Here is a 144,179-nt window from a genome sequence, read left to right on the forward strand (position 1 = left end):
TGCAGACACTCTGGACTATGAAGCCAGGGAGCATCCCCCATATTTCCTGGACGCTCTCATTCAATTTCTTTAGTCTGGATCCCTTCGCATTGTTCCATTCCGGGAAATGGGTAGGTAAACTAATTGCCTAGGCACATTAGAAAGTGATAATCATGAAAAACCAATATGCTTCAATGAATTTTTCAGTATCTATCATCAAAAAACTGTCGAAAGTTAGCAAACTCCATAGCGCGATGGGGAACTGGGAACATGGCTTCATTTCACTACCTACCCATGGATGAAAGTCGATGATTTGTTCGTGTAGATTCAATGTGGACGAATGGCCATCTATCTTTCTTTTTTTTCTTTTTTTTTTAAATTGACGGCCAGAAAGCCGTAATGAATGTTCTTTTGGCACTTCAATAAAGACCTGGCATTTTGGTGCAAACAGAGTTTTGCAAATAGCATCAACTTTACGTCTGCTTAGCGGTTTATGTTCGATCGTTAGCTGGGTATGTTTAGGGATTCAGAGAATTTGAATATGTTATTTTTAGAAATTGGTTCCATAACCAGAGAGAAGTAATAGTGCTGATATCCGTTTTGAAGCCATTTGGCCATTACACGGACAACATTGCGGTGAATACGTACCCCATGAAAAAAACGGATAGGTACGAAAATTCGCATGTAAGACTGTATAACTTCGGAAATCCGCATAAACCAATTTTGTAATGTTATATATTTTTATAATACAAAACACATAACTTTGCAAATATACACAATCAAAATATTTTGTAAAACTGTATAAAACGAAAAAAAAAACAACCTGTGAAATGCGGACTCAACATTGTTAGAGCCATTTCTGATCGCGTAGCTGAGGTTGACCAATCAGACAGCTTGGTACCAGACGAAGGTAAAGTTACTGCAAATGAGCTAATGGTTATTGTGAAAAAAAATTTAAAGATATGAAAGCCTCCGGTTCCGACAACACTTTCAATATCGAGCTGAAACATTTGAGTGTTGTTTTCTTTGCTAAAATATTTAACAGGTGCTGGGAGCTTGACTACTTCCCTTCAATGTGGAATTTAGCTAAAATTGTCTCAGTTAGGAAACCGGGAAAACATCCTTGCTTTTCCAAAAGCTATACTAAAACAAAAATTCGAACAATACTGCACGAAATATGAAGAGAGGTCCTCAACCTCTGAAAACAAATAATTCAAAATTTGTGCTTATTAGGTTAAGGATAGTTGAGTAGGTAAATATTTTATTATTAACTAAAATAAATATTATGTTTAAACATTAGTATGTAAAACAACAGTAACTATGATTAATAACGAATCGTATGAATAACAAGTATGAAAGGCCAAATGATCAAAACACTGTGCAATTCAATTAACTAGTTTTCTTTTAATCGCAGTAAGAAACATTGCTTCAGCTTTTTTCATGAATGGTCAATTTTCCACTATTGTAAATAGAAATTTCTAAATAAAAAAATTCCAATGTCCATCTATTGAAACATCATTTTGAAGACTTTAGATGGATTTAATATTTTTTTGATAATTTTGATAATTTTCAGAATAGTTTTATAATGTTTTGTACTTCTCGATAAATTTTTGCATGTGTTTGAAGTTCAGGTTCAATAATAGATATTCTGAATTACAATTGAGCAATGTTTTGAAAATACTTTGCATCCTTGGCTTCCGTGTCCGATTAGTAGGACCAAATAACAATTTTCCCTATTCAGATTTTTGAACTGTCAAAGTTTGGATGCTAAGATGCAAGTTTTATTAGGTTAACTCAACAAAAAATATTATAATTAATTGATTAAATGTATATATGTTTTCTGAAACGCTGTTTAACGGTTGGTGCTCTTCATTTCGCAGCTGGACAGGCAAACGAAAAAATAAGCCAATAACCTCACAGCACACGAATATCGCTGTCGGGCGGAGAAAGGTGGATTCATCCGTAAACGGCCATCGGACCAACATCTAAGTTAACATATTTTTCCTTAATTTTCCATGCGTTGAACTCTATTTAATTCAACCGACACCGTAGCTTTTTGCTTGTTCCTGCAACATGCTGTGAATGCATTTCGGCAAACGCGCATGGAATTCTTGTTGTCTTTCCGAAATCAAACGTACAACCGGCTTCGGAAGAAGAGCCACCTAAGAAAACGGCAATTCAGAAGAAAAACGTTTTCTCGTAATTTAAAATTTTAATTTTTATTCTGTGTGTTTTAGGGTTGCTATTCTGTGATACGCATACTGATATCAACGTATAAAAACTCAATAATCGGGAAAAGAGGCCAAATTACGCTGGTATTCCACACTGCCCCTACTGGTTGAATCGTGGTTTTTAGCAAAATAATTGAATGCTTTTAATTATGACGACAGATACAATGAAAAAGAAGGAGGGGAACGAGGGGGAATTTTCATCCATACCCAGGTCATCATTGTCCCACACAAACCACTCGGAATGTCACGAAACCTGCTGGAGACAATTTCTGAGTCCTTTTATTTCCGAGAGCAATACATCAAATGGTTGACGTGCTGATGAAATAAAAGGCAGAAGGTTTCGGCCACACAAAAAATGATAAGACGAAACGGGAGCAATTGTCCCAATGTTGAGAAACATCTTTTAGTGCTTTTTTAGGAAAATTAAGCAAAAGACACAACGAGGACCGCAGAGGACTGCTTAAAAAAAAAAAACAATAAAAAAAAAACAACATGGAATGGTCAGGATTCCTTATTGAATTGCGCAAACTTGAGTGCAATGGACGGCCTCGTTCAGGGCAGTGAATGATCTGTGGGAAAAGCCATCATTAATATTTAGAGGAGTGAAAATCAAGCTTTTCGATGAGGCAGAAATATGGTAAGACTTGTTCAGCTTCCGCAGTATTATTGATCTACTTTCGTAGGACCGCATAAAAATGACGTTTGCATTGATTCTGAAAAATCTCTCCTATTTGAATTCGTTTACAGCATTTCAAAGCAACTATTATTGTTGTTACATGTTGATTTGAAGATATTATCGGAGTAAGTTGGAATAACAATAAATGGAAAAATCGATCACGGATCTTGCAACGTAAAAATCGTAAAAACATCCTTGGATTTTAAGAATACCTAAACCATAATTTATTAAACCGTCTTAGAAATAGAAAGGACAGGTTCTTTTGTATTCCACTATGAAAAAACTATTCCGTTATGATACTAACGTAATAACAAGTCAGTTGTAATTTCCCTAAAAGATATCATTCATCATTCAATTTGAATATCATTAAGATTTTACCTTTCTCATATAGAAAGGCAATGTAATAACTGTGAAATCCGACTTTTCAACCAAGGCCCGGAGGGCCGAATGTCATATATCATTCCACTCAGCTCTACGAACTGACCAAATGTCTGTTTGTGTGTATGTATGTAACAAAAATATGCACTCACTTTTCTCAGAGATGGCTGAACCGATTTTCACAAACTAAAATTCAACTAAAAGGTTTTATTAGCTTGCTATTGAATTTCATCTGAATCCGGTTCCGGAGTTACATGTGATAATTAGAGAAAAAATGAGCACTCAATTTTCTCTGAAACGGCTAGTCCGATTTTTACAACTAGGATTCAAAAAAAAGGTCTCAAAGTTTCTTAAAAATTTCTAGAACATTTTATCCGTAATTACTAAATTTGATTTGAATACTACTTCCGGTTCCGGTACTACAGGGTAAACAGAATTTGTAGAGTTTGTTAGACCAAGTCCGAACAAACTTTCCTATTTCTATTTAATGAACAGTTGTTTTTGCGAATTCCATAGTCATATTCATGATGTTATGAGTAATATGAGAAAGGCATCATTACATCACAAGGTGGATTAACATAGGGTTTTTTTTAAATAAAATGATGCATAGTTGAAATCAGTTAGATGAAGTATTGCCATCATGCCAAAGATTTTGGTGTATAACAATTTCGCAGTAGGCAAGAAAATCAATTATAAAAGAATTTTGGTTATAAATTGAATGACTAAATTGACCGTCTTAAACAACATGCACAAATGTGTCTCCCTTATGTTAGTCAATAAGAATACTCAGGGTTTATAACCATATATAGTTGGTGTGTGTTTTACTAGCGTACACACTTAAAAAAATTTACATCTTTATATATGCACATAAAGGGAGCGTCGCGATTTACTTACATTCACAATACAAAGCATTTAAAGATAAGTCATATCATTAACTTCACAGTTGTTTTAGATGAAACTCACATCGACACAGACTCAAAATATATGTTTACATGTTAGTAGATGTAATATTGTGTCATCGCCGAAGAAATTACGGCATACTTGAATTTACATCAAGCGTAAATTTCGTTTTTTCTAAGAGTGTAGAATACGTGTCCGTTAGCCCACTGCACTCAATCACTGAAAACATTTCATGTTTCTTTTTACTTTTTGTGCGATGTTTCGTTAATTTCATGCAATTGGTATTTCACGCACCTCATTTTGTCACTGAATTTCACTTTAATTCTCGTTCATAGCAAACATTTTAGAAAACTTTATTTTGAATTACTTGTGGGTATCTCAATAAAATTTTGTCATAAATTGCTGATCATATTTCCCATTATGTTGTTGCGTTGAATATAACAAGAGATATTCACGATTAAGTTATGCCCATTCTTGTACAGAGTGATTTTTGAAAATGCGTCCCATAGTAAAGTAAGACGTATTCACGTAAAAAATATTTGAATACAAAAGCCGAAAAAAATTAAACGGTTCTTCCAAAATAAATGTTTTTATCCGTCTTGCAATTCAAGTTTTTTTTGCCGACTTTCGCTGTGGAATGCGTCTTGCCCCGTAACGAACAAACAAACGGTATTAGGCAAAAAAAAATTAATGTAAGAGATGGATAAAAACATTTGTGTTGGAAGTACAGGTTAAGTTTTTATCCAATTTTTATATTTGAAGTTTTTTGGTCTGGTTTATGCTAACAAAAAAATATTTTCAAATGATATTTGCAATGAATGCTTCTATCCGGTTTTTGCATTCAAACATTTTTCAAACGAAACTTGCATTAATCCGATGTATCGCATTCAGCTGTTTAATTGATGTTATAAAAATCGACCGACTAGAGTCGCATAGGTTGTTCTTCAGTACTTACAATCGTTTCAGTTGTACGTTATCAAATCAGTTGTGATTGGCATGTCTATTTTCCCATTCATAGATTATTGAGAGTGGTCAGTTCCCGACAATTGCTTTCTATGACCGGAACATTTATTACTGGTAGCAAACCCGATAAGCAAATGCAGATCAGCGGCACGTATCCCAACAGTACCAGATAACTACTATCAGGCCGACTTCAAAAGATTGAAGTACATGACATTTTATAAGAAGTGCTATGCAGCCACTTGCAGGCTAGTCAACCACGGTGCTGTACAGTTTACGAAATGGCTCCAAATGAAGAACCGCAAAAGAGCTCTGTCGAAACAAAGGTTAAATACTTAGAGGTGTTATTTAATACGATTAATCACGCTCTGATAGGATATGTCACTATATATTTATCCTACGTTTCGTACATGAATGGATTCGAGCATCTTTTCACGTGGCACATATTCCTTTGTGCTGTCGGGGTAAGCTCGTTTGGGTGTTAATTCTATGTGACGATTGCTTGTAACATGTTAAATTACAGTATCATTTCTTCATGGCGGAGTCCTTCCTGACACTGTACTCTTCCAATTCATGGACATCACTGAACACGGCAGGAACGAAGCGCCACATACATTGGATTCTGCAAACCATCGGTTTTGTGGCGATATTCACTGGAACTGGCATTGAGATATACATGAAGGAGCGAAACAAACGATCGCACTTTAAATCGGACCACGCAATAACAGGTATTGTATTACAGGTAAACTATACTATCAACGGCTGTTTAAATAATTATTTTTTTGCCCGACTGTAGGTTTAGTGTCGATGGTGTTCATCGTTCTATCATTACTAAACGGAATAGCATCATATTTTTCATTGAAAATTAAGCATATCATAAGACCTGTCTATGTCAAACTTGGTCACTATCTTACAGGAATAGTAGCTTTCGTCATTGGTAAGCGTTCGATTCGATTGCTTCTTCAATATATTCCTTAATGCTTTTTTGAATTCTTAGGAATGGTTTCACTTGCTTTGGAATACTCACCAAGGAGAATGCAATCTGTCGAGAATAAAAATATGTTGATTTCATTCACTACGATCGTGATAGCTCTTACTTTGGTTGGTGCTGTGAAGACGATGTACGGTCAATTTAAGGGTCTGTGTCGATAATATTCATAGTGAGTTTTGCACATTGGCCTTTGAGATTATAAGTATAAGATCATGTCAAGTCATTCAGTTCATCGTGATTGAAAGATTGTTTCACACCAGTATAAGAAAAACATCTCGAACATCAGGTTGAATATTTTTTTAATGTCATTAAGCGAAGATGACAAGCCCTTCGATTTGTTTTTTTTTATAAAACATGACAACGTGTTAACGATGGACCAGAGAATTAATTTTATTACAATTACCAAATTTAAAAATCTTGCAAAATTGTGAATTTTGAGTAGTAAAGTTAAAATATCGAATCACTTTTATATGAATGAGATTTAAATTTTTTTTGTTTACAATTTACTTCCGATAATTTATTAAAAATTCAATTTAATTGATTGAAACGATAAAACCTTAGGATTACTTACGTGTAGACTCGGAAAATAAAAAAAACATTTGTACCCGCCACCCGCCGGGTCTTCGTAGCCTGAGGGTGTTTTCCGTGGACCCACACGGACCGAAGGATGCGGCAACCTAGATATTTACCAACATCATCTGGAAGATTCTCATGCTATATCCATTTCACCAGCCACTGCCGATCGCCAGCTGAAGGTTGGATCTGTCAAACTAGACCACTGCGACCCCAATACGACATTTCCTAATGATACTATTCTAGTTTTAAGTTAGTCGTTAATAAAAATTAAAAAATACCCTTGGCATCTTGGCAGTATGCCTTAAAAAAAATTATATTATTGAAAAAAAAGCTCCTATTGTCCATGTATTGGCTTAAAGCAATGATTTTCACACTCATGCAATTAAACGTCGATAGTTGTTCTTATACCCATCAAGTGCAATATTTTGTTAGTCTCATATTCTGAGTAGAGATGAATAAAACCCGTGAGTGGTCAAGTGGTTTCTCGGTTGATACAACATTTTTGACGTGGGTTTTTGGGAAACGTGGATTTGTTTTAGAATTTTGGTAGCTTTGGATTAATCATATCATATCATATTTTGGTAGCTTTGGATTTTTTAGAATTTTGGTAGCTTTGGATTAATCATATCATATCATATTTTGGTAGCTTTGGATTAATCATATCTGGAAAAATGGACAAAAACCAATTATATCGTTATTATATGTAATTTTTGATGTTTATTTTATAGAATTTTCTAGAGTTATGAAAACGATTTTATTAATGCAACCGCAGTCAACTTCTGTGCCGATCCTTCGTTTTTTCTAAATTCAGTTCTAATACAGATAGTGTTTTAGCAGTTAAATTGAATAATCGTCAAAGTTTTTATCTCATGTACATGGGGGCAAAATGACCCGAATTGAGTTCTGACCTGAACTATCGAAGTCGCTTCGTTCCCGTTTGTAAGAAGGAAAATGACATTGCCAATTTAGACTCTCCTCTTAATCTCCTAATGCTAATTCAATTGGAAATATATGGACCATCATGGAGATCGAACCTGTTGGAAAGCCGGTTCGCTTCGTGAAATTCGGGAGATTGTCGGAAACACGCTTTGAAAGTATTGAGTAATTTTACAAGATTGTAAGACTATTTACTAATAGGGGGGCTGGATCGAAACGCATCCCATGTTTTTTTATCAATAGTTACAAATTTTTGAGCAAAAATTTCAATGAAGCTGAAATTCCATCATAGCAAGATGTTACTATAAAATTTTGGTAGCTTTGGATAAATTATATCTGGAAAGATAGACAAAACTGATTTTAATCATGTAACCAGTAAAAGTTATTGCAATTTTCTATGACTGCGGTTCCCATTTTTTATATCGCGGATAACAGGTTGGGAATAGGAATTGGTTGGTCTATGATAAACAATGTTTTTCGTTTTTCTATTTTCAATGAAAATATCTAAGACCGATGGTTTGCGACACGCGTGAAGGCAACATGGTACAATGAACCGCTATGCACTGATGAGTCTAAGACGAAACGTAAACAAAATTCAAAACGGTTATGTGCCCTAAGCACAAAATTAGGCTTACCCCTAAATGACCAGGCCTGAATCGGTCAGTTAGAGTCGAAAATCCGTTTTCGTTCGGCACGTCAGCTTAGATATGGCACTTAGGTGTCAAACAAAAAGTGTTCTGCAAATAGCAGAAACTTTACGTCTTTAGCAGTTCAAATTAAACTGCCGAGTTTTGCATTAAGCAGTTCAATTTGAACTGCTATGCACTGATGAGTGTAACACGAAACGTAAACAAAATTCAAAACAAACAATTGTTCTTGTGAAAAAAAAAAATACTCCGAATTCATGCCACTACGATTGCCCTTGAGCTTAATGGATGGATGGGATTTTGAAGTTTGAATTCAAATGACAAACTCAAGTATATTACCTTATGAAATAAACGTATTGATGAAAAAACTCAATAGCTATCGTTGGAATGCGTGGAATATAAACTTTTTCATATTTGAATTTACCAGTCAAAGTTTTTGCCCATTGCAATTAATTTTTAAACTTTAAACTTTTTTCTGTACTTGTTCTTGTATTGTCTGCAGTTGCTTCTATACTTTCTGTACTTAATGCTGTACTGTACCTGTCGTGTATATTCTGCACTTGTTCTTGTACTTTGTGTGCTTGTTCCTGTACTTTTTAATTTTACGTACCTTTTGCTGTATTTTCTTTACCTTTTCCCATATTCTCTGTATTTATTCCTGTACCTTCAGTACTTATTCCTGTACTATCAGCAGTTTCTGCATTCTTTGCACATGTGCCAGTATTTTTTGTACTCATTCCTCTCATTTCTGTACTTGTTCTTGTTCTCTCTGCACAGTACTTTCTGTATTTTTGCCTTCTTATATAGAAAGGTTATGCAATCGCTGTGAAAATCGATTTTACAGGCCCGGAGGGAATAGTGTCATATACCATTCGACTCAGTTCGTCGAGTTCACAAAATGTCGCTATTAAATTTTATCCTAATCCGACTTCCGGTTCCGAAATCACAGGGTGATATGCACCAAAAAAAGGAAAAAAAATAGTCACACACGTTTCTCAGAGATGGCTGAACCGATTTTCACAAACTTGGATTCAAATAAAAGATTTTTCTACATTTCATTTGGATCCGACATTCGGCTCCGGAATTATAAGGAAATATGTACAAATTTTTGAAAACATACGAAATCATTTTTCTCGGAAATTTCTCAACCAATTTTCACAAAGTAAGAAGCAAATAATATGACCTTTTAAAAAGTCCTCGAAAAGTTGATCCAGATTCGGCTTCCGGTTCCGGTATCTAATGAAACATTAACAAGTTGGTGATTTACTGCACAATTGTTTTAGATGTACTTAAAGTTGTTCTACAGTGATTTTTACGGTAGTATTGTGAAACTTAACAGTGATAAGTAGCACAACCAATTTTAATATATATTTCTAAACATATCTAACATAAATAACATTTCTAAATCAATTGTAAAACATCTTGAAAGTTCAATAAGTTACATTTGCTACTTGGGAAACTTGTTCATAAAACCAATTTCATTTTCGTTTTCTTTGTGCTGTCTTTCAGCAATGATGGTGATAGGTAAATAGAGTCATTTTTGCCTTTCTCATATAGAAAGGTTATGCAATCACTGTGAAAACCGACTTTTGAAACGAGGCCCGGAGGGCCGAGTGTCATATACCATTCGACTCAGTTCGTCGAGTGCACAAAATGTCTGTGTGTGTGTATGTGCGTAGGTGTGTATGTAACGTTTTTTCGCACTAACTTTTCTCGGAGATGGATGAACCGATTTTCACAAACTTAGATTCAAATGAAAGGTCTCGTGGTCCCATACAAAGTAAAATGTGCAAAAAATAGTGAAAATAAGTGCTCTAACTATTCTCGGCGACGGCTGAACCAATTTCCACAAACTTAGATTCAAATGAAAGGTCTTGAGGTCCCATAAAAAATCCCTCATATTATATGGACTTCCGGTTTGGGAGTTATGGGATAAAATGTGCAAAAAAAGAAAATATATGTTCTAACTTTTCTCATAGATGGCGCGATCGATTTTTACAAACTTAGGTTCAAATGAGAGGTCCTGTGGTCCTATACGTAATTCCTGAATTTCATCAGGATCCGACTTCCGGATCCGGAAATATAGGGTAAAGTGTGTTAAAAATTTTATACCATCACTGAAAAGAGCGAAAAATCGTAAAAATTTTTCTAAATCGACCTCAAATCTTTTCCAATTGATAATTTTTATCATTAGACGGTCAAACAAATCTATTTCGGTTATTGTTTTAAGAATAGAAGAAAAATAAATTTGAAGAATACCACAGTATTATATATGATAGTATGATTGATATGAGAAAGGCATCATTACACCACTAGGTGGATTAAAACAGGTTTTTTAAATTTTAATCACATTAGTCGTCAATGAGAATTTCGTGTTGGATTAAAATATTGCTGGATTGTGTCCAAGATATTCTCCAACTAAACACAATCTCTAAAACCTGTTTTAATCCACCTAGTGGTGTAATGATGCCTTTCTTATATCAATCATACTATCATATATAATACTGTGGTATTCTTCAAAATTATTTTTCTTCGATTCTTAAAAGAATAATCGAAATCAGTTTGTTTGACCGTCTACTGATAAAAACTATCATTTGGAGAAGATTTGAGGTCGATTTAGAAAACTTTCTACGGTTTTTCACCCCTTTTAGTGATGGTAAAATTTCTTTAATGCAGTTTACCCTATATTTCGGGATCTGGAAGTCGGATCTGAATGAAATTCAGGAAGTACGTATAGGATCACAAAACTTTTCATTTGAACCTAAGTTTGTGAAAATCGGTCACGCCATCTCTGAGAAAAGTTAGTGCACTTATTTTCACAATTTTTTGCACATTTTACCCCATAATTCCGGAACCGGAAGTCGAATCCAAATAATATTCAGGAATTTTGTATGGGACCACAAGACCTTTAATTTGAATCTAAGTTTGTGAAAACGGTTCAGTCATCTCCGAGAAAAGTTAGTGCAAAAAAACGTTACATACACACATACGCAAATACACACACAAACACACACACACACACACATACATTTTGCGTACTAGACGAACTGAGTCGAATGGTATATGACACTTGGCCCTCCGGTCCTCGGTTCAAAAGTCGGTTTTCACAGTGATTGCATAACCTTTCTATATGAGAAAGGCAAAACAAGAGTTTTTTCAGCAAAGTAAATTCTGAATTTGTACTAATTTAATAGTTATTGTGGAAATTTTGTTGTTAAGATCAACTAATTCAAAAGTAACAGAATTACGCGTAGAGCTAATTTCAGTCGTTCCATGTATAGTCTCATAGGTTGCTGTTTAATTACATCCGGGTCCGACTTCCGGTTCCAGATCTATAGGGCGAAGTGCGTTTAATCATTTAGTGCGACGATGCAAAATAAAGTAAAATTCTTGACATAACTGTTTACAAATTGAAAAGGTTATGTTAGTTTATGCCCAAAGAAAGTTACTGTTACTTGACAGAATCTTCTATTGATGTTTTTGGAAATATGAGTAATATGAGAAAGGCATCATTATACCACTAGGTGGATTAAGACAGGTTTTTCCTGTACTTTTTGCACTTTATTCACCTGTTCCTTCTTTGTTGTTCCTATGCATGCCGCACTTGTTGCTTTTATTTTTGTACCTGTGGCTGTACAGATTTGATCGGTGTAGTCCAAAAATTAGGTAAAAGAGATGGTTCGAGTAAACTGTTCATAGTCACTTAAATGAAAAAAATTTTAAATTTAAAACTACTCTGCAAAAAACGATGTTGAGAGAAAATTTGCTCAAAACCGTCTACAATGGATTGATATAATTTGGATCGGGTCTGGACCAATTGAAGACTTAAATAAATAACCGAACTTACAGTTTAAGGCAATTCACAAAATCTCGTCCCAAGCGTCCTTCTTAGATATCAAGAGCTATTATAGATGCTGAAGGTGAACGGATTTGTTATTAATGTATTTTTCTGAAAATAGTCGACCCAATGAAATAATATTTGTATGTAATTTTGCTTTCTAGCAGCAGCGGCTATGATCTTATGTACCAGATTATATTCGCACTTCACTCCGTTATTTTCATTCATCAATTGAATGTTATTTGTGTAACACGGTTGTGTTTGAGTTTATTTAATGAAGTTCGAGAAGCTCAATTTTGTTTCTTACAGTTCATGACAACAACTGGTGATGCACATTTTACTTTAAGCATGGACAAAATGGCAAAATTTAAACCTTTCTTTCCTTCGAATGGAATTGTTCCATAAGGTAGAGCGTCAAACAATTTTGGTTCTTTGTTTCGTCCCAAAAAAGCAATTTCTTGCAAAACTTGTATGCAAATAGTGCAATTATAACAGCGCGAATTTACGATGCGAATGCTCTGATTCGCATCTTATCCTTTAAGTCAATTTATTGAAGTGAGTTGCCAGATCTCGCCCTAACTAGAGATTTTAATATATGAAATGATTGGAGACGTTGAGATGGTAAAGGGTACGATCACCCTATCATAATTTAGTGGTTATGAGTAGACGCATCATTGAACATTACTTTCAATCGAAGATAGCAAATAGGTACGCTTGGCTGTCTTAAGAAAAATAATCAACACACCTGTATTAGTTGCATTCAAAACGAAATTATTTATTCACGCTTTCTGTGCTAAAACTGTATTTTACATGTTCGGTTGACAATTGTCGGTAGAACCATACTGTAATCATAGAAACGCTAAGAATCGAAGATCACCTGGTAAACAGACAGTAATTCTAGCTTGCGGCGAACGTTTTGTTGTGCCAACTTAGCTTTCACTTTCTCTAATAATCAGTAAAATACCACTGTAACACTGTTGGTTGGTTATCCAATACATTTAAAATATGTTAAAATTTAGTTTACGCATAAATCACAATTTTCGTCTAAATTTTAGGTTTAAATTTGGCCGAAAGGGTATTTTGTAATTACAAATAAAAACATTTTCTAAAATAATAATTTTTAAGTGTAAATATACTGCTGTATTTTGTTTTGTAAATATAAATTAAAATTTTCGATTTCTCAAAATCACTAATTTTTCTAACTAATTTTTTCAACTCATTAAAATCACAATTTTTGTTTGAATAAATAGATTTTTTGATCATCAAAAAATCATGTGCCTCCAGCAGGTATGTTTGTTTGATACGTTTTCTAATCAGCTTGGCTGCAAAGTTCGCTTTTAACATGTTGGAAAGATACAGTTTTGATGCGTTTGACAGTTTGAGTAATAGTTGGACAATTACGATCAACACCGTTCACCTGATGTAAGTGTATGTACATTTGTCTGGGTTGATTCTATTGTGCTTAAATGCTGCTCTACTCACTAAACTACGCTATCGTCGCTTGTTTATATCATTTAGTTGAGAATATTAAGTAGATTCTGTGTTCTATCATAATTGAATAGTGAAACTTATAGTATTAGGGACAGTTTGAAGGTTGATTGTACGAGAGAAATAGTGAACTTGTAAACAAATAAACACCACCACCAATTAAAAACACTGTTCACAGATACCGGCTATGGAATGTTACTGTTAAATCATATGGAGAATATGCAAATAAAATCACATTTACTTGAGCTTATGTTCTGGTTGTTTGCTATGGATTAGAAGCTTCTTGCAAACAGAATCTTCCTGCATGATTTGTTTGTATCTATCATAAAACTATATATCAAACAAAAAACGTAATCATTAATGCATAAAAACAATCCATTTAATTAATAAGGAATTTTCATACGCTATAGTTACGAAAAGCAAGTACGAGACCAAAATCAATCATATACAATGATAACAGGAGATGAACTTTTAGCATTCGAATTGGTCATCAATGAAGAATTCTCCCATCTAACGTTAGGTAAAATAGAAACTAGTGTTCAACTGTTGATATTGCTGCCACCATTCAGTTGGTTATGCGCCATTTGGAGGATATCCTTTTTCTCCTTAGGGAACCGTAGCTCTCGTCCAGCCAACCGAGCAGTCTCTAGTTCTCTTTCGGCAATTGCCAGTTCCCTACCCAGCAAACCGGGATTCTCGTGCTCTCGTTCGATCCAATCTAAGGCCATTTGTTGGCGCATTTCGTCGTCTAACGAACGGTTTGAGTAATGTGCAACCACCTCCTGTCGGGAGCACTGCCTCTCGCGCATCGCTTTTAGGGACCCGTTCCAGTGAAGAAGCTGGAAAACGGTCATCAACTCTTGGAATTCGAGCATCGTTCGACCTTTATTAGTTTCTAGCATAAACCTGTGCAAGAGAATTAATGACGGTCAGTTGAAGGGATCAACAATCATGACGGTTTGATGTTACTACCTGAATGCTCCAATTCCCGTGTCTGGTCCGTCGTCCTCGGGGTTTTCTCCCTTGAAAGATGCTCGGGCTTCCTGGACAGCCTTTTCGATGAAATCGTCGCTGATCCGTCGGGACGGGTGCTCGTTGAAAACTGAATTCATTAAAGCTATTTTGGCGGAACTTCGCCGAGCTTCTGCTTTCGTTGGGCAATTCTGTAAGTAGGAACGTTAACGTTAGCGGAAATGCTGCATCTGACAGACTACAGTGCGGGAAACCTGAAAACTTCCGAAACAGCTTCCACCGGGGAGGGTTACGTAACAGACGTAGGGTTGACTGGTTGATGGGATTGATTCGTATATCACTAGTGCGCCATTCTTCAGCTCAGCTCCTCGTGCTGCCTTCATTTGCCAGAACTCTTGCAGCGCTTCGACGACATTTACTGAAAGGTGAATTAGAGAGAAGGAATTATGAGCAATAGTAGAGACATAAAACGGATGACAACAACCACTTTCTGCACAATTTACACTTCTTAGTTTGCATAGAATGCTTCCAATAAGCATTAATTATAGGAAAGTTCGTACTATTAATTGCTTACAAGAATGCATATTACTAACAAACACACCGGAATTATTCCAATCAACTATATTTGAAATGGTTTCATCGCTCTGTAATTTCGGTACCAGAAAGTTCGGATGCAAATGAAGTTCAATAACATTCTATGGGGTCGAAAGGCTTTTCATTTAAATCTAAGTTTAAAAATCGGTTTTCCATCTCTTTTAAATTGGAATTAGTTTATGTATACTTCCGGAAGCTGAAGATGGTGTAGGTGTACACACTTAGAAAAAACATGTAAATTCACGTCTCTATAATATAAAAGGATGCACATAGAAGGGCGTCTTAAATCACGTAAATTTACAACTCAGCGCATGTAAAATTAAATTATATTTTTAATTTCACAGCTAATTTAACTGTAGTTGACATTGGAGCAGACGCAGAATTCATTTTTACATGTTAATAGATGTAATATTTAGTCATCACCCAAGAAATTAAGGCATGCTGGAATTTACGTCCAGTGTAAGTTTCATTTTTTCTAAAAGTGTAAGGTGAGTTTTCCAGGCATTCAGCTAGAAAATCCACAAACTATGTGAAATTGTTATTCATTTTCAAAGGATGTAGCTTTTTATAACGTCAATAAATACGCCTTTGAAGATGAACTGGATGGAGAAAGTTAATACCAGTTTATTGAACTATCCTGTGATTTTACATCTTATAAGATGCACATAAATGGAGCGTCGTATTTCATACAAATTTATATTCAAGAACATGTAGAATTGAGTGATTTGAAAATTACATGTCTTGAATACGAATAAAAAACAAAAGATCGAAAGCCGAACGCGACTTGAACCGAGAAACATTAGATCACAAGCACATCGGTTACTCGACCGAACCGCAGAGCTCATATCTGTTCATTGAATAATTGATAAATATAAATCCATACAGCAGCGCTTGGTAGCCGAGTGAAAATTACATTCGGAGCGTGTAAAATTCTGTGCTGGTGGAATATTGCGTCATTTGAAAAATTAAGTAGTTGTGAATTTAATCGTTTGTAGGATTCTGTCACCTGTAAAATTAATAATTTTTTTCTGTGTATGACCATTCTTTAGCATCGTTGCCCCAGCCATGAAATGGTTCAGTACACTATGAATCGGCTGCGAAGTCTGTTGAAACAGAAGGTCAAATTACACAAAAAGGAATGTAAAACCAATGCCTTGCCCTTATATGACCTTTCATTTGAACGCACATAGATATTTGCTAATCTCTACGAAATGAGTCGAATGGTATATGACATTCGATCCTCCGTGCCCCGATTGCCAAATCTGGTTTTACAGTGATTACATAGTAGAGATGGTTGGGTAGGCAAATTGTTAAACCCGAACCCAACCCGCTTTAATGTTTCTTCCAATCCCGAACCCGACTCGTACCCGTTAAAAAGTAAAAAAATCTTCACCCATACCTGACACGAACCCGAAAAAAAACCGGATATTTGGGTTCGAATACCCGAAACACACGATACGAACCCGATATATATTTTTTTCTAAACTCAAACCCAACCAATACCCGTCGGGTTCAAATTGGGGTCAGATACCCGAAACCCGATCATCTCTATTACATAGACTTTCTGTATGAGAAAGGCTAAATACATTTCAAAAATCACTGTAAAGACGCGGAAAAATTTAACTTTTTTTTTTCAAGAAATATGAAATTCGCGCCCTTGGAAGGGGTTTCGATAAATTAGAATTCAATAACTTTGTCGAAGACTGAACTCTATATCGTATGACCGATTTTCTTTAACTTATAATCTCATGAAAGGTCTCATGGTTCTATAAAATTTTTAATTTTCATCTGGATCCGACTTCTGGAGTGATGAGTGTGTTTATATCAGTAGAGACGTAAAGATAAGCTCATTATTCAAACCAGTTAGTTAATTCTTTGACTTAGAAATCCTATTAGTTGATAAAAACGCAAACTCTTTTTGGCTGGACTTCGGAATCCGGTTTCAAAGGAACCGAAAATAATGTTCAAAAGCTACAAAATAGAACTCACATCGATTTCTCAGAGATGACCTAATCGATTTTTCTCTTAAATGAGAGATCTTATGTTCCCTTAACTTATTATTGAATAATACACTAGGGTCTTATTTTAGGCGGTCTTTTTTATGCGGTTATTTTATACGACTTTTTTTATGCGAATTTTCAGAGTTAAGCGGTTTTTTTATGCGAATTTTCAGAGTTATGCGTTTTTTTATGCGAAATTTCAGAGTTATGCTGTTTCCTTTCTGCGGTTTTTTATGCGAAGTTTCAGAGTTGCGTTTTTTTAAGCGGTACGTAAACTCGCATAAAAAAGACTTCAGTGTAGTCGGATCCGTTTTCTTGTTCCGGAATTAAAGGATGGTGGGATAGGAAAAATTCTGTTATTGAATATTATGATACAAAAACTGAATAAAATCTTCTAAATCGGACTCCAAACTGCATCTATTTGTAGGTCTCGTTAATTGACACTCAGAGATTGTTGTTTTTTATTCAAAAGTCAAAATGAAATATATTCACAGTTCGAAAAAAAAACTTTTTTACATCTTATAAGATGCACATACAAATTTATATTCAAGAACATGTAAAATTGAGTGATTTAAAAATTACATGTCTTGAATTCGAATGAAATAAAAAACAAAAAATCGAGAGCAGAGCGCGACTTGAACCGAGAAACATTAGATCACAAGCACATCGGTTACTCGACTGAACCGCAGAGCTCATATCTGTTCATTAAATAATTGATAAATATAAATCCATACAGCAGCGCTTGGTAACCAAGTGCAAATTACATTCGGAGCGTGTAAAATTCTGTGCGGGTGGAATATTGCGTCATTTGAAAAATTAAGTAGTTGTGAATTGAATCGTTTGTAGAATTCTGTCACCTGTAAAATTAATAATTTTTTTCTGTGTTGAATATTTAGTGATATAAGAAAGACACCATCATACTACTAGGTGGATTAAAGCTAGATTTTTTTTAACTATCTCATATAGAAAGACTATGCAATCACTGTGCAAATCGACTCAGTTCGACGAGATCGTAGATTTTCTGTCAATGTGTGAACAAAATTATGAACTTCCCACAGAGATCAGACATTCAAGCTAGTCCAAACTTCTTCAAAAAAGCTGGGGTAGGGCAAGTCGAAATCCCTTAAAAACACCGTTGCGTACGATCTTGCACCCATGGATTACCATTGTATGGAAGTTCGGACGCAAGAGCCCATAAGCGATTTCTGAGCTGCTCGAAGCGCCTCTATAGGCGAATTGCTATTTGGTGATTACTTTGACATATAACCGTTAAATTTCTTACACACATTGAAATCTCTACTTGGATGTCTGTTCTCTGTGTGTTGGATATGGGCTTTCATCCAAATTCAATTTCTAGTTCCGAGTGAGTGTTGATAATAAATAATAAGAAATATGCACCATATATTATCGAAGTTGCAAAACCGATTTTCACATAGTTAGATCCAAATGAGAGGTCTCGGACGATTTGTATAGAATTTGATCGCGATCTAACTTTCTGTTATCGAACTATGGGGTGATATCAGGAGTACCAGGACACCACGTTGAAATCTCATCTCTTGAAAAAAATCCGAATTTACAACTGACACACCTGGTAAGTGATCAAAGTTTCGGTTTCAAAAGTCTGTGAGTTCTTCAGAACTGATCAGACAACCCGTCCAGTTTACAGAATGTATTAATTGATGGCCAAAAACTCAACTCAAATCAAACCGTAATGAAACTTCGATTTCTCAGCAATTGCTGGACCGGTTGTGTACACTTTTATTCAATTGAAAGGTCTTATAGATCAACCAGTCTGTCATGGAATGTTTCATCGAGTCGGGTTCCGGTTCCGGAACTGAAGGGCGATCAGTGTTCAAAAATCATAAACCATTTTATTTTTTTTATTGTTTCAATTATAGAGGTTTCGCCTCTTCGGGTCAAAAAAGCTTTCTGACCCTATGTGCGGGATTGGGAATCGAACCCAGGTGGGCTGCGTGAAAGGTATTGACTAACCCATCACGCTATGCCCGTCCCTCTTTATAAACCATATTTTGAAGTGACGATGCAAAATAGTGTACAAAACTTTCTCTACTGTGCTCAAAACTGTTTCAATTTGCAGATCTAATTAAAATTTGTTAAACCGAACCAACTTCGGTTACCGCCCAAGCAACCAGAATTTCCACAATTACTTAAAAAGTCCACTTTCTTGCTGCTTAAAAGTACACGCGGAACTTTTGAGAACTTGAAAGTACAGATCAAGTTCCGCGTGAACTTTCTAGCTGCTTAAGAAAACACGTGGCAATTTTTGACAGTTCGAAGTACAGAACAAGTTCCGCCTGAACTTTCTCGCTGCTTAAGAGTGCACGTGGTACTGTTAGCAACTTGAAAGTACAGAACAAGTTCCGCGTGAACTTTTTCGTTGCATAGAAGCTGAACAATGTATTCTAGAAGCAGCTTAGAAGTTCGTTCCGCTGCGTCGCGCGAACTTTCAAGTGTGGATAATTACTTAAAAAATGGGCTGCTTAGAATGCTATTGATTAACTTTGAGAGCTGCTTAAGCCAAATCAGTCCCTTTTATCCGAACTTTTGGTTAGTTGGGCGGTTCCGGTTACCGAATCCGGAAGTACTGGAAATAGAGGCGAAATCTCCAAAATTAAACTTGTAGACATTAGAACAGCACAGTTGAAAATATTTTGTGAATTTACATCTATTTTCATGCACATATTTGGAGCAGGTAATTAAACATAAAATTACTTTACAATTTTGTACGTTTCAATACAATTTAATCGCAAAATAAGCGTTAATTGAAAGATACAGTTATATTCATTGAAAATTCAATGCATTTCAATTTAGTTTTGCATCGATGAAGGTTTTCAAACAAAATTTTGATTCAACCCATGTCTATTCCATGTTACTATTGATTTACATCTCGTGTAAATTTCATTATTTCTTTCTGTGAGGATTCCGACAGAACTCACTTTAATTTGTCAGAGACGGCTTAACACGCAAAACAAATCTTCCTCACTGGGCTTAATATTGATAGAATTTGTAAGGTTTGTTAGTTGCTTAGCGAAAGTGATGTTAGTTTATTTCGCGAACAATGTCGGCGATAATTATGATTCCCGCAGGCTGTGAAGTTTCGGCTGTAACACAAAGGAAATATATGCAAGCAATAATTTCAATGTGTGTAAGAATTCGAACGGTTTGGCGAAGTGATCACTAAGTAGCAATTCTCCTACAGAGACGCTTCGAGCAGTCCAGCAATCGCTTATGGGCTCTTGTCTTTGAGCTTGTATACAATTGTAATTCATGCACGCAAAATCGTACGCAACGATGAATCTTTGCGAATTTTCAATTGTATTCTTCAGACAGCTTCTTCAAAAAAGTATGTACTAGCTTGGATGTCTGTTCTCTGTGGTTGTATAAGATTGTTGTATGAAAAAGGACTGCTGGAATTCATCGAGAGTTATACCTTTTTTATGGACCTAATATAATGAGTGGAGGAAAGGTTAGATAATGGAGTTGTGGTTCAAAAAACATGGACGAGCAAATGTTTATGACGAAGAGCAGAGTGGTAGGTTTAGGTATGCAAATCGATATTTATTTATTAATTTTATAGAAATTTGATACGAAACGTACAATTAAAATGCTAACTCTTAAAAGTAAAGTTCCTTGAAATCATTAAACTAGACACAAACTCAGTCGACAGTGTCTACCTTATGTTGTTCAATGCTTGATAAAATCGCAACAGAACTTTTGCATTTTAGAAATCATTAATTGAAGATTTAATATACTTGGAAATAAATCCATTGCCCGGTACCATGATTAAGAAATTCTGGAAATCATGAAACATTACTTCTCCTGAGATCATGTCTATTACTGATGATTTCATGTTTCATGATTTTCATAATTTCTCAATCATGGTACCGGGTAAATTAATTTTTATCGGTGTACTATATAAAAAAGGTAGATTAGTACGCTTCTATTCTCAAAACCAATATTCCGATATGGAACCTGTTATGATATGATAATAGATACACATTTGAATTCTAATGAATTGGTTTGGCTAATGTTCTCAAGCTATGCATATTTCAGTAAATGTAGTAAGCATTGTACTTCGTATTTAAGGATAAATGAACCTCAAATGAATTGCAGACACTGTATCTATGATATCTTACCACCGTAGTCTCCATCGTCGTACAGGGCTGGAATGTGAGGAATAGACCAAATTGGTTCTTCCGAGTAAACCATCATTTTGGCACTGGTTTTGAGGATGCGTAATAGCTCAACACACAATTAGCACTTTCGATATCTGTTCAACTGCGCTACTGAGCACCACTTTCAAGGGTCTATGCATCGAACGCACATAGACACAGATCACCAATACGAAACTATGCTGTTTCTATGTTTTATGTTTCTTTGTTTCTTCTCCAATATTGCTGATCGTTTCTCCTCGATTGCTCTCACTTTTTCACTCTGTTTTATTTTTTGTTTTGATAATATTACCTCTCTACCGCGGCGATGGATGAGAGCCCGACCCTGACCAAGAGACCACAGAGAGGTCCACTCGTTCTCAAGTTTCACCAAAAGTTGTTTTTCGTGTGCTATCTTCACTGATGTGTTTCGTTAATAGGAACAGTAGTTGTTGTGGCAGTGTAAGTAATGTGGGTAGCCCTCTGGCCCCTATTTCCGCCTTCTTTTCTTCTGTGTTTCTTTCAATGGTTCATTCAGAAGATTAACGCTTTCCGGATAAATCATCACACGGGATGCGAAACCGCCTTTCCTCTCATCTGCAGTCCACTGTTTTCACACACTTGCGCAAACCAAAAACCTCTGCGGCTGTACGTGCGGGTGGTAGTCTGGCTGAAGGGGTTTGTGCCTTCGTCCAGCAATTCGCTCACTGCCAATCGATGATCCCTAACCTAACCCGCTCCGAACACTACTGGAAGCTGATTCCTCCGGGGCTTCCTTTATGCTAATTTTCTTCTTTTACGATTCTTCGGATTTTATGGATTTATGGATATTCTTCTACCTTCGCGCGGTACAACGAGACAAGGGGAAAGACTAAATTGAAAGAATAAAATAATTGGTTGCATGAGAAGTGTATTTTAGCCTTTGCTGTGCTGTCTCCTTCTGGCGCGTGAGAGCAAACACTGTTTCGGTTCAGCTTATGCATGAGGATTCTGGCGCTTTGACGGTTTAATTGATCTCCTTACTCAGTCTTGTTGGCCGTGAAGGAGTGAAGAAGTTTTTTGTTGTTTGTTAACTTTTCTAGGCCGGTCCGGTTAGTCGAACCATAGCAGCTAGTTGGAGTTGAAGTTTCGTGTGGGAGTTTTCTTTCCACTTCGGCTGTAGATACAACCCCATTGTCGATTTAGTGTTAGGATGAGATAGGCTCGCAAGCGATGATGATTTTATATCTCTAGCTCTGTGAGAGTTCGGTAATTATTGAATTCGCAGAACCTATAACCTATGATAAATGTAGGATTTCGGGGTTCCATGTAGTTTTTCTGGTAAGTAATTCGGCACGGTCATCATTCTGAAGAACTAAGCACGTTATTCTTCGAACTGAATAGCGGAAGCAAATGTTCGGAAAGTTTTGACGAGCATCGATTAAAGCGTAAAGTTACAAAAAATATGCTCCTCAAAACTATCGATGCGCTCCAAATGAAGGATTTTTCAAATGAACGTTAAATTGTGGAATCGGAAATATACACATTATTAAAGATGCTACTGATACTTTAGGGCATTACTGGATGACGAAACAATGTAGCATAATATATTCCTACAAACACTTCTGATAGAGCGTCTTTTGTCAAACGCAATAATAGTGAGAATTCAAATTTATCAAATGGCACCACCTCAAATATGACCAAAGTGTATAGATTTTTTTAAATGAAATAGTCACATCCTTATAGCGTTTTCGTTTTCAACGGTGGCATTACACCGGCTAGGGTAAAAAGGAGGCCTTGATTATACACAAATTGGTGTTAATGTAGTCGGTGCTACACTACTCCAGTGCAGTGATAAAAACAAAAACAACATTAGAAAAAAAATTGAAAATTACACACTACTAACTAACTACAAACTACTTTTATAGACGGTGACAGGTTTACAATTCTATTTTAGGAATTTCTAGGTAATACTGCATTCGAGTTAATGAAGAAAATGTTCATAATAACATAAACGTGCGTAACTCGTGGTAAATTGAATGCAATGAATAAACTAAATCATATGTAGATACAAGTAACGATTAACCGAGAAAATTCGTGGTCGTCATGTGCATGTCAAACGTGTGAAATTGTTCGAGCTATTGGTGTGAAACAATTTTATCAAAATTTTATATGGTTTATGAACGATTTGATCTATTAAACATCACCAATATGTTGTTATATCACTTAATTTGTAATATGTATTCGTAAAATGAACACAATATTAGAAAAGCAATCCCGTCGATCAACTTCTACTCGCGATAGGAAGCTTTTAGTTTTCGTGTGAATATACGTACAAAGAATACTCAAGCCAAGAACATAGACACTGTTCGCGCTATATGCACATATTTCTATATTTACAACATTGATTTGTTGTTAACTAACCCGATCGAGGTCTCGGTATTTACTTCGTGGTCGACTATGCTTTTACCAGTCGACAATTCTGACAAACGCAAATGAATTTTTTTCGTTGTGAAACGTAAGGTACTCTTGAAGAAATTATATATTTTGCCTTATTGCAAACTATTAAAAATTATTGAAACTCTTTCACACAGCATACCTGGGATTAAGGGGTAAGGCCACCAAGCGCTTGAAAAAAATTAGACAACTTTGGAAACGAAAGAAATATAGTGAAAGCTATCGAAATTATTTTTTTAGTGTTTAATCAAGTGCACTTCAAAGTTTGAAAAAAAATATTGTTACATAATTCCGGTAAAAAATAGTCTCTTCATGATCAAGTTGCTGCGGTTAGTTTTCCGGGAGGTCCAAAACGGGCGAACCGAATGTGTCTTTAAATCTTCATCAAATTTAAAGTTGGCACAAGAACCAAATTTTTTTGAAAATATGCATCATAAACTAGTATACCACGTAGGGTATTTCGAAAATACAAATTTAAACAAAAAATGTAAGCATATAAGTGCAAAGTTTAATTTAATACATTTCATATTGTATTATTTATAAAAAAAATGACAACATATCTAGAAACCCCTACGTGGTATATTAGATAATGTGTTTATTGAAGTCTCCTCAGAAATTGTAAACAATCGATAAAGATTTGTAGCTGCTATGAGTTCGCCTGATTTTGAAGATCGTGTTTCGAGAAAAACGCGATTAAAGCTGTCTCAATATGCATTAAACGCGGCACGAGGCATCTTTGCAAACTATCGTAAACAACCAGTTCGACATTTGTTCTGACCAAAAGACGTTTTTTTCTCATTCTATAAGGTTTTACGAAAATTTTACTCACAAAAAAATTTGATTTTTTGAAAGCTCCATGGTGGCTTACTTCCTAATTCTTAACTTTCGCACATAGTAAAAATAAAATTTAGGAACGATTTGTATATTTCGTTTGTTTTGATGCCAAAGTCTTGGGCGGAAAAACAGATTGAAAAATCAAACGAATGAAAATTCACAGGAAAAATGATTTATTCTGGAAAAAAGAAACGCCCAGAGGCTAGATTGAACTTTTTTTTTTAATAACTGGAATATGAGTTAAAATAAAATTATTAAGATTTAAATTGGGTGTTCAGCCACAAGTGGTGACTTTTCAGCCCTATTATATATATGATTTGGTTATTACCATGAGGACATTATTTGCTTCCGCAATTCTGAGATTTTTGTGTAGGGAAAATTCTAAACCTACTTGTATTGTGTAATGGGGAAAAGGAACTTATATACTAACTTACTAACTAATACAGAGAGCGAATCGATTCAATTGAAGATTGCATCGATTTTTGTCGGACGCTAGACTGAACTTGATTATCCGTTCACAGTGTACGGCACTTTTTCAAACACCTCCAGGTAGGTTCAAAAGGTATTTGGCAAATGAAGCGAAATGTCTCTCATTTCATTGCTCAATCAACGATAGAAGGGGTTTGATAATAGATACTGACTTTTGCGAGGCTTACTTGCTAAATAAGATCACAGGAACGAGAAAATTGAAATTTGAACCGCACCAATGCAATCGTTCGAGGTCTGAACATATACGGAGTTCTTGCCGATCGGGTTTCTCTCTGAGTTGAAATAAATCATTCCAATACTCGATTGAAAAAGAAGAATTAAATCCATTTAATTCTTGCTAATTGACTTAGAACTGATGCACTGATTAATGCTGCAATTAGTTTTTCTTTTCAAAACGATTTAGTAATATTTATTCCAATTCTGTTTTCAATCTGGCAGTGAAGAGAACAATTTTGCGCGAATTGCTTTTTTTCAAATAACGATTTGTGAGCAATGGTAAAATGTTCTTCCAAAATAATGATCGTAGTTTTTTAGTCGTTTAGTCGTATCCATGTAAAGATTTCAATGTGTGTTGCTATTCGCCTATAGAGGCGCTTTTAGCAGCCCAGCCATTGCTTATGGGCTCTTGCGTTCGAGATACTTACAAAGTTTTTTTCAAAAAAAGTTTGTACTAGCTTCGATGTCTGTTCAATGTGGATTCAGTTCAATCCAAGACATCATTTTATCAAGATATTCAGCTTTCAGATTTTTCGAACAAATACTAAGCGACTTGGTATGTGAGAAAAATACCGAACTCGTACGTTACGAAGAAAAGCACTGCACTCTTATTCAAGGGCATTTTGTTTGACTCTGAGGCATACATACGAAAAAATTTCACATTTTCGAAGACCAATGACAACTGGCTGGGCTATACAATAGATCGGTTGTTCACGCATAAAAAAACAAAACGAAATATTCTATCTAAACTGCTATTTGAAAATCATGCTGGTTCATTTTAGACAGTAATTTCTAATCTATTTCAAGCAAAATTAGCTCTAATATCTGAGTTTATAGTTCAGAACGTGAAGTGCTGATCTTGAAAACCATTTATCACATGTTCGAACCTCAATCTTACAAGATTTTTTTTACTTATTTGTATCGCGCCTGTATTGTCCTGTACATCAGGAATCGGTTACTTGAAACAGAACGATCAGTTCCATATTGGAATATAGCACCCAGACTTTGTTTTGTTTTGCCTCGATTGAATAATATTTTCGATGCCCACAGAAACAGCACTGTATCAAAAAGCATTCAGACTATTTGCTATTAATTTCCATCGGTTGCCGATCAGCGCTCATAGAAAAAATTCATGTGATTAACAAAATTTCGTCTACGATTCGTCAGCAAAAGCTATTGAGAAAATGGGACGAAATTTTTCCCGGGGTGTTATCGGCTTCATGATGAATACTTATAATTCCCGAAATTCTTGATGAGACGAAGAACTTGTACGTGGCACTGATTTGCTATACGAAACGATCCTTGAAAAACGCAACCCTGCAACTTTGTGTTCGGAATCAATCAATAGCATTTCTATACGAGCGAGAATGGTAAAGAATTGACATAAATTGAAAATAAAGCTGGCCGCTTGTCGACTTAAATGTCTTTCCTCTTCTCTTCACGCAACCTTAACTGACGAAATCATGGAATGAGCCCGCCTGTGTCACGAAACATTGAACACAGAAGGGGAATAAAATGAAAACATTAAATGTAATTGGTATTATTCAATCAAAAATGATGTTATGTTTAAATTTTAGAACTAAGATTTAATTTCAATTGTTCATTATATTGTGCTGTTTCATGATAATTAGTTATGCTGAAAAATAATTTAGAATTATAGCGTCGAAAACTATATCAAAGATCTATCATACATTTTCAAACAACATGCTTAGAAGTGCATACTGCACTTGTGTTTGTCGTTGGGTGTGGATTGCTCTGTTGGTAGCATAATTGTGCAAAGTGCGCTTTCGTGTAGTCAGTGGCAACCGCGATTGATCCGAAGACCAAAGGAACAGGTTGCCCTTGTCGTGCTTATAAACACACGACGCGATTGAGAGCAGAAAAAAAGCGACATCGTCGGCGATTAACAGATGAAAATTTAGCCAATATAACGAAAGTATTTATTATCATGCTTCTCGTTTCTTCGTACCTTTTAACTGATGAGATGTGTTCTGTTGCACAGAAATTTTCAGAGTCCAGAATGTGACTGTATTCGGATTGCTGGTGCGTGTTGTTCCGTTGCGCGGTTGCCTTAATATTTGAAACAGAATAGCATCTCGAAACAAAAACCGTTTGAAGCAAGGTACTAAAATAACGAGATTCTTATCGCATCGCTAGGTGTGTTTCTAATTTTGCAGGTTGAACGAAATTTCTAACCTCAACCGGTGGTGGCCTGGAGCTACAGTCCGGTTCGATTGGGACTGGTCGATGTGGGACTGCTTTTTGCGAAATACTCCAAAAAAGCATAAAGATTTTTTCACTCGAATGTTGATAGGAAACAAAGCCAACGGTGAGCGAGACATCGGAACTAGCTTAGTGCATCTTTATGGTGTAGCGGTATTACTTGATAGGACTCAGAGTTCTTCGAACACCAATCGGTTGGTGGAATGGAAATATTTCAAGCTAAGTTTTTGTAGTCAAATACTTTGTTCCCACTTCCGAGCTTATTCGAATTGCTATGTTGCACATCTACTATAATATATGAAATAGCATAACTAAAAACCAATGCATTTTTTCGATACCGATATTGTTCATGAGCTATAACGACATCGATGCGATAGAGCCGAACCTTTTTTTCAGTGTGTATTATATAATATAAATACCATACAGTATTCCTAATCTGCAGAATCGTAAGACCAGTTTACCAATCATCAATAAAAATTACCTTGCGGATCTAGTTATATTAAGCTTCCTCCGAGTAAGCTTTGATGGGCTTATGAAGTGTTTCTTCCATGAAGAAAAGCACCGTTTGGTGTCACCACCACCTAGCGACCTAGCGATTCCCCATGGCAGTGTGCATAAGATCGTCTTCTTCCTATAGCAAAACCATTCTGCTGTTCATTGGAAGAAATCGATGCAAACGCATCTGGTACATTCCGGGTGGAAGGCACTTACGCACGTAATGCTCTGTTGACGACTGCTTGGTCGACCCGATGAAAGTAAGCCGGATTGAGATTAGATTTTATGGCCCCAGCAGAGGTGTGTTCATCAAGGTTTTTATTCCGTAGCAATGGTATAATTAATTTTCGAGATTAGTTACTTGCCCCCATGGCCGATTAAATGCATCTGACGGTTGAGGTATATTGATAATTTCAATTCATGTTGTGGTATTGGTGTGTTGAAGTATGATTTTTCAATCCTCGATTTCGGGTATTAGTGAATTAAAATGAAGCTTCTTTTTACCTTGACTTTTCATGTCAAATATTCAATTTGAGGTCCGCGGAAAAGTTTTGGGGACATCAACATGATACGTATCTCCTGAAAGTAATTACTCGTGTGTGTGTTTATTTCGCCAGTATAATTCAGTATGCCTGAACACTATCAGCTATTACCTGTCAGCGAATATGTATTAATTTGTTTACTAAAGGCACATTTATGTACTCGGTCGTAGAAATTTGTTGCCTAGAAACACGATCTTCGGATATGGCAACACCCATTACAAAAAGTATCCTATGTAGATTTTTCAATTATGTTCCTATATATTGATTTCTTAGTAATTGATTCAATGATGGTGGTTCCAATGCTTCAACATCTAAGTCGTAATGTCATTTATTCGCTACGCTACACTATATGTGCTTTATTTCTAAGTACACATGGGTTTTTCATAAGCTTTTCAGAAATTATCACAATATCTTTTACGTAACTTGAATTGAGTCTCAGAACATAAAAATACTCTTCAAAATTATTATTGGCGGTAAAAACAGACTCAATCCGAAATAAAAAAACATTTGAATATCCGAACCAAATGCACTTGGTTCACGTAGGTTATTGTAGCGGTGTAAGTAGCTTTTGCCGATAAAACAGTGATATGGGCATGTTCAATGGCCTCCCGCTATCCCGCTAACGAGGACAACAACATTTACGGCCTTCCAACCTTCCGTCATCGGGAAATAGAATTCTGCTAGAATATACATAGTCTGTCGCCCGAACACTATCAGTCAAGGTTTTCACAACAGTCTATTAAACTGTGATGAATACCCCCGCAATATTATACATCGTGCATTTGCATCCCTCCTTGTGAAGTTGTATCTGTAGCATCATGCTTACTGTTTGATTTGGGCATGCTTAGGGTATCGAAGCAAACGTCAAAATTTTGCTTGCGAACAATGCGTCAAAATTTTACTCGTGCATCACAAAAAATCGTACTACTTGCACGACAGGTTGAATGCACGAATTTGTTAAATGTTATCAAATCAACTGTTGGCAATGTAATGTAAGTGTTGTAGACGTAATTCGGTTGAAAGAGTGACCAGCTGTTTCATGTGGAACCCAAGCAAGCAAGCTGGGGTTGTCGGCTACAATTTTGCATCGAATGAGTTGGACTGTCAGTTTACAAGAAGACGATGACTCAAAATCGCGACGATAAACAAAATAAGTTGTTCAGAGTATGATTGCGGAAGCTGCATTTGAAAATGCTTATGGCAGTTTGATTTTGTGGTATAGGATAAGGAAACCTACGCTGTCTTTATCAGACAAGATAAATAAAACCTTCAACTTGAACCATCAACTAGGATATTCAAGTGCAGTAGTGCCCGAGAAATATGTTTTCACAGAAATTAGAATCTTGCTATTAGAGGAAAACGGTCTTAGAGCAGTGTGCGTGTTAAGTGAGTCCATGTTTTGGACGTTGCTGATGTCATCGTCCAGAACATGGACACTCCCAACACGCCAGAGCACCACCTAATATAAAAAATACTGGACCATGTTAAGCACAACTCCAAGAAGACTCGAAAGACAGTTATCGGCGAGAAGCAGTTCCAGACAATCTAGCGTTCGCTGACGAATATGTGACAAATTCGCTTTCGCTAAATAAGAAGCCTTTTCTTTATTCTCTATAAATGTTCGATCAACTTTCATGTTTGAAAATCTCTGTCACCTTTCCATTTCCTGTTCATTACAATATGGTCTAGGAAGATGTATAAAGGCTGTCTAGACGTAGACTTGATCATCCTGTAGCACGCGGTGATTCTTCGACAGCACCTTCAAGTACAGCTTCTGTCATCGTACTCTGGCTTACTTGTTCTGCATTTCGTCTCATTTTAAGTTAGTCGACAGTTTGGCTCATTTTTTAGCTCGATGAACTATTGTATAGAACACTATTAGCTTGTTTGTGACATCTTGGACGAAGAGGTACGGGTTCCGCTTGAAATATCGGCTCACTCTGTGCAATATTTCTTCGGCCTGCTTCTTTTGATTTTCCCTCGATCCAACCAATTTTTTATCGCATTTTTAAGAAACTTTCTCGGTTTCTCGAAATGTTAATGTGGCAAACATATTCACCTTATTTATTCCAATGTAACTTAAATTAAAATGCATGAATATTTTTCGGTGTTTTAGTTCTCATGACATTATTTCAATGATCGTTGTTTCAAGCGGCAGCTTGAGATTTTAATCACTCATTACCCTGTAATATCGAAACTGCAAATTTAATCGAATTCGAATCTAAACGTGTGATAATCGATTGAACATTCCATAAGATGTCGAAGTAAGTTCAACTTTAGAGTTTTTCGTCATTATTTACGGTATTTCCAGAGCCGGTATTCAGGAACCAGCATAAGTCCATATTTGAAGTTTTTTGGGATTGTCATTTTCTAAGTCGTTTTGAGTTTTAAAAACTTGAGTTTTTTTCCAGAATCGGGTCAGAATCGGATAAATTTCATTAATTTTGTATTTGACCATAAATCCATTAATTTGATTTTTTTAATTCGATTTGTCGTTCCTCTCACTACACATATCATCCGGAAATCGGATCTGACTAAAAAGCTACACGTTTTATAGGATCTTGAGACCTTTCATTTGAATCTTAGATGGTTCTTAAATTTCATTTGAATTTTAGATCGGCTCAGACTTCGTCGAGGAAAAATGAGTTACGTTATTTTAAGTTCGTTTCACATATCATCCTGTAGTGTCGGAAGCAGAAGTCGGATCAAATTGAAATTCAGGAACCTTGTTTAGGAGTATACCACTTTTCATATGTGTGTAGAAAACGGTTGAGCCATCTCCGAGAAAATTGAGTGAAATTATTTGTTATAGACGCATTTGCTGATCTCGACGAACTGATTCGAATGGTATATGGGTCTTATGTTCTTCCAGCGTTTATTGCTGTAGGTAGTTTAAATCAATATAATTATGGAATTGCTTTCAACTCGAAAATGCTGCCATCATCTGGTTTACATATGTCATATTCGAACGATTATGTTGCCAAAAACGAACCGTGCTAAAATCGGTCCGAAGCAAAATGCCATGAAAAAGGATACTGTACACTGTCTTAGTGCTACTTAGAAACAACTGTATATAACAGTATAAAAAATCGTGTTTCAAGTTGCATCCAAGCATTGCTTTATCATACTATCACTTACACAAAAATATCGATATCTCCGTTAAAAATGGATGGATTCTAACAATCCATGGCTTGTTGGATAGCTTTTACCATACGGAATCTAAGTCTAAAAATATATTCCGTTTTCAAGGTTAATTGTGACAGATATTGCCAAAAAACTAAAAATTTTGACATAACATAACACACACACACACGGATATTTGCTCAGTTCGTCGAGCTGAATCGATTGGTATATGACACTCGGCCCTCCGGGTCTCGGAAAATTTTTCTAAACCTATTTTTTATATTTATAAAAAAAGTGAAAAGTGGTTTCACAACTATAAGATGCAAATTTCAGTCGAAACCGGTAAAATTCATTAAAAATTCATTACTGATATGAACAGAAACAGGTTTTAAAACCAAAATTATTTTATGTATTATGAATTTCAATTTTCAAAGTGCGCTGTTACAAAAATTAGCCAACTTTTTAGTGCATGGTAGTTCAATGCAACTAACAATGCAACCCAACAGCTCAACTAAAGCCGCTTAGCAGACATAAAAGCTTATTCTACTTGCGTATCACAATTTCAGTAAGCTCTTTCTGTGACATCAGGACGTCTGGGAAGAAAAATGTCTAATTCTATTCTGTAACTCATAATAAATAATTAATTAAGGTATGATATCTTCTAACTATCTCAAATATTTCACCTAGGAACGTGGGTGTCAGTTAAACTCTAGCATTTGTCTACACATAACCCATGGATGCGAGTTTAAATGCTGCAGGTAGGCAGCATACATAAAATAATCAGCAATAACTTGCAGTTTGCGGGAACTAAAACGTCTTGGCCAGAAGCCTTGTGCCTAGCGGTCAGAGTACCGCCTCGTTCTTGAGGCCGTAAAAATGGAACGATCTCAGATGTGCAAACTGTAAGCAACGCGAAACGCGAAAAAAGACATTCACAAGGTCCAGTCCGTTCTCCGTTGCTCTCTGCGTCTTTGTTGTCGTCATTGTCGTCTTCGCTGCTGATGGCGGGTGTGTGAGTATAATTTTATTCCCCCATGCAGATGGTCACTTCATTTTTATTGAGCAGTTTTTTGCAGCCTGCCTTGCTGTTGCTCTGTTTCTCCTACTCTCCTGTTGCTGTATTTTCGTTGCCGTTGCTGATGTTTTTTTTTATTCATTTGTAAGTATTAACATTTTTGCATAAGTGTGTACATCAAGAAAGTTTCCACCATGTCTCTTTATATCCGCCGTCTGTTCTCAGGCGCTCGCGGGTTCCTCGGGGAGACCCAGCAGCATCCACTGCAGCGACCGCAGCAGCATCAAAAGACCGAGCGAGATTTACAGCATTTACGGTATAAGTTATGTGCTTTTCACTCTGCATCATATCGTTGTTTTGTGCCTGGTTTCGAATCGGCACGGCGGTCGACTGCGGGTTCGTCGCTTATGAGTGTATGCACATGTGAGAGGACTCGTACAACATGTACGAGGAGTTGAAGACCCTTCTTTAGTCGGGCACCGACCAGGGAAAACAATATCCCATAATGGGTTATTTCGATGAAAATGTTTTCAGTGTTAGTTTAGTAGATTTTCATGGATCTCATGAAAGTGTGAGTGTATGTACTGTTTATTAAAAAAAATGAATCTCATGGTTTGCATCACCACGGTACCTAAGGAATGCAAGGAACAGAATATAAAAGCCCTTAATTCATTCAAAAGTTGATGGGCTGTACTCGTTTGCACACTTCGCCGATTGTTTCACTGCTGTATGAATTGTAGGTTTCTTTGTTTTTCTCGCCTTCGTCAGATGAACTACTTTCGATTCATTTTAACATTTGACTACTCCGAACCGAAATTGAAATCGATGCAACCAATTATTTTACTTTCTAAGTTGGCAAAAACGCACACTACAAACCGGGAAACGAGAAGTAAGAGATGCAAAAAGAACTTGTTCTGGAAAGGGTAAAAGAAAGTCTATCGAACTGCTCGCCTTTTCTCTGGCTACACTATCTAAACACACACATACATTTACTGGGCACAGGCGGTATCAGTTGATGTTAATTTGCACATAAATCAAACCTCGCTAAGCTGATCAGCTAAAACCCGCGATCAATAAAACACTTTTTCTTATTATTGATTCACTAATTTGGAGAGTTGCAGATCGGGGCAAAGAAAGAAAAAAAAACATCACATGAAAAAAACACGAAATGACCTTACACGTCAATACCCCAGCGAAACATTTAAACGACTAAAGAACCCAACGGGAGAGACTAAAACAACATGTTCCCTTCCGAAGAAACCCTCGGAGCCCAGAGAGCCGACGGATACATACAGGCTGTGTGTGGACAATGGGTTCTGCTGTTGCGGTCAGCTCAGTGCTTGTGTTGTTTTAGAGGCCCCTTTTGGAAGCACTCGCTCTCTTTACGGACGCACATCATATTCAACCGGGCACTCACTAGCCCCACATACGTAGGTGGGCCGCGAGATCGTAAACGTTGGGTGTTGGTGGTCGTGCTTGAACTAGGGACTAGCTTGCATAAAAGTTTTCGATGTTTTACTCTTCCAGAAAGTTTTCCAGGTCAACCGAAGGAGAGTATTGTATACAAAAGTAAGAATTCTTTTGAAACAATAATAACATTTTTGTTTAAGTAACGGTGAAACTTCAACGATAAAACTAAACCCGTTGATATATCATAATATATAATGACAAGATTGATGTTTGACTATATTAAACGATGATTGTTTAGTAGAAGAGGTCCTTACCTAACCAAAAAGTTATCGCCTATTCTAACATTGCTTCTAAAATTGCGTTCGAAAGTATGAACTTGGGTAATTGATACGAAACCTACTTAATACAATGCATCCCAGTATTAGCTACAAAAACAGCTTGTTACTTGTAACTTTCTTCATTTCATTGTAAGTTACGCTGTCCATATCTATTCAAGTGTAGGTTATTGTCGATTTCTTTTCGTCCTTCCATACAAAATATATGACGCAATAATGATGTTTTGTGATTAGAGTTTTAAATATCTAGGAAAGGGTTGTTACTGTTCAATAGTATTTGATTTTATAGCCTTTTTTGCTCTATTTTCCGAAAACCACTGTGCAACCCTACACATTTCTGCACCTTAAAAGCTATTATCCATTGCGTGGTCGACAATAAAATTCACAGAAACAAGAGCTAGATTTTTGTATTATTTTAATAATTTCAACTACTTATCAATCAAATTCCGGTTAAAAATAAATAAATTCTATAAATAAAGTTTTATCTAGAATTTACTGAACCAGCTCAAAAGATTTCAAAGTTCCTGATTGTCGAATAAATGGCAATCTGGAACTTTTAGGTCCTTTGAGCTGGTTCAGATTCTCTTCATGTTTCCTTTTGTTTCTCGAATCATAGTGCAACTATTTTTTTTAATAATTATCTGAAGAACCAAATCAGAAATATAACTGAATACAGATTGTCGAGATTTATACATAATTAACTCAAATTGAAGTTTCAACGTAATCACTCCTTACAATAAAATAATCCAGATCTGCAGTAATTAGATTAATGATTAACAATACCTTCATAAGTCACTTACGAATACAGCAACAGCAATATATCAGGCGTTGTAATTAATTCGTTGCGTTTTTATGCAAAGTTTCATGATTTATTGTGAAAGTGTCATTAGAGTACAGTTATTCAAAGTATAGTCCATTGTTATCTACTACTTTCTGTCTTCTTTCATGCGACATGGATTGGAGCAAATGGCAATCGGATGAAGCAATGTCTGGTAAATATGGCGGATGGGGTTCTTTGTCTTCCATGTTCAAATTTTTACCTTCAACCACATAAACCGGTTTCTGCATGTTTGATCCGCATCATTTCCAATTTTACACACATTTTTGCGATCCACTTAAAAAAAAACAATTCGAGAAAATTGGTGCTGAATTGATATTTTCAAAATATAATAAATAATCATTTTTGTCAGTGTATTCATTTTCCATACAGTCTAAATCATTATTTGAAACATTACTGAAAACACCACATCAATCGCGAAATAAAAAAAAACATAAATTAAAGTCATTTTCCGGTATATTATGTCATTTTTAGGTGCCTTTCTCATATAGAATTTTCATATAATATCAAGATAGAAATATTAGTGACCTCAAATTATTAATAAAAACTCATCCAGTAGACGTTTATCAACATATTTAGGGTTTTTGCCAACTTTTGTATATAGATGCATCACTGTGCCTTGGTAGTTCGGTAGTGCGTTGGCTGAGCAGTTCCACCGAACGGAATCCAGGCCATCGAGCAGCTTTAACTACACTTGCAAAAGAGCAATTTCAGAAATAAAAACCTCTTTCAATCTACCTAGTGCCTTTCTAATATAACTCATGTTTTCAATAATATTACTAAGGGATTTTCTTCGAATATTCAATAGGAACAACAAAGTTTGTTTGGACATACATTAGCATAACCTTTTCAATTTTAAACAGTTTAACCCAAGTGAATAGGAAATCATCGTTTTTTTCTGCATTTTCGCTCCAAATGACAGTTTAAAATTTTAAATTCTACATTAACTTACGAAAACAAATTACTTTTCATTTAAATCTGAGTTTACGAAGATTTGTTTAGCCGTTTCTGAGCAATTAGAGCCATTCCCGGTTTGGAGCCGATGATTCGGTATATTTAAAGACAACTAACCATACCTACATAATTGAATAATTATACGGCTATTTGAATATTTTTGACTTGATTTTTCCGTGCCACAATGAAAACACGCTCCTGAAAATCGAAATTTTCAAACAACTAAGCCTGTAATTCCGAAACCTTTTTCCGATACCTTTCATTTGAATTTAAGTTTGTGAAAATTAGATGAGAGGTCTTTTAGTAAATTATGTGCACTTTTTCAGTTCATTTTGCACATTATACCCCGTAACTCCCGAACCGGAAGTCGTATCCAGTTAAAATTTAATAGAACGCTATGGGACTACAAGGCCTTTAATTTGAATTTAAGTTGAAAAAAATCGGTCTAGCGATATCTGAGGAAATCGAGTGCACTTTTTCTACATAATTTTGCACATTTTACTCCGTTACTCCCGAACCAAAAATTCGATCCGGGATAAAAATCAATAGCAACCTATGGGATCAAGAGACCTTCCATTTGAATCTAAGTTGGTCAAAATCGGTCTAGCTATCTCCGAGAAAATCGAGTGAACATTTTTTTACATAAGGGGAGTGTTCGGTTACTTGCAACTTTTTATTTTAAGCTCATAACTTATGACTTAGTGCACATTATGCGGACACATCTATACATCAATGGAAAGCTAAAGTCCTTAGCTAACAACTGATTAAGAAACTAAGTTGATTCATTCGATTGAACAAAACTTATTATCAATTTAGTAAAGCGATAAATTTTGGCTATTTCAGAAAAGGTGTTCCGTTACCGGCACCTTAAGAAATTTCACTAAAAATGGAAAAAAATATAAGCAATGGCTGCAGTTATTCAAAGAAAAAACAGAATTTTTTATTTCTGGAAGCATTTGGACAAAAGTCTTCATTGTCCGATGGTGACTTCGCCGTGGCTCTCTTGGTCGATGATTTGTAAAGCGGAGCCTTTGGTGTTGATTTGGCCGGTCTTCCACGTTTTTTCTTAACCGGTCCATCTGCTGTATGAGCAGCTAGGTGTTTGGCCAAAACTTTGACTTGCTTTGTCTCGACAGCAGCCTGTATATCATTGACAATTTTTCGCGATTTGTCGAAAAAAATTGAGTGCCGGTAACCGAGCACACCGAAATCGGTAGACATTTTGAAAATGATAAAACAAATCTTTGGTTGCGAAAATTTTGATAGCATCCGGTATAAAATTACGAAATAGATCGTTTTCACCTCATAAATATTTCATCCATTCACCCTTCCGATTGATGCTCTTCCATTTATGATACTATAAAAAAATCAGAAAAAGCTTTTGTGTTGATTTTCGCTCAATTAAAATTTGTTTCGAATGCAGCAAAAAGTACAAGCGTCTGTTTGCTTTGGTATGCGGCACATAAAGAACGTGCTGCTATTACACACACATGACATTTGTCGAAATGACGCTATCTGCTTTCTGTCAAAAGTTACGGTGGGGTGCCGGCAAGCACAATACATACTTTCTATATGAGAAAGGCAAGGAAAGTGTTAAAATCAAGATCGACTTGCTTCATTTTGGATGCAACTTTGCACAAATCTTTAGTATGACAAACCATTTGTTTGAGAGAGATATAGAGACTAATTCATCTCAAGATTGATTTTCAAAAGGGCGAATGTATTTTTCTATCCTATATTTGTTAAAATCTTTTCAGCTCTGCTTCAGGAAACTGTAATTTGTATAAAAATAATGAAGAATAAGTTGTAAGACAGTTGTTACAGTTGGGCACTGTAAAAACTGTCTGTTAATTAGTATCACTGAAGAAGGATGTAATATTTCGTATGTTGACGTATGTAATATTTATGGAATTCAATGGTATTTCAAATGTGTACTCTCATTTTACATTCCACTTAAAATTCCAGTTACAGTTAGTGATTAGGAACTGTCCATAAAAGACGTCACGCCGCAAGGGGGAGGAGGGTGTTTCATAAAACGTGACCTTTTGTGACAGTGGGAAGGAGAGGGGGGGTTTGGAATGGGACGTTCAATATTTTAAATGATCGCATTTTTGAAATACCTAATTATATTACTACTTTGCCCTATTTCCTGAAAAAATCTCAACAATAAACGTTTACATTCTTTAGGAAAACGTGTATTTGTTGATGTAAAAGCTTCTGGTAAATTCGGAAATGAGTGATGCAGGAAATCATTTTTGTTGTGATCAGCAAAAGTGCACGGAGGAGCGAGTAAATTAGCGAAATTAATAAATTTTGCCTAATATGAGTAAAAAAGACAAAGATGCCTTCAAACGGTTTAACTCAAGTTATGCACTGACATTTTTTTCCGTAATTTGATTTTCTAGCATTGATAATAGCATATCATAAGAATTTCTCTTATCTGATTCTGATGCAGTTTATTCAATTGTACTCCATTTGAAAAAGGGCGGGAGATCAACGATTTCAGAAGTAGATCATGTCATATCTTATCTTGATCATATGTGATTTTCCTCCACCAACATCAAAGCTTATAGAATCATCCAATGATTGAACTTACATTAATCAAAAATCAGTTTTGCTCAAAATCACTACCCATTGTGTGACGGAAGATCAGTACCGATATTGATCGATGTGATTTAAAATTCAATGATCAACTGATCTAGAAAAAATTCTTCGGCAGTGATCTTTTTTTTATGAGGTTTTGGTATTTATTTTCTAAGCCCTGTATGCTACACTAAGAAAATATTATTCTTTACCTAAAACAATAATATATCTGTGCACCCTTAGGTCGAATAATACAGATGATTTGAATGTTTCATCAATTCCAACCAAATACTTTTGTTAATTTATATAATTGATATTAATAAAATAATTCCGATGATTTTGTAGTTTTAGGGACATTTTTTAATCTAATGACAGCATGTAATAACTTTGTATGGTTTGTCATACATATTGAGAATGTATTGAGATGAATTTTATTTATTTTGAATTCGTGACATGTGACATGAGGGGGGGGGGGGGGGGGTGACAAAGGGAGGATGGGGAGTCAAAAATCGTCAAAAAAAGCATGACGTCTTTTATGGACAGCCCCTTATGTTATTGCAAATGGCAAATGTAACAATCTTACATTTAGTCTTCAACTCATCAGTGCACATTAGCAGTTAATGTTGAACTGTTAATTCCACCAAACGGTTCAACAAAAACCGCTAAATATTTGCGAAACACTGCCAAGTGCCATGTCTAGTGCCGGAATGAAACTCAGTGACGGCATTATGTTCATCAAAAGACAGTAGTTATTAAATTTTGATACCGGCATGCGTATTTTTAGAATATTTATAAAAGCCAAATTTTTCAGGGAGTTGTTGTTTTAACATTCAGAATAATATTATAAACATTTCTTTCATGTAATTCTGAAGCTGTTAATTAAATTGCTTTTTGTACTAAGTTGTACTTAATACAATTGAAATATTTCATTGATAACAAAACTAACAACTAATATTGATGTTAAATAGTTATGATACTATTTCTTGGGTCCTTTGATCAAATATTAGAGAAATATCAAGTATTGCGAGAACAGCCTGAAATAGTCATGATTTTATGGTAAAATTTAAGTCGATTCTTAGCATACAGAATCATTGCATGGCTAGTACTATGAATCCTACTGACACTAAGGATACTTCCAGACTGGGACTCAAACATATGACAACTGGCTTGTTAGACCAGCAACCTATGCATTGAACCGTCAACCCGAGGCCGATACTGAATTCGACTCAAAACTGAGCGCGTAGATTCGCATCTGAAAAAAAATTCACTGAATTAAAGTTATTCGATTTTGTTTATTATGTTAAATGTACTGACTCATAGTATCATTTTCATTATTTTGTGGTTATTATTATTTTTGATACCGTTTTAAAATCCCTAAGACTAGCAATAAAATATTTGGTATTCAGTTACTTGTTTTTCATTATTTTGTTTTCCATCTTGTGTATCGTTTTATATGTAACATATTGATTGCAGTTATAAAACAATGTTAGCATCAGCATTTACATATTAGAATATAGTTTAGATAAATTGTGAAATTATTGGAAATAAATTTACGTAAGAACTAAAACACGGCAGCTCCTAAGGCTATTAACTACATGTACGGAATAATGACCCCGTTCCCTTTTTCGTTTTGTTCATATTCTGGTTTCTTAAAACATGACAATTTTTGAATAAATAATTAATAAGCCAAACTGCGAAAGTAAATTTCATTCGCATTGAGAAAGTCATGTAGCCGTCTACTTTTCCAATTCTATGCATTCATCCGATGAGACATACAAATGAAAAAACGAACATCTGCGATCATCCCAACTCGCTTTCACTGTTGTATTAGTGGCTCTTGCTACTTTTGTGATGAGGAAAGAACTCAATTTCGTAAAACACAGTCATCCGATTATCCGCTCCGTGATGATTTTCAAGGGATCTCCCTCTCTCCAAGTTTTATTTTTCGTGATCACTTTTACCTGAATTTCTGCACCTCTTGATCACATGCGATCACAAAATTTGCTTGCTGTATATTGGGCATCGTTTGGCTTGCCCTAGTCCTAACTGGTATGTTTTCTTTTCAAATAATAACGATTATTGCAACATTTTAATGTACTAGCTCAGTACAGTGTTGATAAAGTCGAGTGCTTTAAAATGTATATTGGTTGGTCAGAAGTGGGGCGGCGTGGTGGCGCCTGCTCTTGCTGGTAAATGGAAATTCACCAGCTTCACGCTACTCGCGGATATGTTCAATTTTCGCACAGGTCAACGTTCTTCTTTGGCGGTGCCGATACGTTGTCGTGCCTCATACTTCTACTCTGGCTGTATAACAACCGTGGAACAATTTGCTACAACAAGGTGACACGGTACCCGTGTATGCTCTGCAGGGTAGGACAGGCAGGGTACACCGGTCAACGTATTCCAACACTAGTAGTACCGGTTATGTTTTTCCACCTGATAATGCTGGCGGTATATGCATAAATTGCAATGGCGAGCTTGACGGCGTGTCTCTTTGAAGGTGTTCCGATGAAAAAAGCCATAGCAGTTTGCTGCCAAGTATCTACGTACTGATTGTCTAATCTTTGGCCCTCAAATTTGGTACGAGTGAGAACAGTTATTATTAGATAGTAATAAACAATTGGTCTTGGACACGATTGAATTCTTATGGCCCATTTACGACCGAAATCGATTACCGAGGTACTACCAGCTCCGTTTTATTACAATGTTTACATCAATTAATTGCAATATTCAATTTTGTATACACACAGTGTACATGTACGGTGCATTGTTTAATCTTGTTACTTTTGAGATGTGGCACATAATCAAAATATTTCAACTGATAGGGCAATTCCACAGATTGAAGAATGTTTACTCTTTTTAGCTCCCTTTCTGGAGGTCATTCGTTAAGGTCATTCGTATTTTCGGGCCAGAAAAACTTTCTGACCATATGTGCGGAGTTGGGAATCGAACTCAGGTGAGCTGCGTGAAAGGCATCGACTAACCCATCACGCTATACCTGTCCCCTTTATGTTATTTATTTATCTCTCTTCGTCTGTTTTTCGTTAGCTATCGATGAGAAAAATGAACTGCATATCTAAATTTTTCTTAGTTACAATACATTATTGTACTGAGGTGAGAAATCCGGTATGAGAACGTGTGGTTTCAATTAAATGTCGTTTATTTATGTATCCGAAATGTAGTAAAATTTGTGCCAAAGCTTAATATATTTGCAACATTTTGAAATTTAGTCGAATCGCTGCACAACTTTAACGAATAGCAAAACAACATCTGTTTCCTTTGAAAACAAAATTGTTCCCCAAATAGCTTGATTTCAGGCCTCGAGAGTAGAAAATCCCTTTGATCAGCAATGCGGTTTCGTACATTTTAATTGGTTGGTGTTTAATTAATTCCGTTTCCACCCTTATTTGATGGGAAAAAGCGATCTAAATCCAATAAACTATTAGGTTGAAAAGTTAAGGAGTTGTTGCTTCACAAATCACATTTTCGTCTATTTTTTCGTCCTTACTTCATTACTGTTGCTGCAACAGTTGAAATTGTCGTTGTGCAAAGTTTGCTATGGTGAGCAGGTTACTGACTCGGTTTTTAGGATACCTGTGATCAACAGAGATACTTTCCATCTTGAATTGAAGGACACAAAAAAGAGGATAAGCTTTTTCAAGATCATTTTACTATATTTCAATGGCGACTTCTGTACTTGTTTTCTGAAGCAATTCCATAGATATAGATACAGCTGTGGCACTAGACCAGATCACAATGCCTAAATGAATATTTGCGATTTTTCATAAGGTTGCATAAATGTCTATATTTTACAAGATTTTACCGGTTGCTCCCCATTATGCATATAGTAAAGTACTAATCTTTTACGATTTTAATGAAAGATGTTCTTGTGAACGATATAATTTAAATGGTTGCTTTTAATAAAATTGGTAAAATGATATATATTTATAATATGTAATTGATTTTCACGCACTCTACTTGGGTTTGAGGCCCCTGAAGTTTTAATCAAATAGGTTTCAGATAATTGTAAGACATGATATTGTGAAAAAACTATTCGGAAAAGGATCCTAAAACATTACTAAACTAACCATTCATTTCGAACAGGTTTCGTGAAGGAATGAATTTTATCAAACTTTATCAATTACTGGACACCGTGCGGCAAAGCTCGAACCAGATCGTCAGCTTCTCGTCACATGTACGCCAAAGGTAAGAGGCGAAGGTGTAAAAGAGGCACCCTTCATGCGACGTTCTTTCACAATATACCTAACCTTGGTCCCTGAAATAGCCCCCGGCGTTTATTCTGCTGGCAGTACATCGATTCAATGTAACAATCGCCCAACGCCTTCGATCACCAATCAATCCATCCATCGAATCAAACATCCAACCGACCAGCCAACCATACATTGCGGTTCATTGGCGATCTTCCTGAAAATTGCCCAAAATGAAAAGGAGACAGCGCAATTATTATGATCATTCCAGGTTATTTTTTTTCGTCCTCAATCGCCGGAGCACAACCTACCGTTTCACCTTCTTTAGGTATTACTTTTCCCGGCATATCGTCGCGACTGTTCCAGCGGAGGAAGAAAAAAAATAACAAGATTATTATTTTATAAAATTATTACGAGAATGAAGACGGCGGGGAAATGTATGAAAATCGCTTGATACCGATACTCATATATAATAATGATAACATGTATACTTATACGGGAGATAATAAACTGACGCACAGTGTCAGCAAGTGCACCAGACCTGAAATTAAGTGCACTCTCCTCCTGCTGTAGCAATCTTCGCAGCTTAAAATGGGCACTGAAGCTGAATGGTGTTGCTCTCGTGGTGTGCGACCGAAGCCAACGTATTGCAGGCTTCTTCCGTCGGTGTACAGAAAAAAAAAAACACGAGCGCCATGGTGAGTTCACTCAATCTGGGCCGCTGATCTTCCGTTCCATATCGCCGTGTGAAGCAGTCACCGACATGAAATAGGTTGGTTGCACGGTTATCGAGTAGACGGAGCCTACTGCAAAACCGATGCTGCGAGTGGCGGCAGCACGCCATAAGAGACGATCATGTGCATTGTGCAGGCTTTGGTGTTTGCCGATTGCACAATTTTTATCTCAACTAATCCTCGAAGTGTAAGGCATTTCTTCACATTAATAGGTGGAGGCAGGGAAAAGGCCTGTAAAATTACCCATATCTCAATGTGTTCCTGTAAATGTGTTTGGGCGCATGTTTTTTTTCACTATTTTTAATGGAACAAATTTGTTGATAATATTCATTTCAGTGATCAGTGAATGAAAATAAATGGATTCCTTTTCAATGGGTCAATGGCTCCGAATCGGGCACATGTTGTGTTACGTCACAAGGACATTTCTTTTTTACGATTGTAGTATAACCGCGAACTTTTTATGACTACAACTGTGGCAAAAAGCTTAACCAAAACAAAAAAAAATAAAACATGAGAAATAAACAACGCAACAAAACCGCCAAGAATCAGACGTGACCCCGAGGGGACAGTCATTATATAGCAGACTGATGATATGCTGCTTAAGTTTAATAAATGTGAACACACAGTGTTTTGTGATTGCATTATTACGATTGTACAGGATGTGTCGTCACCTATTTATTTTTTAGTGCCCATACCTGATTTAGAGCTTGTTTGAAGGGTTTTTCATAATGGTACTTTGACGCTGGAGGAAGCTAATCTTTGTTGTCATTCGTTACCTTTTGCACTGACCATGTGAGATCTAGAGACCAGTTGCTACTTCTAGGAATTCGAGAGCTTTTCCCGTTTCATTTCACCTCGAATATTAACTTGATTTCATCTCTATTTGATTTAACCTTTTGTTTGCTTATATGATTCCTATCTTGATTGTGTTTGACTCCTTTGTGCTGAACGCAACAGACGAGCCTTAAAAGCTACTCGAACAATTTCTACGAAAAAAAAAAACAAGAAAACCACAAAAAGACTCAAATTTGTTCCCTAATTATGTATAGCATGTAAATTAGGCGCAGGGTGGCTCCGGCTGAAATCTTCGCATACCGTCACGAAGAAGGTCTTTTGTTTGTTCACTGTACTGATGCTGCGAGATGAATAGCGCTGCCCGCGACAACCTGTGAGACCCTACAAGATGTATGCAAACATACGATGCAGGCGGGAAAAATGTGTAGGTTTTTCATTTCTTAATACCACCTTTGAACTATCGAGCAGCGGCATCGATGAAAAGAAATTTACGACAACGTGCTAAAACAAGACTCGATGGATTTTAGTTTGGTACAGTCGGTCTATTTAAGCGTTTCCTGAATTATTACCCACGAATAGAAAATGTTCGGACCGACTTTCTCGATGATCGTGTCGGACAAAATTGGTAACGGAAAAGTCAAACGTTACAGTGAACGAAAGAATTAAATACAGTAAAACTTACAAATTAGACATTTTTTCAATTTTCTACCCATTCAATAATCTGGGGTTACCTTACGAGCATATTTTAAGTATTAATACTTATATATGCAAACAATGAAAAAATGAGATAACCATAGAATTTAAAGGCAGAATAAGTAGGGAATAATATTATTATAGTCATTACGAGCTGTGACAAAGGATATTTGGTCATAGAAAATTGATAGCTTATTTGGTCATAGCTGTCTTACCTTTGGGGTAAGAATCTTCTCGAATCAGAAAAACTTTCTGGGTTAATAATTGAAATCAGGCTAGCTCTGTGAAAGATTACTAGCGTACCCATCACGCTATGTTTATTCCTTTAAAACAAATAATAAACTGCAAATAGTTCTGATTAGACTATGAATCTACCTAACAGTGTCCTACGTATAGTTTCAGTTTCGAGAACAGGTTTAATACCGAACAGATTATCCTATCGTTCTAGGGCAGATATCACTTCTTCTCTGCATGAGAGTGATCAATTTATAGAAAAGCATGCTTCGTACACCATCACCGAAGAACAATGTTACCACAGAAACGGTGCTCACTATAGCAACCGCCGACCACAGCTGTCAGAATACCGCTTGGCAAACGTGCATTTTGCTAATAAAAGAAATTCCTTCCGCGCTCAGTTCTGAATCATCGTCGCAAATGCGATTTGCATTTTGATGTGGATTTTGATTCGTTGATTATGTAGCGCAAGCACGGGCAGACCAAGTAGTGAAGGAGAACAACATGCGAAATGGCAGAAGTAAGAGGGAGAGCTCACACAGAAAGGAAAAGAAAGCCGGTGCCTCGATAGAATGGTTGACGGACGACGCACAGTGGTTCGAATCAATAAAAACGTGGACATAAATCAGTAGCTGCCAAACCATTCTCTTTATGCATAAAGTTGCTTTTAAAAAATTATTTACAAATATATACCGCGTAATTTGATTCTATCCCTAATTGCTCATGGTCTACTTTGACAAAAAATATAACCATAATTTTTTTTCTGAAGAGATAGAATATTTTTTTCTTCTACAAAATTTTAGAACTATTAAAAATGATTTACTTTGTAAAATATACCAAAAGTCTAGGTCGCACCGTTTCGGATATACAACGCGTTTTTATGGCAACCCCCTTAAAATCAGTTTTTTATTCATAACTTGTTTCGAGTTATTTTTTATGCATACTTTGTTTGGAATAATTGAAGAAACTAAAAAAATCCCATATTTTTGTTGAGGTTATTGCATAGGTTTGTTGTTTCCTGTCTAAGTTATACAACATCTTTTTTTATCTTTTTTTACCTATGATAAAATCTTAAACCGAAGCGAAATATGCAACTTTATGCAGCTGATTTATAGGAAAACATATGCCCAATACTATAAAAAAAATTTAAGTGGAACTCGATGGAACTTTGTTTTAGGCCTTTCCAAAGTTAGTTTTAGTTATTGAATTATGACAACCCCCTTGAAACTAGTTTTCTTATCATAACTTGTTTCAAGTTATTTTTTATACACACTTTGTTTGGAATAATTGTAGAAAATATAAAATTCCATAATTTTGTAGAACGTAATTCTAGGTTTATTCTTTTTTGGAGAAGTTATACATCCTTTTTCCTATTTTTACCTAGGAAACCTGGTACCGAAGCAAAATATGCAACTTAATGCAACAAACTTTTACAATACTTATAGGATAATATATTCCTAATCCAATTTATTTTCCAATGAGAATATTCGTGTGACTGATTTTCACTATGGCCATGCTGAAACCATGAATGGTTAAGAAACGGAGGGTGTCACCCGTCTGCTATTTTTGTAACTCACTGTTGCAGTGAGCGTAGAGAGGGCAATCCGCTCCTGAGCTATTCCAGTGAATCGAATATTTAAAGTGAGCTGATAGCTCTCAGCTCTTTTTAAAAGAACCGCAGCTCAACAGCTGGTAAGCAGGGATCACAGGTTCACAGATTAATCTGTCACAGATTTACACAGATTCTGAAATCTATCGCAGATTTTTGAAATTGATCACAGTTTAGAACCAAAAATTAGAGAGCGGTTGCCTTGAGTCTCCTCTTCATGACTGCCCAGTATTTCTCAATAGGGCGGAATTGGGGGCAGTTGGGTGGGTTAAGGTTTTTAGGAACAAACTATACCTCTGTCTCTGCATACCATTCTTGAACGACTTTGCTGTAATGACAACTTGCCAAATCTAGCCAAAATATTACGGGATGGTCGTGGGATCGAATGAACGGCAAAGTTCGTTTTCGGAGACACTCTTTTTGGTATAGTTCCGATGTCATTGTTTTATTTGTAACAAAAACTTTCATTTTTTTGTCATAGCTGCAAATGCCCTGCCAAATCATAAATTTTCTTGCAAATTTTTCGGCAAAAACAAATTTAAATTTGACTGGAACATCCCCCCGAGCCGTTGACAAGTAAAATTTTTGACCTGGGATTTGCCCGAAGTCAGCCTTTACATAGGTTTCATCGTTCATCAGAAGACACTCGTCGAACTAGGTCAGCACCTGGTCATATAGTTTCCGAGCACGAATTTTGACCACACTATTCTGTTTTATGGTCCGATTTGGCTAGTTTGCTCGATACGACTTGATTCCTTCCCGAAGTCGAGTTCTCCCCACGGTACTATGAGCAGCACAAAATTTTCTGGCCAATTCACGGTTCGACAGATTAGGATCCCTCTAATCTTCTTCAAAATCTTACCACGCAGATTCCGGTCGACAATTCCACTCCGACGATTGGCTTGAGGCTTCCGAATCGTCGTCAATGTTTCCTTATACCGTTTGATAACGCGCCATACGGTATTTCTGGGCAATTTCAGCTGTTTAGCTAGCCTAGATGCAGACCACAATGGATTGTCCAAATAACTGTGCACAATTTTTTCCCTTCTTTCGGCTTCCATGTTGGTTGTTTACAAAGTACAGTCGATTTGCGGAATGTCAAAAAATCATTCGTGAAACTGACAAAATTCCCGACACGTGAGCTCCACGAACTTCCAAATCCGTCCACCAGGAGCGCCACAATATGAGCAAAAGTTTATTCCAATTCTAAATGAAGCAAGCTTTACCATACGACTCAGTTCGTCGAGATCAGCAAATGCGTGTGTGACAAATAATTTCACTCAATTTTCTCGGAGATGGCTAAACCGTTTTCTACTAAATCAGATTCATATGAAAAGTAGTAGACTCCCAAACAAGGTTCTTGAATTACGTTTGGATCCAACTTCTGATTGCGGAACCACAGGATGATATATGAAACGAAATTAAAATAATGTAATTCATTTTCTCGTAGATGGCTGAACTGATCTAAGATTCAAATGAAATCTAAGAATCATCTATGATTCAAATGAGAGGTCTTAAAATCCTATAAAACATCTTATTTTTTAGTCAGATCCGACTCCTGGTTTAGGAGATACAGGGTGATTAGTATGAAAATGTCCATTTCACATAAATTAATCAGGTTTATCGGGTTTGCAGATTTTAATAAATTTATTTCAGTTTAAGCGGTATTCGTTTTTGGATTCGGAATGTACCCCCAAATTTTAATTCACACTGCAATTTCTCAAAGATGTCTACACACTCCTCAGGTGAATTTAACTGATTTCGGCTACACCGATTTTAGAATTCCGGTTCCAGTATCGAATCGTTTCTCACAGCTCAATCATTTTCTCAAAAAGGCCGAATCGAACTTCAAAAACAAAAATTCAAATTAAAGGACTTAAGGTCCCAAACAAAATTCGTGAATTTTATCCGATTCTGGAATTACAGATGATGAGTTTTTTAAATTCATAAATTGTTTGGCGTATTAATTTATGGCCATTCGAATCATTTTGGGTTATGCTAGTTCCTGAATACCGGCTCTAGAAGTACCATAAATAATGACGAAAAACTCTAAAGTGGAACTTACTTCGACATCACATGGAATGTTCAATCAATTGTCACTCGTTAAGATTGAAATTCGATACGACTTGCAGTTTCGACATTACAGGATAATGAGTGATTAAAATCTCAATTTGCGTTTAAAACGACGATAATTAAAATGTCATGAGAACTAAAACACCCAAGAATATCCATGCAAAAAACACATGCGGATTTATAAAAAGGTGATTTAAGCACGTTTTTTTTAAATATGTGTTGAACTTTTGATAATTTTTCGGACTTTCAATATTTAAAACTAAAATTGCACCGAGTTCCACTTAGATTTTTTCTAATATTGTTAATTGTCAAAAAGTAAACAAAATAAAAATCACAACAATTTGCTTCAGTTGTGCGTGCAAGCATGAGCTTGGTTAATGCGTGTTTAAGCGCACTTTGTAGTAGATACTTAGGTAATAGAGGTAGATTCTACGTAGATAAATAAAAAAAAACTGTTCTTGAAATAAAGTAAATATATCTCAAAAAATCATTTTTTTACATTATTTATAATTCAGCAAAAATACTTCAAATGTTTTTTTTCTTCAAAATGAGATGAAAAAAAATTTTTTTTTTGTGAAAAAAAATTATATTTACTTGAAATTTGTACTACCCCCTTAACAAAAATTAAGGTGCTACTTTCAAAAGAAGCGTAATATAATCTTGTAAAACTTCTTCGAAGACACGTTAGCTGTTAAAAATCAGTAAAAGTCAGTACAGACTTTTCACCGTATTTTTCCAATTTTGGACCACTGTGCGACGGTTAGAATAGCGGGTCTGTGCTGGCACAAGCAACCGTTCCGATCACCGTCACCGTCATCGTCATCCTGTGCTGTACGGTTAGGTGTGCCATCACGGTCTGAGAGAAGAATTTCGGTATTATCCGATCCGAGGACACAGTGGAAACAGAGAACAAATAATATCTTCATTGCTGCTTCACTGGTGGACTGATGCAATCCATCGTGGAACATTATTTTATATTATTAGCTTATATTTTGTATATTTGACAGTGTATGAAGCGAAGTTGAGTTGTAGAATTCATTCATAAAACTTGATAATGGGCATTTTTTAAAGAATTTATGATTGCAATTACTGCGTACGTGTACAAATTGAGCTCCGTGACTGAAGTGAAGCACTAATTTCGAAAATTTACTATCACGGGGGAATCAGATGAAATCGAGATGTTTCCGGCAGAATTAGTTGGTAAGATGATTGGCGACGAACGGCTACAGCCCGAATTTATTTAAAAACAATTATCAGATTTAGTGAACGGCTGATATGTAAGGCTCTTTAGAGAAAACACTATGGACGAACACACCAATCACGAACGAATCGTAGGACAATGTCTCGTTCGTGACTTTTCCTGTATTTGATAAACTGTTTCAACAAAGAGACGTCAATTTTTGTTCATTTCAATCTATCAGTCGCTGCGATGATTTGTTGAACAGGCAAGTCTGGCTGCTACCTAAGAGACGAGAGTGATTTTGAACATAATATTTTGATCGTCTGTTTCTCTACCTATTAATTTTTCATATGGTGCTGATATGCAAGTATACAATATAGTGCAGTAGCAGCTAACCGAACGTAGCTAAAATTTCACATAACCTTTGAGATTCATTACACTGTCGATTTTGGATTCGTGCCGGCACGATAAGAACGATAGTCATCGCATTGACGAATCCTGCAGATATTGCTTTTAAAGGATTGGTATTTTTTGCATTCGAACGTCGTCGGTTTCCAACATTTATTTGGGCATACAGCATAACCTTTTCCAATTTGTAAAAAGTTTTGAGCCAAACTACGAATAAAATTCCTGTTTTTCTGATGACGACTTGAAATATTTAAAAAAATATCAGATCTGGACAAAATTTAATATCAGATTGTGGGGCCATAAGACTCTATATTAGTGTCTACGCTTATGAAAAACGGTTATTCCGTTTTAGATCACCATTTACGATACTGTTGGAACCGGAAGCAGTGTAACAAAAATCGGTTCGTTTGGCCAGTTATAACATACAAACTAAAACGGTTTTGATCCATCGTTTTGCATTGTCGTTTTGAATAACGGGTAGCAATATTAAACACACTTCGAATAACGTATATCAAGATCAAACACATTAAAGACTGTCCCAGAAAGTATGGACGCACGTAAATAGTTCACAAGTGTTAGATATTCAAATTTTATTCGATATACTGACAATATTAGACTACAACAACAGAATATTATTCTCAACATTTGCTACTTAGCCATTGTAGTCTAGCTGGCGCACCTTCTTGCGAACGTTTCTCATTAAATTCCGTACAGGCTTCTTGGCGACAAGTTTTGACACTTTTTTCCCATCTTTTTCGAACTGTTGAATGGTTTTGGCTGTCGAGACATGTTTCCTAAGATGTGCCTTCGTTAATGCCCAAAATTCCTCAATTGGTCGAAGCTGTGGGCAATTTGGTGGATTCATGTCTTCTGGGACGAAAGTGACATTTTTGGTAGTATACTATTCTACCGTCGATTTCGAGTAGTGGCAAGAAGCAAGATTTGGTCAGAAGACAACAGGATCCTTGTGGCTTCGAATCATGGGTAGAAGTCGTTTTTGTAAACATTCCTTGATGTATATTTCGCTGTTCATTGAAGCAGTGGTGGTGAAGCGTTTCGAAATCTTACCGCAGCTACAAATTGCTTGCCAGACCATAGCTTTCTTACCAAATTTTTCGACTTCAATCGATGTCTCGGACCGGATTAACACTTGCTCTTCTCGCACCGTATAATATTGTGGTCCCGGCAAGGATTTGTAATCGAGTTTCACGTAGGTTTCGTCGTCCATGATTATGCAGTTCAAATTTACAGCAAGAATCGTATTGTACAGCTTTCGAACCCTCGGCCTGATCGATGCTTCTTGTTTCGGACTACGTTTTGGTTGTTTCTGCTTCTTATAGGTTCGAAGATTCAAACGTTCTTCAGCACGAAGAACATTTGACTTCGAAGTGCCCACTTTTTTGGCCACATCCCGAACTAAACCTCCTTCTTTTGCTCGAACGCCTTCAGTATACGTTTATCCAACTGATGGTTAGCAGGACCTATTTTTCGACCCGTTTTCGGTTTATCCTCAAAGGTGTTGTCCTCACCGAACTTCCTGATTGCATTTCGCACGGCTTTCACACTTACTCCTTCCATTTTTGGTATCTTTCTCAGTGACAGTCCGCGTTCTGTGCACCATTTGTACACAATTTTTCGACGTTGTTCTGCTGAAAGTCCACGCATTTCGAAACAAACTAATGAAAACGAATAAACAACTGCACAAGTGGTTAGAGAAGAGTGTAAACAACAGGAAGCAGCCATAAAAATTGACAGATTCTGAACCATTGCGAAACGGCAGCGGTTTTTGATTGCGTCCATACTTTCTGGGACAGTCTTTACACAACCGGAAGCCGAATGCAGGGAAAATTCTATACCAACTTATAGGAATATAAAATCTTCCATTTCAATCAGAGTTTGTCCAGTCGTTTCTGAAAAATGTGAGGGATTCCAGGTTTGGAGTATACGATCACTTTTTCCGATATTTCCGGAAGCGAAAACCAAGACCCGGAATACCCGAAATCAATGTATTTGGTCATCAACTAACCGAATCTGGCCAACTAAAGATTTATACGGCTAGTTGAAAGTATTTTGCTCGATTTTTCAGTGTCATGTATACAAACACGCTCTCGAGTTCTAAAGAATTGTAGGAGTTTTCATTTGAACCTAAGCTTGTGAAAATTGTTTGAGCAGTTTCTGATTAAATTAGGTGCATTCTTTTCACTTCTTGGAAACATTTTATACCGTTACTCCGAAATCGGAAGTAGGATCTGGATAAAATTGAATAGCAGGCTATGGGACTATAGAACTTTTCATGCTCATGCTGTCTCTTAAAAAATCGAGTGCGCTTTTTTCATTTTTTTACATTTTACCCCGTTACTCCTTTAGCCTTTGTCATACAAAAAGGTTTAATAATCACTGTGAAACCCGGTTTTTTAATCGAGGTTCGTCGAGTACGCAAGATGGCTGTATATGTTTGTGTGTGTACGTAACACCGAACCGATTTTCCACAAATTTAGATTCAAATGAAAGATAGGGTCCTGTGATCGCATACTGAATTCCTGAATATTATTTTAACATGGCTTCCGGTTCCGGAATTACAAAATAATATGCTTGAGAAAATCAAAATTTGTGCGCTAGCTTTTCTCGAAGATGGCTGAGTCGATTTTCATAACCGATTTAGATTCTAATGAACTGTCTTAAAACCTCATAGAAAAATTCCAAAATTTATCTTGAGCTGACTTCCGGTTCCTTACTTCACAAACATTAAATTTAAATTAAAGGTCTTATGGTCCCATAAAAAATCCTGAATTTCATCCACATCCGACTTCCGGAATTTTTGCGGAACCTGCTCTTCAGAAAGCTTTAAAACCAATTGATTGTTATATTTCAACTCTTTTTTTTATACATTTGTATAATCTTTGTTAGTCATTACACAACAAATTTTCTCCTTTTTGGGTCTACATAAGTACTAAAAAAAGTCATGAAGTTAACATATATGGGCTGAAGATACAGAACCAATCAAATAGTTTTTTTGAGATATTATGGTAACAGTGTAAAAAGTGATTTGGGAAGAACGCCTTCAAGAGTTAAGAGAGTTTGCAATTCCAGATTTTATGTACTCCGATTCGAATGAAACTAGGCGAAGACTGTTAAAACTAACAGGTAATTATGGCATCGCAATGCAATACCCTGACTTTGCTTCTTATGTATAGTTTGTTGTATATGGTCTATTTAATTACAACAACATTGCTATATTTATAGGAATATTTTATTTGCTGGCTTTACCTATAATCATTACAAGTATTCTTCTTGTGACAAATATCGTAGTTTTTTTTCCAATTTATTTCAATAACTAACAACATAAACGATGCAAATAAACAAAAACTCGAGTTGTTTTTACTTTCATGTTTAAATGTCTCGAAAACGAATGCTTTAGAGGATTTTTTCTATGTAATAATCTACAAATAATTTATTAGATGCATGTTCTGCTTGTTGCTATAAACTTTTTAGCCTACGTTTGCGTTGCAATACATTCGATCAAAGAAGAATTAACTGTTAAGAACCAGTTTTAATCCAAATAGTAGTGTAATGTTGCCTTTCTCCATATTTTATTGAACATAACTGGAACATATTTAAAAAAAAACTTTTTCTTCAATCTTGAATAAGAACAAGAACGTTTATTTGGGTAACAGCATAACCTTTTCAAATTAGTGAACAGTTTTTTGCCAAACTACGAAGAATTTTTCCGTTTTTCGCCTTTGCGCTCTGAATGACGACTTGAAATTTCGAACGAACATTAGATCTGGACAAAATTGGACATTTTCGGACAAAATTTTTACATCTTTTTCATTTTTAAAAGTCAGTCTTGAGTCCATTTAGCCTCTTCATTCGATCAAAACGAATGGTTCGCCATTCTGAAAACGCATGCCAAGTTTAATTCAAATTGAAGTAAGTCGATCCTGATTTTATCACTTTTTTTGCTGTAAATGTTTGGAATGGCTCTGTTGTTTTATAAAAAAACTGTTTTAATCCACCTAGTGGTGTAATGTTGCCTTTCTCATATCAATCATACTATCATATATAATACTGTGGTATCCTTCAAAATAATTTTCTTCAATTCTTGAAAGAATAACCGGAATCGGTCTACTGATAAAAACAATGAATTGTAGAAGATTTGAGATCGACTTAGAAATTTTTTTACGGTTTGTCGCCCTTTTCAGTGATGGAATAAAATTTTTAACACACTTTACCCTATATTTCCCGATCCGCAAATTGGATCCGGAAGAAATTCTGAAATTACGTATGCGACTACAGGACCTTTTATTTGAAACTAAGTTTGTAAACATCGGTCACGCCATCTATAAGAAAAGTTAGAACACATATTTACATTTTTTTCACATTTTACCCCATAACTCCACAACCGGAAGTCAGATCCAAATGAAATTCAGGAATTTAGTATGGGACCTAAAAAGCTTTCTTTTTAATCTAAGTTTGTGAAAACCGGTTCAGCCATCTTCCAAAAAAGGGGGTGCACTTATTTTCACAATTTTTTGCACATTTTACCTCATAACTTCGGAACCGGAAGTTGGATCCAAATAATATTCAGGAATTTGTATGTGTGTGTATGTGTGAGTGTATGTGCGTATGTGTGTATGTAACGTTTTTTGCATTAACTTTTCTCGGAGATGGCTGAACCGATTTTCACAAACTTAGATTCAAATTAAAGGTCTTGTTGTCCCATAAAAAATTCCTGAATATTATTTGGATCCGATTTTCGGTTCCGGAATTGTGGGGTAAAATGTGAAAAAAATTGTGAAAATAAGTGCACTCACTTTTCTCTGAGATGACTGAACCGATTTTCACAAACTTAGATTCAAATGAAAGGTCTTGAGGTCCCATAAAAAATTCGTGAATATTATTTGGATCCGACTTCCGGCTCGGGAGTTATGGGGTAAAATGTGCAAAAAAAAAATAAATTATGTGTTCTAACTTTTCTCATAGATGGCGCGACCGATTTTCATTTAGGATTTCGATTTAGGTTCAAATGAAAGGTCCTGTGGTCCCATACGTAATTCCTGAATTTCATGCGGATCCGACTTCCAGATCCGGGAATATAGGGTAAAGTGGGTTAAAAATTGTATACCATCACTGAAAATGGGGAAAAACCTTAAAATTTTTTCTAAATCGATCTCAAATCTTTTCCAATTGATAGTTTTTATCAGAAGACGATCAAACAAACCGATTTCGGTTATTTTTTTAAGAATCGAAGAAAATTATTTTGAAGAATACCACAGTATAATATGAGAAATTCATCATTACACCACTAGGTGGATTAAAACAGGTTTTTCTTTTGTAATGAAACATTTCAAGAATTTTTTGTCAAGTTTGTAAGTCGATCGAAGCAGAAATCTGTGTGCCGAACTCTTACTTCTTCGCAGTATGGGATAAGCAAAGATATAGGCCCATAACTTGCAGAGTTTTGTTACGATTGGCTAGAAAATTTCACAGAATATTCTTGAAATGTTTTACTATGAGAAAGTACAAAGAAAATAATAAATGATTTTACAAAAGTGTTAAACCCTACCCGCCCCTTAATACGAATTGTCAAAATCTAAATTTGTTGCAGAAATTCCTTAATTTTTTTTCTTTCCAGTATGTTTGACCGTCAATTGTCTCATCCCACTTCAGTCCACCGCAATGTCACCGGAGCAAAGTATATTCATTCCAATGCATTTCTTTCTGTCTGCGTTCACGATCTGTAGCAATTTATGTCCTTAAATTTCGGTCACATCAGTACATCAGTACAACCGGAGTTCCACATGATCGTCTGCAGGGTATCCAAATCTTGATTGGAATGAATAACGGTACCTCGGAAGATAACTCACTATTTCTCCTCTTCTTTCCGTAGACCGACCATCCAGCTGAGAAGAGTTAAAGGCTTATCAAGACGGCCAGAAAGAATATGTTTTATTTTCCGTACCCGCACACGGGTAGTATCCAGTATGGATTCCACAATGCAAAGAAGGAGACATTTCGGCAAACCACTGTTTAACTCTATGGATGATTGGGTCAACCGTGTCCGAAGTGAACCGTCCTGTTCCAACCGACAAAAAAGTGTAATAATTTCGACGTACATTTCATGAACATACGCAGAGATATTATTTATTACAAGCTCGTACGATCTTATGAATATGCGAAAGTCAATTCCTGATCGGAGTCTTTAAACACTGTTCCTCCGAGTACCGCTGCAACGAAGACGAATATAATTGGGCAAAATGGAAGCTGAGCGCAGAGATGGGCAACGCGGAAAGACAAGCATGAAGAAAGAATTAATAATACGGAGCCGATTGAACAAGAAAGTAACGCATCTGCATAATAAGAATAAATGAATATGATTACGTAAAATATTTCGGAGTACAGTAGAAACAAAATTACTTCTATCACATATCGCTTCATGTTTCGAGGACAGATGAAGCACTGAGAAAATGTTTTGAAACAAGTAAAATAGCACAACACACTGCAAGAAAGTGAAAATTATACGTGATCGCATACTGCGGTACGCAGTAGTATTTTAAGTATTGGAATATTTCGTATTTGATTCCAATCGGTACGTTGTTGTTGCTGATTATCCACTTTCACTAAATGATATTTTAATTTTCAAATACATTTGAAACATGCAACGTTTTCTAACCTTACTTTAGATTCACGATAAAAATTATATGTTGATCCAGTACAAACTACCTATACAGTAATCGTTTGCTCCGGGCTAGCGATTTAGCTGATAAGCTAACGAGTTCCTATTTATGTCATCCGCTGGCAATAGTTACTGCTCGGTAAAACTGTGGAATTTTGCACTGCCCAAAAAGACATTAAACTGCGCATAAATTAACAGCCGCTTGTCCGTGCACACTTTGCTTTGCGTAATCGTCGCATGACTTGTCAAGCTCCCGTCAACTCGCACCCGAATGGGTCAGTGGCAATTATAAGCAATTATCGAGTAACCATCTTAAATAACTTCGACAGTTTAATATACATTTACTTGACACCAGTGCGCTGCAGCCGTCAGGCCAGGGGGCGAAACCCAGTTTGCGAGATTGAAATTTTACGAGCTTCTCGCACTCGTTATTTTTCTTTTTCTTTAACTCATATGTCAAAAGAAATAGATATTTATAGCTCGGCTGGGAAATTAAGATCTCAATGCGGGACAGGAACTAAAGCTGGCCGAGATAAAATGCAACAAGGAGTAATTCTAATATTTTGTTGAATTTGGTTGAAGTAGACTCGTTAAAAGAGTTTTGACTGATTTTGATTGATGTCATTATGTCTTTGAAATTTAGTTGAGAATATTCTATGAAATCCGTTGAGTTTATTTTTCTGACTGCAGGGCTGCTGAAAATTGCAACGCTTGGAAAGGCATACTTCTACTTGTTCATCATATATCTCGACTTTGAAGGCTTATATCATAAATCTACCGTCTACTTAATTTAGTCTAGATACGTATATTTAGTCAGTTTCAATGAGTCCACCATTTTATCCTTTAATTTCCTGATAGTAGAGAAATAAAATCGACTGCTTCTAAACACACATACGCAAAGGGAAATGTGGGAGCCACGTGATCTATTCAAAATCAATACGCGACCCACTGTCCTCAGGCCTTAAGGGCCAATCATCTGGACACATAGTACGTTGACTTTCTGCAGACTGATATATTTGATATTTGCAATAGTTAATACCCAATAAGAAGCAGATTGAACAAGTCAAGAGAATTAAATATCTTAAACTAAATCATTGCCGCTCATCTATTTTCCTGTAGCTTGAAATGTAGATCAAAGTGTCAAAGTCGGATCTACTTTTCAATGCTTCTTCAGTGTAATTACCAGAAACAAAAACTTATCTCCTCTTCGCTTGATGTCTTGTGAGGACCCAATCCAATTTGGCAGATATTATTTCTGTACAAAATGTTCGAAACGACGAATGTAACAATGAGAGATTCTCTTTGTATACTTTCTCTTTCGATTATTACGGTACTCTTAGTAGTTTTTTTCTCTCCAATTATTTATCGATAATAATAACTAAAGCTATCATCTTTTAATCTGCACTGAAGAAGTTACCGATAAAAGCAGGAACATATCGCAATAATCAAAAGAGAAAGTAAACAAAGAGAATTTCATTGTTACATTCGTCGTTTTGAACATTTTATACAGATTTGTTATAAAAAAACTCACCTGGGTTTGTTTCCTCAAGTGGATTGATACGATCCTTGGATATAAAATTATCGTAAAAACCAAAATTTGATCAGAGCCCCGGAGAATTCCAAAGTTATATATCATACGACTCATCTCGACGAGATCGAAAAATGTATATTTGTATGAACATATGAATGTATGTATGTTTATGTAAATGCTCCTTTTTACGCTTTTTCTAGCCGCCTAATATTCTCGGAAATGGCTTAGCCTATTCAGACAATCTAGTATGTCGGTATATTACTAAATATTTAACATTTGCACAGTATCTGAGATTCGCGCATGTCAAGTCTCCTGACCAATTTGATATATAATTTAGATGTATCAAAGCTCGACTTTGGAAGATGTCGTGTGAGTGGGAAGAGATTTTTTAAACCAGGCTCGGAAAATGTTCTATATGCCCACCGTTTTGTTTGTTGTCTTTCTCATATAGAAAGGCTATGCAATCACTGTGAAAACCGACTTTTTAATCGAGGCCCGGAGGGCCAAATGTCATGTACCAAATGTTGATATGTAACAAAAATATGCACTCACTTTTCTCGGAGATTGCTGAACCGATTTTCACAAACTTACATAGCCTGCTACTGAATTTCAACCCGATTCGATTTTCAGTTCCGGAAATACAGGATGATATGCACCATAAAAATGGAAATTCAAATGAAATGTTTTGTAGTTTCCTGAAAATTTCTAGAACATTTTATCCGGATCCGACTTCCGATTCCGGAATTAAAGCGTGATATGTGGAAAATTACCAATTTCATGAGTATGCTTGAACCGATTTTCACTAATCTTGATTTGAATTAAAGCTCATACTAGCTGAATTACCCGGCGTTGCTCGGAAATGTTTCGTGAAGGCAAGGCCGAAAAAAATTCTAGAAATTGTCCTCCCCATTGATACTCTGATTGTAATGAAACACAACTTAGACGACAACCCGTTTGAACAATACTCCGTTCATGGTCAGATTGCGAATGATCAGTGTCCCATCTCAGATTTCACAATAATCATAATTTTCATTGTATTCTCGACAAATTGGGTCAGATTTATATATGAACCGATTTGTTAGAAACATTTAAAAAACCTTTCTCAACACGGTGAAGTGTTGGCCAAATTGCAAGAGAAATGCTGCAAGGTCAGATTCGTTTTTGTGTTATTATCTCGTTTCCGAAACCGAACCGGGTCTTCAATACATTGGTGGCGGCGTCTAAATTGACTGTAAATTGCCTAATTTGACCATCTAAACGGTCAATAAACGCAAACATCTCCCGCGCTTCGTGACCATCAGCCAAGGTGCAGACAGAGTTCAAACAGAAAAAGGAGGAAAAAAACCAAGGAAATTGAAGTCAGCCCGCCAGCGTGGTTCCTGCGCGTATATGCTCGCGTTCGTGCAGTCCAATTATGCTGCCTGGGCTTGTTGACTGGTTGGAACGAGTGATCCCGGTACAGGTTCCTTTGGTATGCTTCATTCGCTATCCAATTCCCATAAGTCCGTCAGTATGCAACTGAAATCACGTTTGCCTCGCAGTTACAGTTCCAATGCAACTTTGGATGCGGAGGAGTTATTTGAGTCAAGAATTCTGTTCCAGGGCAGAACGAAGCATGGCTGCAGAAGAAGCTGGACGATTGGACCATGAAAGTCGTTGGACAGAACGCTGCCACCGCGATGTTACGTACCTTAGCACGTGCGCGGGAGTTAATAGCAGACGCCTCCCAGCAATGGGAAGGTAAAAGAGTAAACCACCTCCACCTTCGTGGATGATGGTGCCATAAAAACACACGATGAAATTTGCAGTTTGTTGTTACTGCTCGGAGGCATCCTCCTCTGGTTTGCACTGTTCGTGTTCTGTATAAATAGTCTGCGGATGGAAAGCTGTTCCCGCGAGGTGCCGTTTGTTTGTTCTCCCTTTGGTCCCAGCTGGGGTGAGATAAATGTTTTAATATCTGGCTGATTGGAAGATGAAGATGTAATTAAGAGGCATTCTCCTGTCATTAGGAGGTGGACGTCGGAAATGTATTATTCAATTAAAACTTTTTACTGAGTATTTATGGTCGGTACAATATGATATTTTGCCGGTCATGATTCACCTGCTGGGTCAAGCGGCCGGCGGGCATGTGGGTGGTTGAAATGGGAAAAAAATATTTGCAATTGCGGTAACGAAGAGGGCAACGTTCGTATGTTGTTCGCTTTGTTCGAGGGCAGCTCATGTAGAGTAACTCATAATAAAAATTATAAGTTAGCATATCGATTACTCGCCATATTCCTCGTTCACTGTTTACTATTTCGGTAATGTTACTGCCAGAGTCCTTGTATATAAGTTGACGTATAGCCATTTTAAAAGCTCAAAATTTTGGTTGAATTTTGTTATGGAATGATTAGTGCGCTCAGCTCTGAAGGTGTCATTTATGGTTACAATCAATCGAATGGCATTTTTTACTTGAACACACACACACAAATATGTCAAACAGTTAAAAATTAACTTTACATGTGACGATGCAATTAATAAAATCCTATCTTGTCAACTGCCTGGATTTTACAAGAAGCACAATAATGAGAAATAATTTTACAAGAATGACATGAATATCCAGTAATGAGAAAAACAGTGAACTAGTTATTCAAAAATAAAATAAACCGGCTTCGTTATATCTTAATGATCCCGAGTCGTGTCAAGTAAACAGCTTTATTTGTCTAGAGATCGTCTCATTGTTCACTATACTGAAAAATGTGAATTATATTTAGCATTCTCAGAACGATTGGCTAGTTGGAATAGTTGATTCATTGCATTGACATATTCTAAAGAGTTGTTATAAAATCATTTTAAATCACCAAATAGAGGTCAACAGATTTCTCACGCGTCTTGATTATTTATTATTTCCGATTTATTATTTTAATTATTTATTAAAATTATTAATTGATTATATTGGTTGATCTGGGCAGCCGGCTACCGAGAAAAATATAAATTTATTGTTTGAAATATTAATATCAAGTACACTAAGGCCTTTTTTATGCGTTTTTCATGCGACTTTTTTAGGCGAATTTTAGAATTATGCGGTTTTTTTTATGCGAATTATCAGAGTTATGCGGTTTTTTTATGCGAAGTTTCATAGTTAAGTGGTTTTCTTATGCGATGTTTCAGAGTTATGCGGTTTTTCTTATGCGAATTTTAAGAGTTATGCGATTTTTATGCGTTTTTTCATGCGGTACGTAAACTCGCATGAAAAAAGACTTCAGTGTATTTCTTTTCTATGCATTCAATATACCGATATATGTTATCTCTGTTATTAACTATGTAATATCAACGGATTTGCGCAATAGGTGTTTTTTATCATTCAATTTATAATCCTGAAAGACCATCAATAACATGGAAGAAGAAAACATTCAAAATAAAACTTTTTTCCGAAGCTAGACGGAAATTAATAGGTTGAATGAAGAGGCAATTTAGTAAAATAGAGTAATCAGAAGTGAAACGTTGAAAAGGGAAAAAAAACTCCTGCAATTGTCGCCTTTTACGACATGGAAGCAGGAACCTAGTGGATCTATTCTTGGTTCATTTTTTTTCGCTGGATTCCACACGGCATCTAGACTGCTACTGTCCGGAGAGAGCTAATAGGTACTATCAATCTCCTAGTGGACCCCAGCCCCTATAGACAAAATCGAGCATCATGTAAATCAAAAATTCGTTTGTTCCAAAGGTGAGATGTGAAATCATACACTTCTTTGTTTTAGAATAGTTATAGATAGGTGACTGAATAACTGCGAATATTTCATGACGTCACACTAGTATATGAAACACTATTCAAGCATAAAAGAAAATTCAGCTGGTGGATGTTTTATATGGGAGATCTATAATTGAACTGAAACTGGAACAAACGTATCCCCAGCCAGCCGTACTAGTTTTAATTATTCGAACAGTTCTACTGTCAAATTCAAAACTGGTATACGTTTCCGTTCTATTTTTTCTATATTTGAAACACGAGTAAAACACTGCTGGGACTGTCAGTTTCTTTTGTTATAGTTTCCGGATCTAAATTTTTAAACTGACATAAATTACCCATCTAGAACTAGAACACTCCTGAACATACCCTAAGTGTCACACTGTTTCTTCAATACATTATGACAACAGAAATTAAAGGCTGAATAGCCTTTTTTCTAGCAGGAGCTTAAATACGATGAATCCAATTCTTATTTTACACGCAATTTTTTCCATGGTTTTTCCGGTATCTCTTCTGCAACAAAACATTGTTTAGTATACTCCCAAAGCTAGAATCAAAATACATAATTGTTGATTCGCACTAAAAGGAAAAAAAACAAAATTCGCAGTAAAAAGTGCAAAGTTACCAATTTTCTTTGCACCATTTCTCGAAGTAGCACGGATTGCTTTTGACACGGCTTATGTCAAGTATCTCATAACTCAATAAGTCGTGTGACTGACACACAGATGGCGCTACCATTATCTAACATAATAAACATAATCCAATTTCCACACAAACTGCTGTTAAACCGTTTGTTTGAAGCCAGTTTCGGACCTAGTTTCAACGTTGTTGAATAGAAAATAGAGTCAGTTTCGAACCTGGTTTTTATGTCAGGCTTGCTCAGATCCCCGTTGCTAAGTGCGAACCTAACACAGTTCCGTGAAAAGTGTTTGTTTGGTGAAACTAGCTTTACACAGACGTGTCAAAGACGAAACGTAAAGAAAATTCAAAACGGTTATATGCCCTAAGCACAAACGGGATAACCCCTAAATAACATTAGATTGTTTCCACTGTTTCACCTAGACAATGCACCGATTCATAAGTCAATGGCAGAGATGGTTAAATAGAACGAGTTTCATTTCGAATTGCTTCCTCATCCACCGTATAGTCCAGATATGGCCCCCAGTGACTACTGGCTATTCGCTGATCTCAAATAAAAGCTCACGGTAAGAAATTCAGCTCAAATGAAGAAGTAATTGCTGAATGTTAAGCCTTCTATAAGCACTGCATCAAGAAGTTAGAGATGCGTTGGAACGATTGTAAAGCTCTTGCAGAAGATTTCATTGATGAATAAAATCAGTTTTTGGCAAAAAATTAGTTAGTCACACAACTTATTCAGTAATGTGTTAACACGGATTAATTGTATCCAGTTTTAATTTGGGACGAAGTGTGAATGGAAAATTGCCACATCTTTTGAACTGTATTACTGTACACATCATTTTTATTCATTGTATTTAATATTCCTATTATTCGAAGTCAAGTAAATTTTTATTTGTTATTCACTCCTACCTACATTAAGTGATACTTACAATGAGTTACATTTGCAGTTTTCATACGATCTTCCTACATATTCAAAATCTAGGTTTTATAAAAAAACATCGCAGCATCGGAATTCGGTATCAAGTCTTAGTTTAAGACACGTTTTATCTCATTCCATGACCATTCCTCGAGATGAGAAACGTACAAACTGAATCACTTCATGATTGAACGTTCATCACAGCATATATGAGCATCAAGCATGCTATTGGAACATTTACCTACATTACATGTTTCGATTTCATCGCAATTTATATACACTGCAGCGACATATGTATACATTTTCAATTACTATATGTAACATAAGAACGTTTCACATGTATATTTATGGACTTTTATCGGTCTCTTCCTTTCCTGTTGGAAGTGGCTGGCACAGAGTCTGTCGCCTGCCAATGGGTTGATATCGAACCTGGGAAGGCTTCGTGTACGTGGTACTATGTTTTCTCGCTGTGGAGATGTAATAAAAATTTGTAGTGACATAAAAGATGATCAAAGGTAGGAAACTGATAATTTATCTGGCGCAGTAGTTTTTTACCCCGACAGTAAGGCCGTGGAACCAAGTGCAATGTCGGTTTTCTACACGATATTCAAGCTTTTGTTGCGCTTTATGATAAAAAGATCAACCAGACAAAGTTTAAATAATTTGATACCATGAATCAGTCAGCCAGTATGATTGTTTCATCCCTTTAGGGTGTAGAGGCCATAAAACGCGAGCTGCCCTTCAGTTCCCACCGTTAATCAGTGTGTTGCTCCGTGGGATCATACCTGGACAGCCACCGTTGCGATTCGCATGTCAAAATGACATACCGATTGGAATCAACGTTACCTGCTTGCACATGTCTGTCAGCGAGTGCTCTTAGCGAATGATTAGGTTTCAGAAGGACAGTCATTTTTTCTTGAGTGCGACTGAGTCCCATTATCGGAGTGAGTTGCACCTATAGCATCAATAATAATTAAATTTGTAGCCTACCCTTGCACTTTGCAGAAATTACTCGACAACACGCGATGCTGCGGTCTCAACTTCAAACGGTTGCGAGATGACAAGGTTTATTTGAAATGGGAAGAGGTAAAAAAGAATGCACTTTCTGTTGTTCCCATCCGAGTGTTTCACCGTTACAAATTTGTTCATCGAAGTGTATTGCACCAAATGTTCCAAATTAACCAGACCATACAAAGGCAACTATGTGTTTCAACATCAAATGTTGAATTGCTTCACAAGCACAACCACTAAAATAGAATTTGCATACTGTATCACTGCATTGGCATGCAAGTTTGACGAATGAGGATCAAAACGATGTTTTGCAAAGAAAAAATATCTGTTCAAAAGCCAATCTAAATTAATTAAGAAAAATCACTTGTTCAAACATGAAACCACTCCTTAAAGCGTTTCTTTGCTCTTTAAGTACATTTTTATATGCCAAACATAGAAAGAAACTTTGAAAAGGCGAATGGGGCAATCTGATGCAGCAGCAGCAGCAGCAGCAGCAGCAGCAGCAGCAGCAGCAGCAGAATGCGATGATGACCCGCAGTGATGATGAGGACCGCAAAATGTGTCAGTGCACCTTGAGTTGTCCCTCGAAGTGCCTGAAACACGGAACAGAGTAAAAATGGGGGGCCGGGATCTTTTTTTGTGTTGAGCTTCCCGTTGCTCGCTTGTGGGCCGGTCATTACCACTATCTACAGTCCAGAAAGACCAAAAACCAAAAAAAAAAAAACATCGAAAGGAGTAGGACAACGTTCGCAAGTTGGAAAGGCAAAAAAACATGATTGATTACTAAGCTTTTGGAAATAATGACTTGACGAATCTTTGCACTTTCACACAATAGTGATGTGATTATCGGAAACAATGTACGAAGTGCAGAATGCTGTCTGGTGCTACACGATACAACTTTCTCTTTCTGATCGCGAGGATCGATTAAAATGATAACAGTTTCCAGAGCGAATATCGTACAGAGAACTGAACGGAGCGGGGTATGATAAACGAAACTTGTAAATTATAGCTTCACGGTCAGGAAACTACTTGTAATAGTTGGTGAGATGGAATTCTCTCAAGTATTTTGCTCCCCGTTCATAAAAAGTGGAACGATAGTCTATCGCGTTTTCTTATGAAGCTTTCATAAAAAAAAAACTCCTGTTCACACGAACAATCAAAATAGCTGCCTATGCCCACCCATGCTGCAACCATTTTCCACATTTCGGTACCAATGTGCGAGAAAGGCCTATAGTACGACAGGCCCTTTCGGAATTTAGAAAAATGCCTATTAGGGGAGACCGGATATAGTTCGGACACGGGGTTAAACCGAAAAACTTAAATATCTTATAAACCAGCAATTATTTCGATCGATGTTTTAACCTTGTAAACGCACCTTTATGTGACAAACAAATTGTTAGCTGGATGACGCTGAGTCAATTCAGTTTGGCGTCAATCGTGTTCGTGTCAATAGATGTACTTTTTTTCACAGAAATTTTTAAATTTTTTTGAGTATTATGATTTTTGTGCATTGTAGTAACGGTCTGGTCAGTTCTTTGATATAGTCTTTCCGTGCTGATATTATTAGCAAATAGTCTTCAAGAAAGACTTCAAAGACTGTTTCTACATGAATTATTTTGTACTGCAGGGCGTGAAGTTTCGAGAGATATTCTAACCGAGCAGGATTATGTCTCACGCAAGGTTAAAACCAATGTACAATTCATTCAAGCACGATTGCATTTCTTTTGCGCTCATTAAGTTATTCTAAATTTTGGCGCCCTATTGTATTCGTTCTTCATTTTTGTGTTAAACTTTAAAGTCCGGTTCAGCCCCAATTGGGTTGGTCATTTCATGGTGACTTGGTAAAAAACTAATGCTTGTTTTTCCAAGTCACTAATAACTAAAAGTTCAAGCTACACAACTGTATAGATAAATGGGTAAAAATTTAAGTGTAATTGGGTGTTTTTTTTTTTGAATCTCCAAGAAATGTTCGGTTTCGCCCCATAGAGTTCTCCGGTTTAGCTCCGCAGCTTATAAAAGTTTTAATTTTAGGTTGACTACTTGATAGCGACTTTTTACGGAAACCAATTCATATTTTGCTTAATTACAAGTTGGGAATTGTAGATGAAGGTTGAATCTACACAACGGTATAGATAACTTAGGTAAAAACATAGTTGTGATGGATGCTTTTTTCAATTTCCTAAAAGTGTCCGGCATAGCCCCGGTCTCCCCTACTGCGAGTTTAGGCATTGAATTCAAGCATGCATCTACGAGATCATATTGATGATTGTGTATATAAAAGTTATAGAACCGAGCAATTAATTTTATATTTTGTTACATTCGCAATGACATATCTTATGATATACCCTAATCACAAATTGGTATCGCTTTGTCAAATTGGTGTACAACTTTGTTCTTAATACAATATTGAGACTTTGAGACGACAAATTTATCGAAGTTTTATTAATAGAAGAACATTTTTGGCTTTCTCATATAGAAAGGTTATGCAATCACTGTGAAAACCGACTTTTGACTGAGTGTTATATACCATTCGACTCAGTTCGTCGAGTACGCAAAATGTCTGTGTGTGTGTGAGTGTGTGAGTGTGTGGGTGTGGGTGGGTGGGTATGTGCCTATGTGTGTATGTAACGTTTTTTTGCACTAACTTTTCTCGGAGATGGCTTAGCCGATTATCACAAACTTATTCAAATGAAAAGTCTTGTGGTCTCATACAAAATTCCTGAATATTATTTGGAACCGACTCCCGGTTCCGGAGTTATGGGGTAATGTGTGCAAAAAAATTTAAATATGTGTTCTAATTTTCAAATGAAAGGTCCTGTGGTCCCATACGTAATTCCTAAATTTCATGCGGATCCGACTTCCAGATCCGGAAATATAGGGTAAAGTGTGTTAAAAATTTTATACCATCACTGAAAAGGACGAAAAACCGTGAAAAGTTTTCTAAATCGGCCTCAAATCTTCTCCATTTGATAGTTGTTATCAGTAGACTGTCAAACAAACCGATTTCGGTTATTCTTTTAAGAATCGAAGAAAATTATTTTGAAGAATACCACAGTATTATATATGATAGTATGATTGATATGAGAAAGGCATCATTACACCACTAGGTGGATTGAAACAGGTTTTTATTGTATGCATTAGAAAGATAAACTCAAAATTGACTAAAACCAATCTCTATTATTATGAGTATTGATTTATTCAATATTTTTTTGACGACGTAAATGCTTTCTAGTATAGTACAGATGGAAAAATCAATTTTATAGAAAACTAATTTTTAAAAAGGGCAGATATACTTTTGCATGCATTTTCGTCGGATCGGTGCAATTTGGGAGTGGTGAGAGAGAGTCGGCATCACTGGGAGTGCGATGCGGTGTCCTGGTGCTGCTCTCAAAAAAGTATAATTTCAATGTGTTGTTTGATACGTATAGTTAAAAATTTGGTTGAAATAGTTAGCTTGAGTGACAGTGCAGTTGTGGCAAGTTTGTGTTTATAGTGCTGTTTATTGAATAATATTGATCCGCGAAACTAAAGATGCTCAAGCGGCGGATACTGTAAATTTACCGCCCCAAAACTCAATGATGTAAACCTGTTAACCGATCGAAGCGCCGTCTGCATGTCATTGTCGGTGTTGTCGGATTTCTATAGAATGTGTGAAAGTTCACAAGTCGATCGTGTCATTTAGAGTGAAGGTCTAGGGTTGGTCTGCAGCGGACCCATTCGCGAGTGTTTTTATTTTATTCTTTCAGTGGTCGTGTTTCATTTCGCGTTGCTGACAGCAGAGCGAGCAGAAGAAAAGGGATACTGGTGAGATCGTTCCTTGGAGATATTTTATATTTTTCTTACTTATTATATTTCTCCTGAGTATTGCAAATCAGGTTTTGTTGAGATCATATTGTTTACCGAAACATATCCGAATCTCTTTTTCTCCCTACTAACAAATCTCCTATCCCGTGATGCTCGTGGAGATACAGTGGTACCCGCGGTCTCTAGAAACAACGAGTATCGGACTAATATTCCTTCCTTTCCCTCAGTAGCACAGCCTTTGTTCGTAGCCAGTGTCGTTATTGATCATTTAACAAAAAGTTAGGAGTGAGTGGGTATGTACAGTGAAAATGATTTGCTTCTCCCAAGCTTCATTTTCTTGGTTCATTGATCATTTTCACTCATTCGGTCAATCACGAAGTGCAACTACGGGCGATCTACTTCAGCTCAGCTCAACTCAGCTCGGTGCAATTTGGGAGGGGCGAATTGTTCGAAATGCTGAAACTAATTGAAAACTAATCGAAAAAAAAAGCAAACTGAAAGAAAACGTTTATTATTTTACCATTTGATCTGAAACAGCTTCAATAAATAAAGCTGGCAAAATGAATGTGATTTGTTTTCTTGAACAGCTTACTTTACTTTGTATACACCATTTGGGACGAACAAATTATTACACTGCAAGTCGCATCGATTCATCATTACAAACTGAATTTCATTTTACAATTTTAAAGATTCCCGAATTACTATTGAGCTGTTGGTGCACTTCTATATACACTTTTAGAAAAAATGAAAATTACGCTTAACGTAAATTCAAGCATTTCGTAATTTCGATATAAACTTCAGCTAAATGAACTGTGAAGTTAATGATATGACTTATCTTCACATGCTTTGAATTGCGAATGTAAGTGAATTACGACGCTCCTTTTATGTGCATCTATAAAGATGAAAATTTTTCTAAGTGTGTAGAATATCGTATAAATGTACATCTTTTGAGACCGACATATTCGACCGTCAATAATGACTCATATTTACTGTTGTTCTAACACATATTTAATGCATTCTAACATGTTTTTTCTCAATGAAATCTGTAAGTTTACACCCCTGCTTGAAAGGCTGAGTAAGTTTGACAAATAATTATTGTAAAATTTCTTGTCATTCTACAAATTAGGTTTTTATAATTTACGTCATATGTAAATTTTCGTCAACTAATTTGTTACAGTGTGGTTCAGAGCGTAAGATTGACCGCAAGTATCGTGAAAACAAGTTCACGCTCAGAATACTGACCAAGTTGAAAAATAAAAGACAAAACATTATAAATACAGATGCGGCAAATAATAGCCACATACAATGAATAGTTCCGTGAACTTCATTGTATTAGAGCAGTCTTCATGATCATTTGAATATTGACAGACAAATGCGTTCGCAAAGTGACGTCTATTCTGAAAAACGTTCTTGGGGCGGCAGACACAGTTGGGTTTTCTCAAAGAACTCATCATTTCGATGACGGGGTCGTTAAAAGATGAGATAACTAAGTTGTCCGTAGTTCCTATGCCACGCCGTCCTGTGTGTGCCAATGGAGAATTTGTTCAATAGTGTGATGTTGACTGACTGCTATCGTTTTCTGCGTTGGTAGTAAAATGAGAGTATGCATATTAGATTGCGTGTTTTAGCACAATGTGTGTTTTAGCAATTGCCGTCGTAGCGCTGAAGTGTATTCAATAACGATATGCTTTTAATTGCTAGCGCAAATGTAATACAATAAATTGTTGCTTTTGCTCGGAATTTGTTAAAATATATTCAAACATTTTTTCTAAAAGGGTTGGTTTGCCTTCATCGGGAATAACGTGCTCGAAAATTCCAAAAAGTTTCTTTTTACCTCAAACTCCGGAAAAAAATTGAAACTACTGAACAAACAATTGCAATTTTTCTATACGTCAATCCTATTTGAATGCACATGGTCATTTGTCATCACACTGTCAATAGTATTGTCGAAATCTCGAGTATTAACAAACATATTTCCTAATGTAACTAATGATAATTTTTTACCGCTCAATTTTCTCGGAGATAGCCGAGCCGATTTTAACAAGCTTAGGTTCGTTTGAAAGTTATTATTGAATTGTGAATCAAATTTAAAGATCAAATGACTGGCACTTCGGATTCCGGAGATATAATGGTATGAGTGATGTAAGCGACAAAACGCGTTATTTTTTTACTGCTCAATTTCCTCGGAGGATGGTTGAATCGATTTCAACAAGCTGACGCTCGTTTGAAAGATACTATTAGACCATTGGTGAAGTTTGATGACTATCACTTTTGGTTGTGGAGATAAAATAGTATAAGTGACGTAAGCGACAACACGCATTGTTTTTTTTACCGCACAATTTTCTCAGAGATGACTAAGCCGATTTTCACAAAGCTAGGCTCGTTTGAAAGCGACTATTGAATTCTATATCAAGTTCGAAGAGCTAACGGATGGATTTTTGGTTCCGAAGATATAATGGTGAAAGAGACTTAAGTGACAAAACACTTTATTTTCTTACCACTCAATTTTCTCTGAGATTGCTGAACCGATTCCAACAAACTTGGGTCAATTTGAATGCTACTGTTGTATAATTGAGCAAGTTGGAAAGTCAAATGGTTGTCACGTCTGGTTCAGGAGATACGCGAACACGTTGTTTATTTACCGTTCAATTTTTCAGAGATGGCAGAGCCGATTGAAAAAAAAACCTAGGCTCATTTGAAAGCTTTATTTAATTGTAGATCAAGTGGTTGGCACTTCTGATTCTGGAGATATAATGGTATAAGTGACGTAACCGACAAAACTCTTTGCTTTTTGTTTCTCAATTTTCTCAGAGACTGGACCGCTACCGATTTCTACAAACATAGGCTCGTTTGAAAGTTACTGTTGACTAGATCGGTTTTATCAAGTCTTGACTTATTTGAAATCTATTATTGAATTATGGACCATGTTCGAAGATCAAATGTATGTCGCTTTTGGTTTCGGATATATAATGATATAAGTGACGTAAATGACGAACTACATATTTTCATCTGCTGAATTTTCTCGAAGATGGCACAACTTTCAATTGTAGGCCATGACCTTTCCTTATATTTTTCCTTATATTTTACCTCGTTACTAAGGAATCGGTTGTCAGATCCAGATATAACTCAATAACAGACATTGGGAGTGTAAGACCTTTTATATGAATCTCAGCTTGCGATAATCGGCCATAAGGTTTGTGAGAAAATCGAATACTGCGAACCCAACGCAGTTTCGTAAAAAATGTTTGATGAAACTACCCTGGGTCAATGTCAGTCTCTCAAACGAAAACGACACAAACTCAAGAAAATTCGTCCAGCGGTCTCTGAAAACGAGAAGTTCGTATGCACTTTTTTCAATTTCATTCCACATTTGACCCAGTTACTTAGGAACCGGAAATCGGATGAAATTTAATAGTAGGTTATGTATATCGTTTCAATTTCAGCGAAGTTTATTCAAATCTGTTGATCGGTCTATAACACAACCGAGTGACCTTATTCTCATTTTTTTGCACATTTCACCCCGTAACAGGTTATGAGACATAGAGATATTTCATTTGAATCTATATTAATGGAAATTTGTCTAGTGATCTCTGAGAATATTTAGGAGAAAGATCTTATTTTTAAATCTTTAGTACAATTTACCCCTTTACTCCGAATACATATAAAAGTCAATAGTAGGCTATGGGATAACGACATCTTTCATTTGAATATAATGTCATTTTCGCACGAAGTTTAAACTAACCCAGTTCCGACTCTAAGAGCAAATTCAGCAGCTAGAAGTTCTATATGGAAGATCTGTAATAGAGCAGAAACTAGAACAAACGTATCCCCAGCAAGCCGTTCTAGTTTTATTTATTCGACCAGTTCTTCTGTCAAATTTAAAACTGGTCTATTATGCCGTTTGTTTCAGTTTCAGTTATATTATAGACCACCCTTCCCACATTATCAGATCCGAATGGATTCCGAATCAATTCCGAATCGGCGAGAAATTTTCATTCGGAATTTCATGTGGAAATCATAATGAATTCCGAATCAATTCCAACTCCAGTGCAACAACCGATTCCGAATGAACCGGTTCGCCTACAACCGGTTGATTCGGAAATCATTCGGAATTGAGTGAGAAGATGCGGACTGAATTGTCAATTCGTCTTCTTCTTCTTCTTTCCTGATTTTGCTGATTTTCAGTTTATTTTTAAAAGAAAACATTACATAACTGAATATACAAATTTAAAACTTCATGTTTCTCGGATATACAGAACTAGTAAATAACCAGTTCTTCTTAGAATCCCAATATAAACTATTGAAATTCGCTGGAAATTAACAAAACGGCCTACCTTAGTCAGCATCATCCATTCCTCTAGCTGGAGTGTAGTGAAATGGCTTAAGTCGCTTAAATTTCACACTAACACATTCATAAAATGAGCGAATATTCAATGACATTTATAATGTCACTGTCAATCAGGTTGATCGAGCTGCCAACTCAGGCGAAAATTCTAGCACTGAACCGATCGAGCACTGAAAAATCATGCAGTCGAGTAAGAATTCATTACGCATTCCGTCATTTCGATAATGTGGGTTGCAGCTGCTGAATTTGCTCTCACTCTGAATTTTCTCTAACTGCTGTCAAATCCATACATTTGACAGCCGTTAGGGTCGATTGACGGATAGGTGTTTCTCACATTTTTCTAAGCGCAACTTCGTCTCTAGTTAACCCAGGTAATAACTCCTGTCCAAAACATTCCGTACATGGCCGTATACTCTCTGAAGGATGTTTTTCCCATCCATGAACTGCATATTTTTCTTTCTTCCTCCAAATGCAAATCAAGTTCTGTACGAGTCTCACATTTCCTGGTGCTTTTGCACTTTGCATAAGTCGTTTCTTATGCCCTTAATGAATGGCGACGCATCATACGAGATGATTCAGCTATAATGATTTTTGTTGAGGCTTAACCTGAAAATGATGTATTGTGCGATTTGAAAAGATTTATTTTCAATGTAATTTCTTTACCCGCAACCGGTTGATAAGGTAAAAAAAAAAACGGCGGAAGGAGTACAGACACAAGTGCAGTTGCACGAAAACACTCATATTTCTCCGAAACTGCATCACACGAAAATGGAAGCAAGTGAGTAGTTCATTTGTTGGAAGATAATGGAGTTCGGAGAAAATTAAATGGAATCGAATCCCGGAATGCACTGCCCCAAATTTTCATGTCAAAATGAGTGATGATCGACAGAAATGATTCGTCTTTTCAGAGGAGGGCTGCTCAAAAGGGACGAGCCATGAGAATGTCTCAAATGGATTCGGTTTTTATTTATGCTTTGAAAGGGTTCGTTTCGGTCGATGGTCGTAATTAACCTAAAAATCAAGATCATTGTGCGAAACGTCAGCGGTGCAAATGAGTTTTTCAAAGGTGCCTATCCTTTTCTGTGAAAGTTGTGAACAATGCAAACCACTCACCTCTACCATATCCTTGGGTGTGTTTGGCGAAACTATTTACAACGGCATCCACGGCCTCCTTTAGGACCTGCTTTGCCCGTGCATCCGGCGCAGAGGGCACTGCTGGTGCCTGCGATTTCCCATTCGGGACCAGAAGCTTCTGTGGTACACTGACGTTTGTCATATGAATAACACTATTCCCGCTGTTCACCTGACTCAAATTGTTTTGGTTCTTGTTCTTACTGTTGATGTTGTTATTGTTTATCGTGGTTGCTGCGGATGTACTTGTACTGTTGATATTAGCAGCTGTGGTTTTGCTGCTAGTACCGTTCAGGATACTGCTCTGTTTGATGGCGGGTGTTGCTTTTGCGGTTACTGCTGATGTTACTAAATCACTTTGAACCTGGTTCATTCTTGTTGCGGTGGCCTGTCAAGGTGGCTCGTTTTTTGCATAACACGGTGCACTGCGTTTGTCGAGAAGACCAACTGGTGCGTTTTATTATGCATGAGATCCGTCGCTGTCCACTGTTCGTTATACTGTATGTCCATGTTAGATAATTACCTATGCTACGATACTAACAATCCATACCGCCAACACACACTACTCAGGTACACCTAAACTCTAATATAAATGGTAATAAGTGCGACATTATCACAGGTCATTGGTTCATCTATGCCTTTTTCGTTCTGCCATTCTGGAAAGAAAGTCAAGTTGTAGAGTGTTAGATGATTTTTTTCCATTGTACTATCATTTTTTAGAAAATTTGACATTGCATAAAATAAATATTGATTCATATTCACAATTATCACAATTCAATCACTCATACAACAGTAAATCGAATATCGAACTGTTTTTATCCAGCTCTGGTACAAAAGTTAAGATGAATAATAAACGAAACGGAACTCCTCCTATGTATGTTCTTCAACTCTAACCAGTGTGCTTCCGAAGAATGAAGCAACCAATTTACAACAAAGGTTTGCTGGCCGACCAAGTTCGTGAATTTATATAAATGGCCTAACGCGGAGGCAAAATTTATCGAAACGTGCCGGATGAGAGAATTTATTTGATTGCTGTTCTGTTACCCGTGGTCACATTTTTCATCCAACGATTAGAGTGTCGCCAGAAGTTTGATTTAACATCAACAGCACGCTATAAAACAACTGAGTAAACGACGGCTCTGGCGGCTGTACACACGAATTTCGGACAACGGGAGCGACCAAGGGAAACCGTCGGATGGGCAGTGACTTCCAAAAGGGGCACGTGGAAATCCCTTTTGGGCTGAACAGGGCTCAAAACAAAGCTTCAGCTCCGGCATATTGTTTCTCAGTAACGAATTCCTTCAGCACAATAGGGTTGCTGCAAAGTGCAAATGTTCGAAAAATTTTTCTCAGATTTGCTCGGCCGAGAACATCAAGCAAAGCTGGAACGCACACTCGGAAAAGCAATCCATTAAACAATTTTTAAATTGAGGCACATAGGGATACCCTATTGTCAACGCGGTCATCATCCTTCGCGCATCAATTCTCAGCGCGGCATCATCTCTGTACCCTCTGACTCGGATACCGAGAAAAGGTGCAACGCAGAATAAACAATCTCACCGTGAGTATGGTAACAAAAAACGGAATGACGAAAAATGTGCACTTCTTAACAACGTACTTTGTCGCAAATCAAAAATATACTTTTTTAGGGGTTCTTGAACCTGATGAATGCAAGTCTGGCTTGCGGATACCCGAACAAGGAAATCCCTTGTCAAGGGTTTAAGGACACGAGAGGAAGGGAAGTAGAAATTCCGCGAGTTGCAGAAAATAATGCCGCTTGATTTACTACATCTGTTTTGTCTATAATATAAAAAGTTAGTATTTTCGTTACAACGTTCAACGTTACAAAATGACACATTTCGTGACCCACGGTTTGCTCTTTGAACCACCAGAAAATGCGTTGTCACAAGCAGATTTTTCATTGTTTGATTAATGTCCGCAATTACGAAAGCGTTATCAGTTTCAATGCATGGCGTATGTCGTTTAGTTAAATTCATAGTTAAATCATGTTATATGATTTATTAAAACGATTTATAACGATACATCCAAATGATATATTAATTTGATCAGCAGACTTGTCTCAAGTGCGTGGACCTCAAATAATAATAAATTAACTATTTATGTAAACATATGAGCATACAGCATATAAACAAGAAAAATAGGGTTTTATTCTTGTTGTTTTCATCAAAAAATGAAATTTTTAGAACAAACTTTCAATACATTTTAGAGGTCACGTACTTCGCTGTATAACATCTAACAAAATAAACAAAGATTCGAGATTAGTTCAGTATTTTTATGTTTATCGCGTTAACGAGTGGTTTCGAAATCACGCGTTTTAAAGTTTAGGCACTTCAAAGGAATGGCTAGGCGCATGGAAATTCACTATTTCTCCGAAAATATTCGAAGTTGGGTTTTGACACTTCGCAATTATGTTCTCGGATACCATATTTAGCGGTTAAAGCAATGAATAAGTAAAAAGAAACGATTTTCTATAGAGTCCCCGTGATAAATCAACTAGTATTTCAACTAGTTTAATCTTGAAGGTAATATTAGTATTTCATTACTTATTGTTTAAAAATTGTTTTATGTTTTTGTGGAACGATTAGCTGCTAAAGATTAAATAAAAACATGTGTTCTTGTACAAGTTCTATTGATTTTCTCTCAAACTATTCCAAGTTTGTTTGTATCAGTACATAATTTTTATTTAAAGTTAAATGTTGGCTGAACTTATGTAAGGTAAAGGGAGCAAATATAAAACTTGGTACTATATTCTTTTGGTGAAATTTGAGTACTTTGTTTCAACAAACGATTCTATACATACACAACCACTGCATGGCTAGTACAACGATTCTATTGGCACTAAGAATCCTTTCAGGTGGGGTCTCGAACATACCGCAATTGACTTGTAAGATCGGCGTCCTATGCATGTTTAGACGTAATTTTTGCGTCGATATGTGACAATGGATGAAACGTGGGTTCATAACTTCATTCCGGCATCAAAACGATCGTCATCTAAGTGGACACCAACTGGTGAACCTCGTACAAAGCGCCCGAAAGCACAACAATCGGCTGGAATGGTTATGGCCTCGGTATTTTGGGATGTGCGTGGTGTGATATTTATCGACTATCTTGAGAAAGGAAATACAATTTACAGTGAATATTATATAGCGTTATTGGAGCGTTTGAATGCTGAAATTGCAAAGAAACGACCACATATGGCAAAGAATTTTTTTTTGTTTTATCAAGACAACGCACTGTGTTACAAGTCAATCAAAACAATGGCAAAACTACATGAAATGAACTTCGAATCGCTCCCATATCCACAGTATTCGCCAGATTCTGCTCCCAGCGACTACTGGCTGTACGCAGACCTGAAAAAAAATGGTCGCCGGTAGGAAATTTCGCACGAACGAAGAGGCTATCGCTGAAACTGAAGCCTATTTTGAGGCAAAAGATAAATCGTTCTACAAAAGTGGTATTGAAATGTGAGAGCTGCACTGGAATGGTTGCGTTTCTCTTGATGGAGATTACGTTGTTGAATAAAATTAATTTTGAACCAAAAAAATCGTGTTCTCTTCGCTAGGCCCGAGACTTTTCAGCCCATGTGTTACCATTTGTTATTTTGAAATAATAAAGAAGTTTCGTGTATAAAATGTCACGACAAGCTAGAATATTGCGAACGGCGACATTGGATACACAGAAAGAAATAATGAAATTTACACGACATGTAAATCAGCAGTAACAAAGAATAGACATGGGGTGAAACGAAAATTTGATTGAAAACCATCATCGATGCAAAACTTAATTGAATTGCATTGAATTTCCAATGAATAGAACTGTATCTTTCAATTAACGCTTGTTTTTACGATTAAATTATATTGAAACGGTTTTTCCAACTAAATCGTTCTCATTTTTCAAAAAGACTCTCTTGTTTAATATAACTTTGGAAGGTGTGATTCGAAGAGCGAGGATCGTTGCAAGGGATACGATCTTCCGAAAGCTCGTACAGCTTTTTTTTAATTTCGGTGGAATGCCCATCGCACATCATAATCTTGTCCCATGATTTGGTAAGCTGTTACCAGAAATGAAATTTACTATATAATATTCATACCATAATAGGTTGATGAGTTCCAGAAGCACCGGAAATCGTCGTCAAAAGCGCAGTTCCGACTTCTCAGAGATGGTAAAACCGAACGTTAACCATTCGATAGGATAGTTTTCTCCGTATTGGGACATACCTCTTCAACTACAGCCTCAATCCATTACATGACGTAGTAAGCAATATTATTACCTGTAACTGATTCAACTGTTTCGCTTTCAGAGGGAAACTGAATGTATATTAAACAATTAGCTTTGTGAAGTTAAATGTTGTGCACCTTCTTCAAATCGATGTGAAATTGATTCTCAAGTAAAATGACATTGCTTGAAATAAATTACGATTGACTTTGCTCGCGTAATTGAATGGAGCAATGCTTTTCTGTTGTTTTTAAATAATACTTTATAATAATAGAAATAAATAACAACCGTTTCGTTGTACTAACTTTTAACCTGGTGAATCCTGGAAAAAATAGAAATCATTTCTGAAAATAGTTGAGAGTAGCTTCAAAACTCCATAGGATCGTTTTCACTAGCGTTTACCAAAATCATAGTGATTACCGAAAACCTTGTAGGTTTGGAATTGAACACTGCATTTGTAATTGTTTTGCTATTGAAATTTACAGGGTACGTTATTCCAATTAACAATTTGTCAAATGACTTGATTTTAAAAGAATAACCTAAATATGTAGTAAACATACTCAACTTATGATGCAGCAAAGTAAAATTACATATATCAGCACTTAGAAGTATTTTAGAAAGCATCGAACTTATGATGAATCAAACGTAAAAATGTGGCGTTTGTGATGCTCAATGATATGATATTTCCGAAATCAAAAATTTTTTTCGAGGAAAACCCGTCTCTAGAACTGAGAAATCGAAGACAAAATTTGAATGTCTCAGAATTGTACGAATCGTTGAGATTTGGTGTTATCTTAAAATCAGAAGAAAAAATTGGAGATTTATGAAATCGAAAATTTTTGCCTTTCTCATATAGAAAGGCTATGCAATCACTGTGAAAATCGACTTTTTAACCGAGGCCCGGAGGGCCGAATGTCATATACCCATCGACTCAGCTCGACGAACTGAGCAAATGTGTGTGTGTGTGTGTGTGTGTGTGTGTGTGTGTGTGTGTGTGTGTGTGTGTGTGTGTGTGTGTGTGTGTGTGTGTGTGTGTGTGTGTGTGTGTGTGTGTGTGTGTGTGTGTGTGTGTGTGTGTGTGTGTGTGTGTGTGTGTGTGTGTGTGTGTGTGTGTATGTGTGTATGTAACAAAAATATGGACTCACTTTTCTCAGAGATGGCTAAACCGATTTTCACAAACAAAAATTCAAATGAAAGGTCTTATGGTCCCATAGCCTGCTATTGAATTTCATTCCGATCCGGCTTCCGGTTCCGGAGATATAGGATTATATGTACCAAAAAAATTAAAAAAATATGCACTCACTTTTTTCAGAGATGACTGAACCAATTTTCACCAACTAAAATTCAAATAGAAGGTATTATGGTCCCATAGCTTGCTATTGAATTTCATTTGAATGTGACTTCCGGTTCCGGAGTTATATGGTAATATGTGAAAATTTGAGAAAAAGTTTACACTCAATTATCTCTGGAACTACTCAACCGATTTTCGCAAATTGAGATTCAAATGAAAGGTCTTATAATATCCTAAAAATTTGTAGAACATTTTATCTGGATCTGACTTCCGGTTCCGGAACTAAAGCGTGATAAGTGGAAAATTACCAATTTTATTAGTATTTTTCCATGAACGATGGTTAAAAACAGGTACAATCCCATAAAACTGTCTGAGAAATTCTTCTAGTTTGCAGAGCTTGTTAGTTTGTGGGCATGAAAACTTAATTCGGCACTACTGGTTCCCTCTTTTCCTGTTCCGAGAGCACCGAAAGTGGAGAAGAAATACTCCTAAAACTAAATTCACTTCGATTTCTTCGCGATGTTTTAACCGATTTTCACGAATCTTGATTTGAATTAAAGCTCATACTGTCTTTGAAGCTACTGTGAAATTTCATCCGGATCCGACTTCCGGTTCCGCAGTTACAGGGTGATTAGCGTCAAAGTTTTCAAATCGCCATATAGATTGACAATATGTACAACACCGAAAGAAGAAGAAAACACAAAACGAACAAGGCGTGCTTTGTTCTATTTCGTACACGTTGTGTAGTGATGTCAATAATAATAATAATAATAATAATAATAATAGTAATAATAATAATAATAGTAAAAATAATAATAATAATAATAATAATAATAATAATAATAATAATAATAATAATAATAATAATAATAATAATAATAATAATAATAATAATAATAATAATAATAATAATAATAATAATAATAATAATAATAATAATAATAATAATAATAATGACAATAATTATAATAATAATCCTACTACATGTTTTAGGCTGCTGATTCATGTTGTTTAGCTTGACTTACATATGCAGAAGTAACAAAAACGCAGGTTCATTCCATTTGTTAGATTTCGTTTAATTGGTTTAATCGAAATAGAGCATGAGATAGTAAGTATAGGTTTAACTACGTTCAAAACTGTTCCAATTTGTAGGTCATAATTGTTGGTTGCAAAAGAACCAACTTCGGCTATTCCGTTTATCTGAATCCGGTTTCGAAAGAATTGTAAATAGTGATTGAAAACTGCAAAAAGGATCTCACTCACTTTTCTTGCAGATGGCCAAATCGATTTTCACAAACTTATAGGTTCAAAAGAAAAGTCTTACAGTTTCATACGGAATTCCTTAATTTGTTGTGGATACTACTTTCGGTTCCGGAACTACAGGTTAAACAGGATTTATAGAGTTTGTGAGATTAGGTCCGAACAAATTTTCCTATTTCTATTCAATAAACAGTTGTTTTTGCGAATTTCATGATTATATTTATGATGTAATGAGTAATATGAGAAAGGCATCATTACACCACTAGGTGGATTAAAATAGGATTTTTATTATGAAAATGTCTTAGATGATATTTTTCAATTTCTTTTAGATAACACACAATCTCAACCTTTCATGTAGCTCTGAGACATTTGGCATTAAAATTTTTTTTTTCGATTTCGGAAATCTTAAAATTTTTCCCCGTCCCAGAGGCGATTATTCTCAATTTTTTTTTTCGGGATGACACTAGATATCGACGTTTCATGCAATTCTAAGGCTTATGGCAACAAAAAAAAAAAAGATTTCGAAATCTCAAATTTTACGTACCGCCGGCACCCTATCCGGTAGTGATATGACGAATTACGGTTTTATGAATTGCATCAAATGTGAATTTTCGTATCGTATGCAAATTAAATTTTGTGCTGCTTTTAGTTTATGTATCTATATAATATCTAAATCTAATCATAATATCTCATTAATAACATTAACGAGAAAATGATTAAGCATCGAAGCCATCAGGTTAGAAAGAATTGCACCGAGTTTAATCAACCTGGTGCTGCTAAGGTTCGATGACTCTCTACAAACCGGACAAAGAAACTGCTAATCGGAAGAAACCTATCAAGAAGTGGAATTATGCGAAGGGAGGATAGACAATCTGTCATCAAGGCTCCGTTCACCAGATAAAATGTGACAATATCTGTACGGCTGAAAAACCTAGCAAGCATACCATTAAGTAATTTGTTCTACTCCACACAAGTCGAGCGATATTTCGTCCAGCCGTGTTGGTATATGTTAGCATGCATGCGATATAATTTTCCATTTAAACTCACATTTATCAAGTTTCTGTGCCTGTCTCTTCCAATTGGCACTAGTAACTTTAAAGCACTCCTCGTGTATACTGGTATCTAGCTGTCAGGCTCAGTTAATCAAAACTGGAGTGAGAAGTGTGTATATCATCTGTCACTGATACTTCATGTTTTGCTTCATTGCAAACATGAATTTAATCGTCCAACTTGCAGAAATTCTATATCATGCGACTGGTTAACGGCGTATGAGCTGTTTTAACCAAACTAAAATACTGGAGTTAGTTCATACTAATTTGATTCATAATTGCGTTCGATTAATCACTGATTCCAACCATGACTTGCAGAAGCCCTGATCCGTCCGGGCATTGCTAAGAAGTCAAGTGTCATTCAGCTTGCAGTCATAAAATTATATCCAGTTCAACGTTCTCGGTGTGAAAATACATCTACCGATAGTTTTGTTATTCGATTCATTAACCCCACACTGTGCAGTGGCATTTTCACGATTTCTGCACACATACGTCCACGCATTAAGCCCGGCTTTCCGTGCTATTCGGTTTGGGACGAATGGTACATCCTCGGGTGCGGTTTCCGAGTCAAGGTCCAGTCAACAACTCATCACATTTGCTTACATTCTCACCACTGTTCACGCCACTTGTCCGGAGCACTGGTTGACATGTACACAGGTATGAATATTTCACTCAGGGGCTTCCTCTGTGGTCTTATTCCGCGTTGTTTCCCCTCGCAAAGAAATCGACAACCCATCAAACTAATGAAGTCTTAATGAGTCAATCTCGATTATGTTCTAGAAGAGAAAAATTAACAAAACAACACATGAACGTTTCAATACACATTTGTCGTTTAAAACTATCTGTTGTGGCATGCAGTGATATTGAGAATTGCCTTTTAATGATTCTTTTATGTTAGAAAACGTCTTATAGTTTGATTACCCTACCTAACTTGTACATTGTCAGTCACCCCTGAAGTTCATTTTCTTCAAATATGTCTCTATGAGGACGCCTGATCCTTTGTGCAAATGTATTGTATCTACTGTTAACTGGTTTAAGGAATTTCAATCTGGCATCCATCATAATAAATCCCGTTAACACGGAAACGTCATTACATTTAAATCTGCGTAAAACCTTGCAACTAGTTACTGCACCCATCGTTCGATTACTAAAGTGCTAATCGGCATCGTAAAACATTTCCTTTTTATACAGTATGTTGCAGGGCATTAATCACGAGCACATATCGAGAAGAAATAAATCCAGATTACCGACAGATCATCACCAGCGGCTGACGATTTGAGAAGAAAGTCACGACTTTCCATCCGGGTTCAATCAACTTTGCCTAATGGGAACAACTTCATTCTCATATGAGTCCTACGGTGTCCAACGAAATAATCTTCGCGAAGAAGCGCCTAATTGAAATAGTGTTTCATCATAAGAAGATACAGGAATACAGGTAGGATTAACTTTCACTTAAGCTGCTGTCGGCAAATTTACATGCCACCAGTTTTCCATCCCTACTGAGAATTGGGTGTTGAAGAATGTCGATGTCTTTCAGAATTATGCCAAAAGCAGCTTAATTGAGATGATAATGTTCTACAGTACTCGGCTGTGTGTGTGTTTGTGTTGCAGAGAAAAACTGACCGCCTCCATTTCCGTCTTAATAGCACCTGCATTAAGCTAATGTGTTTATAATTGAAAAGTGGTTGAATTGATAGCAATTTTCATTACATTTGCACTATCTGAGCTCCATCATTGGCCGAACGAGTTCGGCGGCATGTCTTATTTTCGATCGACCTCCGCGCAATTTGATCCCGCTGGGGCCAATGAAATCTCACGATGCCTGAAATTGAGGCTGCTGCAATTAGAGTGGGTACGTGCTCCTTAGTGGATCGCTTGCTCAAATCCACAGCTCAATTGTTTCTTCCATAATGAACGATAATGAGTGCCAAATTTATTTTCGACCAATTTGTCCATTTTCAATGAATTTCACAAAGCAACTTTTCCCGCATATCGGCACGGTTGAAACGTACCATTGGTGAGGCTTCAGCAGCACCACGAAATTTGCGAACAATTGGGAATTTATTTACCGGCGGAAACTGTTTAATTTGACATTTTCCAAATCGGATGCCAATAGCATTTCTTGGAAATCGAAATATCACTGATGAGCTGATGTACTTGGTTCGTCATTATCAATGTACTGACGGTTGATTCATATATACGTACATTGACATGAATTGAATGTTGTTTCGCATTTTGATTCGTATATCGTACGTCGATAGCACGAAAAACGAAAGAAACGAAAATAATCGACCGACATGATTCGATCCGTTGTCACAGGCTGATGTCACATCATCACCATCGTCCGTTGAGTACATTGCCAAATTCGGCAGCAAACAAACAACGCTAACCACGTATACGGCCCACGAAAATTCCATATCGCGTTGGTTTCATCGGAATTCGGGCGACCGTTTCAAGAGACTCACCGTGCGCTATCCAGCATGATCACTAAAATGTTGCTTGAACCAGCCTTCAAATACGATTTCTCGCTCCGAAATTGTAGGTTTACATGTTGTTACTTTTATTATTTGCTTGGCAAACTTTATTCTATGCTTGAAAATCTCTCTTCTCATGGTCAGGAGACTTGAAATTTCCAAGCGACGAACCCCAAATTTCATATGAATCGAATTGCATTGCTATTCATATGCATAAGATCACCGATTGAAACAAAGAATGTACTATTTTATGTCCAGTTTCCCAGAAATTTCATTGGTTAATAATCCCAGTTGCTTCACGCAAAATATTACCCAAATCGTGCGAGCTCATCTATTGGAATACAGTATTTGAATCTCGAAAGTGAAATTTTGACCATATAAATGGGAGAGAATTCAGCCAATGCACAGTGGGAAAAATGGATCAAAAAACGCGACGACTTTTTTGGAGGCGTGATATACAGCTGACCACAATGCATTTTTTGGTCTAAAATGCTCAATAAAATCGATTCCACGTATTTATTCCACGGTCCGCACGAAACGCTATCATGTTCATTTTACTCAAAGTTCCCTTTGTGTACTGGATTGTATTCAAGTTTAACAAAACCTTAAGTACTTATAGAAAACCGGATAGATTATTTCTGATGTGGAAAAGTTTAACAAATCGTTTGCATATAGTTTTAATGACAGCAGGAAACTCGTTGTACCGTTGTGCTCCATTTTGTTTATTGTTATAATATTCAGTTGAAATTCAATCTACAATCCAGAAGCAGATCCAATTGATAGATCGTATTGGTCTATATTACGTAAAAAACTGCAGCAATCCATATACATACATGGGGAATGGATGTACGAGTTCTTTCAATACATTTTGTCCCAATTTATTTCATAAATCGTATCATTGGTCAAACTTTCTATCGCATTCTGAATTGAGGCTGATTGCGGTCGATTAAAATCGATTGATTTTGCGTAGGAAGCTCAAAATAGTAGTTACAAATAGATTCCATGACCGCACAAATCATGTTATAAAATTTTACTTCAATCTAAATTGGATAAATAAATATTGGTGTAAAACGGTATAACATGATTCATGCGGTCATTGAATCTATTTTTACCTTTTTTTATAAGTATAAAAAATAGGTATAGAATTCGCTCAAACTTTCGAAAAATTTTCCGAGGCCCGGAGGGCCGAGTGACATATACCAATCGATTCAGCTCGACGAACTGAGCAAATGTCTGTGTGTGTGTGTGTGTGTGTGTGTATGTGTGTGTGTCCGTATGTGTGTTGTCAACTAAGAGGTCGAGATCTCAGAGATGGCTGGACCGATTTTGATCAAACTAGTCGCAAATGAAAGGTCTCCCCGTCACCCAGAACGCTATTGAATGGTTTTGAGATCGGATGTTTACTTTTTGAGTTATTCGAAGTTTTATGTCAAAATTTTCAGTTTTTTGACAGTATCTGTCACAATTGACCTTGAAAACAGAATATGTTTTCAGACTTAGATTCCGCACGATAATACCTATTCAACAAGCCATAGATTGTTAAAATCCGTCCATTTTTAACGGAGATATCGAAATTTTTGTGTAAACGACTTTTCCCCCTATTCCAGCAGTACGAGTTTTGAACGCTGTACGACAAAGAAGTGCTTGGGAGCAACGGAAAACACGATTTTTTATTCTGTTACATACAATTGTTTCTAAGTACCAAAAAGACTGTGTACAGCATCCTTTTTCATGACAATTTGCCTCGGACCGATTTTAGCACGGCTCGTTTTTGGCAACATAATCGTTCGAATATGACATATATGAACCAGATGATGGCAGATTTTTTTTTAATTATATTGTTTTAAACTACTTACAGCAATAAATGCTGGAAGAACATAACATCCATATACCATTCGAATCAGTTCGTCGAGATCAGCAAATGCGTGTGTGACAAATAATTTTACTCAATTTTTTCGGAAAATTTCTTTTCTGCAAATTCAGATTCATACGAAAAGTCGTATGCTCCCAAACAAAGTTCCTGAATTATGTTTGGTTCCGACCTCTGGTTTCGGAACAACAGGATGATATGTGAAACGAAATCAAAATTGTGTAACTCATTCTTCTCGTAGATGGCTGAACCGATAAGAATCATCTAAGATGCAAATGAAAAGTTTCAAGATTCTTTAAAACATCTTGCTCTTCAGTCAGATCCAACTTCCGGTTTCGGGAATACAGGGTGATTAGTATAAAAATGTCTATTCCACATAAATTAATCAGGTTTATCGGGTTAGCAGATTTGGATAGTCGATAAAAAAAATTAACTTTTTTCAGTTTTAGTAATATTCAGTTGTCGATTCAGAAGGCACCTAAAAATTTAATTCGTGCTATGATTTCTCAAAGATGTCTTCACTGATTTTCGAATATTTTGAAACAAATGCAAACTATACAGCTATTCAGGTGAATTTATCTGACTTCATCCATACCGATTTTAGAATTCCGGTTCCAGTATAAAATCGTTTCTCAAAGCTCAATCGTTTTCTCAAAAAAGCCTAATCAAATTTCAGAAACAAAAATTCAAATTGAATTAAACTTATATACAAAATTTATTAGTTTTATACATACATACAAAAATTAATGAATTTTATCCAATTAAGCTTCAAAGTTGTACTCAAAACTGTAATTTATTCGTCATATGGCCATACGAATCGGTTTGGGTTATGCTGGTTCCTGAATACCGGCTCTGGAAGTACCTTAAATTACCGTAAACTCTAAAGTGAAACTTACATATCATGGCATGTTTAATCGATTATCACACTTCTAGATTTAAATTCGATTGTATTTGCAGTTTCGACATTACAGAGCAATGAGTGATTACAATCTCAAATTGTCGCTTAAAACGACGGTCATTAAAATAATGTAATGAAAACTTAAACACCGAAGAATATTCATGCAAAAAACACATGCGGATTGATAAAAAAAGGTATCATCTCACTGCTAGGTGGATTAATCACGTTTTTTATCTACTTTTAAGGACTTTCCCAGTAATATAAATCGATTTTAATTAACCGTAATCAGCTTCCTTTCGGAATGCGAAAGATAGTTAAATAATTGATATGATTTATGAAATTAATTGAGGTAAAACGGGTTAAACGAACAAGTACTGTCATCCCAATTGTATATACTTGGATCAATTAAGTTTCCTACGCCATATGGATCACAAATTGTAGGTCGCATTGAATCTGCTGCATTGAATTCTGCTTTGAGAGAAAATCGGGGTTAAGCGATGTTGCACCATTCATGGGATCGTGGAAACTATCTGGTAATTAATTTAAGGGGGTAATATGCGTAACACAGACCTGTTTTGGCTTACTATGTATAACTGGCCCAAGCACCTGAACTTTTTTTTGTCATTATATGAAAGAAAAAGATTTGGGGTAAAACAGAATGCAGTTATTTGCTGCCGTTCCGATTAACAGTAATCCATTTATATATTTTATGAAATTGTCAGGAGTACCTTTTGATTATTCGAATTATTTTATTCTATTTCCAGAGTCTTCGAGTTAGTTTTTTTCAAAGTAAGGTAAGATAAAAGAGAAATTTGGGACAAAACGGAAATGATAGTGAATTTTGCATTTATTATAATTATCATTAATCGATTGTACGATCGTTTTTGCACAAGACGAACGTACTTTGAAAATATTTACATCGATTTCTATTCAATTATTAATTAAGTAAAGTTTTCTGAATTGTTTTCGTCATTTCTTTTGAATCAGATTTTACCAAAGGTCATTTTGCCGCATTACATAATAATCTTCTTTACACATATGGAATTTTTGCCTCTCGACAAACGTTGATGTTAAAATAATTCTTCCAAGAATTCATTTGCTAAAAGAGAACTCTTTTCACATTGTGCAAATGCGTTAAGCTGAGTTGAGTAGAAAATCTAATAGATATTATTGTAAACACACGAACACATTATTGCAATAGTCGGGTTTCACAGTGCCTGCCTAGACTTACTTTTTGAGAAAATGTAAAATGTCACGATTTCACGACTTGGTCAGATCAAATTGTCGCAGGTGGTCACTTTCGGTTCTGAAGATATAATAGTATAAGTAACATAACCGACTAACCGTTTATTTTCCATAGGCTGAATTTTCTTGAAGATGACTCAACGAAATTTTTGAAGATGACTCAACGAATGCAGAGAAGTAATTTGGAAAGTGACTTAACCGATAAACTGAACTTTTTTTCTAATCCGCTCAATTTGCTCAAAGATACCTGAACCGATTTCTAAAGGTACTATTTGATAAGTTAAAACGGGTTTTGACAAAAACTTTCGAGTTATGTTTCCGATAAACTGTACTATTTTATATCCACACGATTATTCAGATATAAGTGAATCGATTTAGACAATTTGGGCTCATGCGTGGTTACGGAGTGGTAACAGATTATGGAGAACACTCTCTGTTCCGGATATATGATCTTATAGCTTATAACACAAGCGATTTCAATTGTTAAATTGTAAACTGATCACAACGGACACTTCCGGTTTCGGAGATATAACCGAATAAGTGACACATCAGACAATCCGCATTGTTGTAAAGTAACGGTACCCTCATTCATCTCAGCTCCAGTAGTCATCTCATATTCGAAAACCATTAGTTAGAGTGAGATCTGCTGTTTCTGTTCGATAAATTGACTTTGAGAGAATAATGAAAATAGGTGCATTCGCTCTGAGTTTTCGTGTCGTTATAACATCCGTATTGCACAATTTTCGAACTCTAGAGCCGAAACAAAGTATCCGATTTTGTCAAAGTCCGTTCATTACTAATAAGTCCTACTTGGGATCGCTTGAAAGATGCAAGGGAATCGAAAAGCGAGTTCAAATGTATTAATGCTGATACTTTCGGCTCCGAAAATTACACCATATGTGCGACGTAAGCGTCGCAGTGCTCTTTCAATCTGGCAACTACTACTGTATGATAGTTTAACAAGTTACCGTTGCGGTCGTTGATCAAATCGATTATGTCATCTCTGTCAGCACATGGTCTCAAATAGATTCAAATGTTTACCGATTCCGACGGAATATATTCAATGAACATTTAAACTCGGCTTTCAAGACCTATGTCACTTGTCAGAAAGCGCGTGATTCACCATTCAAGAAAGTATGACAGATTATTCGTTTTCAAATAGCTACCGGTATAAACTCTGTATCTACAATGCGCTCAAAAGAAACGCCACAGCTTATCACCTTACAAAAGGACAGCAGATTCGGATTTAGCATAAAAGTAAACAAATTAGAATACAATCGGTGTTGAACAGTCTTTCGCACCGCACGCGTATAGCTCTTGGCTTCTGGAAATTTTTCTGGCTACCTAGAGTTTCATTGATTCAAGGGTACCTGAATCACTAACAGTCTTTTTAAAGACTAACAATTAGTCAGCCTTTCTCAAGGCTATACAAAGAGTGATATTAGAGTGTTTAAGTGATACAAAGAGTGATATTGGAGTGACTAAGAAATTAATCAGCATTTTTTAAGGCTTGCTATTCAAACAACTATTATCCGAACTAATCAGTCTTTATTAAAACTACCACAAAATCAGACTTTATCAAGACTTTTCCAAACTAGGAGTCTAATCGAAGACTAATTTAGCCTAGTTAATTTAATTAAAAATTTCATTTATTTCAAAAATGCATGCGTCCAACCGGAAAGGCAACAAGCCTAAGGCTAAAAATAATTCAATACGGAATAAATCACAATCCGTTTTTCAACATTTTTTCTAATAACATTCACGATCTTATAGAATCTGAATGTAAAAATAAAAGACAACGGACGGACTTTCCTTCCGTTGATTCTATGCCGTCTAACAATATTTACGAGATTCTTCCTGAATCCGATTGTAGCGACATAGAAGAAAATTCTTCAAAAATTTCCAAAATGGACGCTTGTCGTTCTGGGAAGAAACATCAATCAATGCCACCAGTGACGGTGATGATTTCCGACTTCAAAGCATTCCGTACTGAGCTTTCTACTTTTCTCCCGGAAGTGAAAGTCTCATTTCAAATCGGACGAAGAGGAGAATGTTGAGTCTTGGTTGATGGATTGGAAGATTACGAACGTCTTATCCGATATTTGTCCGAGAGACTTCATAAATTTTATTCATGTGATGTAAAATCAGACAGACCCTTCAAGGCTGTCTTGAAAGGTTCATCAAATGATCAAAGTACTGATGAAATTAAAAATGAACTAAAAGAATTGCTTGGTTTTGCCCCTTCCCAAGTAATACTTATGAAAAAAGAGCGAATGGTACTTCTAAACCACGCTCTGGAATTTCCCATGAACTTTACACTTCAATGGAAGTGATGTAAACAATTTGAAAACTTTAGAAAGGGTACGCTTCATTTCCCACATTAGAATTTATTAAGAACATTATAAACGGCATAATGGTATTGCAAACTTAACACAATGTCGTCGTTGTCAAGACTTCGGCCATGGAACCACAAATTTTCATATGGATATACGGTGTTTGAATTGTGGTAAATCGCATTCGAAAGACATTTGTCCAATGAATGAAACCACTGATAAATTTTCATGTTCAAATTGCGATGGAAATCATAAATCCAATTATTTGAAATGTCCTGTCAGGGAAAAAAATTTAAACGCTCGTTCGCTTAGACAACAAGTCAAATCAACGACCTTAAATTTACACTTAATTCTTGTAATGTTAACAAACAAAAAACAGGTACGCCTTCCAATTCGTCTTCTAACGAAAACAATTTATTGACAGGTAGATCGACATCGTCAGCATCTTCTAATGGCAGTTACACTAGTGTAACAGGTAGACATCTACCTACCAACATTCCTTCAATGCCATTCGCTTCTTTAAACAAAGTCGATTTAGGCGATATAACGGAAAATAAAATGAAATGATCATCTGAATGAATTCGACTTCATCACTTTTTGAAGCATTTCAAGTGGGATGGCAATTTGCAAATAATATTATAATGAATTTGAAATTTAACAGTAATGGTAAATAATTATTTGAATAAGGGGCTGGGGTCCACTAGGAGATTGATAGTCTGTACCAGCCTAGATGCCATGTGGAATCCGGCGGAAAAAAATGAATCAAGAATAGATCCACTGGGTTCCTGCTTCCATGTCGTAAAAGGCGACAATTGCAGGAGTTTTTTTTTTCCTTTCAGTTATCAGATATTTTCAATGTTTAACTTCTGATTACTCTATTTTACTAAATCATCTCTTTATTCAACCTATCAATTTCCGTCTAGCTTCGTAGAAAAGTTTTATTAGGAATGATTTCTTCTTCCATGTTATTGATTGTCTTTCAGGATTATAAAATGAATGATAAAAATCAACCATTGCGCAAATCCATTTATATTACAAAGTTAATAACAGAGATGACATGTATCGGTATATTGAATACATAGTAAAAAACACTTGATATTAATATTTCAAACAGAAAATAATATTTTTCTCGGTAGCCGGCTGCCCAGATCAACTAATATAACCAATTAATAATTTTAATAAATAATTAAAATAATAAAGCGGAAATAATAAAGAATCAAGACGCGTGTGAAATCTGTTGACCTTTTTTTGGTGATTTAAAATGATTTTATAATAACTGTTTAGAATATTTCAATGCAATGAATCAACTTTTTTGTCTAAATCCTATTCGCTCGTTTATTTTGTATCACGTAGTTTTATTTATAAAAACGTGCTTAATCCACATAGCAGTGAGATGATACCTTTTTTTTATCAATCCGAATGTGTTTCTTTTGCATGACTAAAAAAAAAACGCAAAAGGTAGATGCATAAACGAGTGACTGCATACTCGACAGCCGGCTGTCCGGAGTTTTGTCAATTTCGGAGATTGACTGTTTCGTGCATTATATTGCCAGCACAAAGTAACACATAAAACGATAATACTTTAAAACATTCTTGGTAGCCGGCTACCCAGAGCAATAAACACATGATAACATTATTAAAGCATTTACTAACAAAGTATCCTCTCCTGTGATGCATGTGGGAATGCAGAGGATTCCTCGGTTCTTAGTAGCAACATGCATCGAACTAACAATCCTTTCCCTCCCAAGTAGATCTGCACTCGGACGTGGCCGGCGTCGGTATTGATCAGCATGCATGGTTCAATACAGTTTGCACAGTGTGAAACAATGTGTTATTCCCAAACATGTTACTTCAAAAAATCATTTTGCAACCTCAATTGGTCCAGATCAATAACGGAGTAGCAACACACGGGCGGTCTCTAATGCTAATGCTAAATGGTAAATAATTATTTGAATATTTTAAATTGGAATGCTCGATCATTAAAATCGAGTGAAGATGAATTTTATAATATTCTCAAAGTTAACAAAATTCAGCAATAGATAATTTGAAGCATTACATAATCGAAGCTAGAAATCTTTCAGTTCCCAAAGTTCAAACTGAATTAAAATGATAGGAGACATCGATGACAATCTTCAACTGCTCATTCGGTTGAAGAATGTTCGTCGACGACAATATCAACGTTCTCGTGATCCTGGTATGAAAAACATAGTTAAGGATTAACAAAAAGAAATTAAACATAGATTTACTCTTTTGCGAAATGAAAATTTCGCTAAAGAAGTTGAACAAATTAAACCATATTCTAAACCTTTCTGGAAACTTTCTAAGGTTCTTAAGAAACCTCAGAAACCAATTTCTGCTCTCAAGGAAGGAAATCAAATACTTCTTACAAATGGCGAAAAAGCTCAAAAACTTGCTCAGCAGTTCGAGAGTGTACACAATTTTAATTTGAAAGTTGTGAGTCCTTTTGAAAATGCAGTCTCACTGAAATATGATCATATTTAAACTCAAGTGGTTATTACCAAATGACGTTATTGAGACGAATTTTGAAATTAAGTTAATCATTAGGAAACTTAAAAACATGAAGGCTCCTGGTAATGATGGAATTTTAATTATCCATATTAAAAATCTTTTTGGTGTTGCCTTGAGACTCTTGGCTAAAATTTTCAACAAGTGTTTTTCATTAGCTTACTTCCCAAAAAAATGGAAAAACGCTAAAGTAATCCCTATTCTCAAACCTGATAAAAACCCAGCAGAAACTTCAAGTTATCGACCAATTAACTCACTTTCTTCTATCAGTAAACTTTTTGAAAAAATTATCTTGTTGAGAATGATGTCTTATATAAATGAGAATTCAATTTTTTTACCAGAGCAGTTTGGATTTCGTCATGAACATTCAACTACTCATCAATAAAACTACTCATGATAAAAGCAAATAAATCTGTTAGGTTATCCACTGGAGTTGCTCTTCTAGACATGGAAAAAGCATTCGACAGTGTTTGACACAAAGGTTTAATAGCAAAAATGTTTGATTTCCAGTTTCCTATTTATTTGATCAAAATGATTCAAAATTATTTAACTGATCGTACTCTTCAGGTTAGCTATCAGAATTGTAAATCTGAATTGCTACCCGTACGAGCAGGTGTTTCGCAGGGTTCGAGCGTAGCTCCAATATTGTATAATATTTTCACTTCTGATCTTCCAAATCTACCCGTTGGTTGTCAGAAATCACTATTCTGTGGCGACATAAGTCTTTTAGCCACAGGTAGAAATCTAAGAGTGATCTGAAGTCGCCTACAAAGAAGCTTAAATATTTTCAGTGATTATCTGTCAAAATGGAAAATTAAACCAAATACTGCAAAAAAGCAATTAATTATCTTTCCTCATACGCCAAGAGCTTCTTTTCTTAAACCGAACAATAATCACATTCTCAAATTGAATGGCTTGGAATTGACATGGTCTGATCAAGCAAAATACTTAGGTTTAACCTATGACAAAAAACTCACTTTCAAGGATCACATTGAAGGAATCCAGGCAAAGTGTAATAAATATATTAAATGTTTATACCCTCTTATAAACAGAAATTCTAAGCTCTGTCTAAAAACCAAATTGTTAATTTATAAACAAATTTCCAGACCAGCCATGCTTTATGCAGTACCAATTTGGTCAAGTTGTTGTTTCACCAGGAAGAAAACGCTTCAAAGAATTCAGAATAAAATTCTGAAAATGATTTTAAAGGTTTAGTACAAATGAGTTTCACAGACTCACAAATATAGAACCATTAGATGTGATGTCACATAATATTATAAGAAAATTCCGACAAAAATCGATGCAATCTTCAATTGAATCGATTCGCTCTCTGTATTAGTTAGTAAGTTCCTTTTCCCCATTACGCAATACAAGTAGGTTTAAAATTTTCCCTACACAAAAAATCACAGAATTGCGGAAGCAAATGATGTCGTCATGGTAATAACCAAATCATGTATATAATAGGGCTGAAAAGTCACCACTTGTGGCGGAACACCCAATTTAAATCTTAATAATTTAATTTAACTTATATTCCAATAAATAGTTATTAAAAAGAGATAGGAAATGAAATTAGGTTGTTTCGTTTTTTTGTGCTGTAATTTTTTAAGTAACGTTTTTCAATTCTATGTCGATATCATCATCGTACATCCTCCCCTTTTACCTTCCGATCAACCGAATTTACCGATGGTTTACAAACCATGTTTCCGATACAGCATTTGCAATACATTGCCCTTCTATTTCAAGCATTTAACCGTTCGATATCCGCAACGTTTCCGCCAGTTTATGAGCGGAACGCTCTGGGCTATCCCGAATAGTGTGGTAAAACCATTTCCAGCAGTAGATTTTGGTTATAAAATCTTACACACCGGGAAATCAGTTAAATCCTCTGCAGCCAGTGATCAATTAAACACATTTACTAGAGATGTTTATGCTGCTTGTACTGGTGGTTTCTCCCAAGCTAAGATGCTAATGGGCTACGTGCGGTACACAAAGATGCCCGGCATGTTCGACAAAGTTCAAACTAATCGAACACTAGCTTCTATGGTAACACAAAGCTGCACAAAAAGTACACATCGTGCCTCAGTGGAGTAGATAACCGTAAGGAACTAAGTCATCCAGTGGTTGAAGCGAAAAATATATTTATATATAATCCTATCTCTTCATTTAATCTTAATTAATCGTAAAAGTCATGAGAGACAAATGTTGCATAATTATTTCTTCCTTCTCGTCGAAGAGACTCTACTCGCCCCCGAACATGTCCATAAATCACATCTATTTGAATGGAAATATCGAAATATTGAAAAGTGCTTCATTATGGTAATACTCTACTGAAAATTAGTGCCAGGTTGTTTGCTTGGGCCGCCGCTTTCCGCCTCTATTCGTAGGCCAAGAGCGTGTTAAGTTTTACCAAAATGCAGGAGCTTATCGTTTAAAACGGGCTTTCTGTATTGGTATATGTACGGTATTAGGTCTATTTTTACAATACTCTTCTATCAATTGTACCAATGAAGGGATGAGTTAAAGCGCTATTCATGCCATTGAAATAAATGAATGAGCTGCGAACTTTAGCAATTGTTATGCGATATGTCACTTCATCAAAACGCAAACTGGATTTTTAAAAAGGAATTATATAATTATGATAGCTATAGTTTCAATAACTAATATCGATGAAAGCGAAATTATGTGATTGTAGCAATAAACGAAATTGTGTGATTCCCAACCTAATGGATTCGAAACAGGTTGATAACCCTTCATATATTTCTGATCAACCTCACACCGTGTTTATGATCTGTGGATACACGCCTCCCCACTGTATTCGTTTACTGGATTGAACCCTTGTGGTGATAGTGCTCCAAGTCTCCGAAATGAGTCATAAGACGGTGTCCCAGGGTTAAAAGTGTTGCTGAGATGGGTGCGGAAAATAAAAACCACTCGGCTCTTCCCTAGCGATACTCTGAGCTATGTTGAGTGCTCGTGGTGGCGGATGAAGAAAATCCGGAAGCAAAAGAATGAATGAATTTAGGAACCAACGTTGTTTCGATGGTCTTGAATGTATGTGTGTGTATGCGTATCTAATGTGAAGGCAAAGTTGAACTCAGTCTAGGTCTACAATCAACGGATTAGTCTGTACACAATGCCAATATCAATATTTCGAATCTATGAACCAAGACCACTGCATTATTACTAAGAAAACCGCTACCTAAGCTACCTAGTTGGGTTATAATGACTGTCTATTGACGAATCAGACAATCGCTTTGGCGGTTACGTTACTTATATGATTATTTCTCCTGAATGAGCAGTGGTCGCCATGACGAGTCTAAGTTTTCCGAAATCGATTTTGTTTTCTCAGAGAAATTGTGAGGATATCAAAAAGTACGATTTGTCGATTACGCCACTTATACGCTTACATCTCAGGAACTAGAAGTGCTCACCATGACCCTTCCAAACTTGATCAAAGGCATTTTTAAGGCAGTTAAAATTAAATTATTAAGATTTGAATTCGGTGTTCAGCCACAAGTGGTGACTATTCAGCCCTATTATATATATATATATATATATATATATATATATATATATATATATATATATATATATATATATATATATATATATATATATATATATATATATATATATATATATATATATATATATATATATATATATATATATATATATATATATATATATATATATATATATATATATATATATATATATATATATATATATATATATATATATATATATATATATATATATATATATATATATATATATATATATATATATATATATATATATATATATATATATATATATATATATATATATATATATATATATATATATATATATATATATATATATATATATATATATATATATATGAAAACATCATTTGCTTCCGCAATTCTGTGATTTTTGTGTAGGGAAAATTGTAAACCTACTTGTATTGTGTAATGGGGAAAAGTAACAGCTAAAACTAATACAGAGAGCGAATCGATTCAATTGAAGATTGCATCGATTTTTGTCGGTAGATCAAAGGCGTCATGGTAGATGAAGATTCTACGCAATTGATTATATTTCCGGAACCGCCTTTTTTAACTCGATCAATGACCGAATAGTGGCTATTATTTGATTTTTGATTTCTCAATCTATTGTGCTAGCAATCAAGTTTGAAGGGAAAATGGCAAACACTTCCGAGCCTCGAAGATATAATCAAAGAAGTGACATAACTGACAAACTACTTTATTTTCCTATCCGCACAAATTTTCCAGAGATAGTTAAGCCGATTTCTACGACCTTGGACTCGTTTGAAAGTTATTTTTAGGTCATTGATAAAGTTAGAAAAGCTTACGGCGAATCAAATGAAAACAATGATAAAATTGGCAATGATCACGACGAACCCTTAATATGAGATTCAATCCTAAATATGACATAACTAACAAACCACCAAAGTGCCGATTTCTACGACCTTGGACTCGTTTGAAAGTTATTTTTAGGTCATTGATAAAGTTAGAAAAGCTTACGGCGAATCAAATGAAAACAATGATAAAATTGGCAATGATCACGACGAACCCTTAATATGAGATTCAATCCTAAATATGACATAACTAACAAACCACCAAAGTGCCCCTCAATCCTCGCAGGAGGGAAATGGAAGCTCCTCTCCCCCTAGAAAAAGGGTGACAACGAGATCGAATACAAAGAATTTTTTATTTAAAAAATCGGCTCAATCGGCCACGTAAAGCTTGTACGCAAATAGGCCTGAATAAAGATGTTTTTTGAATAAAAAAATAAAAAACTAGCAAACCACATTTTCGCTTGTCTGGAATTGAATCTATTTCAGAAATCTTAGAATTGTAAGAGAGCTACAAGAAACGAAGCGCCCCCGGTGAACGACCAAAAAGTTAAAGCCGGGGTAAAATAAATGATTTTAATAAAACAAGAAACGAAGCTTTGGTAAGTTTCGATCAGAGACTGAGGATCTTTCCGGATTTAAAACGTACCCAAGTCAAAACGAACAACAACGTTTCCGAAAAACTGTACTGTGTTATTCGTGATTTGGTCTTTGGTGACAATGTGAAACAACGTGTTATTCCCAAAAGGGCTGTTTATAATGCTTATACTAAAAACTTCAACCCACAGACCGGTCCAGGACTCAGACATCCGATCGATACATGCTATGTAAAAGCGTGAACTTCATTATCCCAAACCAGAAGTTAGAGATAAACATAGAAAAGATGCCGGAGAAAAAAAATGAGGATGTAAAAAATTGAAATGTTACAATAATTATCGACTCACCCTTTAAGTCAGTAAGTAAGTAATAATAGTTAAATGGCGTTTTTGATAAAAGCCCGACCAATTTCGACTTGTGGTGATTTAATTTTTCCGATTAGCGCAAATGAAATAACTAAAAAATTTAATATTTGTGTAGATAATATATATGACAATTAATTGATTGTTCTTCTTCTTCTTCTTAAAAAAAACAAACAGATTGTGTTTGTCGAATCGACTCAATCAGAAAGAAAATAAATTGAAACCATAGAATACTTTGTGATGTAATACAAATACTTCGCATTGAACCAGTTGATTCGAACTTAAACGAGTTCATCCTTGTTTTGGCGGTACATAATTTCGAATCAAATCTACCAATGAACTGTAAACGTTACTATTTTTTCAATTGTTCAATTCAACGCATCAGTCATATTTTACTTCAACATCATTTACTCCGATATCCAGCAAACAACAATGCTGTACGTTGTCGTTATTTCGGATGCTACTGAAACCTACACAACCCATCAGCATCCGAAGACCGTTCATTGCGCCAACACAATCAAAAAGAACTGCTGTTAGATCATAAATTAATATTTATATGCGGCTTCATTCCACCAGGCGGCTTTACGGTATTTTCTTCTGGTGCTGGACTGACGGGCTAGCACTGGCTGTGCCACACTTCTGTGGGATGGTGTTTTTTCTGTTTCGCGAGCTTGATCTTTTGTCTTTCTCTCTGCCTCGTGCTCTGGGTGAAAACGAAATCAACTTAAATAGGTCAGTTTTTTTTGGCAACCGTTCCGTCCGTTAAATATTGGTTGCAAATCGTGTGCTGGCCGCTGCTGCATTTAGGTACGATGTAGACAGAACTTTCAACCTTTCTCGTTGACGCTAGTTGTAACGTTCATTTCCCGCTATAACCGGAAAGAGACCATTTGCCAGCTTACTAGCTTAGATATTTACCGTTACGATAATTACCGAATTGTAATAACCAATATCCATAGTGTCTGTAAGTCACCGCGGCATAGAACACAAATCATGCATTGCAATGTGCTAACAAAAGTTCATCTTTCTCGGTTCATATTTCTTCTTTCATCGCAGACACTAGGCTGCATAAATGCAGCCGCTTGAGGCTTAGCCGACGGTTCGCTGATTTATTTGAAGACTTGCACCTCAGGCGCAACATACAGATAGACAGCTTTAGCCGGGATGGCGTGGTGCAAAGGTTTGCACCGTCACGGAGCTACAATGTTGTGCAATCGAATAATTTTGTGTTGGCTTCTTAGTTGATCGTTTACGATCGAGAAGTTTATATTATGTCCGTATTAGGCTTATTCACTTACTAAGATTTGCTTGCAATTGGATGGAATCCCTTCGCAACAAGTGGTAGAGTTGTGGTGATTGATTCGAAATGCTCAGCAGAGACGATCTGAGGCGATTCAATACTTTAAAAAGTCATGAAATAGTGTAGTGAAGGTTCAATAGGGATCATTTACCCGGAATAATGGAAAAAGTTTCAAGTCAAGACTTTCGCTAGTGTATACTACGTATGGATATCCCATGATATTCAAAAATATTTGATATTGATTGTAAATTGGATTGCGTTAGTTTGTCTATATATTTAATATATTTTGGACTAAATATAAGGATATAGTAAGGTAACAGAATGTTTTTCAAAACTGACGGGTGTTTTTTGCTAACCATGGTGAAATACGGAGGTTGTTAGTTCAACACTTGTGGTTACTAGAAACCGTATATACTACACTCTTAGAAAAAATGAAATTTACGCTTAACTTATCTTTAAATATTACTACGCACTCCACGAGTGTCACGGGAGGACTATATTCGTTAGTATAAATTTCAGTGATGGTAGTATTCACGCGATTGAAATTTGTATATTCATGGCTGAAGGTGCTTATATATTAAAATTGAATTCAAAAGTGATAAAACGTAGGTTGACAAAATCATAAAATGTTATCGCGGCCAAACAGAGACTCGAAAAACTTTTCGCATTTAAACTGGCTTTACAGTAGAAACGAGTGAGTATAATTTATGCAAACCGACTGATTCATAGGTCATTAGACAAAGGTAAAAAGAAATTACGAATATTTTTTACACTATTCTATTACCATTTATCACGAGAAAAATGAATGGTTGGATGTTTTGATTTGTATTGGCAGCAAGTTAAATAATAAAACATTGATTTGTCTTTTGTAAAACGTAACCTAATTGAAAATCTACTTCCAATAGAGAGATGGTCAAGCAAATCAAGTATTTTCCTGTTATTTACATGCAACATACAAAGAAAACAGCATGTGCAGATTTGTCTAAATTATTGACATTGTCGCATAATCGAATTTTTGAGAGAGGTGATTTTTCCAGTTTTAGTTTTGAAAAATGAGAGTTAACATAAAATGAGAAAATGTTTTTTTTTCAGATGAAACTTTGCATAGAAACTCGAAAAAATAGACATGAAAGGATCCTCTCAAAAAATAGGAAAAAAACAGAAAACTTATTCCTTATCCACCTAGTAGTGTGATAATGCCTTTCGCTTTCATCGAAACAGTCATATTGAAATATTTTTTGCTTTCTTGTGAAGATATTTTCTGACACTAATTCGAGCTCATTTTTTTCAGATCGATTCGAGTAGTCCACAAAAGCATGATTCAGCGTTTATGTCACATATTCGGCAAAGTTTCTCAAACCAAGCGTCTAAAAAATAATACATTTGAGTTTCGATCATAGGTAATTACCTGAAATAATTATGCGGTAAGAAAAAAATAATTTCACGATTACGTCACCTGTAAGATTTTACGTCCAAAACTTGGAATGTCAGCCAAATGATTTTCAAAATCGACTCACAGCCCAATTTAAGTCTTGACGAGCCTAAAATTATTGATATTAGTTAATCCATATCAGAGAAAATTGAACTGTAATGAGTTTTTACGTTTACGTCACTTATACCATCACCGGAACCGTAAATGGCAACCATTTGAAATTCAAACCAGTTTAATGAACACATAGTAGCATCGAAATGAGCCTAAGTTTATTGTAATCGGTTTAGTGGTCTTCGAGAAAATTTAACGGTAAAAAATAAAGTGTGTTTCGCCAGTTACGTCTCTCATACTATTATATCTTCGAAACAGAAGCGACTGTCATTTGATCTTTGAAGTTGATCTACGGCTCAATAGTAGCTTTCGAACGAGCCTCAGATTGTTAAAATCAAAATTAGGCGTTTAAAAAGCAACGCGTTTTTCCGGTTACGCCACTTGTACCATTATATCTCCCGGGTTGGCGGTTCAATGCATAGGACGCTGGTCTTACAAGCCAGTTGTCGTATGTTCGAGCCCCGACCTGGAAATGTTCTTAGTGTCAGTAGGATCCATGCAATGATTCTGTACATTAGGAATCGGCTGCGAAGTCTGTTGAAACAGAAAGGCTAAATTCCACAAAAGGAATGTAATGCCAAGACTTTTACTTTGACCATTATATCTCCGGAACCAAAAGTACTGTTTGTTAAAATCGGTTCACCCATTTCTGAGCAAATTGAGCGGTATTCTTCAAAATAATGATCTTAGATTCTTGAAAGAAAACTAAAACGTTGGTTGCATCATCAACTAATACAACGTATAAAATGAAACAGATCCAATACTGCAGGTACTTCCGAAATCAGTATAATCGAAGTCGGCTAACATCAATGTGATATAACGAGGTGGTGCATTTGTAAACAGTTCAGTATGACGACATATATGAAAAATAAACATGCTTTGATTCAATGCTAACTAGTTCGAACGGTGTGACGAAAACAAGCACGTCGCTTTTAATTTTACTTGGCTTGCTGAAGCAAAGTAAAATTCAGGAGTTTTGTATGTAATCAAGACCTTTCAATTGAACTTAAGTTTGTAAAAATCGGTTCCTCTGAGCAAAGAAGTGAGTTCCATTTTGGAATAAATGAACACTATTTCCTGTGCTTTTGAGCCCCCTATAGATTTTTTAAAGTTTTTTACTTCGCCGCTTCAAAAAACGATATAAAACACTTTCAACAACCCGGGAATTACGGATCCGAATGAAATTCAGGAGTTTTTGAGTTAAGACTATTCATTTGAATCTAAGCTAGTGAAAATCGATCCCGCCATCTCTGAGGATAGTGAGTAAGTAGTTTGAAATTGATATTTTCACACTAATCAGTTTTTCCGGAACCGGAAATTGGATCGAGATGAAATTCAGTAATTTTCTATGACATGTCTTGACACCTATCTTTTGAGTATGTAAATATCGGTTCATATTCAAATTACATTCAAGAGTTTTGTATGGAACCCCCATAAGACCTTTCATTCGAAGCTACGGTCGTAAAAAGTGAGTGCACAAAAATGTTACACACAGACATTTGGCGTATGCGATGAACTGATTCGAATGGTGTATGACACTCGTCTTGCCGGGCCTCGGTATAAAAGTTGGATAGATAAATTTCCTAACCATGAATTGTTGACGGAATATTGGCTTCATAAACAGCCATAAATATTGATGGTATTATGAAATTTTATAAAGTACTTTTGGGAAAGTAGTATTAAGTGCTACACTTGAGTACAGTGAAATTGCGATTCTTTGTATCGTAAATTCTATCAGTAACACTGTATTTTCGTAGAACCACTCTGCTACGCAAGTTTTGCAGTTGTCGTCAATAGGTAGCTTTAGAAAGTTTAAAAAATATCTCACAATGTTCATCGGATCTATCAAAAACTAACCAAAAATATTTGTTCAAAATTAATACAACTAAATAGTCACATTTACGAAAATATATCAATAAATAAAGAGATTTAACTATTTTTCCTTTAGAGAGGCATTTTGTAAACTTCCTTTCATTTCAATCGAAAACCGATCATGTCTTGGTGACCCTGGTGCTGCGAAACCATTCTTCATTAAGGCAACGTTCGCGGATCCCATTGAACCCATAACCATAACCCATGTGCTGGATATATTTTTATACTCTATATCGATACGCAGTATCAACGGAAAATTATACAACATTTTGTGAAAACGGTGGTCGACAGACCACTGGTTGGGGGTGGCTGGCCTAGTCCATCGCGTATGGAATGTATGAAACCTGAAAACGCCTACATTCGACATTAAAATTAAAGTACCTCTGATATTTCTTTTCAAGATTATCCTGATTGTTACTGTCGCAAAAAACATAATTATAATATTGGCTACACACATATTGTAATGATTTGCTTAATCAAATAGTCCTCGTTAGTTTAGATCCACCCTTCTGGCGCTCATTGTGGAAAGCTTAGCGCCACAGTTCCAGGGTACTGAAATATATAAACGTCACTGGAAGCGCAGCTTAAAGAAAGAAATCAATCTTTTCGTCTTATGTAAGTTATCACTTTCTCACTGGCAGTGGAACCATCCTCCGCTCGCCAGCAATATGTGGTGTTTGTTCCCGTAACTATTTCTTATGATGGATGAATCTTTCTTCTTGTGCACTGCAATGCATCTTGCATCTTGCTGTTTTTATCTCATTCTGCCACTTCACTGCCCCAATGGTCACCGGGTTGATTGCCATTCTAGCAAATTGTGGAATAATAAATACTAGCATAGAAATACACCCCGGGAAAGCTGAGGTTTTTCAATAAATCGATATTTATTCTGTTGTCGTGCGTTTCTTGGAAGTTCAAAGCCATACCGAGGAATCTGGAGGTAGAACGTATTACGATATTTGCGCAATGTCTCGACTTGTGGTGAACTGTGCGCGCCACTATGGCCAAGCTAATCGACTTACTGTGACGATGTAGCATTACGTCCTTGATGCCAGATCCGTAGGATCCTACGATTGACTTCGTTTTTGCGCTGCTGTGGAATGTAGCAGTACTTTTCCGTCAGCTGAGTGGTGACATGGACGCAGATATTTTCATCTGACCTGAGTTATTTAACGATGCCAGATTAAAATGGTGAAAGGCAAAAAGATTTTCACAAAAATATCGCTAACAATGCCATTAACGGAATAAACGAGCGTGAAGAAAATCTTGCTTAGGGTATTCAAGAGAAATATTAGTTCTGGATCCAATCAAAACAAACCAAACTCGAAAAATGTACTCGGGTTTGAAATTTTTAACGGTCTATAAACACATTCTGTTTTTTTTTGAGGAAGCAAAATTGAAATCAATCAACTATGAATTCAACAGCCGCGCAAACAAACGAATCGACTGCGTGTCTCTCAGCTTTTGCTTCTAAATGAAACAGCCTCTGGATTTAGCAAGTCAAACTTTGTTGGGGCTAATATTTCGCCCAGAACGAAGTCACCTATGAACGGTAACTGGTGACAGTCGACCGATCGAATCCATCACGATAGCACGACTGTGATGAGAATTTTCAATAAGCAATATTCATACACTGCCACTGCATTCGTCTGTCTCGGTATTGGTCCCGTATCGAAAGAGTGCGCCGCCTAAGACAATATTTTATTTGCACGTACTGGCAGTGCATGTACCAGGGACTAGACAACCTTATCTGGTCGGACAGCCCTCCGGGATTCCGTAAATGGAGCGATGGACTGTATGAAGTGCAACACACCACACCAGACAGTGCAGTGTGCGCTTTTCCTCATCGAGCGATTGAGGCTTTTGATATCCGTCCGTGCCCACAGGTTCTCTGTTGGAACAAGCGAGGGAAAGAAGGGCTGATATTTGATTGATAGATTATTGCCCGCAAGGACAAGTTCGCCGTATGAATTCGAATTTGATGATTGAAACGGATAAGGGAAGGAAAGGAGCCCGAACGAGGGCTGCCTGGAATTGTCTACTGTGCGGTGAGTACTGAAATTGACGATAATTTATTCACTCGTTACGCCTCAGCTGATGGGAAACAAATTTTCCGTGACGCCGGGAGTTTGTAAATTGAATAATAAATTTGCTTACCAGCAATGATTTATCTTCGTTGCTTCCTGTCATTATGTCGGTGAATGGATAGGTTATAGAGTTTGTAGAATTTAAATCTTCAGGGAAAACAGGTTGAAAGACGACAACCGATATTTTGTTTCCATATTTACGGAAAGTTTTCCGATTTTCAATAACACATTTATAAGATTTTTACCGAACACCATTTATAAGATTTTTACCGAATTACCGAGTCAAAAATAAAACAACAATGTGTTTTTTTAATGTGATCGTTTATTTAGTTGAGATTAAAAAGATAACACCAAAAATATGTTTAGTTGATTAATTCATTATCTCCCTTTTTGCTCTGAACTTTGAGTTGATTGATCCTAAGTACAAGTTAAAATGATCGATAACCTCGTATACCAATTAAATACTTGAAACAAGTAGATTATGTTCACTACTTCATTGAATTACACGTTATTTAAAAGTGTTTGGTTTTATCTTCCCATCTAAGTTGATGCTTTGTCAAGAAAACTTTTATTGAATAAACAAAACTAATTCATACACCGAATGACTATGATCTCGTGCAAATAAGCCAGCTATAATTGAAGCTCAGATAGTACTAAGTCCGAAATTTTAATTCTGAAAAAAAAAACGAAGCAAAATGTAGATGTTATACGGATTTGTTTTTTTTTAACTCCACAAAGTTCGTTTATTAAATGTCATGACGGAATCCACCAAGCAAAAAGGTCATTCAGTTAGTTAGGGGCACACAAATAAATCTTGCTCCCGGGCCCATCAATACGTAAAAGCGACGCTGATAGGTAGTAACCGAAACACGTACCTGCATACATGCAATGTGACTTGTGTCACTGAATTATATTGGAAAGGCTTGTTCGCGACAAAATCTGGACACCCCTAAATACTAATATCCCTGGAAATACTTTATCAACACGTGAAATCTTTCGCAGACTGATGAACGTACGTAAAGTGTTTGGTGATACGACAAGCTTTTAGATCGAAGATGGCGTCGAAAGAAGAGCAAGTTCGAAAAGTAATTGTGTGCAGTCGCAATGAAGCTCCGGATCTGTCAGTAAGAAAATTTGAAAAAATATTTAGTTTTCCTGCAAGTGTTGTCCATAACGTTTTTTAATCTGACTACAGCCAGGAATGCGGAACAAATCAAAAAATATTGCAGCAGAGAACTGATATTTCGGAACGTACTGTAGCAAGAAAAATAAAAATGTCTCCAACTTTCGTGCATACTTTCAAGTACCGGCAAAGTATGAAGTCATTCAAGGTGAAAACTGTACCGAGCCGTAAAGATACACTTAAACCTCAATTCACGCGAACTTAAATTACGCGACTTTTTTACGCGTTTTATTCGAAATAACGCGATTTTTTATTCAATTTACACGATAATCACGTAAAAAACAGGTTCTTTTTTATTTTTTTTATTTTGTTTCGATTATAGAGGTTTTAACCTCAAGGTCATTGGCCTCTTCGGGCCAGAAAAATTTTCTGACCCTATGTGCGGGGATGGGAATCGAACCCAAGTGGGCTGCGTGATAGGGCATCGACTTACCCATCACGCTATACCCGTCCCGCAGGTTTTTTCATAATTAAGAAAATCTCAATTTATATACATATACAAAACAATCTAACATGCTTCAGGGAATTGGATATTGTGAAATGTACATAATTGAATTGTTTAGTTTCAAAGAATCTAAATAAAATAAATCTAAAGAATTATCTGGAATGCAAATATAGTATATTCGCCCTTATTCTGAATAACGTCGTATCGATTTTACGATCGTATTTCATTTGTATTCCTAATAACGCTAGCAAATTCAAAGATAGCTAGGATTCGATCGAACCACATTCGATCGAAAAATCAAAACGTCATTATTCAGAATAAGGGTGATTATCAGTTTTTGATAATTATTGAGTACGGTATGTACTCGTAGTACTATTTACAGAAAATTGACATAATGGCCCTTATTACCGGTATCACTACACGGTGAAAACCAAGTGAAGTGTTTGTGACTCTTATTACCGGCATCACTTCACGGTGAAAATCGAGTGATGTGAGTTTAGGTCCTCAGTACGGAAGTCGCTTCAAAGGCAAAAGTAAATATTTGGAAGAACTTCATGTCATTATGAACATCACGCCACCAACATTTCGTTAAAAAAATGAGATTTTTTCCACTACAGTGATAACTTCACTATGCGTGATACTGGTAATAGGGAAAATCAAGTGAAGTGACATGTAAGTGAAGTGAATGTGAAAGTAGAAGTGAGAACGGTAATAAGGGCCAATGTGATAAGATCTGTAGAAGAACTTGTACATGCAAAACCTCCTAGGAAAAGGCCTTAAGTTCTACCAACGTAACCGATGATCCATCCAAAATCTACCTAAAGTTCAGGCCTCAAAATCTACCAGTGTAACAAAGTGCATTAACGAACTTATCGTTATCGGTCCATATTCGTGATGCCACATGCGATCAATAGGACAATTGTGATTGCTCTAGGAAAAATTATACATAAGCTGCTGAATGTTCGTGTAGATCTTAAGACCTGTTCTCACTGAAGTTCGTGGACGACTAGGAATGTTCCGAAAAAAGATCAAAACACACACGTAAGCAATATGGAGCATTACGACTATGAGCAGCATTGAAAAACTATACATAGACTGCTGAATGCTCGAGTAGATCTTAAGACCTGTTTTCACCAAAGTTCTTGGATGACTGGGAACCTACCTGGAAAAGCTATAAATAGGCAATTAAGCAATGTGTAGCTCTAAAAGTATGAACCACAAAAAAAGCATTAGCTGTTGTAGTTCTTACTGTGACACAGTGTAGTCTCTAAGGACAATACTATAAGTAGTTCTTGAACTTTCAAATACTTTGGGGTGTGGATTGATTCCAAATGCACGTATCTGGTAGGTATCTGATAACAAAATGCCAACAAAGAGTATATTTTCTTCGAACAATAACAGGACATAACAGGTGGGGTGCTCATCCGGAAGAATTCTTCCATTGAAGGATTGTTTTTGGGAGCTTTCATCGCGACTGCTAATAAGATGTGAGGTACTGAATCCCCTGGTTATTAATAACTTCGAAAAGCTAGTTGAGCTTCAATCTCAAACAAAATTCATGACAGTATACTAAATTTCTGTTTGAGCTGTTAGTAGAATATTTTCACTAATAGTACTGTTGTTGTACCGTTGAATTCCACTATGTCACGTCATTACACTCTCACAAAGTCACTATTTTTTAGGAAAGTGTATCAAACGTTATAATACAGATACGTATTTCGGAATGTAATTTACATAAACTTATAAAACCGATACACTGAAGAAGGATGTAAATAACATTCCGAAGAACGTATCTGTATTATAACGTTTGATACACCTTCGGAAAAATAGTGACTGTGAAAATAGTGACTTTGTGAGAGTGTAATGACGTGACATAGTGGAATTCAACGGTACAACAACAGTACTATTAGTGATGACAGTATATTTTGACCATATGTCACAGGAATTCGACCCTTCTTAAGATAAAGATGATCTGGGTCGGTGGATGCACTCAATTATTCTTGAAATATCGACAAAGGCATGGTTCAGGGGATTGGATGTGAGTAGAGACTTCATTCGTGTGATGTCCAGACTCATGTCCAATCACTACACGTTAGATGCACATCTCTTTCGAATTGGACTTTCCGAGACTAATCATTTTGCTTGTGGCGAAGGTTATCGCGATATTGATCATGTTGTTTGAACATGCGTGGAGTATGTCAGATCTCAACTAATAAATTCCTTGCGTACTCAAGGTAGACTATACAATGTCCCAGTGCGCGACATTCGTGCTTGTCGAACGAATTCTTACACGAAAGTTCTTTATCATTTCATTAAGTTCATTGGAGTTCCAATTTAAATTTTATTTTATGTTAGACTGTTTTATCTTTCATGAGTTCAACCAATAACCCATTATATGATATTAAATGAAAGTGATGAACTGATGCAAACAAACCTGAAATAGTTATAAGATCATGTACAAAATAAATGTATTTTATTCAATGTAATTTATAATCGCAACTCCTTTGCTGTAATGACAGCTTGCCAAATCTGGCCAAAACATTACGGGATGGCCGTGGGATCGAATGAACGGCAAAATTCGTTTTTGGAGACACTCTTTTTTGTATAGTTCTGATGTCATTGTCTTAGTTGTAACGAAAACTTTCGTTTTTTTTTTGTCACAGCTGCAAATGCCCTGCCAAATCATTAATTTTCTTGCAAATTTGTCGGCAAAAACAAATTTAAATTTGACTGGAACAACCCCCGGCGCCGTTGCCAAGTAAAATTTTTGACCTGGGATTTGCTCGAAGTCAGCCTTGACACAGGTTTCATCGTCCATCAGAAGACACCCGTCGAACTTGGTCAGCACCTGGTCATACAGTTTCCGAGCACGAATTTTGATCACACTATTCTGTTTTATGGTCCGATTTGGCTGTTTGCTAGTTCGATACGACTTGATTCCTTCCCGGAGTCGAGTTCTCCTAACGGTACTATGGGCTTACGGTCCGACAGATTAGGATTCCTCTTAATCGTCTTCAAAATCTTCCGGTCGATAGTTCCACTTCGACGATTGGCTTGAGGCTTCCGGGCAATTTCAGCTGTTTAGCTAGCCTAGATGCAGACCACAATGGATTTTCCAAATAACTGTGCACAATTTTTTCCCTTCTTTCGGCTTCCATGTTGATTGTTTACAAATTACAGTCGATTTGCGCAATGTCAAAAAATCATACGTGAAGCTGACAAAATTCCCGACACGTGGGTTCCAAGAACTTCCAAATCCGTCCACCATGGGCGCCACAATATGAGCAAAAGTTTGTTCCAATTCTAAATGAAGCAAGCTTTATTTATACAACCCTGAAATAATATAAATTTTAGCACAAACCAACCAAACCCCTAAATATTCACATTCTGCAACGGCCAGTAATAAGCCGTCATTCCCTTACGCCTGAGACGTCAGAAATAATATAACACCTGTGTTATATTATTTAAGGGTTGCATAAATAGTGCAAACTTTGCGTCTGCTTAGAGGTTTAAGTTGAACTGCTAGGCACGAGATGGCACCGATGAGCCGAAGGCGAAACGCAAAGAAATAGGAACATAATATTTGTAACTTGCAGCTTTTTTTATATTTGTAGATTTTTTTTGCGAATAAACTGCACACATCGGAGAAATTTTATGCATATACATAGGGTTCTGTTTTTTTACGACAGGTATAATCAACTTTCTTGACTCCTATGTTTGCTTTCAATCACTCTTTCATGCCAATTTATATTGACTAGCTTACGAGCAAGGCATGTGTGCCCTAATGGCTACGGCGAAATTGATTTGGGTATGAAATATTTATCCAGTAATCGCCTAATGATTTCCTGTTACCGTCCATCATCCGTCGAGCAAAGTGCAATTAGCTACGATTGTTATAATTTTGTGACTAGAAAAGTGCACGAGAGGAAAGTTCCAGCAATTACTGATTTTGCGATTAACGTCAAAGAACTTCGTGCACAGCTATCGGCAGATGAAGCTACGTCTCGATATCGATTAGTCATTCTCCACGCAGTGGTTGGATTTAGTGAAGTGCACTCGGCTGAAAACATGTATCATGTGCATTGCACAAACCATGGAACATTTATTTTCTGTTGATTCCGAGCTCAGTTTATCCACAGCAAATCAAACTGTTCTAGAAATGGACATGCTATCGTGCGAAGCGAATTTGAATATGTTTCATAGAAATCCGTTTTGCTCAGTCGATAGTTCATTGTATATTCAATTAGTCGTGCTCTTCCAATCAAGTCATATGTAAATCAGATTGGAAACAAGCGTTAATGATAGATTTTATGAAAGTAAAGGAAGCGTGTGACCAAGATTTGTCTGTAGAAATATTACGTTTGGTTCATCTAACTTTCGAAAAACTCAGCTCAAAAACATTTATTCCATGTAATAAAGCTCGAAAGCTAGGTACCACTACAACGAATAGACAATAGAATATCGTGACAATAAGATTAATTTCATTATGCAGGACCCACTGCCATCAATCCCACCCGATCGAGAAATACCGTCAGATTATTAGTTGGATCGAGGTCTGTGTACAATTTCAATTTTTAACATTTTGGGACCCATAGATATTTCGAAATTCATCAACCCGTAACCTCTTCTCATAAATGCGTTTAAAATAGCACCTCCTATGTAGACAATGACAACGCTTACTATGTATTAATTGATTTTCTAGCATAGTTTCCGCTAACCAACTACATGCTTATATAGCCACCGTGTCAATCAAACAAGACAAAAACGTTTTTATAAATTGCCGACCGAGCAGTACAAACAATAACAGAAACAATACAGCCGCAATTCAAAATCACCGGCAGCATCAGTAGTGGTACGATTCTGCCTGAGGCAGTCAGACACTTCAAGAGGCTATAAAGTATAAAAATGCACATTGCGATGGTTTTTATTCCCATTTCCTCGCACCGTTGTGAGGTGGGAACGGAACCACTTTATGATTTATGTTAGTAGATTCTGAAAATGGCGCACAGTTTAGCGTATTTCCTATTGAAGTAGAGTTCGGAAAGTGCACCTGGGAAACCGAATGGCACGTATCCAATTCGATACCGTTCTTGAAAAGCTGACCCGTTAAATGTTTACTTCTATCTTCAAACATGGGAAATCCGAAATATTTCGGAAAGCTAACTATGAACATTAGTATTAATTTACTGTCAAATTAACATTTCTATTACTATGGAACACAAAAGGTAATAATAAAGCGACCTCGCAATAACAATTGATTTAGCAATTCGTTATTCTGCTGCAGTGAACTAAGCCGTCAACAAATTTGTTTTTTTTACTCATTCAAACTTTTGTCGAATAGAGGTTTGACAGCTCATGGGTATTCACATGACTGTTTTATTCATTTTGCGTTTAGTCTTAAACTAAACAGTGCATTAGCAGTTTATGTTGAAGCACTGCCACATTGCGGTTCAACATGGACCACTAATTAGATGTGAAGCTACTGCTATTTGAAACACCCTTATTGTTTGCCCCGAAGCGAATTGGCTTTTCTGACGTGCCGGAAGAACGAAACCAATTGACGGTATTCTGACCGCCAACATACAGTAGCCATTTAGTGGTTTGGTACCACATGGGGCTAGTGGGTAGCGATTTATGTTGAACCGCGAAGTAGCATTAGTGGTGATATAATTTTTTTTGGCGGTTTAATTTTAAATGTTAAGTTGCACTAGTAGTTCAATTTGAACTGTCATGCATGAGCAGTCAAAAGCGGAATGTGAAAAATGTCGTTATTATATAACAAAAGCTGATAGAACAATTACAAGCATTTTGCTTACATTTATGGCACACCCTAGTGAAAGATGAAAAATGAGTCACAATTTTTAAATTAAAAATATTCTTAAGAGAATAAACAGTCAAACAAAAAAAAATAAAATTTCGAGTTACGATGTCAATACATTTTGTTGAATTGATGTTTATTCGAAAATTTTTTGACGTGCCTAATTTTGGATATTTGATAGATATTATACTCAGTGTTGGTGATTGCCGAAAAATTGACAGAAGCTGCTATATTGCTATCTATATTGTATACAACATTTTCAATCCGGTAGAAGATGCTACAAGAACTCGAGTCTCTCAATGCATGAACCGTGAGAGAATTTTGCTACATTTCTTCGCTCCACTTTATACTCTGAGTATTTCACGCCCTTAATAAATACAGTCTTATAATGATCGTTGCTGTGTGGAATTTCCCAAGAGAGAATCGCAAGTTGACAATTATCGCAGAAAATCGAATCGATGATTCGACTTGATGATTCTCATACTAGGTTGCAATATTTCAAAATCCTTGTGTGGAGCATTCACAGACATTTTCATAGACACAACTTATACAAAGGTTATATGCACATAGTTAGAATAAGCGGCAATAGTAAAATGATTCTATCGCAATTATCAACTGCCTGTATAGAATCGGATCGCGAAACGAGAATAAGCGACCGTTTGTTGCTTCAGAGAAGATCGCCACAGCAGCGTGCTAACCTTTGATTTTCAGAAATGTCATCGAGAGAAATTCGCTCTCGCACTGGTGTCAATTCTATGTTAAATGAGCCATGCCGGGTTTTTGTTGTTGCGCTGATATCCGTCTCTCTTTGATGGCACTGATTCAATCGTGTGAAGAGTTGCTAGTGAGCGTTCTTTGATACGATAGAAGCCATCCTTGATTATACTATCTTATAATTCCTTGAATGCCAAATATCGAGATCATGGTAGCGAATTCGGCTGTTACAATGTTGCTGTGTATCGTTATTGCAACTAATCGAAAAGCTAGCAACACGAAAATGATATACGGTTGTAGAAATTTGAGTATTTTGGTCTTTATTTGTTAATTACATCAACTTGAGAAGTCGTTGTATAAATCTCGTCGAGGACTTGTTTTACATTCTGCTGAGTTAATTTTATTATTTATTTTAGTCGCGTGGGCACTAAATTATCATGTGCTTGACTTCTTGGCAACATCTAAAATTCATCCAAAATGGTTCTAATCAACAAGATTTGTAGACGCTTTTAGAGAAAATAATTTTCTAATTTTTAATCTAATTCTTTTCTATTGATACAAAATACTTTCTAGTAAACAAAATTGAGTTAAAGAATTCTGCAGGCTTGTTATTATTTTAATCAAACTAATAAACATTAAATTCAGCTAATATCAAATATAAATAACAATGAATAACAAATTCAAAGTGTATTCATTGGTCAATCTTATACCAACATAGAAAATGGAATACAATTTATACGTAACACAATGAATCCATTCAGTACCATTACACAAGAAGAGGCATTTTGAAAACGGCAGGTAAAAGAAACAACGTAAATCATATTTTAGAAGAAGTATTCTCCTAATGCAGAATTCAAACATGCGCATCTTCTGCAATAGATGTCATAGCTGCATCAACTGAGCTACTATAAAGATCCGGGAAAATTTATTGACAAAGTGATTCAATTAAAAAAAACGATCGTACACTACATACGGTCGATCATATTTTTAATTTTATTCTGACTCTACTGGTTTTATAACGCAATCAAGTGAGAGACATATTTGAAAAATAAGGACCGTTACCGGCTGCTCGGCTACTAATGAAATTGATCTTCAATGTCAACGTCTCTTCCTGAGCAGACAAGATAGGCGGTTTTCAACTGGCTAATAATAATGCTGCGGTCCACCCGTCCCGAAGGTATAAGGTATAAGAAATTATTCCAACCAAAAATTGTTCCACTGATTTCCTGTTTCATGTCGTAAAAGGCCACTAAAACGGGAGTTATCATGACCGAATGACTGCAGGAGCTTAAGTAATGCAGTCGTAATCGGAACATTAGTGGGCCTTGCCCTTAATGAGCTCAAAACATCGTGTCACAGTTAGACTGACTTGTTGAAGGCATGTATGTCCATTTTTCGGTATATTTTCCATGTAACCAGTCACGTCGATCAATGACTTCATATTTTTCATACTATATGAATTCCAGTAGAGGTAAAGCCATTAATAGTAAATTTATTTCTATTTTATTGGCTCTCATACAATTCTTAGTTTTTTACAGTGTTAGTTCATCCCGCTGCCCAGCGTAGTGTGATATCCTACATAAACTTTCTCATATTTCTAGGACACTGATGATTACTAGTTATTGGTTGGTTCTGCAAAGCAAATAGCTCTTGGTAAGGCTTGTTCAGATCAAAAAATGTATCATGCACTTGGGATTTCATCCTCCGTTGAAAATTCGGATGCTGGAAATTGTCAGTCATCAACTGCCTCGGACGACGCTGCTGTAAAACATGATGCACCGAAAAATAAAAATTCCCCGGCCATTCTAGTATTACTGGAAAAGAATGCGCTGATCAATTGGTTAGAGCTGGTGCCGCGAATGAAAGATCCAGCTTTATCACACAATTAATTTGGATTGCCGATCTCAGCTGTTCAAAGCGCGGTAGCTGAATTTTTTCAGTTAAAATAACACTTCATCATAGCGGAACCTTAAGGTATATCAGTAGAATGAGAATGTTCGGTAGTTCGACTGATCTAAACTCGTCAAAAGGTGAAGAATTTACCGAATGAAGTTAAGTGTGCACTGTCCAGAGCTGCTATATGTTAATATCAACTAGCAACTTTGCACGATGAAGATTGGAAAGCTTATGTCACTGGATTGTTGCCAACCAGGCGCTAACAATCATCATATATTGAGCCTATCTGTCATAACATAAATTCTCTTGATATTACACTCACCAGGACGCTCATTGATTGCCGATGCGATTGATATTATCTTCATTTCTCCTGTCACTACTTGATTACGATGTGACTAATTATTAATCAAGCAGCATAAACATTGAATTATATTCATTTACACCAATAAACTCCGAAGTCCGATGACTTTTTGCCAAGAACAATGAACTTTATCAATTTTTGTTTATGTTAGTACTCTCATTGTTTTTTTTTTACTTCAACAGTGACAAGCATAATGAGAGAGAAAACAAAAACGTTGTCTGTCTTTGACTGAGTATACTTCTACTTGGTCATAGAACTATCGAGTATCATAAGTAGTATATTTGACAGACACTAATCGTACCGATTACAATTGACGATGATTTTAGTTAGTCTGTCAAGGTCATTTGACATAACTGACCATTTGCAACTCTATAACTGTCAACTAGTTGGATAAAGCACTGGATTCGATTTTGGGCTGCATCCATATATGTCAGTTATTGGCGAAGCTTGCAAGCTTGCGCTCATACAAAAGCATTTTTAACAGATTAGAGTCTGAAAATGTCAAAATGTCTACTGCATTTATCTAAGCATCATCACAGTATTCTGGTCAGAGCTCTGACTGGACATTGCAAACTTAACTATCACATGGTTACTATTCAGCGTGCAGAGTGTTATTTTCGTGATTTGTGTAAGTGTGATTGCGGTACTTCATAGCGCTTAATATGTAACTGCACCGCATTGACACAACTACGTATCCTGGTTTTTGGTTCTTTATACATGGTTGAGTCTGTGTATGGGGAGTTAAACTTGAAGAATATGCTATCGTTTCTCACCCAATGTTCATCGTTCTTCCCGGAGTGAATGAATCCTTCCTGCATTGACCCTGAATGGTTTTGACTGATTGTTTGACATCCCTTGTGGGGTACCGAATTTATTTCTGTTCATCAATATTGCGAATCGTTAAGAATTCTTCCGGGAGTGCAGAATGGTGTCGCTTTTGTACAATTTCTAAATCCTCTCGTGGACTGGATTAATTAATTATTAATTGTGCATTTTGGCACCTGCAGATCGTTCAGCATCCTTGCGAGGATCTCTTTTTGTTTAGTCCTTTTTGCTCGCCTCGCCCATTTCACAGTTCCTTTCCATGTTCCTTTTATCCTTTCCTTCCCATCAGGAAAATGATGAGAAGTCACGGCAAAGCACAAATCTTCGAATAACCACGGGAAACGAGCACTTGAGCCTATTAATTCTGATTCCTGACATATACACTCTATACGGTCGATCATATTTATATTTTTATTCTGACTCTACTGACTTCACAATGCAATCAGGTGAGAGGCGTATTCGAAAATTAAGCGTCGTTTACTTCTATTTCGTAATCGATAAGTCGTAACACGTACTTACGTAGCCTTTTCGAGCTGCTATTCCAGGTGCAGCTCTGATTCAGTTGTCATTTACCTATATTAACGTACAGTAAACAATGTTCGCAATTTTCTCGCCAGCTATGAAATTCGCGCAGTAATTAGATTTTCGTGTGCAAAGCTAGTGTTGTTGCAAAATTAGTACTGTAATGAGTGAAGCAAAAGTTTGACATTGGAGCCGTGATCTCAATATCAGAATGTTCATGACCAAGAGCGAAGTTGTAGAACCAGTAAGCTAACCGATGAAATTGTGTCTCTGGTGGACTAAAATCTGCGAACTGATCGTGGGATGACAATTAGTACTCTGGCTGATGAGCTTGCTCTCCTTGGTCACACTACTGGTTTCACAATTGTTTCAGAAAAAACATGGGTTGGCAGTGAGTTCCGGTACAGAGGGGTTAAGTAAGCTGATACAGTGAAACAAAAAATGGAATCTAAGTGTGCTCATGAAACCTATTTCATACAATTTTATTATTCTTTTTTCAGAACAAATCATCCCTCGCTTTTCGAATATGTCTCGTATTTACACACTGATAAATAAAAAATAAAGCACTGATAAATAAAAATAAAAGCACTCCCTTAACTGCAAAATGAACAAAACAAACAAACTGGTAACTAGTTCCACCAAAATTCGAGAGAGAAGTATATTATGATGAAACGGATTGCAGATATTGGGGTAAAAATAATCATGGAAGCGTTTCGTGCGGCCAGTGCACGTTATTCTGTTCGATTCTCTAGACTTGTTTTTCATAGGGTAAGCAAGCAAATTGTCGAATGTTCGATTTTGGTGGCCATTTTCAATGGGATCTTATTTTTCAGGAAACTGAACCGTTCAATTACACAATAATACATTTTTCTTTGTTATTATTTTTACTTCTCCGCAATTCTCTGCAAAAAAACATGCTTTGGAGGAGGGACCATAACTCTAACGAAAAATATTTTCTTTTTAATCAACTTGCTTGTTTTTCTGCGATAGTACTACCAACAGATTTATTTGTAGAATTAAAACCCTTAAAAACAGCAACCTTAGCTCACTTTTCTTCTCAATTTTGTATATAACCGCTCAATACGCAACTACTTTAATAGTACTAGATCACATAGCCGATTTTTGTGTTGATGTCAAGAAACAATATCAAATCGAAGGATGTTGATGTTAAGAAACAATATCAAACTTCTGTGGCTACTGGTACTAATTTGAATGCTTGTACAGCATCCGAATAGTACGAAAATTCAATTTCAACTTCATGCATATTGCAAATCATCCAAACCACAGTTCACTACACCAACGTCGAAACCTTACGTACCGACGACTGTTCGTTTGCTGATCAGCTGAAGATACGTTTGTGTGCTCCAAAAACCGGTATACAATCTTCCTGATCAGTATTCACACAAAACAAATCGATAAAACATCTGTCCAGTGACCGCGACCCGCACGATCCCTCGTTCCTAGAGTACCAACGGTCACAGTAAAGAAATGGATGTAAACACAGCCGCAAACATACTGGCAAGAGAAGTGCGCTATCGTCGGGAGCCCTTGGGCCACTTCCCAGATTCCCACTGTGTACAAAATCATTTTTAATAATACAAACTGTAACAGTAAATTTAAAATATACATTTGTCACTCTCCCGGCCGGCTCTGCTTGGCTTACTTTCTTTCCGCTGTGCGCTGATTCCAAAAGGGGCCAACTTTGCTGTAGCTTCCCTCCGTGGGCACGGACTGAGTTATGATCCTTGTGCGCCGGAGTGAAATTTGGTGAAAAATGTTGCCCACTGATTGGATGCAAATTGTCGCTGCACGCTTGCACTTTATTTTTCCAGCGTTTATACTCTTTTCGGTCGCAGTAATTTTTGAGCTTTGTTTGCTTGTCCCACTACCGCATGTATCGCACTTTCACATCAAATGTATCACACAAAAAAGTCCACTCAAATTCACCAGAAGAAAGCAATCACTTCAAATTCATACTTTTTTCCTCTGTTATCTCAAAGGTAAATTCTTTTTCACATCGAAACCAATTTTTCATTCACCACCTGAAATCGTACGCTCGCCAAGACCGCCGAAGAGTATCTCATTGGCCGCGGCAGCGGTCCGTGTAAGGAAAACGAGAAGAAACTATCTTCTTTATTCTGCTATTCATATAAATCTACATTTCCGGCAGTATCAATTTCTCACGTTCGCGCAAACGAAATAAAACGCGAGCAAACAGTTCGGAGCGTGGATCTGAGTGGAGTAGGCAGAAGCTCGAGTGGGAAAAAATAAGCTACGGCTAGGTGGCAACAGCAGAAGTAGCAGACGCTCCCACCAGGCTGGGCTCGGGTGACTCGAGGCGCAAGACGACAAAACTGTCCAAGACAATCTCGGACTTCTCTTTTGGTCTTTGGTCTGGGCGCGCAATATCAAGCGATCCGTAAAGAAATGTGCACTCCTACAAACTGCTGCGGTCTTCAGAACAACGACGGTAGCATCCACCAAACTGTTCGAATCTCACCGTCCCACTAAAAAAAACACCGAAATGCCAGTATCAGTCTGGAGCATAGGTAAGAACTCTGCTTTGCGAAATCGGGTCCCGAACGTCTCGTAATGCTAATTTATATTTTGTTTTCATTAAAACCGACCGTATCTGTTCGACTATTAAGTACGACTGACTTAAGTAGTTGATTTAAACTTAAGTTACCGGAGCAATTTTATATACAAATATCTTTGAAGCGAAGGAACGAGGAAGAAAAGGGAAAAAGTTGAATTATACTTTATGTCTCTCGCAGCTGAAGCGCACTGGATTGGGGTCTCTACAACAGCCCCCAGAGAGTGAGTGCTCTTACGGACCATCATTCACCAACACAACCGAGTGAAAACCATTAGCCGACAGGCGGTTGCCTGGGCGATGAGAGCATCCAATGTTTGAATCGAAGCATAGGATTGGGTTACTCAGCTGTGGCTTCAGTTGCGAATAGGTTTGAGCGTTGGGATGCAGTACAAAATGCGCCTTCGCCGTCAATCTTCATCCGAATGCAAAAACTGCCTTGCAAGTTTTGTTGGCTACTGAAAATAAGTAACCCAAACCAGATTTGAGATTTTTCGAATGGTGGCTCATATTACACCGTGCTACCCTATCTATTTTAACGAAGCTCTGGCACAGAAGGTTTGAGTCGTGCGAATTGTTTCTCCTGTAGTAGCCCCTGCTGATGCAATTTGATGCAGGAAACTTTGGCTAGCAAGGGCGGTATGCACATCATTTTAAAATCGACTTTTGTCTCTTTCATGCTTCCAAACTCTTATCTGTAAACTTTTACGAAAAATAGAAAATTATGTAATTTGTTTTGCTATGACGTAAAACTGGCATGGACCTAAGACCTACCTTTCTCATGAACATTTCACGAGAAAACGTTGCAAGTTTCATATTGGACGTTTTAAATAACTGTTTCCAGAACCGGAATCCGTAGACTGTCGCAGTTGTGGTAAGTTTCAAGGGCCAACAAAAAGCCAGGCCGGTGAGTTTAAGTAGTTTTATAATCTACCATCTGAAATACCCGGTGTTGCTCGGTAATGTTTCGTGAAGGCAAGGTCAAAAAAGGATTCTAGAAACTGTCCTGCTCATCGAAATACTCTGAATGTTGTGAAACACGACAGCCCAATTGAACAATACTCCGTACATGTCCAGATTGCTCACGACCAGTGTCCGATCTCAGATATCACAATAATCATAGTTTTCATGGTGTTCTCGACAAATTGGGTCAGTTTTATATTTGAACTTTTTTGTTAGAAACATTTAAAACACCTTTCTTTCTATAAATACCTTCTTAGTAATTTCCGAGTTTCATATGTATATGTGCTTGTAACGTACTTGAATTATTATGTATATGTGCTCGTAACGTACATCCATACTTCCCTGTCACATTCGATCTACAATACCTTTGGCTTTCATGGCGATAAACAATTGCTACTCCCTCCTCTTTATAAAAATTTTTATGGCATCATTATTTCCACGATCTCGTCAATTCAGATCAATGTTGAGAATTCCCCCTCCCTTTTGTGAATATTTTTGTGAACCTCACTTAGTTGCTAGAAATATGCTGTACTCGTGAAGGAGTACCAATTTTTCTTAAAACCCGATCAATTTTCCCTTACATTTTCCATGTTTGGGGCACTTGCTACACTTCCTCTCCCTCAAAAAAACTATAATCTATTTTGATTTAACTTCCCTTTTGTCAGTGAACTTACTACAGATATCCACCATGATTACCCTAAGTAGTGTAGAAAGTATCTGTGCTTTGGTACATGAGCCAAACTTGGTGGCTATTCGTTTAGTTGTTTCGTAGTTATGCTGAGACTTAAATACACTTGCGTTCATTGGCAGATAAAGATCATTTTCCCTTAGTTCTTTGAAATTCCCCGGCAAAATGGAATCAGATATTTTAAAATTATTTAAAGAAAATTGCGTTGCATACAAATTAACAACAGCAATACTATCTACTACGACCTTGAAATTCTTGCCACTCTCTTGTTTTACAAAAAATGGGAGATGAGCATTTATTTTCAAAAACCCTTCTTGCTTCTAGTTAAAATATCGATTCTTTTCAAATTATATAAATTTCGTCATTGACCCTGTCCGCCCATGTTATGGACACTTGCTACACACTCTCCCCCCTGAAAATTCTCTAATGATCATCTCTGAAGAGCAAGAAGTATCTGTGCCAAATTTGATAGCAATACGTACAGTAGTTTCGGAGTTATGCCGTCACCCATATAATCATATCTAAGGTATAGAAAATGTTTGCATGGTCTTCAAATATTATCGATTCTGGTCAAATTTTAGGAATTATTTCTTGAAACCACCCTACCTCACCTTCTGTCAATGACACTTGCTACGCTTCCTCCCCTATAAAAATACCTTTATGTCTATTTCTGAAGAGCAAGAAATACCTGTGCCAAGTTTTATAGCAATTCGTGCAGTAGTTCCGGAGTTATGCCGTTACAAACATTACACTCCCTTTTTTGGAGGCATTTACTACACCCTCCCCCACGAATATCCTAAGTTGTGCAAAAAGTATCTATGGTATTCAAAAAGTATCGATTCACGTCAAATTAGATAATTTTTTTAATGACCCCCTTTGTTAAGGAAACTTGCTACGCTCCCTCCCCCCATAAAATACGCTTATGACCATCTCTGAAAAGCAAGAAGTACATATGCCAAGTTTGATAGCAATCCGTTAAGTGATTACGGAGTTTTGCATTACAAACATTACACCCCCTTTTTAAAGGTACTTGCTACATCCACCCCCCATATAATCATATCTAATATATGCAAAATATTTCTACGGTCTTCAAAAAGTATCGATTCTCGTCAAATTAGATAAATTTTTTCATTACCCCCTCCTGTTAAGAACACTTACTACGCTCCCTCCCCTATTAAAATACCCTTATGACCTTTTCAGAAGAGCAAGAAGTATCTGTGCCAAGTTTGATGAAAATCCTTCCAGTAGTTTCGGAGTTATGCCGTTTTAAACATTACACCCCCCTTTTTAAAGGAACTTGCTACATCCACCCCCGTATAGTCATATCTAAGTTATGCAAAATGTTTCTATGGTATCTAAAACGTATCGATTCTTGTCAAGTTATATGCATTTTTCCATGACCCTCCCTTGTTTATGACACTTGCTACGCTCCCTCCCCTATAAAAATACTACTTAAACCATCTCTGAAATACAAGAAGTACCTGTGCCAAGTTTGGTGGCAAACCGTTCAGTAGTTCCGAAGTTATGGCGCTACAAACATACAAACTTACATCCGTTAGATTTCGAAAATTCCGTTCTTTTTTGTTTCGTCAACTATACGAAGGTTAGACATTTTTAACTTTCATCACCCTGAAAGTCGGATCCGGATACAATTCGACCTCATTCAACAGGATCATATGATATTTATTTTTTAGAATCAAAGTTCGATCGGTTCAATCACGGTTAGTTTGTTTGGTAATAAGATAATAAGACCTGCATGATAGAAGAATTTGCTAGCTAGTTTGTTCCGTTTTCAATCCCCACTAATAATAACGTGTGTGTAATGTCAGAGACATAACTGGATGTGGTGAATACGAATAAAACTGACACTGTTCCTTTATACTTTCGAATACCAATTAGTTGATTGATTGTGTGAATTGTGCAAGCTTTCCGCTTTTTCGCTACTAGAACTTGAAACCATACACCTAAACTGTACAGATTAGTTACATTAAACATTCTGACACATAATTAAATATTACCAAATAACCAGTATAGTTAAAACGATATAAAACACTGTTGTTAATTTTGCACTGCGAAAATTGCACATAGCTAATCAAATTGTCCTAGATTTGCACTACACTGATGGTTTTAATTTTTTGATTTGCAAAGAAGCAATCTTTATAGCTCTTTAGATAACATTTGAAGTCATTAGAAGGGCTAATTTTGCAAAATGTTCCCCATTGTTGTCCATGTCCCGTTGTATTTTGCTCCAATGCAAACGACCAGCAGCAGGATGATGCAATCGATCCTCTTTGAAGGGAAACTGGCTCTGCGACCTGAACGTTTGAGGTTTCGCTCATTACTGGCGACTGCTGCTCCCGACGGTAAAAGTCCAAATGAACGCACGACTGCTCCTCCTGACGTCCGAAGTCCAAATGCGAGCGCTTTATACATGGTTTGTTCTTTCTGATGTTAGTGGAAGAACCTCACTTCGACATCCAGTTCCGTCTAGAGCACTAGACGAAATGAACGATTTTAAATCAAAGTTTACCTTTTATACTCGTCCAGGAGATAATCGGAACTGATGTGCCTGATCGAGTAGTAACCTAGATAATTGAGTAATAGTTAATCGATTAGTTTGAAACTAATATTCGATTATTGAGCTAATCGAATAATTCAAAAAAATCCCATAATATTAATCGAATAACTATTCGAATAATCGATCAATAACAATCGATAGTCGATAATAAATTTAAATTTCGACATCCCTATGCCTGACTACCTCAAACTACCGTCGTCTGAGTACGAAAACCGCAAGCAAGCGTGATGAATTTTCCTCATTATTTCCAAAAGCTTTAGAAAACTTCGTTTTTCAGTTAATTGTAGTTTATCACCCTGTTGAAAATTTAATCACAAATTCCTGATCACATTTCCGATAGCTTGTAGAAAAAATTAAGTTGTTGGGTCAAGTACATCAAGAGATACTCGCGATAAAGTTCTGCCCATTCTTGTACAGGGTAAAATTTAAAAAGGCATCTCGTAGTAAAGTAAGTCGTATTCTCGACAAAAAATATTACATTCTGAATATTGATTACAGAGACAAAGTCTTTGTTTTAATTCCAGTTGTTTGGCTTACCTATCACGCTCTATTTCGATTAAATCAATTTTTCGAAAACAAACGAACCAAGCGAAATCCTGCACTTCTATTACTTTTGCATATGAAATTCTAGCTAAACAGGGTGTTATTTTTGAATCAGCTGCATAAAACATAGTCTGTATGTAAATATTATTTGCAGTCTTCATTTTACATCACTACACCACACACCGGTAACAGACATTCGTGCCGCAGATGGTTGAAAACTCATGCTCATGTGCGCTCGGTGCCGATTGACTCGCTTATGGTTTCAAAATCGAGTTTCGATGTCGGCTTCCGGTTTCTTTACCGCGTGTACGAAATGGAACACCGCTCACAGCGTGCTTCGTTCGTAAAGACGGTGTTGTGTTTTCTTCTTCCGTACATGCGCATGTACGTATCGGTGCAATTTATAAGACGAATTCAAATCTTGATCTTTGACACTCATCACTTTGTAATTCCAGAACTGGAAGTCAGATTCAGATGAAATTCGGGAGTTCCCTTTGGAACCATACAACCTTTCATTTGAATTTGAGTTTGAGAAAATCGGTCAGGCCATCAATGAGAAATGTAAGTTTGCTCCATTTTAGAGTTTCTGACCTATATTTTCAGTGCATCCGGAATTGAAAGCAGGGGATTGGTATAGCTGGAATGGGTACGCATGGCCGTCAACTGTCAAGGCCTATCGGTTGGAACTGATTTGAGGTCAGTTTTTAAATGTCTTTCCGTATTTTCGATTATTACTCCGTATAACTACTTGAAATGGTTAGCACTCTTAATCCTATATTTCCGAAACCGGAAACCGAAACCGGAAGTCAGATCCGGATGAAATTTATAAGTTTTGCATAAGACCATAAGATTATTCATTTGAACCCAAGTTTGCAGAAATTGGTTACGGCATCTCTGAGAAAAATGAGTATATTTGAAATTGGAATTTCTACATTAATCACCCCATAATTCTGGAACCAAAAGTCGGAACCAAGCCAAATTCAAGAATTTTGTATAGGACCAGCAGACCTTTCTTTTGTATATTAGTTTATGAAAATCGGTTCAGCTATCAGAAATGTTAATGCTGGAATTGATGGTTCAAAAGTCGGTATTTACAGTGATTGCATAACTTTTCTAGATGAGAAAGACGAAAAACTAAAAGTATTTAGTATGACAGAGACAGGACTCAAACTGTTGCCAATCCGTGAAACTGGTCAACCAGTGTAACGACCATAGTGATTTTAACTACATTTCAGTATCCAGTAGTACATTGAGGGCATAGAAAAGTGTACCTACCTTTTCCTGTTCATATTTGGAATATTTTACTCCGGCCGTAACCTTTCTGGTAACTTCCCCCGAAAAACAGGTTGAAAATCGATTGACTAAACGTATAGCAGAAATAGAAATTCACGAAAAATGACAAAACGGCTGTGGTTATTTTTTAACGAGTTTTCTTCATTACGTTTGATCAATTATTTTCCAATCTGTTTTTTTTCCGTTGGGAACAGATGAATGTTTGTTTTTTCACCAAAAAGCTAATAACTCTAGAGAAAGGCAAATTAAGTAAAAATCTATCAATCTGCGACTTATCAGGGCTTAATACTGTCACCACCTGTCATTTTTAAATATATTTTCTAGTTGTTGTCTATTTTGTTTTCGTTAGAAAAAACCCGTCACATTTTTGCAGCTGCAGTGTACTCGAACTTGTTTAAAAGATGGTTTTTTTTCGAATAGGTCTCTTATTTCAACTCATAGAGTATGTTTTTGGACAACACAACTGATCAGGTTTTCAGAGCCGTTACCCAAGCAAACAAAAGGTCAAATAAATGGGAGTGATTTGGCTTAAGCAGTTAAGTTTATGAATAGTATTCTAAGCAGCTCATTTCCATGACGCAAGTTAACGATCTTTTAAGCTGTTTCGGAAATACAATGTTCAGCTTTTAAGCTGCAAAGAAGTACACGCGAAATTTGTTCTGTACTTTCAAGTTGCCAAATGTTTCACATGTTTTTGCGCGGCGAGAAAGTTCGCGAATTACTTGTTCCGTGCTATAAAGTTGTATTATTAGTTATACCTTTAGTCAAGCTGTATGTATTAGTTACACTTTTAATTAGACTGATGTATTTTCAAGATTACTAAAATTCTCCACTAATAATATTTCCCTCGCTTGGTCAACACCCAAACGGGTATGTTAGTACCTAGAAATAACGTTCCTAAAATAAAAAAAAATATGAAAAGAATAGTACAGTACAACGGTTTCATGCAGTATTTTTCGGTAATGAATGTTCCATGAAATTTCAAATAAAAATTTTTTATAATAAGTTCAATAAATTTTGCGAGTTTTGTGTATAATTTCACAAATAGGTATAATGTGTTTCATGTAACTTTTCAGTATCTGTGGGTGCGACTGTGTGTAATGTGAAGGGCGTATTGTTGCAGAAAAAAACTTTAGAAATTTTCTACAAAAACATGTGTCTTCACTTGTTAATTAAAAATCACATTAAAGATTCCACACCACAACATCGAAATCTAACACAATAACAATTAGTCTTTTTTATGCTGAATGGATACCATCCTGTTTCCATCACGTTGATCAGTGATGTCGTTCACAGCATCTGCCAAGGTACGGAAATTCGCTCTTTTCGGTGGAATTTCCTCCACTTCGGTCCACGGGGCCTACTGAGCATAGGAAAGATCTGATGTATGGTGTGATGGTTTGCAATGCTTATGGTAAACATAACGCCGGGTACAAAAAAAAACCGAGGATATCGTTTCAGTGCACAAACGAATAAGAAAACGGAGAGAATCCGGTTGTAACGATGACCATCGAATCTGACGACAGTGGAATGATGAGAGCAGCGAATGATCGACACTACACCAGCACAAGATCTCAAAACACGAGCACATCAACACAACTCTACCGAACCCGAATCTGCATCGATCCATGGACGATGATATGATATGTTGAGACTTGAGAGATGAAAAGTTCATGTGAATCCGATCCAAAGCTACCATAAAATGGAAAAATCGAAGGAAATTGCGTCTCACAGGTGCTCACAGGAGAAAACTCGGTGCACAAGTGAGTGAATGGTGGGGCTTTAGAAGGCTCCGTTACTGCTCTTTCGTCGGTTGCTAACGTTGAAACGCTGTTGTTACTTCCGTTGCTCAATCTGGTAGAGCCAGTGAGATGGATAATTAATTGGGTCAAATTCAAATGAGCGCTTGGCTTACTTGCGAAAGAGTTTGAGTGTCTACGTAACTCAATTGTTTGAAGTATTGTTCAAAATAGAATGTTAAAATCGGCGAAGATGAGAGTCTGCATTTATCTTATGTTCCCAGTGTTCTACGACAAAGATCTTGTACACTCGAAACTAATAAATTTCAATGGTTGTGTATACATGATATATTCGAAATTATTGGTGTCGCTTTGCCCTAAATGCTTGATTCAAACGCATCAATTAAGGTTTCAAAAGCTCCTAATTAAAGATACACCCGATGAGTACGTTTTTTGTATCTTGTTTCTATACTTAACAGTATTTCATTTTAGTAACTAATTTCATAACATATTCGTACTTCCCTTCCCAAATAGCATAGTAATTTAATTGTGAATCCCTTGCAAGGAAACCTTTTCCTTTGGGACTCCGCTTTATGTTAATAATAAATTGAACATCAAAACATGAATTTGCATCAAAATTTAATTTATATTTCTAGTATTATAATTGCCATTGTATATTAGTTTCTTGTTTTCTGTTGAGTTTTTATGTGGTACCTAATATTTCTAACAATCCGACAGATAGCTACTAATAATGAGAAAGAAATAAGGTTCGCATGGCAGAAATCATTTCAGGCGGGACTTTAACCTGCATGCTTTGTGCATCGAATAGAGTGGTTAATAAAAAAAAAGGAAAAGCTCGCATCTAGAAACATCCTCTAATTTGTGAAATATATCTACTAAAACTAAGAAGACATATAGATGAACAAGTGTACAATACAAGAAAAAGGTAGATGAAAATAACGAAAACGTAAACTATTCAAATCTGGTTTCCAGAGGCTCCAGATTCTTTTTTCAAATTTTGAAAATCGTTCTACCAATTGAACTATTCTAAAAGGTGATTTTTTTGAGGTTAGGATTTTCATGCATTAGTATTTGCTCAGATTTTTTGAGGTTATGATTTTCATGCATTATTATTTGCTCAGTATGCTCTGACATTTCATCATGAATAGACTTACGATCTGCCACAACGTCGAATTTTCAGTGAATGGGCCCTAGAAAAGTTGGCAGAAAATCCGCTTTTTTATCGACAAATTTTGTTCAGCGATGAGGCTCATTTCTGGTTGAATGGCTACGTAAATAAGCAAAATTGCCGCATTTGGAGTGAAGAGCAACCAGAAGCCGTTCAAGAACTGCCCATGCATCCCGAAAAATGCACTGTTTGGTGTGGTTTGTACGCTGGTGGAATCATTGGACCGTATTTTTTCAAAGATGCTGTTGGACGCAACGTTACAGTGAATGGCGATCGCTATCGTTCGATGCTAACAAACTTTTTGTTGCCAAAAATGGAAGAACTGAACTTGGTTGACATGTGGTTTCAACAAGATGGCGCTACATGCCACACAGCTCGCGATTCTATGGCCATTTTGAGGGAAAACTTCGGAGAACAATTCATCTCAAGAAATGGACCGGTAAGTTGGCCACCAAGATCATGCGATTTGACGCCTTTAGACTATTTTTTGTGGGGCTACGTCAAGTCTAAAGTCTACAGAAATAAGCCAGTAACTATTCCAGCTTTGGAAGACAACATTTCCGAAGAAATTCGGGCTATTCCGGCCGAAATGCTCGAAAAAGTTGCCCAAAATTGGACTTTCCGAATGGACCACCTAAGATGCAGCCGCGGTCAACATTTAAATGAAATTATCTTCAAAAAGTAAATGTCATGTACCAATCTAACGTTTAAAATAAAGAACCGATGAGATTTTGCAAATTTTATGCGTTTTATTGTTTAAAAAAGTTCTCAAGCTCTTAAAAAATCACCCTGTAGATATAATGAAACGATATCTTGAAGGTTGTGATGCAGGAATTCAATTTAATCGAATTGCCTTCAAGATATCACTTCGCACGCCAAATAAATAAAATAGATAAATAAACAATCAGATCACGTGTTCGAAAGAAAAAAAATTAATTAAATTAAATGGTTACGCAGAACTAACTAATAGTACTGAGTCAAATTTCTCAACATGAAGTTTCGACATTCAAAGTTTTCAGTTTAAATCCAATTAGTTGACTTGATTATGAGATATGAGCTCGGTGTCTTCTTCATTTGATTTGAACTTTAAAGAAAGGAAGACCGGGGCGGAAATGGCCAGGGAGTGAAAATGGTCACTTGCAATATTTCGAACACTAAATGTCACATCCTATCGGCAATGCCCTCTATTCGTGAGTCCGAGTATTAGCTACAATTGGCTTATGCTGTTTCGACATGCCGCGCTCTTTGTTGAGCCTCAGAAGTCGGTGAGTGTGTAAGTGTCAATTTTTTCGTCAGAAGTAAAGGTCTCGTGGTCCCATACGGAATTCCTGAATTTAATCCGAATCCGACTTCCGGTTCCGGAGTTATAGGGTAAAGTGTGTTCAATATTGTACACCGTCACTTAAACCGTCGAAACAAAAAACGAAAAAAAAAAATTTAAACTGGTCTCAAAACTATACAAATCGATAGTCATTATCAGTAGGCAACTAAACAAACCGATTGCGGTTACCCAGGTTCCCGGTATCCGGTTCCGGAAGTACCGGAAATAGTGGTCATATATACCAAAATGGATCTCACTCATTTTTCTCAGCGATGGTTTGACCGACTTCCACAAACTTAGATTCAAATGAAAGGTCTTCCGGTCCCATATGTTCAATATTTTCGGATGCAACAAACATTTAAATCTTAATTAAGAGTGCGTACTAGTAGAGTTTGTATGTCATGTTAGTTGGTGGCCATACGAACCGACTTTGATTATACCGGTTCTCGGGTTCCGGTGCCGGAAGTGTGAACCCACTTCCTTTTTTTAAGGATGACCTACGCGACCAAAGCACTGTTTTATTCTGTATGATATGCACAATTTGAGTTATACGAAGTTTTATGTCAAATTTTCATTTTTCTGCCAATATCTGTCACAATTGACCTTGAAACAGAATATGTTTTTGGACTTAGATTCCCACACGGTAATAGCTATCCAACAAGCCATAGATTGTTAAAATCCGTCCATTTTTAACGGAGATATCGATTTTGCAATGCTTGGGAGCAACGTGAAACACGATTTTTTATACTGTTACATACAATTGTTTCTAAGTACCACTAAGATTGTGCACAAAATCCTTTTTCGTGACATTTTGCCTCGAAACGATTTTAGCACGGTTCGTTTTTGGCAACATAATCGTTCGAATACGACATAGGTAAATCAGATGATGGCCAAGATGGCAGCATTTTCGTGTTAAAAACTATTGCATAATTATATTGATTTAAACTACTGGCAGTAATGCATGCTGAAAGAACACAATACCCATATACCTTTCGAATCAGTTCGTCGAGATCAGTAAATGCTTGTGTGGAAAATAATTTCACTCAATTTTCTCGGAGATAACTCCACCATTTTCTACAAACTCAGATTCATACGAGAAGTGCTTCCAAACAAAGTTCCTGAATTACGTCTGGATTCGACTTCTAGTTCCTGAGCTACAGGATGATATGTCAAACGAAATTAAAATAGTCTAACTCATTTTTCTCATAGATGGCTGAACCTATCTAAGATTCAAATGAAATCTAAGAACCATCTAAGATTCAAATGAAAGATCTTAAGATTCTATAAAACTTCTTACTTTTTAGTCAGTCTACATTGATTTTCGAACATTTTGAATCAAATGTAAACTATACAACTCCTCAGGTGAATTTAACTGACTTCGGCTACACTGATTTTGAATTCCGGTTCCAGTATCCAATCGTTTTCTCAAAATATTGAATTTCAAAAACAAAAATTCAAACTAAAGGATTTATGGTCCCATGCAAAATTAATGAATTTTATCCGATTCTGGAATTACAGGGGGATGAGTTTTTTAAAATTCAAGCCGATATAGAAGATGACAATTCTAAAAAGCTTCATAGTTAAACTGAAAACTATTGCAATTTCGTCATATTTATTTTTTGGCCATACGAATCGTTTTGGGTTATGCTAGTCCCTGAATACCGGCTCTGGAAGTACCGTAAATAACCGTAAACTCTAAACTGAAACTTTCTTCGATGAGATGGAATGTTCAATCGATTATTACACGTTTAGATTCAAATTCGATCCGATTTGCAGCTTCGACATTACAGGGTATTGAGTGATTAAAATCACAGATTGCCGCTTAAAACGACGGTCATTAAAATAATGTCATGAGAACTAAAGCACCGAAGAACATTCATTCAAAAAACTCATGCGGATTGATAAAAAAAGATATCATCTTACTGCTAGGTGGATGTTTAATGTTTTTTTTATAAATACGTTTATTTCATAGGCAATATACATAAGTTTTTCTTCGCCGTTGCATCCAGAATACATAGTACTATAAACCGAATACATTTCGAATATCATATTACTATGGTGGTAGTCATTAGTTAATCTAAACACTGTTTTCATCAAGCGATTTGGATGATTTCAATGTTAGCGAATTTGAACACTATTTTCGGTGCATTCGGCATCGGAAATCGGGTACCAGGATTGCCGGAGATAATTTGGTAAGCTGTCTACTAACAATGACTAATGATTGGAATCGTAGATTTTTTTTTACGTTTTTTACCTCACCGCTTTAAGTGACGAATTGAGAAAATCGATTTAGCAATCTCCGAGAAAAGTGAGTGACATTTTGCGTACTGAACGAACTGATTCGAATGGTATAGTTCTACTTTTGGCGTTTTTCTTCGCTATGTTTCGTGCTTCCGGAACAGGAAACGGTGGACCTTCGACACTAATGGTTCCCCATTTCCTGTTCCGGAGAACAGTGAAGTAAAACTCCAAAAGTAGAACTAATAGTTTACATGCCACAAACTTGCAAGTTCTGCAAACTAGAAGATTTTATCAGTCAGTTTTATTGATAAACGTTCGTGAAAAAATACTCATGAAATTGTAAATTTTTCAATTATCGCGCTTTAGTTCTGTAACATGAAGTCAGATACGGATGAAATATTCTAGAAATTTTTAAAGAACTATAAGAGTTATCCATTTGAAGTTTAGTTTGTGCAAATCGGTTAAGCCGTTTTCGAGAAAATAGAGTACACATGTTTTCCTTTATTTTCACATATTACTCTGCAACTCCGAAACCGGAAGTCGGATCGGGATGAAATTCAATAGCAGGCTGGATCCATAAGACCTTTATTTGAATACAAGTTTGTGAAAATCGGTTCAGTTTACATACATACACATACACACACATACACTCACAGACATTTGCTCAATTCGTCGAGCTAAATCCATAGTATATGCCTTCCGAGCCTCGGTTGAAAAGTCGGTTTTCACAGTGACTGCATAACCTTTTTTTATGAGAAAGGCAAAAACAATTATTTTCCCGGTAGCTAGCTTCCTTGATAGACTTTTTACCTTTCTCATACAGAAAGGCCATGCAATCGCAGTGAAAAACAAATGTGGTACAAATCCCGTGAAACTGTCTGAGACATTCTTCTAGTTTGCAGAACTTGGTAGTTTGTGAGCATATAAACTTAAGTCGGCAAGTAGTGAAGAGTAGCGAAGAAAAACTCTAATAGTAGAACAGACTTCGATTTTTCAGCAACGCTTGAATCGATTTCCACAAATCTTGGTTTAAATTAGAACTCACATTGTCTCAAAAGCCACTATAAAATTTCATTCGAATCCGACTTCCGGTTCCGCAGTTACAGAGTGTCAAAGCACCAAAAAAATTTGAAATTTACAGGTGACTTAATCCCTCATACGATGTAATTTATAAAGACCTAATTAGCCAGTCGGTGTTGAACAGTCGTTCGCACCGCACGCGTATAGCTCTTGGCTCCTGGAATTTTTTTTCTGGCTACCTAGAGTTTCATTGATTCAAGGCTTCAGTCTTTTTCAAGGCTACCTGAATCACTAACTAAGTGACTAAGTGATACAAAGAGTGATATTAGAGTGACTAAGTGATACAAAGAGTGATATTAGAGTGACTAAGAAATTAATCAGCCTTTTTTAAGGCTAGCTAGGATTCTAATCGAAGACTAATTTAGCCTAGTTAATTTAATTTAAAATTTCATTAATTTCAAAAATGCCTGCGTCCAACCGGAAAGGCAACAAGCCTAAGGCTAAAAATAATTCAATACGGAATAAATCACAATCCGTTATTCAACATTTTTCTAATAACATTCATGATCTTATAAAATCTGAATGTAAAAATAAAAGACAACGGACGGATTTCCCTTCCGTTGATCCTATGCCGTCTAACAATATTTACGAGATTCTTCCTGAATCCGATTGTAGCGACATAGAAGAAAATTCTTCAAAAATTCCCAAAATGGACGCTTGTCGTTCTGGGAAGAAACATCAATCTATGCCACCAGTGACGGTGATGATTTCCGACTTCAAAGCATTCCGTACTGAGCTTTCTACTTTTCTCCCGGAAGTAAAAGTCTCATTTCAAATCGGACGAAGAGGAGAATGTCGAGTCTTGGTGGATGGATTGGAAGATTACGAACGTCTTATTCGATATTTGTCCGAAAAACTTCATAAATTTTATTCATATGATATAAAATCAGACAGACCCTTCAAGGCTGTCTTGAAAGGATTATCAAATGATCAAAGTATTGATGAAATTAAAAATGAACTAAAAGAATTGCTTGGTTTTGCCCCTTCCCAAGTAATACTTATGAAAAAAAGAGCGAATGGTACTTCTAAACCACGCTCTGGAATTTCCCATGAACTTTACCTAATACACTTCAATCGAAGTGATGTAAACAATTTGAAAACTTTAGAAAAAGTACGTTTCATTTCCCACATTAAAATTCATTGGGAACATTATAAACGGCATAATCGTATTGCAAACTTAACGCAATGTCGTCGTTGCCAAGGCTTCGGTCATGGAACCAAAAATTGTCATATGGATATACGGTGTTTGAATTGTGGTAAATCGCATTCGAAAGACGCTTGTCCAATGAATGAAACCACTGATAAATTTTCATGTTCAAATTGCAATGGAAATCATAAATCCAATTATTTGAAATGTCCTGTCAGGGAAAAAATTTTAAACGCTCGTTCGCTTAGACAACAAGTCAAATCAACGACCTTAAATTTACAGAACATACCTGAAAATTCTTCTAAGGCACCTGCCAATTCGTCTTCTAACGAAAACAATTTATTGACAGGTAGATCGACCTCGTCATCATCTTCTTCTAATGTCAGTTATGCTGGTATATTAGGTAGAAATCTATCTCCTATTTCTTCTAATGTAAATAATCAAAACACAGGACCGCCTTGCAGTTCTTCTTCTAACGAAAACAATTTATTAATAGGTAGACCGGCCAAATCATTTTCTTCTAATGGCAGTCTACCTACAAATATTCCTTCAATGCCATTCGCTTCTTTAAATGAAGTCGATTTAGGCGATATAACTGAAAATAAAATGATCTACCTACAAGATCAACTTTTTCAAATGATCATCCAAATGAATTCGACTTCATCACTTTTTGAAGCATTTCAAATCGGATGGAAATTTGCAAATAATATTATAATGAATTTAAAATTTAACAGTGATGTTAAATAATTATTTGAATATTTTAAATTGGAATGCTCGATCTTTGAAATCGAGTGAAGATGAATTTTATAATTTTCTCAAAGTTCACAAAATTCATATTGCCATTGTGACAGAAACTTTTCTTAAACCAAATGTAAAATTGAAAAGTAATCCACATTATGTGGTTCATCGATTTGACAGGTTTACTGGAATTGGTGGTGGAGTTGCCATTTTTGTCCAACGGCAAATTAAACATCGAATTTTACCTTCTTTCAATACTAAAGTTATTGAAAGCTTGGGAATCGAAGTTGAAACCATTCATGGAATTTATTTCATCGCTGGAGCATATTTGCCATTCCAATGCACCGGCGAACAATTAAATTTCTTTAAAGGCGATTTGCAAAAACTTACAAGATATCGATCGAAATTTTTCGTAATAGGGGACTTAAATGCTAAGCATGTCCAGTGGAATTGTAGGCAAAATAACAGTAATGGTAAAATACTTCATAATCAACTCTCAGCTGGTTACTTTACAGTTCTTCATCCCAGTAATCCTACTTGTTTCTCTTCCGTGAAAAACCCGTCTACAATTGATCTGGTTCTAACAGATCAAAGTCACATTTGTAGTGAACCGATTACTCATGCTGATTTTGACTCAGATCATCTTCCTGTAACATTCAGACTTTCCAACGAAGCTATAATTAATCCAATTAGTTCTATTTTCAACTATCATAGAGCTAATTGGTTGGATTACAGATCTCACATTGAAAATCATGTGGATCATGAAACTATTTTAGAAAATTCTGCGGACATCGACACAGCAATTGATAATTTGAATCATTATATTATCGAAGCTAGAAATCTTTCAGTTCCCAAAGCTCAAACTAAATTAAATTCTCCTATCATCGATGACAATCTTCAACTGCTCATTCGGTTGAAGAATGTTCGTCGACGACAATATCAACGTTCTCGTGATCCTGCTATGCAAAACATAGTTAAGGATTTACAAAAAGAAATTAAACATAGATTTACTCTTTTGCGAAATGAAAATTTCGCTAAAGAAGTTGAACAAATTAAACCATATTCTAAACCTTTCTGGAAACTTTCTAAGGTTCTTAAGAAACCTCAGAAACCTATTCCTGCTCTCAAGGAAGGAAATCAAATACTTCTTACAAATGGCGAAAAAGCTCAAAAACTTGCTCAGCAGTTCGAGAGTGTCCACAATTTTAATTTGAACGTTGTGAGTCCTATTGAAAATGAAGTCTCACTGAAATATGATCATATTTCAACCCAAGTGTTATCACACGATGACATTATTGAGACGAATTTTGATGAAATTAAATCAATTATTAGAAAACTTAAAAACATGAAGGCTCCTGGTAATGATGGAATTTTTAATATTCTTATTAAAAATCTTCCCGATGTTGCCTTGAGACTCCTGGTTAAAATTTTCAACAAGTGTTTTTCATTAGCTTACTTCCCAAAAAGATGGAAAAACGCTAAAGTAATTCCTATCCTAAAACCTGATAAAAACCCAGCAGAAACATCAAGTTATCGCCCAATTAGCTTACTTTCTTCTATCAGTAAACTTTTTGAAAAAATTATCTTGTTAAGAATGATGACTCATATAAATGAGAATTCAATTTTTTTACCAGAGCAGTTTGGATTTCGTCATGAACATTCAACTACTCATCAACTTGTCAGAGTAACGAACATGATAAAATCAAATAAATCTTCTGGGTTATCCACTGGAGTTGCTCTTCTAGACATAGAAAAAGCATTCGACAGTGTTTGGCACAAAGGTTTAATAGCAAAAATGTCTGATTTCCAGTTTCCTATTTATTTGATCAAAATGATTCAAAATTATTTAACTGATCGTACTCTTCAGGTTAGCTATCAGAATTGTAAATCTGAATTGCTACCCGTACGAGCCGGTGTTCCGCAGGGTTCGAGTGTAGCTCCAATCTTGTATAATATTTTCACTTCTGATCTTCCAAATCTACCCGTTGGTTGTCAGAAATCGCTATTCTGTGACGACACAAGTCTGTTAGCCACAGGTAGAAATCTAAGAGTGATCTGCAGTCGCCTACAAAGAAGTTTAAATATTTTCAGTGATTATCTGTCAAAATGGAAAATTAAACCAAATGCAGCAAAAACGCAATTAATTATCTTTCCTCACAAGCCAAGAGCTTCTTTTCTTAAACCAAACAATAATCACATTCTCAAATTGAATGGCTTGGAATTGACATGGTCTGATCAAGCTAAATACTTAGGTTTAACGTATGACAAAAAACTCACTTTCAAGGATCACATTGAAGGAATCCAGGCAAAGTGTAATAAATATATTAAATGTTTATATCCTCTTATAAACAGAAATTCTAAGCTCTGTCTAAAAAACAAATTGTTAATTTATAAACAAATTTTCAGACCAGCCATGCTTTATGCGGTACCAATTTGGTCAAGCTGTTGTTCCACCAGGAAGAAAACGCTTCAAAGGATTCAGAATAAAATTCTGAAAATGATTCTGAAGCGTCCTCCCTGGTTTAGTACAAATGAGTTACACAGACTCACAAATATAGAACCATTAGATGTAATGTCACATAATATTATAAGCAAATTCCGACATAAATCGATGCAATCTTCAATTGAATCGATTCGCTCTCTGTATTAGTTAGTAAGTTAGTATATAAGTTCCTTTTCCCCATTACACAATACAAGTAGGTTTAGAATTTTCCCTACACAAAAATCTCAGAATTGCGGAAGCAAATGATGTCTTCATGGTAATAACCAAATCATATATATATATATAACAGGGCTGAAAAGTCACCACTTGTGGCTGAACACCCAATTTAAATCTTAATAATTTAATTTTAACTCATATTCCAATAAATAGTTATTTAAAAAAAAAAAAAAAAAAAAAAAGACCTAATTAGTCAAATGACGGAAAATTTCATTTGTAATGACTTAATGCTAGATTAGCTTGAATTTTACTGATTTCAACTGTAACTTGCGTTCCTCTAGCAGGTGCGATTGTCTGGCTTTAAATGCCTCTTTTACCAGCCAAACAGATGTGTGCTTCTGTAGCTCAGTCGATTAACAACGTGCTTCGCGATCCAATGGTTCTTGGTTCAAGTCGCGGCGCTCGCTATCAGTATTTATTTGTTTTATTTAAATAAATTTCATGTAATGGAACTTTAGACCAGGGGTGGAAATAAGCAAATTTTTTGATTCACAGTAAATAAAACTAGTCAGTATTATCTTTTCATATCACATATTTATTGTAGATATTATAATGAATTTTGAAACGAATGATTTTTGATAAGATAAATTTTAGTTCGACTTAGAATTTAAAAAGGTCTTCAATTTCATCACCCATAACAGTTCGGCTGAAAAGTTCGTATCGTTCAATAGAAACACGCATTTTTTTGCCAAAATTCGTTTTTATTATTCAACATAATTGTCATCAGAGGCGATACAGCGATTATAGCGATCTTCCAACTTTTCGATACCATTTTTGTAGTACGATTTGTCCTTTGCCTCAAAATAGGCCTCAGTTTCAGCGATTACCTCTTCATTGCTTCTAAATTATTTACCAGCGAGCATTCTCTTGAGGTCTGAGAACAGCAAAAAGTCACTGGGGGCCAAATCTGGAGAATACGGTGGATGAGGGAGCAATTCGAAGCCCAATTCGTTCAATTTCAGCATGGTTTTCATCGACTTGTGACACGGTGCTTTGTCTTGATGAAACAAAACTTTTTCCTTCTTCAAATGAGGTCGTTTTTTTGAAAATTCGTCCTTCAAACGCTCTAATAACGCTATATAATAGTCACTGTTGATGGTTTTTCCCTTTTCAAGGTAGTCGATGAAAATTATACCATGCGAATCCCAAAATACAGACGCCATAACCTTATCGGCCGATTGTTGAGTCTTTCCACGCTTTGGGTTCGGTTCATCGCGTGCAGTCCACTCAGCTGACTGTCGATTGGACTCCGGAGTGAAGTGATGGAGCCATGCTTCGTCCATTGTTATATATCGATGAAAAAAATCGGTTTTATTTCGATATAACAGCTCCAAACACTGCTCAGAATCGTCAATTCGTTGTTGTTTTTGATCGATTGTGAGCTCACGCGGCACCCATTTTGCACAAAGCTTTCTCATATCCAAATATTCGTGAATAATATCGGTAACAGCCTCTTTTGGACGGTAACAGCCTCTTTTGGACGTCCACTGCGTTCATCGTCTTCGGTGCTCATATGATCAGTACGAAATTTTGCAAACCACTTACGAATTGTTGCTTCGCCCGGTGCAGAGTCTGGATAACACTCTTCAAGCCATTTTTTGGTATCGGCTGCACTTTTTTTTCATCAAAAAGTAGTTGTTCATCAACACACGAAATTCCTTTTTTCCATTTTTTTCACAATAACAAAAGTAGCTTCACTCAAAATGCAATATCTCACAAACTAATAATCAGACAGCTGTCAAATTTATACACGTATCTTTTGAAGGTTGGTACTAACTGAAAATGGTATGGATTTAATTCTAGTGGCGCCCTCTCATAGAAACGATACGAACTTTTCAGCCGATCTGTTAATTCAAAACATAATCGCAATTTCAATTTTGTTACCCAATTCTTTGATTCACAGTGATCGGTTTTTTGATTCACAATCGGAAATCTTGATTCACATTTTCATGCGCAAAATGGGCTTAAGGAGTGTACCGAAAATAAGCTATCCACATACATTTGTGTTGTACGCATGTATTTGTGATGGTTTTTTATGCTCAGATCGCAGCATGCTGTGCGTTTGGCTGTCAGCTTTCGATTCTTTACTTGTTTGTGCGGTTGAAATTCTGCGTTTTCAAAATGTCGCGTATTGAAAAGGAAGTGGAAATTAAAGTTCTGGACACATGGCTAAGTGAGAAGGGTATTACTATGCGAAAATTGGCGAAGCGGTTTGAAATTCATCATGCCAGTGTTGAAAACATAATAAATAAGTTTGGGGAACATTATTCTTAGGATGAGCTACCAGGAAGAGGCAGAAAACCCGGTTCTTCCAACCCGAAACTGGACCAGAAAGCTGTATCTCTAATCATGAAGAACAAATCAATGTCAATACGTGATTTTGCCAAAACAGCAGGAACGAGTGTCGGAATGGTCCAGCGTATCAAGAGGCGAAATCACCTAAAGACCTACAAGATGCAGAAAATCTCGGAACAAAGTGTAAAACAGAAGAAGCAAGCAGCTTCAAGAGCTCGGAAATTGTAATCGCGTTTTTTGCAGGATCCGGATGCATGCGTTTAGATGGACGATGAGACTTATGTAAAAGAGGACTCAAAAACCCTTCCAGGTCCACAACACTTTACTCTCGTCGTTGGGGAGGATGTGAGCGATGCGGACAGGTCGATTCAAGTGGAGAAACTCGGTCAAAAGGCACTGGTATGGCAAGCAATATGTTCCTGTGGTTTGAAGTCAACCATTTTTACACTACCGGAACTATAAATGCAGAAATCTATCGATCTGAGTGTTTCCAGAAGAGATTGCTGCCTTTATATAAGAAGCATAGTACACCTCCACTGTTTTGGCTGTGAAGAGGGTCTTCAAGAAGACTGGTTAGGCAGCTGGGAACATGCAGGAGTTAAAAAAATTTGGGCTCAAGCGTCCAAAAAATGCGATGCAACACTTGTCCGGAACATGATGAAGAGCGTTCGATCAAAAGTTTGAAAACTCGTGAAGGAATAACTTAAATTTCATCTGGTTTTCATTATGCTCAAGTTCAACCTCGTACAATGAAGGATCAATTTTTAGTTTGAATAAAATATCGTTTTTTATCATAATTTGAAAAAAAAATTTGTGGATAGCTTATTTTCGATACACTCCTTATTTCCACCTTTGCTTTAGACACAATATTAAATGTTCTTCCACGTAAATTCGCGTGAACTGCGACGCTCCTTTTATATGCATCTAATAAGATGTTAAATCACAGAGTTTTTTCGAAGTGTGCAGATGAGAAATTTCATTTCCAAAAACATTTGACATTTACCATTGTGCGATCATGAAATCAAAAATTTCTCTAGCAACCTCGAAAAGCAACAAATTGCATCCAATTTGGCTATTTTCAATGTCTAGTCTACCCTGGGTAGCTTTTACTTCGGTGGAAGAGGCAACGAAATTGCTTCGAAAAGCGGTTGCTAATTATATCGCACGCGCAAATTCAGCAGGTTGCCAAACTTGATCTCGTTTCACCTATTCCGTTACAGTGACGCTCCCCACCCATATAAACCTGCAATCCATCACGTCAAGCATACACACAACAACAACACCAACCAGCTCCTTGTGCATCTCACTGAAAATGTAGCGTTTGAACGATTTATATCAATTTATATTTAAATGAAGCAAAACACTGGCCACTGAACCCGGCCCGGTCGACTGCATCATCTTCCATTGATCCCGAAACCTCACCGAACTCCGGGTCCAACCCGGATTCATATCTTGTACCTACGCCGTTGTGCGTGGAAAAAAATGAAGGAAATGACGCGCTGAAAGGAAAGCTTCGTGAAGAACCGGGCGCACGTTGAAGCAGAGAAAAAGTTTATCACTCTACATCAGAGGCACATAATGATAGCATATTTGAATAAATTAAAATTCAAGATAATTGACGATATCAGTACCACGGGTAAGACAGCTGTTGATGGTTCGATGCTACTGTTAAATGTTGCTGTGCTGCTGCCGCACTTACTTACTTATCTTCACCGCGGGAACTGGAAAAACGCATCCAGTCCTTTCGCAAAACGGTCAAGCGCAGCCGTGCAAAAGACCAAGAGACAACGATCATTGATTGCAATGTATAAATTTATCAAAGATGTCTCTCATCCACTGTCACCGGAACTGAGCAACTTGTGGTTGGTTGGTTGGTTATGATAGTGGTGGTAGTGTTCACTGATACTTTGTTTTACTTATTTTTTCCGCAATACCTTAATTTCGGTGTTTAAAATGTTTGAAAATTTAAAATTGATTCAGTTAGTGAAAAAAAAAATGCCGAAAATTAATGACGAAGAAATTCTTTAAAAAAAATTCAAAGGACGATTGAAACGGTATTCCGATGATTTTTTTTGTTTTTGTTTGATTGATACAAAATTAGGGTAGTGTGCTTGAAATTACCAATTAACACTCACCTGTTAATATAAATGCAGCTGTTTGGTTGAATAACCAACATGTAAAGTGTTGCTTTTCTCGATCATCTTGGTTCGTAGTTTAACAACACATATTTTTCGTAGCAACACGGCAATTTCGTCTTATCTTATCGAAAGTACTGGTGTAATAACACCTTCTTGAGTCTGCAAAGGCCACTGGAACTTAATTTCATTCGTCCATTATTCAGCATGCAACTGTCGTAGACAGTAATTGTCGTCAACCACTGACCGGTAGGGGGAACAAAGAGGTTCATCGATACATTGACTTGAGTAAAAGAATTTTATCGTATTTTTAGTGACTACCACTAAATAATTTCTGAGATTGAAGATGTTGCTCTATTATGTTCATTTATATCTACGTTTATATAAGAAATTCATACAGTTCTTATCTAATGGTTTAAAACAGGTTGTGCTATTTTTATTCCTTTATGCCTTATATCAATCGACTTATCCATCATGCTATCCCCGTCCCTTGACCACTAATTTCCGAACTGCACTAGCCGAAGAGAATTTATTCATCAACTAAAAATATCTACAAACTAGAAAAAAAAATCATTCCAGTTTCGAAGAATTCGAATCTTCTTGAATGGTCACTTATAATAAAATACAGCTGAAATCGAAAGTTTTTAAACAAATTACCCTGTAACTTCGGCACCGAAGGTCGAACCGGAAAAACTCCGATTGAGGCCCTCCGGAAAAATATACTCTATACCTCTATACCTTTCTTTCAAATTTAAATTTGTGAATATTTATCGCTGTGAAAAATAAGTGCACATTTTTTCTTTTTCACTTATAATGTAATTCCGGAAACGAAAGTCTGATCGGGAAAAATCAAGAATGTTTTATGGAACCATAACATCTTTCATTACAATGTAAGTTCAACCAGCTCCGCATTAAAACAATTTTTGCATCAAATGGATTTAAACCTTACAAAGAGAATTTCGATCTCTTGCGGACGGCGAGAAATCGATGCGTTTAAGTTTTTGGGTTTGTATAATTTTGGATCTTATCAATACTTCAGCTTACATCCAATATCTTATCGATTGTATGCAAATCTCGAAATTTGCATACCATTTGCATAAATATCTTATCGATTGTATGTAAATCTCGAAATTTTCAAAACTAGCTGATTATATCAATTGGGCACACCTGAATACAATTCTGATAGACAATTCAAATTGATAATATGAACGTAGTATTTATTTATGATCCTATACTCATAAAGTTTTTCCGATCCGATACTCATAAAGTTTTTTTTTAATATTATCAAACATTGCATTCATC

At 36.3% G+C, this 144,179-nt stretch overlaps 2 protein-coding genes and 1 long non-coding RNA gene across 10 annotated transcripts; 2 read left to right on the forward strand and 1 right to left on the reverse strand.

The window, feature by feature from the left end:
- Window positions 1-1,717: 1,717 nt before the first annotated feature.
- Window positions 1,718-6,473, forward strand: LOC131433101 (uncharacterized). 2 transcript variants are annotated; one of them, XM_058599912.1, is made up of 5 exons: window positions 1,718-2,847; window positions 5,183-5,588; window positions 5,648-5,852; window positions 5,921-6,061; window positions 6,122-6,473. In XM_058599912.1, exons 2-5 carry the CDS (start codon window positions 5,406-5,408, stop codon window positions 6,274-6,276), a joined length of 684 nt encoding a protein of 227 aa, XP_058455895.1. In that variant the 5' UTR covers window positions 1,718-2,847; window positions 5,183-5,405; the 3' UTR covers window positions 6,277-6,473. The 2 variants fall into 2 exon arrangements, with proteins under 2 accessions (XP_058455895.1, XP_058455896.1); XM_058599913.1 differs by lacking the exon at window positions 1,718-2,847 and having other exon boundaries at window positions 5,150-5,588.
- A 6,389-nt stretch (window positions 6,474-12,862) lies between these two features.
- LOC131429842 (protein limb expression 1 homolog) lies at window positions 12,863-120,276 on the reverse strand. 7 transcript variants are annotated; one of them, XM_058594242.1, is made up of 5 exons: window positions 119,279-120,276; window positions 74,528-75,201; window positions 14,827-14,990; window positions 14,573-14,763; window positions 12,863-14,506 (listed from the first exon to the last, which is right to left on the reverse strand). In XM_058594242.1, the coding sequence occupies exons 2-5, from the start codon at window positions 74,916-74,918 to the stop codon at window positions 14,140-14,142; spliced, it is 1,113 nt and encodes a 370-aa protein (XP_058450225.1). In that variant the 5' UTR covers window positions 74,919-75,201; window positions 119,279-120,276; the 3' UTR covers window positions 12,863-14,139. The 7 variants fall into 7 exon arrangements, with proteins under 7 accessions (XP_058450225.1, XP_058450228.1, XP_058450229.1 ...); XM_058594245.1 differs by lacking the exons at window positions 74,528-75,201; window positions 119,279-120,276 and adding exons at window positions 21,324-22,177; window positions 33,752-33,913; XM_058594246.1 differs by lacking the exons at window positions 74,528-75,201; window positions 119,279-120,276 and adding exons at window positions 21,324-22,209; window positions 33,752-33,913.
- On the forward strand, window positions 117,676-118,606 carry LOC131429844 (uncharacterized). Its single transcript, XR_009229462.1, has 3 exons — window positions 117,676-118,031; window positions 118,116-118,383; window positions 118,449-118,606. It is a non-coding gene; the product is annotated as an uncharacterized LOC131429844 (long non-coding RNA).
- Window positions 120,277-144,179: the final 23,903 nt, after the last annotated feature.

Source organism: Malaya genurostris, chromosome 2 (assembly GCF_030247185.1).
Source record: "Malaya genurostris strain Urasoe2022 chromosome 2, Malgen_1.1, whole genome shotgun sequence".
In the NCBI taxonomy this organism is placed as follows: Eukaryota; Metazoa; Arthropoda; class Insecta; order Diptera; family Culicidae; genus Malaya; species Malaya genurostris.

Bases quoted from the DNA above. Each gene is read 5' to 3' on its own strand.
- LOC131429842 (XM_058594242.1), bottom strand. From the start codon at position 74,918: ATGAACCAGGTTCAAAGTGATTTAGTAACATCAGCAGTAACCGCAAAA. The intron at 14,991-74,527 runs GTGAGTGGTTTG...TTCACCTTTCAG, and splicing joins CACCCAAGGATATGGTAGAG to TAAATGTCGTCGAAGCGCTG. The intron at 14,507-14,572 runs GTAGTAACATCA...TCTCTTGCACAG, and splicing joins ACGGGAATTGGAGCATTCAG to GTTTATGCTAGAAACTAATA.
- LOC131433101 (XM_058599912.1), top strand. From the start codon at position 5,406: ATGGCTCCAAATGAAGAACCGCAAAAGAGCTCTGTCGAAACAAAGGTT. The intron at 5,589-5,647 runs GTAAGCTCGTTT...GTTAAATTACAG, and splicing joins TATTCCTTTGTGCTGTCGGG to TATCATTTCTTCATGGCGGA. The intron at 5,853-5,920 runs GTATTGTATTAC...GCCCGACTGTAG, and splicing joins ATCGGACCACGCAATAACAG to GTTTAGTGTCGATGGTGTTC.